The sequence below is a fragment of the Ipomoea nil genome, unplaced genomic scaffold (assembly GCF_001879475.1).
Source record: "Ipomoea nil cultivar Tokyo-kokei standard unplaced genomic scaffold, Asagao_1.1 scaffold2616, whole genome shotgun sequence".
Lineage (NCBI taxonomy): Eukaryota > Viridiplantae > Streptophyta > Magnoliopsida > Solanales > Convolvulaceae > Ipomoea > Ipomoea nil.
The window spans coordinates 87123-231301 of record NW_017619044.1 but is presented as its reverse complement, the minus strand read 5'-3'; the positions used below and the strand labels follow the sequence as shown (position 1 = coordinate 231301).

The window sequence follows — 144179 nt, the reverse complement described above, 5'->3', positions numbered from 1 at the left end:
TTTAAAAATTTCTTGTATTTTATATTACAATGTATGGAGTATTTTTACTAATTTATGATTCAAATCCTATTAAAGAAAACCAAATAAATGAGAATTTAATGCACTTTAAAGATATTTAATATGGACATGCAACTACTTTTTTTTTTGTTTTTTTTGTTTTGTTTTTTTTTTTGTTTTGTTTTATTGTTATTGTTATTGTTATTGTTATTGTTATTGTTATTATTATTATTATTATTATTATTATTATTATTATTATTATTATTATCATTTGATGAAGCTATCTTAAAACTTATAAGGAAGTGATTTGTTCTCTTTACAACGCATTTGGTTCACATAATAAGTCGGGAATTGAATAATATTATCGAGAATATATATATATATATATATATATATATATATATATATATATATATATATATATATCGTTGTTTGATAAATCATTTTATTCATGAAAATGAGCTATCTCCTTGCAAAGGGAATAGCTATTTCGAGGTGTTAATAATAGACTATTCTCAAGTTCTCAAGAATAATATTTTATGGTAATTACTTAATTTATCCTTAGCTCGCTATTTTTGTTATCTATTGTAAATGCATTCTACAACAACAACAAACAAACAAACAACACAATAAAATATTTTATATCAAACTAATTCGATAAGTTTAATCCAACAAATATTTGTGAGTTTAATAGAGCGGTCCAAGTTCAGAAGCCCAAGTTTGGTGGCACGTGTCTTAGACAACACTGATATCATTTAATATGTCACACGTGGGAGCAACCGTTAGAGCATGCACATCAAAGGAGAATTTGGGGAGCATGCACAACTTTTATTTAAAGATATATATTTTATGTTAGCTTATTATTATTATTATATATAATTATTTTTATAATTATATTATATTTTTTTTATTACGTTATGTTAGCATATAAAATAATTTTGTTTCTCAAGTTCAAGATTTTAGTTCATGTAATTATATATGATACCGTTATCTTATTTATTTAATTTAATTTTTAAATTTATTAAAATATATGAAAATATGTTAAGGATATATATATATATATATATATATATATATATATATATATGATTATATTACATACCTCAATTTTAATCAAACACAGAAATCTAACATTCCGTGAACTAAACGGCTCCTTAAAGTCTTTGTAGTGATGTGGGGGAGTGAGAAGATGGAGAGAGAAGAAAAAGAATCCTCCTACAAAGTCTAAGTTATTTCAGATGAAATGGGTCCTAACATGTAAGAGATTAAGGAAAACAGCACAAAGCTTCATCAAGTGGCTGCTTCACCTCTATTTTTTGTTTTTTGTTTTTTGTTTTTTGTTTTTTTTTGTTTTGTTTTTTTTTTTTTTTTTTTAGTTTTGTGTTAGACAGCTTCTTTTTTTTTTTTTTAATGTTTTTTTTTTCCTCTCCTCCCATATTCTCTTTACTAATCACTCTTACAATAACCTCATAATATCCCCAACTGATAAGAACATCCATAGTAGAGAAGAATATGGGGTTAATGTCAGATTAAATATTTTGGGTGGAGTTATTTACAAGTGTGGGGTGTGGTTATTTCAAGAAATAGTTCTCCTGCAAGGGTTGAGATATTTCTCTTCCCAAGGAAAGAGAAATATCATAGAAGCATGGGTTGTTGTGCGCGTTTCGCGCACAGCAGCCGCCCACACGGACGCGTCAAGCGCACCTGACCATGCTTTTTATATTTTTTTTAATAAAAAATCAGTTTTGAATTTTTTTTTCTCTCCTCTCTCACATTTTCTTTCCTAATCGTTCTTACATTTTCTCTCTAATATCCCAAACTGATAATGTTGCTCTAATGATGCTCTTACAGCATAATAGGCAATGCATCACCTAGAAGTCCAATGATTTTATATATATATATATATATATATATATATATATATATATATATATATATATTGCTTAGAATTTTGGAAAAAGATTAATATAAATTGCAAGCTTAATTTAAAATTTGGTTTTATACAAATTTGCTTCATTGGTGTAGTCATTTTCAAAATATTGCTTATATTTAAAACTTAATTTACGTGTTTGAGTTTGAGCTAGAAGCATAGTGATTTTTCACATTTTTAAAATTTTATTATTTGGTCTATGAAAAGATTTAATTGACGAAATTTTAAACAATTCAATGATCAATTTTATTGAAAATTGAAAACTAGGGATTACATTGACAACTTAGAAACAATTAAGGAACCAAAATGTTGATTTCCTCTATTATCTTATGATTTTTATGTCACACAAATGACACAAGAATGTTGTATAATATTGTTGATATTCTATATTAAAATACTTTTAATTGGATAAAAAATAAATATTTTGGCATTCTTTAAAAGATGTTGTAATTAAAGAAAAATAGTTCTTAATAAAATGAGAATAATAAAAAATTATCTCATAAAATTTCAAAATAAATTGAGTTTATTTCAAGAGGTTTTAGTTTGTTAGTATGACTAGTATTTTTATATTTATTATTTGTATAATATATAGTCATAGATTAGTGGTGGTAATTCTGTTTGACTTAGCTTTCTATTAGTTAGGATTAGTTAGAGATTAGTTCTACGATATACTCTGTAATCCTATCTTCTGTTCAATCTATCTGAGGTGAATTCACTAATCTGGTATCAGACACAGGTTATCCGATCCTCTCCAACCTCCACCACAAAACTTTTTCCCCTCTCACCCTCTTTCGCCGGCGACAAAACACAATGTCGACTTCTTCCGAGCGAACTGCTTCTGCTGCCGCCGGGAATTCTTCTCCGGCCGTCGGAAACACACTGTCTGGTGCACACCACTACATCACAATGAAGCTGACTCTCAAGAACTATCTATTCTGGAGGATGCAGTTCCTCTCTTTCCTTCGCGGCCAGGATCTCCTGGGCTTCGTGGATGGTAGTTTTCCATGCCCGCCGGCCACAGTTCTCGGCACTCCGACGACCGGCGACTCGGCAACCACCTCGGCCGCGGGAGTAGCGGTCGCGAATCCGGCGTACCATGCCTGGGTTAAACAGGATCAAACCATTGTCTCCCTCCTCGTTTCGTCCATGGCAGATGAAGTCCTTCATCTTGCGTTAGGCCGGGAGACGTCGGCTGCCATATGGGCCTCCATCACCGGCGCCCTGGGATCCTCTAGTCAGGCTCGGTGTCTCACCTTATTGAGCCAATTTCAGATGTTACGTCAAGGGAATGCCTCAACCGCCGATTACCTCGGTAGAGCTGGTGTTCTCGTCGAAGCCCTCATCCAAGCTGGTCGCCCACTCACACTGATGGAGCAGAACCTGTATGTTATTCGAGATCTGCGACCGGAGCTGAAGTCTCTCGCGACGTCTCTCACGGCGACTGGAGCGGCGGTGACTCTAACGCATTTGTCCGATTTTGTACAGGCCCACGAGTTTATTCTCGTGGACGATTATCCATCTCTCGATGCCGCAGGTTCCCACACTGCCATGTATGCCGGCACTGGTCGGGGCTCGCACGGCGGAGGCAGGCAGCAACAGAACTCACAACAGCAGCGGGGTGGCCGGTCAGGCCGTGGTGGTCAAAACCGGGGGGGCCGTGGTGGTCGAGGGGCGCCGAAATGCCAGATTTGCCGATCACACGGGCATTCGGTGATCTACTGCTACAAAAGATATACAACCCAACCACCGCAGCCTCAAGCGCACGTTGCCATGTCCGGTGAAGCTCCGTCGACTTCAACCACTGTTCCGGGTGATGGGTGGTATCCGGACACCGGGGCCACCGCTCACGCAACTCCGGACCCGAACATGTTGAGCCAATCGGATGAGTATGGTGGTTCAGACGTTCTCAAAGTGGGTAATGGGGCAGGTTTGTCTATTTCGCGAATTGGTCGTGCAACTATCCCATCCTTGTCTAAAACACTGTGTTTAAAGAATATTCTGCATGTACCCAGTCTTTTTGTTCCATTACTCTCTGTCAATAAGTTTGCAATTGACAATAACGTTTTTTTTTTGAATTTCATGCCAATTACTTTACTGTGAAGGACTCCACAACCAACACAATTCTGCTTAAAGGGCCAACATCGGGCGGCCTTTATAAACTCCCGGTGTCAAGGCAAAATTTCGCGTTCGTCAGTTCCCGGGCTACTCCCACCACTTGGCACCGCAGGCTAGGACACCCGCACAAGCAAGTCCTAAATAAAGTTCTCCAAAAGTGCCCCGTCACACCTAATAAAGCTGCATTAATCGAGTCGTGTACCTCATGTCATCTCGGAAAGTCATCTAGATTTAAGTTGGATAGTGTTCCCAATTCCACTAAAAATGTATTAGATTTAATTTGGACCGATATTTGGGGGCCTTCCCCTGTATTGTCTATTAGTGGTTTTCGATATTTTTGTCTTTTTGTAGATGACTACTCCAGATTCTGCTGGTTTTATCCATTACGGGTAAAATCAGACATATATAAAGCTTTTGAGTCGTTTCGCGTCCTGGTAGAGCGGCAATTCTCGCGCTCTATTAAATCAATTCAATCTGACTTAGGGGGTGAGTACCAAAAACTACACAAAATATTCCAATCTTTGGGAATAAATCACCGCCAATCCTGCGCATATACACATGAGCAAAACGGCAGAGTAGAACGCCGCAATAGACATATTGTTGAGACTGGCTTAACTCTACTCGCCGAAGGAAAAGTACCCCATGAATATTGGGATTTTGTTTTCGAAACAGCAACCACCTTAATCAATTATTTACCTTCATCAGCCATTAATTTTGAAAGCCCATACACCCGTCTTTTTAATACGTCACCCCCATACACCTTCCTTCGTGTCTTCGGGTGTCGGTGTTACCCATATCTAAGGCCATATAACCGGCACAAGATTGAGTATCGCTCCACCCCGTGTGTCTTCTTAGGTTACCCACCGTCCTTTAGGGGATATAGGTGCACTGATCTAATTAGCGGAAAGACTTATATCTGTCGTCATGTCCGCTTTGACGAATCTATCTTTCCTTTTGACACAGATTATTCAGCACAAGTGCCTACCACACCGGCCTTACCGTGGGCATCAGCACCAATTGTCTCGGGCCCAATAGCTGCACCGGTTGAAACACCGGCCCCGCCCGAACCTGAGCCAATACCCTTGGCTCGTGAGTCACCACGGCTAGCTATAACACATACTGCCCCGGTAAGAACGAGGAAACGACGTGCCCAGCCACAAAGTCGTGATCATGTCATGCGGCTGTGACACATGACGAGGGGTACGGAGGAGCCTTTCCAGGCTTTAACCGCAGTAGCGGATCCCACATGCTACTCACAGGCTGTGGGCCATGCACATTGGCGTGAGGCTATGGACCAGGAGTTCAACGCCTTATTGCATAACAACACCTGACGGTTTGTTCCACCTAAGCCACACATGAACATCATCGGGTGCAAATGGGTCTTTCACACCAAACGCACTGCTGATGGTTCTGTTGAGCGGTACAAAGCCCGGCTAGTGGCAAAGGGGTTTAATCAGGTAGCAGGAGAAGACTTGTTTGACACATTCAGTCCGGTGGTCAAACCGACTACAGTACGGATGCTTTTTTCCCTGGCTGTTTCCAACAGGTGGACATTGCGGCATCTAGATGTGCATAATGCCTTCCTAAATGGGCATCTAGCTGAAACCGTGTACATGAAGCAGCCCCCGGGGTATGAGGACCCCACCACACCTGGCCATGCGTGTCATCTACAGCGCTCTCTTTACGGCTTGAAACAAGCACCTCGGGCTTGGTTCAAGTGTCTTCATGACTTTCTCTTATCTGCAGGTTTTAAGTCATCTAAAACCGACGTATCCCTGTTTTATTATGCAACTGGGGACTCCCGTGTGTTTTTATTGGTGTACGTCGATGGCATAATAATGATGGGCAATGACGTCAAACTGGTGGCTACTCTTCTACAGCGTCTATCCACTACGTTCAAGATCAGGGATCTGGGATCTCCCGGCTTCTTCTTGGGCATTGAGACGATCAAGTCAGGTGACGGGTTTATTCTGTCTCAGCGTCGTTATATGACGGATCTCCTAGGGCGCTCAGGGATGACTGACTGTAAACCCCTCACTACACCGGCTGCTGTCACTAAATTAGTCACACCTACGGAGGAACTGTTTGATAATCCGACTCAGTATCGTCGCATAGTTGGAGCGCTGCAATACCTGACTATCACTAGGCCCGACTTGGCGTATGCAGTCAATCGATTGTGTCAATTCATGCACTCACCAACAGTAGACCATTGGGCTCTTGTGAAACGGGTTCTGCGTTACATCAAGGGAACTCTCGACTTCGGCCTCCAGCTTGCCTCATCTTCCTCGACCTGTATACATGCCTTCTCCGATTCGGATTGGGCCGGTTGTCCAGTAGATAGAAAGAGCACCAGTGGTTTTGCGGTTTATCTAGGGACCAATCTTATTTCCTGGCTGTCGAAGAAGCAACGCACTGTTGCTAGGTCCTCCACTGAAGCTGAGTACAAAGCCCTAGCAGATGTCTCCGCAGAGGTCACCTGGGTTGTGTCACTTCTACGGGAACTCGAGATGCATTCAGGCCACCCTGCGACGCTATGGTGCGACAATCTTGGGGCTACTTACCTTTGTGCCAATCCTGTGTTCCACGCCCGCACGAAGCATGTCGAAATCGACTACCATTTTGTCCGGGACAAGGTTGCTTCAGGAGATTTCGTCGTCAATTATGTGTCTACCACGGATCAGTTAGCGGATGTCTTCACCAAACCTCTTTCAGCGTCAAGGTTCGCAGCTTTACGGGACAAGCTCAATGTTGTCTGTCTACAACCTTGTGCTTGAGGGGGTGTGTTAGTATGACTAGTATTTTTATATTTATTATTTGTATAATATATAGTCATAGATTAGTGGTGGTAATTCTGTTTGACTTAGCTTTCTATTAGTTAGAGATTAGTTCTACGATATACTTTGTAATCCTATCTTCTGTTCAATCTATCTGAGGTGAATTCACTAATCTAGTTTAGGTACCAAATAAAGGGTTTTATGAAAAGTTACAAATTTTAAATCTCAAATTAATTCACTTAGCAAGCTATAATATTAATATTATTGTTGACATTGAATTTTGTCATTATCGGAAGATATATACTGAGAGAAACTGTATTAAGGAGACTATATGCTCCTACAATAGGGGCAATGAAGCACTGGGGTAATTGCTTCCCCAATCCCTCCTCACCCGGGTTGTTATATCGTGGATCGCGGTAACAAACGGCGTTGTTTCTTTAAGTAAAGAAATGGCGCGCCGTTACAGTTTCGGAGTGTGTATTTTTTGTGTATTAATTACCAACTAAAATTACAATGTATTTAAATTGACATTGCCTCACGTATTATTTTTATGTTATCAAGTGAAACTGCATTTGAAATGAAATGAAAATGTAGTTGTGTTGAAACAAAACTGCAGTGTATACAAAATGAAACTAAATAAAAATTTCACATATTTGAGTATATATTACCCATCGAAATTGTAGTTATATCAAAATGATATTGTAGTTGTGTTGAAATGAATCTGCAGTGATGAAACTGAATAACATTTCACATATTTGAGTGTATATTGTGCAATGAAGCTGTAGTTATATTGAAATGATCATGTAGTTGTGTTTTAATGAAACTATAGTGTATATAAAATAAAATAAAATAAAATAACATTTTCACATATTTGAGTGTATAAATATCAAATGAAACTGTAGTTATATCGAAATGAAACTTTAGTTGTGTTGAACTGACACTGCAGTGTATACAGAATGAAACTGAATAACAGAGTTACTTTTTGCGGAACGACACGAGAAGGGTGCCGTTTCTTTCATTAAACAAAACAACGTTGTTTTGAAGCTCAGTGCATAATCGATTATGCACCGCGGTACACGATATAATTTGCCGCCCCACCCCCCTTTTTTTTTATATATTATATATATATAGCACTAACTTATATTTAAAACCTAAATATATGTACAAATTTTTAAATGTTTGAGCAGCTTAGTCGTACCTATTTCAACACAATAAATTATAGTTTTTGCCTCCCTTTTATTTTGTAGAGGGATTTTAAGTTCTTCAACCATCCCCCCCCCCCCCCCCCCTCCCTACCTTTTCAATAACTATTTATAATTACAAATGGAGAGGAAAATGCATTAACAAAAATCCTATATTTGTATCTATACTCTGTATATCAGTATTCAGTATATCTGTATATGTATGTATTTACAGAATTACAGGCGTATGCGTACAGTGTCCATTTCTAGAGAATAGAGAGAGAGAGAGAGAGAAAGTGTATTTGAGAAGCTACTCTGATTTTGAGAGAGAGAGAGAGAGAGAGAGAGAGAGGAGGGGAAACGTGTACTGAACAAGTCACAGTCACACATATATACATACATACAATCACACACATAAATTGTGAGAGATAACTCTCTCTCTCTCTACAGTTCTTCTTCCTTGCATTGCATTTGAGTTTCTCACTCAGACCTCTGAAGCTTCTAGAGCTGGAAAAAGCCAGGTGAGCTTCTAGGGATTTTTCTTCTTTTTAAAACAAATTTCTTTTGTAATTTGTTACCCCTACTGTAAGATATAAGAGGATTATACTTTGCGTTGTTCGAAAACTATTTGCTTGGATTTTTTCGTTTCTTAATGGGGGAGTAAAAGAGTAAAGCTTAATCTAGTTTTGATTTACTTCTTTTTTTCTCTTGTTCTTCATTTCTTACAGTGATCTTTCTGTGACCTGATTTTCAACTTCTTAATCTGTTTATGATTTTCTTTCTTTGCTTTTTCGGGTTCTTTTGGGTGCGATTTAGGCCTTTAATTACAGAAATGGAATGGGATCTCTTGCTTATGATTGATTGATCAATGAGCATTTAGATTCGGTGGATATTGATTTTGATTTTGATTTTTGATTTTTTTTCTATGAAATGTGGATGTGTTGCTGAGTGTCCATTTTCTTGAATACTCCTTTTTTTTTTTTTTTGGTGTACATATCCATTTTCTTGAATATATGTATTGTTGTCATCTACTCTTGAGGTCTCCTACTTGTTGACTTTCAGTACCATGGCTTTGACTGATTATTCTTATATCTGACTGGAACACTTTCCTTTTCTTTCTTCTTCAAAGTTTTCTTCATCCTATTATTTATCTAGGTCTTGGATATAGTACCAAAGGGCTTTTTTTTTCCTAATTTTTTTTGGCCTTCCAAACATGCAAGGATTACTGGATTAGAGCTAATCCTCCTTTGATCTGTGGATGGATTTCCATTCTGGGTTTGTTAATTTCTTTTTGGAATGTACAGTATGCAGCTCATGGATTGATTATTCTAACAAGTGCTTCTTTCTTTTAATAACAGTTTATTTCTTTTATCTAATTTGAATTGTTTATTCTAAGAACTTATTGTATATGTTGTAATGATTTCAGAGATTGTGTTCATACTTTTGTAAGTTTGCTTTTATATAATGTGGGTTAACTTTTTGGTTTTCTTCATACAGGTGCTGGACTTTTGGTGTATTGAAAATTTTCTCGGGCGATTTGAGGTTTAAGGACAATGTTGAGGAAGAGGACCAGATCACAGAAAGATCAACAGATGGGTCAACTGATGCCTGATTCATCATCAGAGTCCCATTTAAGCTCTGGTGTTTTTGCTCAGAAACACAAAGTCAGTTCCTTCTTCAATGTCCCTGCTCTGTTTGTTGGGCTCAATCCTAAGCAATCAGAATCTGATTCAGTTAGAAGTCCCACTTCTCCACTTGAATTTCGGGTCTTCTCGACTCTGAGTAATACCCTTAGGTCTCAAAGATCATCTGAGGGACATCAGAAGAGCTGGGGTTGTAGTAAAGTAGGCCTAAGCATTATTGATGCTCTTGATGACAAAACTAAGCGGCTCGGGAATCTTCCCATACCCTCTAAGAGTAAAAATATAATCTTTGGACCACAAATGAGTTGCAAGACACAGAATTTTCTAAACCATTCTGACTCTTTTGGTGCAGCTAAGTCGTTGCCTAAAAACATTCCAATTTTCCCTTGTACTGAGCCTAAACCATTCAATCTCCATAATGACAGTTCTTATGTTTTGTTTGGAATTGGAGATGCCCCATTGGAGGAGGGTATTTCGTCTGCAAATATGCGCTCTCGCTCACTAGATTCAGGAAGATCTGGGTCACATTTTGCTAGTTTTGCAAGCCGTAAATCTAACTTGCACTCTGGGAGTTTTGGTACTGAACATGGAATAAACTCAGCAATTTCTCAAAATGTCAGAGAACTGTCAAAGTTGGGCAACTCATCAGGTGCAAAGCTGCGCTCGATGCCAGTGCCTGCTGGTTCTATTTCAACAAGTAAGATAGAGCTTTCTGAGGATTATACCTGTGTAAGAACCCATGGCCCCAATCCTAAGGTGACCCATATTTTTTGTGACTGCATTTTAGAATGTCACAACAATGAATTCACCAATTTTTCAAAGAATGGTGAAGAGGAAAATGGGTTGTCAAAGGGGCCTGGCTGCTGTGAAGAACACTTTTCATATCCCTCAAGTGATTTCTTGAGCTTCTGCTATACATGCAAGAAGAAATTGGATGGCAAGGACATATTTATATACAGGTTTGCTACAATGTGCTGTTCTAGTGATCTATATATGTTTATGCATAATTTGACAGTTGAATTGTGATTCTTAGAATTTATACGTGTTTTTATGTTATACAGGGGTGAGAAAGCATTTTGTAGTTCTTCTTGCCGCTCTGAGGAGATTTTGATTGATGAGGAAAAGGAGAAAACCAATAAAGGTGGTGATGATTTTGAAAAGCCAAACAGCCGCGAGGAACCTTATGAGAGCAGTTTGTTCATTGCTACATAGGACACTGCGTTGTAGTCACTAGGGCCATGATTGATGAGATTGTCACACAGGGTAGACACCATTTATCATCTGTTTCCTAAGAGCTGTTTTATGTGGATCTTTCTGCAGCCATGGATGATTGTAGTGTGCACTGCTCCTGAATTTCATTTCTCATGGTCTTGGTGTGAGACGGTTAAACCTTGATTTTGCATAATTCTAACTTTGATATGCTATAGTAGAGTTTCCTCTGGAAATCTCTTCGAGGAGAAGGGCTGTAGTACACCCTTTTGGCTCCCCAAATTTTCGTTTTTGTTCTTCTGTAGTGGCAGAAGTTGATAAGCCTCACCCAACTTTTCTAAATGAATATTAATGATTTTATGTATACCTCAGCTTTTGCCATTTGAAATCTTAATAAGTATCTTCCTGAAATCGATACTTTATTTTCCTACAGATACGAACACTTGTGAACTTCTCTGCATATTCTCTTGAATCCAGCAGCCTTAAAGCCCAAAAGCATCATTAGCTCTGCTATACTATGAGTTTCAAACTTTATGAATAATCACATTGCATATGCCATTAGATTCATTTGCCTGTCTGTTTCAGACTCGCGTCATATATATATCCTGCTTCAGTGCTTACTTCTGCTTAGGTTCTGTTCTGCAGTGCGCTTTCTTTAACTGATCATTCTGTATTGACGTTCGGGATACCTTGTGTATGAACTGTGATTAGGATGGCAGTGATGAATTTTTTGCCCATTCTTTAACTGATCGTTCTGTATTGACCTTCGGGATACCTACCATGTTTATGAACTGTGATTAGGATGGGTGTGATGAATTTTACACGCTTTCTTTAACTGATCATTCTGTACTGACCTTCGGGATACCTTGTTTATGAACTGTGATTAGGATGGCAGTGATGAATTTTTCGCGCTTTCTTTAACTGATCATTCTGTACTGACCTTGGGGATACCTTGTTTATGAACTGTGATTAGGAGGGCAGTGATGAATTTTTCGCGCTTTCTTTAACTGATCATTGTTGGAGTACATTGTTTGACTTGTCTCTGTCGAACATGGGCACACCACACTCCACACTGAAGGTGATGTATTCAAGCTTTTCTTTAAAATGCCTTTTTTTTTCCTGTACTTTGGTGTTCATGGCATGTGGCTGCTATTATCATGGAGGTCCTCCAGAGAAGACAACTATTATGCTTCTTATCTGGGAAAACTGTTGGTTTACTTTTGCTTTGCTTCTCCATTTCCTTGCTTGCTATCCATTTTATACAACATGATTGTGATCATGAAATTGAATGTGTCTAAGTTGTGGTCTCGACTTTCGACCCACAACTTAACTCATTTTGAGTGAAGTAAACGATTTTTAATCTTTTTTCTTTTGGTGTAAACCACGAGGTGTTTTGGGTCAATCTTCGGCCGTCTTACTATCCAGGTCCACTTGACTAATCTCAGTTTGCTCCGAGATACAGATTTAACATATTAAAAGTATATTTTTAATATATTAAATTTTTGCTTTTTGAAGGTACAAAAATAATGTACATTTAATACAAAAATAATGTACATTGTATTCAGGAAATGTACATTATTTGTGTACTGAGTGTACCTTATATTATATAATGTACATTCAGTACAAAAATAATGTACATTTAGTATATTAAAAATGTACTTTTTATTTTGGTCTATACAACACTTTGTGGACCATGGTGCACATAATAATTTGCCAAGTTCAATGGGCTAGGCAAGCATCACTCTATGAACATAATTATTATAGTCAATTGTTATATCGTGAACCAGGTTCTAATATGTGCATGTTGGACCATGGTCGGGCAAGCATCACTATATGAACATAGGGGTGTAAACGAGCCGAGCCGAGCTCGAGCCTGGATAGGCTTGAGCTCGAGCTCGTTAATGAAGGCTCGGCTCGAGTTCGAGCTCAAGAATTGATGCTCGAGCTCGGTAATTTTCGGGCTACTCGAGCTCGGCTCGAGCAGCTCGATTGTTCGAGTTCGAACTCGAGTTCGATCTTGAGCTCGGGTTCGAGCTCGATTTTGACATTGAATTTGACCTATTTAAAACTTTTGATTAAAAATTCAAACTACTTTGTTTTATCCATACATAAATAATAGAAATCTTTTAGGGATTTTGAGTTTAAAATTTTAATTTCTAATTGTTATTTTTATATATTATTATTATTATTATTATTATTATTATTATTATTATTATTATTATTATTATTATTATTATATTATATTATATTATATTATGTATTATATATATTATATATTATATGGCTCGCGAGCGGCTCGACGAGTCACGGGCTTAGAATATCGAGGCTCGGCTCGAGCTCGATTACTAAACGAGCCGCTCGAGCTCGATTTTGGCCAAGCCTGAGCCGAGCTTTAATCGAACCGCTCGCAAGCGGCTCGGCTCATTTACACCCCTATATGAACATAGTTGTTATGGTTCACCAGTGATAGGATTTACCAATCAAGTACCATTAAAAATCATTATCAGTAATACTCGGTACACTACATTATTCCAAAAGGCTGAACCCCAACCCTAAGGGCCCCCCACATCCCGGCCCGACAGAGCATTTGGGAGGATGTAAATCATGGTGAGTCAACTAAACATGAATCATAGAGGCTAGACCGCCCACATCCCGGCCCGACAGAGCATTTGGGAGGATGTAAATCATGGTGAGTCAACTAAACATGAATCATAGAGGCTAGACCGGTGCTCACTGCGCACAAGAAGCCATCATGGTGAGTCAACTAAACATGAATCATAGAGGCTAGACCGGTGCTCACTGCGCACAAGAAGCCCCCTCACTTTGAGATGTTGTTTAAACATGAATCATAGAGGCTAGACCGGTGCTCACTGCGCACAAGAAGCCATCATGGTGAGTCAACTAAACATGAATCATAGAGGCTAGACCGGTGCTCACTGCGCACAAGAAGCCCCCTCACTTTGAGATGTTGCTCCCACACTGTCGCTGGTGAGACTCGATCCTTGGTCATTATTCCAAAGTTTCACCTCTATGACCAGATGAGCTACCCATGCGGGCTACTCGGTACACTACATGATTGTATTGATCGACACCATAGAAGTTTCAATAATTGTATAGTTGTATTACGGAGTATTATTTTAACTAGTATTTGCACCCGTGCGATGCACGGTCATAAATCTAAGAAGTAATACGTAATGCCTAACAGTTAGAAGTAATAGTATGAACTGCTATTTTTATTACACATTATTAAAAACTTCTTTAAATACGACATTTGTAGTCGTATTTTTGGATTGCAAATTTTCATCACAAATCAACATTTTTAATCCGCTCGGATTACTAACCCTTGACACAGCTACATACAGTTGTCCATGATTAAATACCGGTCTCTTCAGGAATAAACCGACGTTTGACAATGTTTGACCCTGGCTTTTGTTTATTGTCATGACATATGACAACATTAGCGGAAATTGTTTTCTCTGAAACTTAAACGGCAATCTCGGATCTGACGGTATTAAGGACATCCTTGGTATTAAAACCTTCGTACCAGCAGTTGTTCCAGTCAATATCTGCGCTTCTAAAACATGTTTAGCCAACTTTGAAATGATCATTCTTGTACCATTGAACAATCCCAATGAGTGATCAATATTTCTCAATAGCATAACGGGTGATCCCACTTTTAAAGTCAATGAGTGATTTGGCACTCCAGAACATCGTAATCCATTTAAAAACTCCCGTGTGTGTAGATCAGCAAGCATGTCAACATTGGAATCCGATTTGCACACCGAATCACAGCTTAGATACGTCATTCCTTCTGCAGTATTAAATTCATTCATGTATTCATTGATGTTATCTACCACGTCCAAAGTTGGAGCCAGAATTGCACAATCTTTTAGACATTTGACGTCTCGAATCCCATTACGAAACCCCGGGAATATGCTATCAACAATCGTAGAAATAGGATCCTCCACCGACTTGAGTAAGAATTTTCCTGGAATGTTGATCTCACATTCACCATCCAACGAATCACCAATCGTTCCATCACCTATATTAGCAATCCACCTTGCATATTCTTCAATTTCTTGAACTCCAGACTCTGATTGCAATGCTCTAAGCTGCAGATTCTTTGTCAGTCTAAAGACTTTACAGCTTCTCCAAAGATATGATGAATTTATACTTGCACCAACTATATCTTGCCTGGTCCCCTTTGGAATTACCGGTAAAATTTGCCTGGTCGTCTTGTAGTAGTGGATTGGTTTACTTGACCTTTTAGCGTTACAGTGAGCAAAACAGGAACGTTTAAATTAAAGCATTATATAGTAAAACAAAGACCAATTGTAAAATGCACTTGAAGTTACCATTAGTGATGCCGCTACTATTAGTTTGGACTAAAGGGCTGTTGACTCCTAGTACGAATTTTCTGCATTTACTGTTGCTATTTGTATATTCCATATTATGTGCGCCGAGGTGATACTGATAAATTCTTGTTTTTAGAAAAATACAATAAAATAAACATTAGTATAAACGTATAGATACATGAATAAAAAAGAATAATAACATATATAATAAACAATGAACTGTTTTGGTTTACCATCCGTGACACCAGTATTGGGTGTTGCAGTTCTATTAGCAGTGCAATTTGGTGTTCCTGCCGCGTATGAGTTCGTTTGATTTTCTTTTCCAGCAACATCCGTATTTGTTCCCACCGTAAGAGTAGGTACATTTTCTGCCACATAATAAACAAAAAAATATATTTATTTAAATTTTTTTTGTATATTAATAAGTACAAAATAAAGACATGACAAAATACAACCCATTACGGTGTGGACCATGGTCCACACCTGGATACTTGTTTCATTCTGGACATACAATTGTAATATATAGGGAATGTACATACACTTTGTAGTTAAGGTACAGTACCTAATATAATGAAGGGAAAAAGAACAAAAATAATGTAAAACACAATGGTCCACACAATGTTATGTGGACCATAACAGAAATACTTTTAAAATATATTACATTTACATTAATTTTGTAGTTAATGTACATTAACTAATATAATGTATACTCAATGCACCCACAATGTACATCCCAATTGCTAAATGTATTATATAATTTTGTGATGAATATACATTTACTTGGACCATACTTAACCCAGTTATATCAATCATTGAATAAGCCCTACTTAGCAAATGTAGAACACAATATTTAACTATACATAAGCCCAAATTCACTAAGCCCAAACCCGACCCTACAACCCAGACCCGATATACCCGACCCACTTCTCCCTAAGACTACTCGTAGATACACATTTTGACATTTCAGACCACCCTCTCCTACCTCTTAGCTCTCTCTCTCTCTTACACTCACTCCGCTCGTAAGCTCTCTCTGTGTCTAAGCTCTCTCTGTCTCTAACCTCTCTAAGCTCTCTCTGTGTCTAACCTACTGTAAACACTCCGATCTTCATGCTAAACACTCTGATCTTCATGCTAAACACTCTGATCTTGTTCCTTTGGCTCTATTGTTTATGTTTTATACTGTTACGCCACACCAATTCCATTGTGACCGCCTAATCTCGCTATTTACCGAAAAACCTTGATTCGTCTAAACACTTACCTCACTAACTCATTAGGACTCCGTAATTTCAAATCCATCTAGTGTTTAAGAACGATTTGTGTTGTTTTAGACATAGAGGTTTGAAATGATCGAAAAACCCTAACTGTGGATTCGACCGATGGTGTGAAAAGCTTTAAATCAGGTAAAATTTCTATCCATTTCGTGTTTTTATACTCTAATCTGTGTAAATCATTATATTTACTTTTACATAGTGTATAGATTAGTTAGACATACAAAATCAGTTAGGGTTTTAACCAAGTATTAATCTCGATTTTTTTTTCAGACAGTTTTGTAACATATTCAGCAAGAATAATGATAACAATGGCGTTTTTGTGTAAAAATTCTCGGCCCACTGTACATAAAACCAGATTTGCGAAAGGTAATTCTGAAACTAAAAACTTAATGTGTGTAGGTTACCTGGATTATTACTTGGCTGCTTCCTCTTGCTCCCTATAATTGTAGAACTTAGAATTTTCCGCATGATTACACTGTTTATTTTTTGTGTGGTAAAACTGAAACTGCAAATATTGTAACTGTATTAGTGTGTTTAATTCCAGGTTTTATATGATAATCATTTTATTGATTCTGTTGTTTATCTCAAAAATGGTGTTCTGTGTGCCAAATGTTGAAGCAGTAATTGATTAGTATGAGTGTTGAGTTCTTCTTGGAAACAGTGAATTTGTTATTAATTTAAAAATTGTTATTAATTCTCTGGTTTATCATGTGGATTGGCTTATGTTAAAATGATGTTAAATTGGTATATGTGGTATTACTAACTGAGATTTTTTCTAGGCAAATGATGATATATAAAGAATCTGATGCCAAGTGTTATAGAATTGAAATTCTGTTTCTTAGATAACCAATACAATGTGAATATGAATTTAACAGTTGAAAGTGAAATCATTTTTATGAATATGCAACTGCTGATCTTTCTAACCTTATGCCAAATTCTTTTAACTTTTTTTTTTCTTAGATTATTAATTGTAGTTTGTTTATTTAAGCTTTAGATGACTATCCTAAACTGTGTGGTATTCACAATCTGATGCAAAGTGTTTTGATAAATTTATGTTTCTCTAGATAACCAAAATCAGGAGAATTGTTTTTGTTTAGGGAATTAATTCCGTAACTGAGTACTTTAATACTTTTTGGCATATTTAGATAGCTTGTTCAAGTTGCTACACCAAAATAAGTTTAAAACATTTTGTTCTTTCTTGATTCTTTGGGAAATAATGAAACTTTGTTTGTGATTCATATATTGAATGAGTAATTTAGATTTTCAAAATACATCTAATCTTTCTTTGTTTTGACATTCCTTTTGCCACAACAGTTAAATACTTTGCATTTGTGACAGATTCTTATATATCACAGATTCAGAAAGTTCAGATTACAAATTAGTACATTGTAAATTAGTATTTTGATTTTTTGGATTTGTAATGTCCTAAAAAGCATTGTTAGCTTTTATTGGTACCTTCTAAGCTCAAAGCTGTATCAGATTTTGTAACAAATGTATAAAACTTTCTGTCCTACATTCTTGTTCATCCCTCAAAACTTACAAATAATGAATAGATTTTATAAGCAGTTTTTTTTATTTATTTACAACAATGATAGTTACATTGAATTTTCAGACAGCGGAAATATATTCGTTTTTGAATTGAATAAGTAAAAAAGCATTGTTTCAGAGATATGATTGTCTAATTACATTGTTCACAGCTGCTTCCAACACTATATTTTTAAGTTTGTCAAATAAAATTTTTAATAATCAAGAATGTGTAATCTTTAATAAGTCTGTACCTTAACTGTGATCATTTTAATAATCTTGATGTACTTTTGACTTTAAAGCGTAATGTAAATTTAACTTAACCAAAGTTGATGTAAAATTAAATTCACCAAAGCTATATCAGGATTTGTTTTAGTTGATATTAATTGGTTTAGATTGACTAAGTACTTTTTGAATGGACAAAGTCAATGTTGATTTTTATACAGTTTTCGCTTCCAAAGTTTAGAATAAAGGATTTTCTAACTAATGTTGCAAAGGGATTATTTTTGGTTATAATCTAACTTTTGTGGGACTATGCTTAAACTCAATGTATATGTGATCAATTTCAAATTTGTGACTTTTCTAATGTGTTTGATTGAAAACATGTTTTCTATTGAGGATCTCTGTTTAACTTTGTACTTAGACTTTTGGCTTTAGTATATAGTTTGCTAATGATTATATTGAAATTGTGTTTACTATGAAATAGAGTGCAAATACTTGATTTCTATTGTGTTTGATTCAATGATGGACTGTTTAACTTTGTACTTAGACTTTTGGCTTTCGTATATAGTTTGCTAATGATTATATTGAAATTGTGCATGTTTACTATGAAAGTAATATAGAAAAATGTATATAGTGCAAATAGTTGATTTATTACAGTAGATAGAAATTACAGTATAGATTACAAATAAAGTATCCAAGATCTTCCCACTAAAAAAATTACATACACAAGTAAAACACTTGCAACTACACAAGACTTCGTAAAAATTAGAACAAACTCAGACAGCTAAAAGCCCAATATATGATTGTGCTTTTAGCTAAGTCCTTCAAAACTGTTAGCCTTCCTTGCTGGGTCTTCATATTCAACCTGCAAAAAGTGAGTTACAGAATACAATACCAACATACCAAACAAAAAATCAAATCACATTACAACCAGCAATTAAGTTAAACTTAATTGTGAAAAAAAGGTTAGTCCAAAACCAATATCCAAAACCACAAGACCACACCAAGGTGGTCAATTGTCTTAAGCAATATCAAAAACCACAAGACCACACCAAGGTGGTCAATTATCTTAAACTGTAATCATTACAAACCAACAGAGCATGAATATCAAATTGTTTTGTTTTACAGACCAACTTTAGACTTCATAACCTTGACACTTGAAGAGAACTTATCAAGTAGTGATCTCTTAACCACACTGCATTCCTCCAAATCAGCCACAGGGCTCTGAGTCTGCTGACCATTACTTGGGCTGTTCACCTCATTTTCCTCATTTGATGCTTCCTGCAAATTTGAACAGATATTTAGTGTTGATAGTTAGCCAAAAGATCTTAAAAAAATAAATGCCTACTAAAATAAATAGTAGTACCTGGTCAGATTCATCATCCTCCTCTTCATCTTCATCAATCATCTTAGGTATAAGATCCTTCTCTTGGTTGTCTTTCAGCTTTGAACAGTAGGTAGAAACCAATAGTTCATCCCTCAACAATCTCATCACAGCATAAGCTGGATTGGCTCCCCTCATTTGATTGATTTTCAATGTTATCTTAAATATCATTGACAATCCAATAAGTGATTCCAACTCTTTGGGAATATCTGGAACCTATAACCAAAACAAACACCAAATATCAAAGTTAAAACAGAAATCTAGTGTGGATGTATTATCTTTTTTATAAGAGAGATATGTATTTAGTATAGCGAGATTACCTTGTTATATTTCTTGTAAAGGAGGCTAGCAGGAATTCCAACCAACTCTGAACACACCCTATCCCATAAAAGGAATGGAGCATCTGATAAACCTTTATCCATAACCCTCACAATCACCCTAAATCTAGCCATTCCTTCCTTGAACTTTTTATCACAATTAGAACAAATTAGATCCTCACCATCTGGTTTGAGTTTTCTGTTGCAACCTGAAGTCGTGCAAGATAGGTACATCCAACCAAATGAACCTTCAATTCCTACAATCTGTGCTGGAACATAAAAATCTCCATCCTGCATTGAACAAAGGAATTGTTTAGTAGCATTGGCCATTAATTAGTATCACTGGTAAGAAATATAAAAATCTAAAAATCTATCAATATAAACCTGTTTGCTTAAATAGCTAAAAAACCAGTTTCCTTGCTTTTCAAACTATCAATAAAAAACCTGCTTGCTTGCTAAAAAACCTATCAATCTATCAATATCAAAATGCAAATAGATAAAAAATCTTATAATAATAGTAGAACAACTTAAACCTGTTTGCTTTTCAATAAGTCACCAACTGAGGTGACAGTGAGGGATCCACTATTAAATTCTGAAATGCCAGTGGACTGGGACATAACTGCACTTGTGGTAATACTTCTCAAAGGACTGTGAACAGTTGTGATCCTACAGAAATCCAAAAAAAAAAAAAATTAATAGAGCAGGGTAGACAGAAAAAAAATATTTAATACACAACTATAACAAAAAAAAAAAAAAAAACACCAGTGTTTTCACTGTTACACAACTTGTGATAAGAGGCATTCAATTAAAATTAGAAACCTACTTGGCATTCAAAAAAAAAAAAAAGAAAAACAGCACTGTTTAGAAACTTACTTGGCTTTGAAATCTTCAACTTCTTGATAAGAGGCATTCAAGTAAAGCTTAGTAGCATCGTAGGAACTTGTGATCCTCACTTCACCTAATAAAACAACATTAAAAAAAAAAGTCACAGAAATCTAATATATATTAGGAATAATTAAACAGCTTACCATTTATAATTTTTGCTCTGCATAGCTGAATAACCACAACAACTGGTTCTTTCAGATTTGAATTGTAGAATGGTAGCATGGAAGCTACATGGTTATCCCAAACAGTGCATTTCAACTGATTTCCCCTGTAGTGAATTCAGTTAGTAAAATGGAAATAATATTGAATTAAATTAAGTTATAGAGTGTTTGAAACTTACTCATTGTCTGCTATTTTGAAATCTATTAGTTTGGCTGGTTTCCCACCTATTATTTTGTCTAATGGTGCATGAATCTCAATGACTCTGCCTATAACATCTGTAATACAACAATAGAAGATTATATAGCTTCAAAAATGAAATCTGCAAAGTAAAAAAAATTAAATCTGCAAAGTAAAAAAATGCAATCTGCAAAAATTACTTACCAAACATGACTTTGTCTTTCACTAATGTTGGATCTTTAAGACATTGGTAGGGTTTAAGCTGAAACATGTTGGTAGGAAACCCTCTGGATTTGATTGCTTTGACTTGAGTATTGTAGTTCAACCTTATCATATACCGATGGTCACAAGTCCTATACATATAGTACTGACCGAAGACCAGAAAATTTTTCAGAGAATATAGCTTCCCTTCCTTGGAACACATTCTTGTACTTGTCTACATCAGAGTTTTGCATGTTTACATGAATAAATGTTCCCTGTATTTCATGATAGAATAGTGAACAGATTTTGTTAGTGTGAAAACAAATAAAGGTAAATGTAACAGTGTGTACGAAATAGTGCTTACCTCTTCATCGCATACCACAAGCTCTCTACTCTTCATCTGATTCGCACCTCTTTCAGGTATTTCATAAACTCTCACACACCTAATTCGAATGACCCTCTCTCTATTTAGAGGGACAACATCTTTAACCAAAATATATTGGCTTGGCATCTTAAAATATGCAGGGGTTTACAAATTGGTTTACTGCTTTTTGCTGATTTGGAACACTGGTGGTTGAAATAAGCTTGACAGTGACGTTTATATAGGCTCAAGAAGTGGAATTCGAAGGATGAACCTGACATTATTTGCAGCCGGAATATTGATGGAAACCTTTGAGTTTCCAAGAATTTAATCTTCATAATCATGCAGATATTTTGGAAGCATTTAATTGAAATACATTGTAAAATCTGAATGTGTGTATATTAAGGTCTTTACGTGTATATATTTAAATCGATTAAAGCAATCTTGGAAATAGATTTTATATAGGTTATGAGTAGAAGTCTTACATAATTAGAAGTCTATTGAATAACCCTGGTAGCATAATATATTAGCCGTATAATTGTCATTGGAAACCCAAACGTTACTTGAAAACCATCGATTATATTCCCTCAAATCCGCATACTCTAAACGGCGCCGTATTGGTTGGGCGGGAGAATGATTTTAGTAGAAAGTTGTTGCTTTATTATATTGATAGATTTTTAGCTAAAATGAAATGCATTTTGGAAGGTTGTTAAGTGAAACTGTCTTTCAATTAAAAGAAAAAGGTCACAGCTCATAATCTCAAGTCTACTCCACTCTTTGGCTTGTTTGATGCAACTTGAAAGCACAAGTGAAGTTACAAAACTAAAGAATATTGGACCCCAGTTTGCAAATGAAACAATTGACCTTATTAAGCCTGGGCCACTATAACAAGACCAAAAAGGGAGAAGATTAGCAAGCAGAGTGGGCAAAATGATGGGGAGAAGGAAATCTTATTGGGTTGGGGATTTAACTTTTTGGGAGAAAAAAATGATGCGGAGAAATGGACATAAATACTATGAATACAATAACATGCATTAAATGATCTATTGTGCTAGGTTTGTTTCACTCAGTTACAACCTCAAAGCCAATAATAATGGTTGGAAAAATGACACTTTTCTCCTTAAGTTATAGCAATATAGCCTATTCTTCTCCTCAATTATTAATGCATTCATTTTTTTTAACTAATTGTTTTTTTTTTTTTTTAATATCAGCCAAATCTCTTAATGTCACTGTTCTTTTAGCTCAAGTGTACTAAATAGACAAGACAAATTTTCTCACCTATCACTTTTGAACATGCAATTAGGATTTGAAAATGAGAATTAAGAGAAATTATCTTATTTAGGAATAATGGTCAAATAAGCCACTCAATTGCACACCAAATTACAATTGGTCCATCGAACTAAAAAAAAAAATACAATTGAATCTCTGAACAACGTACACTCATGCAATTCAACCTAAAATGACATGTTTACCTGAAAACATGATGACGTGGCGGGTACCGAATTAAAAATTTTTTTTAAATAATTTTAAATAAAATTATTTAAAAAAAAAAAAAAAAACCGGAGTTGATTCATCTGTGACTGGCCACCTTCATCTCCTGGCCATAGAGGCGAAGGGGTTGGCTTCATATCCTTATATTATGACCGCCCGGGATGAAGCTTGCCCTTTGTCTCCATGGTCAAGGAGACGGCCAGAGATGAATTAACCCCTTCATCTCCGACAGAGACGAAGGAGATTAATTTTAAATAATTATTTTATTTAAAAAATTATGTCTAAATTCGATAACCGCCACATCAGCATATTTTAAGGTAAACATATCATTTTGGGTTAAATTGCATGAGTTTGCATTGTTTAGGGACTCAATTGCAAATTTTTTTGAATTCGATGATCCAATTACAATTTGGTGTGCAGTTAAGTGTTCTATTTAACCCTTATTCATTTATTTATTTTACGTGTTTGAGTTAAACGAAGTATGGTATTATCAAACTGCTAAATTGACATATATATATTAACCATATTTACCAAATTAAACACTCTATCAATCAATTGTCAAATTTAGTTTATAATCATCCTTGAATTAATATATAAAAGTCTCAATCTCAAGTCTACTTCGCTATTTGCTTGTTTGATGCAACTTGAAAGCACAAGTGAAGTTAGAAAACTAGAATATTGGACGCCAGTTTTCAAATCAACCTGTTGACTTTAAGCCTTGACCAACATATATATAATATAATTACATGCAATTGAAGGTTAACACCTGGAATATGCCCTTGTTCACATTAAACGGCGCACAATTCTCAGCTAACAATGGCCTCTCATCTCTTAAAAAGACATTTGATCTCCTAACCATTTTCTTTAATTTATTCCTCTTCTCACTCTATTTCACTCTCACATTAATTCCTTTTCAAATTCTCTCACTGTTCATATACAGCGCAGCTATGGAGTCCACTCCGCAGCAACTAACCACCCGTTCACCGCTCGAAGCCGGCGGCTGCGTTCGACGCCGCCCCACCGCCGCCGCGCTGGTGCGAAGGCTCAGCGGGAACCTTGTGTTCCGGTCGAAATGGGCGGAGCTGAACGGCGCAATGGGGGATTTGGGCACCTATATTCCGATAGTGCTGGCCTTGACACTGGCCAAGAACTTAGACCTCGGTACGACGTTGATTTTCACGGGCGTCTATAATTTTGTCACGGGGGCTGTCTACGGCGTCCCCATGCCAGTCCAGCCCATGAAGTCCATCGCCGCCGCCGCCATCTCCAGCCCCAGTTTCGACATCCCAGAGGTGATGGCCGCCGGAATTTGCACCGGCGGGATCCTCTTCCTCCTCGGCATCACCGGGCTGATGCAGCTCGTGTACAAGCTCATCCCATTATCTGTGGTCCGAGGTATTCAGCTAGCACAAGGTTTGTCTCCTCGTAAATTAAAACTTCTGTATAACTGTTAACGGATTATATTAGTGGGTTTAACTAGTTGATAGCATGAACTTATTGTAAAAAGATGTTAGCTAAATTAGCCGTTACCTGATTATATACAAAATGACTTTCCAAAAAAAGATGATTGAAAAAACTATTTTGAACAACTTTTTAAATTTTAGTATATTAAACAAGTCAAAATTGATTGATATGCTAACTATTTTACCAAACAAGTCTAAGTTTATGTTAGTTTATATTTATATTTAACAGGTTTGTCATTCGCCATGACGGCGGTGAAGTACGTAAGAAATGAACAAAATTTTTCCAAGTCAAAATCCGCCGGCGAGCGGCCGTGGCTGGGGTTAGACGGTTTGTTGTTAGCTATAATCTGTGCTGGTTTTATCATACTGGTGAATGGTTCCGGCGAGGATCAAGAAAACGGAGAAGAAGAAGAAGAGAGTCCAATAAGAACGAAGAAAAGTACGGTGACAAAAATAATAGCTTTACTTCCCTCGGCTTTCATAATCTTCTTGCTTGGTCTTATTCTGGCGATCATAAGAGATCCCAACGCGGTGAAAAGGTTCAAGTTTGGGCCGTCCTCCATTAAAGTGGTGAAGATCTCTAAGCATGCATGGAAGGTGTTGAGACTTAATTTGTGTTAGTTAGTCTTTTGCCTAGTCCTTTGGTCTTGTGTCTTCTGTAACTAGTTTCTTTCTTCAGGAAGGGTTTGTGAAGGGGACAATCCCGCAGCTGCCGTTGTCAATCTTGAACTCCGTTGTTGCCGTTTGCAAGCTCTCGACGGATCTTTTCCCCGGGAAGGAGGTGTCGGCCACGTCGGTGTCGGTGACGGTGGGGCTGATGAACCTGGTGGGGTGCTGGTTTGGTGGCATGCCGTGCTGCCACGGCGCCGGGGGGCTGGCCGGGCAGTACAAGTTCGGCGGGAGGAGCGGCGGTTGCGTGGCGCTTCTGGGCGTGGTGAAGGTGGTTTTGGGGCTGGTTTTGGGCAGCTCTATAGTGAAGATTCTGGTGCAGTTTCCGGTTGGGGTTTTGGGGGTTCTGCTGTTGTTTGCTGGGGTTGAGTTGGCAATGTGTGCTAGGGACATGAGTTCCAAGGAAGAGTCGTTTGTTTTGTTGGTTTGTACCGCGGTTTCGCTTGTTGGGTCGAGCGCTGCACTAGGGTTCTTGTGTGGGATTATCGCACATTTGTTGTTGAGATTTCGAAAATTCGCAGGTGTTAATCAACGCTAGTTGTTCATACCCATATATATATACCATAAGTGACAAAGTCGAATGGTGTTGATCATTATAGATCATCTATCTTTACAATGAACAGCGATTTAGCTCGTTGGCTCGAGTGTCAATCAAGATTAGTTGACCTAATTGATAAGTGACAAAGGCAAACGGTGTTGTTACATGTTTGATACGGATCATGGATCTTGTTTATGTATTATTCTCTTCTTCTAAATACTGCTTAGTGAATCAGTGAGATAAGCTCATGTAGACTTGTTTATGTATTATAGGAGTGTACTTGTGTTAGTTGGGTATGTATTATATGGATAGTTATGAAGTGCATAAATTTGGTGGAAACTTTTATAAATCTTGAAGAGTGTGTATACATGTTTAATGTTGTTGAATGCATGGTCTCTCCTTATCGGTTACCAGTGACTATATAATAAAAATTGTGTTCAGTGACTTCAATATGCATGAGACAAACACATTAATTATTCCGTGGAGTACATTATCCAGGTGTTGTTGGCCCGCAAATTATGTTGTGGACTCGTGTCCAAAATGCATTGTGGACACGAGTCCAAAACGACGTCGTTTTCACGGAAAATGCAGCATTCTAATTTTTTTTAAAAAAATTGATTTTGTCTCGGCGTTAGCGGCGTTATTCGTTTGTGGAATTATGAATGTATAGTTATAGAATTATGAATGTAAGAATTGGAATTATGAACACAGAGCTATGACATTATGAACTTACAATTATGAACATATAGTGATAAAATTATGAATATAGAGCTCTAAAATTGTGAACATAGAGCTTCAAAAATTATGAATTTACAGTTATTGAATTATGAATGTACAGTTACGGAATTATGAATGTATAGTTATGGAAGTATGAATGTACAATTATGCAATTATGAATGTACAGTTATGGAATTATGAACACAGAGCTTTGACATTATGAACTTACAATTATAAACATATAGTAATAAAATTATGAACATATGCTCCTATACCAAAGCGGTCTGAAATTTTTTAAAAAAAAAACAAAACAAAAAAAAATAATGGAAGATAACGGTGCCACTTACGTACGGCACCGTTCCGTGTCCACAATGCATGCTGGACACGGGTCCATAGCATAACGATTGCTATTCATGAGCCTCTCTTATATATAAAATAAAAAAGAGAGTACATTGGGTGCCACTAACGGCACCGTTACAGTGTCCACAATACATGCTGGTCACGGGTCCATAGCATAACGATTGTTGTTGGCCTATATGATATACTATATATTAGAGGTGGTCACGGGCCGTTCAAAATCGAACCAGTCCTGAATTGGCTAGGAAAAAAGTGAGTTTGGGCTTCACCGGATTTGGGCCGGACTTAACCCAAACCTGAACCGGCTTATAGAGGGCCGGTTCAGGTCCTATAAAAAAATAGTTCAGAGTCCAATTCAAAACCGGCCTAGGTCTCTAATTAGTCCAGGCACAGCCCATATCCGGACAAAATCTAGCATGGGTTTTATAAATTACAATACACTTTATAATATTTAAAAGTTATCAAATAATATTACAAGTCTTATAAAAAATTTTAATAGTACGTACAAGTTTAAATGTTATTAAATTCTTAAATTTTTAATTTTGTAGAAAATCATATTAATTTTTTATTTTGAGATTAATGGTTAAAATATTATTTTAAACAAAAATATTAACTTTGAAAAAGTGCACGTGAGTAAAATTTAATTAGCGCTATTATATCAACAGGTTGAAGTAGTTTAAGTGGTAAGAACTTTCATTATTAATCAAGAGTTGAATGGGTTACATTTTTTTTTGAAGGACAATGGGTTAAATTTCATTTCAAACAAAATTAAAAACAATTTATAAATATTTTATATAATAATAATAATAATAATAATAATAATAATAATAATAATAATAATAATAATCTAGACCTAGCGCGAGACTGGCCCGGGGTAGGCCCGGCACGGGACTAGCCCAAGTTATCCTGGGCCGGTCCCAATTAGTGCTAACCTAGGTCCAGACCTGGTACGAAATGAACGGGTCCAGGTCCGGGATTTGGCCACCTCTACTATATATTTTGAATGAAACTCGCTTCTAGTCAATAAAAGATCTACAAAGAGGTAAACTAAATTGTGGAGACTCAAAAAAAAAAGATAATAGACCGTTCTTACGAGTAGTCGAATAGAAAATTAATCCTAATAGTCTGAATTAATTAATTGACCGCAAGATTTAACTGATTGCTTGAGTGTTTAATTTGTTGACTGAGACAGGTATATGTTCTTGTTATCCTTTGGAAAAGTATGTAACACTTTAACCTACCTAGGAAGGAGGTGAGGAACATGGGGAATCTTATTCCTTCCTAAACAAGTGTACGTAGGAATATAGTGTAGGAGATGTCAAAATGCTTCTACAGAATAAAATGATTTTCCCAACCAAAATAATAATAATAATAATAATTTGAAATATGACATTACAAATGCTCTGTCAGGTCGGAGTGTTAGGGACCCTTAGGATTGGAGTTCAACCTTTTAAAAGAATGATTAAATATTAGTCTTGGAATCCCACTTATTTTGCCAGTCAATGAAATAATTCAAGCTTACCAACTTAAAGCAAACCGTGACCTGCTCTAATATCCATGGAGTTTTTTTTTTTTTTACTAACTTTTTCACATAATATGTGAACTTGACCTGGGATGAGAATCGAACCTACCAACTTTAGTTTAGAATGGTAAAAATGATGCTATCTATATTAACTGTTCGACATCCACTGTCTTTCTAGAATTGAAATTACAAATTCAATTTGAACCAATTTTACATTATGGTAAAATTAATTATTTGTTATTATAAATATATAAATTAAGTGGACATTATTAAGTGTAATAGATTGGATGTAACGATTTTATCATTATTGTATCATTATTATTTTTGTATTATGTATATGTGTGTGTATGTGTGTGGACATTCTTCCAAAAGGTTGAACTCCATCTCTAAGCGATATGTGTTGTAGACAATTATGCAATTATAAATGTACAGTTATGAAATTATGAACACAGAGTTCTGGCATTATGAACTTACAATTATAAACATGTAGTAATAAAATTATGAACATATGCTCTTATAACAAAGCGGGCTGAAATTTAAAAAAAAAAAAAAAACAAAAAAAAAATAATGGAAGATAACGGTGCCACTTACGTACGGCACCGTTTCGTGTCCACAATGCATGCTGGACACGGGTCCATAGCATAACGATTGCTATTCATGAGCCTCTCTTATATATAAAATCAAAAAGAGAGTACATTGGGTGCCACTAACGGCACCGTTACAGTGTCCACAATGCATGCTGGTCACGGGTCTATAACATAACGATTGTTGTTGGCCTATATGATATACTATATATTAGAGGTGGTCACGGGCCGTTCAAAATCGAACCAGTCCTGAATTGGCTAGGAAAAAAGTGAGTTTGGGCTTCACCGGATTTGGGCCGGACTTAACCCAAACCTGAACCGGCTTATAGAGGGCCGGTTCAGGTCTTATAAAAAAATAGTTCAGAACCCAATTCAAAATCGGCCCAGGCACGGCCCAGATTCGGACAAAATCTAACATGGGTTTTATAAATTATAATACACTTTATAATATTTATAAGTTATCAAATAATATTACAAGTCTTATAAAAAATTTTAATAGCACGTACAAGTTCAAATGTTATTAAATTCTTAAATTTTTAATTTTGTAGAAAATTATATTAATTTGTCATTTTGAGATTAATGGTTAAAATATTATTTTAAATAAAAATATTAACTTTGAAAAAGTTCGCGCACGCGTGTGTGTGTGTGTTAATTAGCACTATTATATCAAAAGGTTGAAGTAGTTTTTTTTTTTTTTTTTTTTTTTTTTTTTTTTTTTTTCAATGGAAGGGGAGAACCCAAAAAAAACTATTACATATTAGCAGTTGAGATCAAAGCATTCACGCCATCTGGGAACCCTAGAGGCATCGTCATCTAATAGGCCTAGTATTTCATCAGGTGGGTCAATTTTAACGTGTAAACCAGGGGGAAATCGTGGAGCTAGCTTCGCCAATGTATCCGCTACTTGGTTCTGGTCTCTAAAGATTGGAATAACCTGCCATGCCTCCAAATTTCTTAACTCCTTTCTACAAGCTTCGAGGATATTATGCGCTGTGATTCTAGGCCTGTCTTCACTATTCATGAACATTATGACTTCTTCCGCGTCACTCTCGAATACTGCCTTCGTGATTCCCATTGATACCGCCACTTGGACTCCCTTAAGCAATGCCCAGGCCTCGGCCTCAAGAGGGGAACAATTATCGATGCTGTAGGTGAAGCCAAGCAACCATTCCCCGGAGTCGTTCCTGGCGATACCTCCGCAACTTGCTCTTCCGGTGGATGGATTTACTAAACCATCAACATTAACCTTAATAAAACCATGCGGAGGTTTGACCCATACCAACTGCCTCCAAACTGATTGCTCCTTAGGTTGAGTCATTCCCTTAGCTTTTTGAAATGCCCTACCTATGTCTTCCAACTGCGAGTTGATCCACGAAATCTTGACACTTAGTGGTTTCTTCAGGTTGCTAAATACTGCTTTGTTCCTCCATCTCCATAACCACTATGCCGTAACTGCAAACTGAGCATTCACTAGTACAAAAAATCACATCAGCTACACCTGTAAAAGTGTATTCGCTACACCTGTACAGGTGTAGCGAAATCCAGTGTCGCTGAAAGTGTCTAGCTTTCCGCTACACCCATACAGGGTGTAGCGAAAAACATACAAAATATTTTTTTTTTTTTTTTAATCCAAACTTTCCGCTACACCCGCTACAGGACGGGTGTAGCGGAAAGTATTTTTTAAACAAAAAAATTATGACTTTCCGCTACACCCGCTTGTAGGGCGGGTGTAGCGGAAAGTTACCTTTTTAAGAAAAAAAAAATATATATATAATTTCTCCCTAAATAATTGTTTAATAATTTTTTTACACAAACACACAATCATCTAACCAAATTTTAATATTTAAAACACATAAATGAACTACTTTATTAATTAAAAAATGCATTCTAAAGAATAAAATAACCACTAAATATCAACAAACCCAAACATAATAAAAAATACAATCCCATTGAATCTCAACAAATAAATATCATAAACCATATTAAAATACAATAATAATAATAATAGTCTATTAAATTTTACAAAACAACAATACTTAAGCAGCAAAAAAACTCCTAAATTTTTTATTTAAAATCCTATACAAAGTTTTGCAAAACCAACCCAATAAGCATTTTGTTTTACACAAATAGATTAAAAATATAATAATAATGAAGCAAAAGAATATACCCAATAAGCATTTTGTTTGAATCTTGGCAAAAGTTTAGGTTACCAGACCAAAATCTAAAATTTTCTCCAATGGACCATCAGTTACTGCGACATATTTCTCCACTTGTCCTTTAAGTCAACCTGAACAAAATAATCTTAATTTTGTACAAACAAGACTATCATATGGAATGCACCAACAACACTCAAATACTCACCTCAGTCCTCTCTTCAATTATGTCACGATAAGCATGCAGAATGAACTTCCAATTTCCCTTTTCCATACCTTCAAAGAAACGTACATGAAAGGAAATGGTTGTTCGAATAGATCTTAAGAAAAAAATCACTCTATTTATCGATGAGGCTAAAATCAATCACATACCTCTCTACACCTTTCCTCAAGGTGTCTTCTTCCACTAAACTCCATTTTTTAGGTCTTCTCCTCTTTGTCAATCTGTTCATTTCATACTTTTTCAAAGGAGAAATGTTCCTTCTTTCTGGGGTAGGTAACTGAGATCTTATTTCACGATTGCCTGATACTTCAGGTAAGTTATCAATTGAATCATTCCACTACATACACAATTCAAAGCTCAAAATGTATCAGTAAGTATTCATGCAAACACACAGCTATCAACTCCCTTCATTTATTCCAAACATAAAATGAAAACAGTACAAATTCAATTCCAATTAAGGGACATGAACCCTGGACACAATTTACTATGGCTTCTCTTAGACACAGTGCCACACTTGAACTAGATCACTGCTAGAAGTTGACATCCTAACCCATTATTTCATATATGTTTAACTACATCACATCAAAAGTTTTATCAATTGGCCACATATGAGAAGATTGTATGAGCTGCATTTGTATTGGACATGTTTTTGTTTCAGAATCTATTAAGCCTCAAACAATTTGATAGTTGGGGCTACATCTGTTGGCAATGGTTCAAATCAATCCATGAATTTTTTTTTCTTTCTATGCATGCACCTCATTTATGCTGTATTTATTCTACTTTACTCCAATTATCTTCCAATCTTAGATGCAACTCTCATCAGACAACTGGAATTGACTTCTCTCAAGAATAGTCAGTAAATAAATTTCAAAAAAAAAAAAGAAAAAAAAAAGAGTACAAGAATATTCACCTCATCTACATTGGCTGTACTGTTCCGCTCCATCAAGCTTTGCTTGGATGCATTTTCTTGGATAGGTTGATCACCCCTATTTCCCCTAGACAGTTGACACATAATGGCTGCAGCTTCAAGCAAAGCATCTGGAAGTGGTAACCTAAACGTTTTGTCACTGGTGAGCATTTGATGACAACTGCAACATACGCATGTTCCATAGTATCTCAAGGCAATATGAGATGAAAGTAGGTATATGTGTAATCCTCTATGCAGGGGCCCTTAAGCAGACATAGGGCATATCAGCAGTCTTGATTATTGAGAAATAGGTATGCCAATGTCATGCACATTTTCTCAAACATAAACAGGTAGCAATGCTTGCAATTTGATGTATACTAACAATAACATTTGGAATAGTCTAAGTAGCAGCCCCCAAGTATAGTAAATAATGGCAGTCTTGAGAAACTCAATCTTCTATTTACATGTCTTTTAAGTATAGTCCTTGACTCTTGTAGCTTGATGTACAAAACATGTAACTCTCTTATTGAAATATACTATGGCATGTAAATTATGTAGAACAATATGACAAGAAATTAATTAAATACAGCTAGAGGGATCCATTCTAATTCTAACATTTACTAAGAGTTAATGTTAGCCATATAAATTAACCATAGTTTACCAAAAGCACAAATCTTGTCAGGTGCCTTAAGAGAAAATGCTATTCTTAAGTTGAATTGTTAATGCAAGCTGTTTCAATAGTCTCAGAACTCATAAAGTGAACTAACCTTTTTGGACAGAAACATAAACCAGAGGGTTGAATTCTGACCTTTCAAAGAATCACAACAGAGCTGGACAACAGATTTTTCCCACCAAAACATTTTCATCTGGGGGAATGAGGAAATTAGTAGAAAGTAATTCCTCGGTCACCATGCGATCATCATTGATCGTCAAACTACCAACTCCAGCTAAAACAATATTTTTGCAGAACTGCAAATCTATATCTATCTATATATATATAAAAGTAAAATCCTCCTTCTCAAATTTTCCCCCCAAAACTTAAGGGCATTTGTGTAATATTCAAATTTAATTAATTATATATACTTAAAAGGCAATTTAATAATATCAATATTATGAATTAATTAGGAATAAGATTAATTAGGAATATTAATATAATGTCTTGATTATGAATATCAATATAATGAATTGATTATGGCAATACCTTAAATAAATAAATACACTTTCCTTTTGAAAAATTTTACAATTTTATAATTATTATATTTTTCACCTATAAATACAATGAGTTTATACCTAAAAAAATTATAAGTATTCATTTTACATTGCATCACTCTTTTCCTTTGCAAGTGACTCTCTCATCACCGATTTATCAATGTAATATTAAAGGTACAATTTCTCTTCTAGCTATTTCTATCTTTGATTTCTCCGGGTTGATGCCACTCTAGACCAGTTGTAGTTGCTCTGACTAAGCCAATGCAAAAAGGTATAATTTTTTTAGAAAAATATTTTTTTTGTCTTATTTTTGTCTATAATTGATCTTCCATAGTTTTTAATTATTGTTTTGTTTTTGAAATTTTTTATTATATGTATTTTGTCGTATTATTGGTTTGTTTAAAACAATAATTTTGTAATATTGTTTATATATTTTAGTTCCAGACATGGTTTTTGTTATTTGTGCGATGCAATGGTTACGGAGTCATTAGGGGATACTACCCGAGTTCACTGTTTTTTTGGTATATTTTGTAGTTAAGAGAGAAGCGAAAGTTGCGGTCAACAAAGCCATCTGATGAAGGTGGTGGAAAGCGGTTCATCTTCACTTGATGAAGATATTTCTTCTGATTCTGAGAAAGAATTGAAGGCCAGTAGATTAAAATATCTTTATATGTGCATGCTTGGAAGCACCATTTAGTGTTTTTTGCTTTTATTGGCCTAAACTTGATGATTTCCTGTAATTAAATTCTTATAAAAATCAATGTTCTTATATTTTTTATTTTTAGAGTATGGATTATTTGTGCCATTCAATATTTTTTTAAAATATTGTCTGTTGTGTTTTAAGTACTGATTTGAGTATATGATGGTGTTTTTTTATTGTTCTCTTTGTGTTATGAAGAGAGAATTTTATTTTTTATTAATAGAATATATTCTCATATCTTTGTATTATGGTAACATTTATTTAAAGTCTAATGAAATTAAAAATTTCTATACTGTTAATAAAAATAAAATTATCATGTGTAGTTTCCAGCCCAAACATCTATTAATAATTTGTGCAAAAATAATAGAACCAAATTGAATATTACTATTTAATCGCACAAATTTAATAATAATAAGCTTATTAAAATAATCTGTAATTTATCATATATATATATATATATATATATATATAAAGAGTAAAATCCTCCTATTTCATTTTTCCGCTCAAATTTTTGTAGTCAATTAAGTAAATATTTTATTGGTCAATCTATACTATTAATTTATTGATAAAATAATTAATAAAGCATAATTGGTAAGAAAATAATGTAATTTATAAGGAAATATTCTTTGGTAAGAATTTAAGGAATAATATAATGTTATTATGCTGAACTATTATTATAAGGTAATAACCTAATACGGAGTAAGTAATAACTTAATTTATAAGGAATTAATTTACTTACCAAAGATTAATTTTTAATTTTTAATTTTTAATTCCCTATTATGCTAAACGTTATTATGTTGTTATTATACTAAACATATAATATAATTTTTCAGGAATATTTTCCCTATTTTTTAGAATGGTAATTTAGCATAGGGATTGATTCTTTTTACTATTTAAACACTTCATTATGCTAACCGTATAGCTTTAGGGGGGTGTATTCAATCATAACTTTCATAGAGTTTTAAAGACTTTTATGAACTTTAAAAGTTTGGAGGTATTCAATTCAAACTTTTAGAGAGTCTTTAAAAGTTAGGCGGTATTCAATCAAGATTTTTAAAGAGTCTTTAAAAGTTATGTGGTATTCGATTAAGACTTTTAAAGAGTCTTTAAAAGTCATGTGGTATTCAAAAAGTTATGAACTTTTGTAGACTTTTTAATTTTAAGACTTTTGTAGACTTTTGTAGACTTTTCCTAGTCAAATATACATAGTTGAAATCCAACCCTCAACCCCAAGATTTCAAATTTTCTTTCTAACAACTTTGAATGTTTTCTCTCTCTATTTAAACTCTATTTTTCCCCCTATTTAAACTCTATAAACCTATCTAAATTCAATAAAATTATTTTTTCTTCATTATCCTATATTTTCGTCATACCTGAACTCTACCAATTTTTTTCTCTCCTAACCTTTAAAATCTTCATCTAAAAATTCGAAATAATATTATTTTTGCTTCATTATTGCTTGTTTATATTGGTTTTTATTTTTTTCTATGAATTTTTTATCCCTAACTATCTCTAATTCTCCCTAAATACATGAACAAAGCAAATTTTTCATCGTCAAATTTTAATATATGTTTCATAATATTCATATAAATACTTATATATTTTTTGATTTTTATTATTTTTATGTTTATATTCGTAATATATATTTTTCTTTTTTTTCTTTTTAACAACAGGTTACTACGTATAGCGAATTAATGTTTTGTAAGAAAATTGTAAATGATAAAAATAAAAATCATTGAAAGTTTGTAAGGGTGTATTCAATTTAGAATTTCAATGACTTTTGTAGACTTTTTAAAATAAAAAGTTGATAAAAGTCTATGAATGTTTTTTGTATAGACTTTTAGAGAGTCTTATAAAGTTTTAAAAAGTTTTGAACGGCTCTACGAAAGTCAATCAAAGTTTATTAAAATCTATAATTTTAAAAGTCTTTAAAACTCTACAAAAGTCATGATTGAATACACCCCCCTTAAGCTTCCAACAAATTTTTTTGTGGCTGTTGTCTCCTATTTACACCAAAATACGTATGGCTTCAACTCAATCCTGTTGGTCGTGAACTTCATCCTAGATACAAATGGAATGTAGTCAAGTTTAGAGTGGTGCGTACCTATCATATTCCCGAGACAAGAGGTGCTGAAACAATCAACTCTATTGAATGTGTTCTCTGTAGTACATGATAAAGAGGTATTTTTTTTTTCTATCGTCTGAATATTTTTTAATTTAAAATGTTTGTTTGTGCATATGGTTTTTTAATACATTCTTTTACACTATATTTGCAGGGAACTTTTCTACATATTCATATTCTAATGGGGGAGTTTACCGTATTAATTTTTTTTTGGTGATTTATAATTTATATAGAAACAAAACAACCACTCACATATATATGTTGTAGTCTTATTCTAATACAACTGTAGAATTATTGAAGGATGCAGTTTTTCCTACACATATTTATGATAAAAAAAAATGATTTATTTGAAGATGTTATTTGTTTATCACTTACATTGTTTTTCTTTTTTTGTATAAATTTATTCAGTTATTTTACTTTTTCTGCCTTTTATGATTCATGACTTTTTGAATCGATAGGTACCTGAAAGTCCTATTGGAAATTTGGGGACTAACAAACAATGTGATGAAAATAACGAGGGATATGTTAAGAGCTGTGAAGATTGATAGTCTGGGTTGAGTCTAACAAAGTTTTTACGGGACAGAAGAATGATTTTTATTTTTATTTTTTTGCCATGGCTTTATTATAATAATAAAGGAAAAAGAAATGATTGAAGTCAAAATATCATTTGTATTTTCTTAATACTACTTGGTATATAATAAGCTTTAATTCAAATTCTATTCAAATTACGTTAGTATAATTTTAATTCAGTAATAAATTGCATCCATTTTTAAGTGTATGTATATATATATATATATATATATATATATATATATATATATATATATATATATATATATATATATATATATATATATATGATTTCTCATTTGTATTTCTGTATAGATGGAATAAAAAAGGAATGTAAGTCAATAAGTCTGAAAGAAAGGAATATTGAAATTTTAGGAAATAATTATTAACGGAAAAGTAATGAAAATTAGTATTGAGGAAATATTAAATATTTAATAATTTTATAATTAATTATTTATATAAACATTTGTTGACCTACTTGCATATAGAGGGCAACTTTTTTATTTTTCCTTTTGTATTTCAGTATCCATGCAAGAAAAAAGGTTAGGAAGACAATTTTGAAGGAAAAATGATATTTAAAATCTTAGAAATTAATTATGAAAGAAAAATGAATGAAAATCAATATTGAGGTAATATTTAAAATTTAATAATTTTATAATTAATTATACAGTTAATTACCAAAATGGTCACTTGACTATAATAAAATTACCAATTTTATCCTCGACTATATACATAGTGTATATATAAATTACACGAAATTTATAAAACTAATCAAATGTTAATGTTAAAAATAATAATAAGAATTTTAAAATCAGAATTATAAATTAGGTATTAGGGTAATAATTAATCTATATATATCATATAATAATAATAATAATAATAATATTATTATTATTATTATTATAAAAACAAAATCATCGCATTTCATTTTCCTGCCCAAACTTTTGTAGTAAAGCTTATTTGGTAAGTAATGTCAAATTCAAATTAAATAAAATATATTAATTGATAATATTGCATAATTCATAATATTGTGTATGGTATTATAATCTATAATATAATTGATAATATTATTGTTCAAGTATAATAAAAACCCTATGTAATAATGTAATAAAATAAAATAAAATTAAAATTAAAATTAAAATATATAACAACAACAATAACAATAACAATAACAATAACAATAACAACAACAACAACAACAACAACAATAATAATAATAATAATAATAATAATAATAATAATAATAATACTCCAAACAAAACAATATACAAAATAAAATTAAAATTAAAAAAAAAAATAACAAGAAGACAAAGGTGGCTCTCCTTTGTAAATGATGTGGGATCATTTTGATCCCTCATTGAAAATGTCTTGAAAGAGGAGCTCTTGAGCTCCTCTATATATGAGGAGCAATGCCCCTCTTACAAACCTATAATTGTTTGCCAATCAATGTGAGCAAATATTGAAAAGTCAAAAGGTTCTTATTTAAGAAGTCTTAACTTCGTCTTTTTATTTTAGTTTTTATTTATTTATTATTTATTATTTATTTATTTATTATAGTGGGGGTTGTGAAAGATTAGCCCAAAATGTATGTGTTGTATTAGTTTTTTTTGTAGTTTGGAGCAAATTACTGAATTATTATATACAGTAATTTTTTGGTGTTATGATTAAAGTTAAAATGTTAAAATGACGAATTTATTAAAATATTTGTGAATTTATCAATAATCAATAATAATAATAATAATAATAATAATAATAATAATAATAATAATAATAATAATAATAATAATAATAATAATAATAATAATACAATCAAAGCGATATACAAAATAAAATTAAAATAAAAAAAATAAGAATAAGACAAAAGGGAGCCACGGGTTCCCCTTTGTAAATGATGTTGGATCATTTTGATCACATATTGAAAATGTTTGGAAATATGAGCTTTTGAACTCATCTATATAAGAGGAGCAATACAAACATATAATTGCTTGCCTATCAATGTGGACAAGTATTGAGAAGTCCAAAGACTTTTTTTTTTTTTTTTTTTTTTAGTACTATTGACCCGTCAAATTGTGCTGTGAAATCGTGTCCACCTAGCAAGGTAGACACAGTTCTAAAATTATTTATAATTATGAATATATAGTTCAAAAATTATAAATATATAGTTCTATAATTATGAACATAGTGTTGTGAACATAATTATAAACATATAGTTATGTATATGAATATAGAGATTCAATAATTGTGAATATGAAGTTCAAAAATTATGAATATATAGTTTTATAATTATGAACATATAGTTCAGTAATTATGAACATAGAGTTCTGTAATTGTGAATATAGAGTTTAATAATTATGAATATGAAGTTCAAAGATTATGAATATTTAGCTTTAAAATTATTAACATATAGTTCAGTAATTATGAACATAACTATTCGATTCACCCTGTTACATGTAGTATCTGTTCATATAAATTTTCTCAACTTATTGAAGCCCAACGTGTAAAAAGACTTTTATTTAAGAAACCTTATCTTAATGGCTTCTTATTTTAATTTTTTTTTTAAATTTTTTAATTTATTAGGGGATTTGAGAAAGATTAACCCAAAATGTATATGTGTTGTTTTAGTTTTTAGTAATTTGGAGCAAATTGCTAAGTTATTAAATAATAGTTTTGTTGTTTTGATTAAATATAAAATGTTAAACACGCAAATTTCTTAAAATTTTGGCGAATTTTTTAAATAATCAAATTACAACAACAACCACAACAACAACAACAACAACAACAACAACAACAACAACAACAACAACAACAACAACAACAATAATAATAATAATAATAATAATAATAATAATAATAATAATAATAATAATAATAATAATAATAATAATCCAAACAAAACTATATACAAAATAAAATTAAAATTAAAAAAGAAAAAAAAAAACAAATGGGAGTCACAGACTCCCTTTGTATATAAGAGGAGCAATACTCATCTTACAAACATAATTGATTGCCTATCAATGTGGGCAAGTATTGAGAAGCCAAAAGGTTTTTATTTAAGAAAGTCTTAGCTTTGTTTTCTTATTTTAGTTTTTATTTATTTATTTATTTATTATTAGTGGGGTTGTGAAATATTAACCCAAAATATATGTGTTGTATTAGTTTTTAGCAGTTTAGAGCAAATTATTGAGTTATTATATATATATTTTTTTGTGTGTTTATTAAAGTTAAAATGTTAAAATGACGAATTTGTTAAAATTTTGGAGAATTTATTAGTAATCAAATTACAACAACAACAACAACAACAACAACAACAACAACAACAACAACAACAACAACAACAACAACAACAATAATAATAATAATAATAATAATAATAATAATAATAATAATAATAATAATCCAAACAAATGGATATACAAAATAAAATTAAAATTTTAAAAAATAAGAAGAAGACAAAAGAGAGCCACAAGCTCCACTTTGTAAATAATGTTGGATCTTTTTGATCCCACATTGAAAATGTTTGGAAAGATGAGCTTTTGAGCTCCTCTATATAGGAGGAGCATTGCTCCTTTTTCAAACATAGTTGTTTGCCAATCATTGTGGGCAAGTATTGAGAAGTGCAATGATTTATTTATTTATTTATTTTTTGAGTACTATTGACCTAGCAAATTATGATGTGAAATCGTGTTCATCTTGCAAGATAGACATGGTTCTAAAATAGTTTATAATTATGAATATATATAGTTCAAAATTATGAACATATAGTTCTATAATTTTGTACATAGTGTTGTGAACATAATTATGAACATATAGTTATGTAATTATGAATATAAAAATTCAATAATTGAAAATATGAAGTTCAAAAATTATTATGAATATATAGCTTTATAATTATGAACATATAGTTAAGTAATTATGAACATAGAGTAACGTAATTGTGAATCTAGAGTCCAATAATTATGAATATGAAGTTCAAAGATTATGAATATATAGCTTTATAATAATGAAAATATAGTTTAGTTATGAACATAGAACTATGTCCAGGTTGTTTTATTCTCAATGCTCTTCTTACAAATATAATTGTTTGTCCATCAATGTGGACAAGTATTGAGAAGGTCCAAAGACCAATATTTTATTTTTTTTAGTACTATTGACACGTCAAATTATGTTGTGGAATCGTGTCCACCTAGCAAGGTAGACACGGTTTTAAAATTGCTCATAATTATATATATAGTTCAAAAATTATGAATATATAGTTCTAAAATTATGAATATAGTGTTGTGAACATAATTATGAACATATAGTTATGTAATTATGTATATAGAGACTCAATAATTGTGAATATGAAGTTTAAAAATTATGATATATAGCTTTATAATTATGAACATATAGTTTAGTAATTATGAACATAGAGTTTTGTAATTGTGAATATAAAGTTCAATAATTATGAATATGAAGTTCAAAGATTCTGAATATTTAGCTTTATAATTATGAACATATAGTTCAGTAATTATGAACATAGAACTGTGTCCACCTTGCAAAGTGGACACGGTTCCACTCACCGTGTTACATGTAGTATCTGTTCATATAGACTTTCTCAACCTATTGAAACCCAACGTTTCAAAGGCTCTTATTTAAGAAACCTTATTTTAATGACTTCTTTTTTTAGTTTAAAAAAAAAAAAAATTATTAGGGGGTTTGGCTAAGATTAACCCAAAATGTATATGTGTTGTTTTTGGCAGTTTGGAGCAAATCTCTAAGTTATTAAATAATAATTTTAATGTTTTGATTAAATATAAAATGCTAAACAAGCGAATTTTTAAAAATTTTGGAGAATTCTCCAAATAATCAAATTATAATAACAACAATAATAATAACAATAACAATAACAATAACAATAACAACAACAACAACAACAACAACAACAATAATAATAATAATAATAATAATAATAATAATAATAATAATAATAATAATAATCTAAACAAAACTATATACAAAATTTAAAAAAAAAAACAAAAAAAAAAAAACAAACAAACAAACAAAGAGGAGTCACAGACTCCTTTTGTAAATGATGTGGGATCATTTTGATCATGAAAATGTTCGAAAAGAGATAGCTTATCTATATAAGCGGAGCAAAACTCCTCTTACAAACATAATTACTTGCACATCAATGTGGGCAAGTATTGAGAATTCAAAATGTTCTTATTTAAGAAGCTATAGCGTTGTTTTCTTATTTTATTATTTATTTATTTATTTATTTACTTACTTATTATTAGTGGGGGTTTGGATAGATTAACCCAAAATGTATGTGTTGTTTTAGTTTTTAGCAGTTTGGAGCAAATTGCTAAGTTATTAAATAATATTTTAATTTTTTAATTAAATATAAAATATTAAACAGGCGAATTCTTAAAATTTTGGTAAATTTGCCAAATAATCAAATTACAACAACAACAACAACAACAACAACAACAACAACAACAATAATAATAATAATAATAATAATAATAATAATAATAATAATAATAATAATAATAATCATAATCCAAACAAAACTATATACAAAATAAAATTAAAATTAACAAGAAGAAGAAGAAGAAGAAGAAGAAGAAGAAGAAGAAGACAATGGGGAGCCACAGGCTCCCTTTGTAGATGATGTGGGTTCATTTTCATCCCAAATTAAAAATGTTTGAAAAGATGAGCTCTTGATCTCCTCTATATAAGAGGTACAAACATAATTGTTTGTCCATCGATGTGGCGAGTATTGAGAAGTCAAAAGGTTCTTATTTAACAAACATTAGTTTTGTCTTCTTATTTTAATTTTATTTATTTATTATTTATTATTTATTATTTATTATTGGGGGTTAGGAAAGATTAACCCAAAATGTATGTGTTGTTTTAGTTTTTAGCAGTTTGGAGCAAATTACTTAGTTATTAAATAATATTTTTTGTGTTTTGATTAAAGATAAATTGTTACAATGGCAAATTTGTCAATAATCAAAAATAATAATAATAATAATAATAATAATAATAATAATAATAATAATAATAATAATAATATTAATAATAATGTTTTTGTTGGCAGTTGGCATCCGCGTATCTCACTACGCGAGATGCTTTGATCTCCAAAAGAGTAGTCTGTTCACTAGATTGTCACATGTGCAGATCGGCTGCTGAATCTGCGATCCATCTTTTTGTCAATTGCACCGAGGCGAGACGTGTATGGAATTTATTAGGTGTGCCACATCTAAATGATTTTGCAGGTAACACATTTCTGACTGGTTTTTTTGGTGTGTTAGTAAGTTGGATGTTGATTCCTTACCAAGGTTTGTGATGGTTTGCTGGGGAATGTGGTCAAGCAGGAATGATAATGTCTGGAAGGGGGTTGCGTATAACTTGGCCATGATGGTGCAGTGGGCTCTAGATTTTTTAGAAGGGTGGCGTTGTGCGAATGAGGTTGCAGTATTTTTTGAAAATACTAAACGATGATGAATAAAATCTTCAAAATTATAGGACCGCATCCGTACATCTATCTAGACATTAGCTATTAATTTGAGCAATTATTTGCACGAATTCAAGCAATGATAACATCAAAATATATAAACGATTCAAATCATATCTTCAAGTCCACTATATAATATTTGATGTTCTAATATAAATAATTATATATCGATTCATATATTCTTAATATATTACAACAAATTTATTCCGTGCATCGCACGGGTGCAAATACTAGTATAGATAAAGGAAATACTTTGCAATTTCTTATTCAAGCAAATATAACTCCTAATGATAGTCTAAAATAAATCCTTTAAGAGTTCCAATGGCAACCTAAGTGAGCGTGTAAGTACAAAACATACCGTCTTTGAGCATCAACGCCCCAAACCCCAATCTGACGATCGTAGATGGCAGTCTCCTGCTCTGTCAACTCCCTTCGCTCCATATTCCCGATCATAGATGTGCCATTTGTTCGTTTCCATAGTTCGTAGGAAAAGGGGGCCGAATTGAGACGGAAAATTGAATAAGCTTGAATCTCCGGTTCTACTTCTTCCGGCGAGTATATTTTGAGCGAAACCGTCCAGATCTGTGCGGTGGTGGAAGCTAGCAGTGGCAGTTGCGGTGGCGGAGGTTCGTGGCGGTTGGCGGCGTCAGCGTCGAAGGAGAGGGCAGCGTCGGCAGAGGAGGAAATGGGAGAAGGAAATGGTTTCAGTCTTTCAGATCTGTCTTCTATTTCTTCTACACGCGTATGTTTTCAAAAAAAAAAAAACAATAATAATAATAATAATAATAATAATAATAATAATAATAATAATAATAATAATAATTGGGGACTTTCCGCGGCACCTACTCCCGGAGGATGCCGTGGAAAGTTTATTAAATATTTTATTATTAAAATTTCCTCGGCACCCTCTGAGAGGGTGCCGCGGAAAGCTTTTAAATTTTATTTTTTTTAATCGAAATTACTTTCCGCTACACCTTTAAAATAAAGGTGTAGTATATGCTTATTCATTTTAACTTTTCACTACACCTTTATTAAGAGGTGTAGTGTAAAGTTGTACTTGTATGCCCATTTTTGTAGTAGTGATTTACGTCGTAGGGATGTCTGCCGGTCCTTTTCCCCATTATCCCTTGTTCCAACCAACTTTCGAAGGGGGTCGCCACACAATGCTGCTGCGAATTGGGCATTAAAGCTTTCCAAACAGATTCAGCTTCTGGGCATGTCCTAAGAACATGCTCCACATCTTCCACTTTATCACCACAGTGCCAGCATTTGTCATTCTGGGTGATATTTCTCTTTGCTCTTGCACTATTCGTCATAATTTTGCCATGGGCAACGAGCCACATAAAGGTTCTGATCCTGTTTGGAACTTTAAGTTTCCAAATACTGTTCCATTTGGAGGCTTCAATTTGGTCAGCTTCGTCCGAGGCCGGCTATTTTGTAGGCAGAGCTAACCGAAAAGCAGCCCGAGGTTTCCTTGCTCCAAGTAACAGAATCGTATGCTTCCTGGTCATCGCTAAGGATGATAGCTGCTATCTTATTTAGGATCTCTTCTGGAAGCAAATTGTCAAGCTGGTCCCATTGCCACCCTTCTTCAGAGTTCCAGTAGCTAGCAACCTTCCTATTGTAATCAGATGTTGGTACGGGGTTAGACACTAATTCACTTAGAGGTCTATTGTGCACCCATTTCTCGGTCCAAAAGACTGTATCCTTCCCATTTCTAACTAATTTCTTCGTGCCTCTTTGAAGGATTGGTACGACTTTAAGTATCCCTTTCCATGCATTAGACTGGTTCTGTTTATGCCTCCATTTTGAGCAATCAGAGTCTGTTATTGAATATTTGGCTCTCATGACTTTGACCCACAGAATTTCTTCTTCATGCAACAATCTCGAACCAAGCTTGGCAAGGAATGCCAAATTCATTTGTTCTAGCTTGTGGATGCCCAGCCCTCCACTCGCTCTGCTTTTGGTTATCACATCCCACTTGACAAGATGGCACCTTCTTTCTCCTTCCTTGCTTCCCCATATAAACCCCCTAATAAGTTTCTCAATGTGATTTGTTACTCCTATCGGCATTAGTAATGTTTGCATTGAATAATACGGGATAGATGATAGGACCGATTGGGCTAAGGTGATTCTGCCTGCTAGAGAAAGTGTTTTCGATCTCCATCCTGACAGCCGAGCATGTATCCTTTCCAAAACAGCAGCAAATGAATCGCTTTTGAGTCGTCCGTGTATCGAAGGGATGCCCAGGTAATTGCCTAAGTTAGACACAATTGGAAAACCTGCTATCAAAGTTATACTTTGCTTCAATCTTTCGTCAGTATTCTTGGAGAAGAAGATGGAAGATTTTAGCAGATTGACTCTCTGTCCTGAGTGAGCGCAAAACTCGTCCAGGCATCGTTTCATCTCTGTAGCTTGCTGCACCGTGGCTTCGCCAAATAGGACTAATTCATCTGGAAAAAATAGGTGAGTTATGTTAGGTCCATGTCTAGATAGTCTCATACCTTTCCAGCAGCCTCTGTTGAGCGAAGAGAGAATAATATAGCATAGTCTCTCTATACATAACACAAAGATTAAGGGTGACATTGATGTTAAATAATTCTTTATGCGCTATAACTTAAATGCGGAAGCACAATTAACAATGATCGCATGTAAATCAAATCAATCAACTAAACGATGTTCATGATCATAGACTTTTAATTAAATATGAAAGATAGGACTTACTTGGTTCCATTGAAGATGTAATCTCTAAATTGAATGAATCAAGAATATAATGCTTCACCTCTCTGATCCGTATACCTTATTCACCTCCTGATGATACGGAGACTAGAAAACTTAGAGATTTGAAACCGTTAAGATCCATAGAGTTTTCCTGGGTATTTATAGATGTGATGAGAAACCCTCTTTCAAGAGGAATGTGGAACCTCCTTTAGGAATAGAAATCCCTTTAGGAATGTGACATCCTTTCAGGAATAGAAATCCCTTTAGGATTGTGAAACCCATAACCTTATCCAGTATACATCTTTTAACCCTTATAAACTTAAATTTTAACAGAATGAGAGGGAGGGAATTTCACCCAGTAATTCCGCCTTTAGACATCACTAATCATCAACGTGAGTACCTTATGGAATTACAACCTTTATTATATAAATCATTGTTATGAAATAATTATTTCTAACAGTCTCCCACTGATTCATATGAGCATGACACCTTAATTATATGAATCAAAGTTAGGAATAAATTATTTCTAACAATCTCCCACTTGATTCATATATGCGTGACTTTACAATTTTCAATCCTTAATTTGAGCTCACTTAATATGAAAATGTAAAAGTCACCACCTTATCGAACTTTATTAACCGAATCATGGCGGTTACAGGCCTGACATAGCGTCCCGCTCCCTTCCATGTATCACAGTTAATAAGAATTCGAACCGTAATAATAAGGTAAAACCCGAAGTACCTTATTCCTTATGTCTTAAACAAGACCATTGTTATCACTTCTGAATTATGCATAAATGAGTGATCAACATCAACCATAACAAAATCAAAACTTGAATAGATATCTAAGAGTATCATCAACCTGATGTGCTATCAAACATAAATCCATACATGTATGGCAGAGTTAACCGTTATACAAGGACTTTACCAGTATGCCCATCCTCCCAACATGGCCAATGAAGGTCGTGGGCGCCAATCCCTTAGTCAACGGATCCGTGATCATAAGATCGGTGCCAATGTGCACTATTGATACTCTTTTGATTTTGTACCTTCTCCTTAACAGACAGAAATTTCAAATCCATGTGCTTGGCACCACTAGTATATCTGTCGTTCTTTGAGAAGAACATAGCTGCCGTATTATCACAATGAATCCTCAATGGTTTGGCTATAGTGTCGACAATGCTCAAACCATAAATGAAATTACGCAGCCATGATGATTGAATTGTAGCCTCAAAGCATGCTACAAATTCTGCCTTTATAGTGGAAGTAGCAATGACCGGCTCCTTCACACTCATCCAAGATATTGCTCCATGAGCAAGTGGAAAATATATTCGAATGTGGATTTTTGGGTATCCAAACATCCGACGTAGTCTGAATTCGAATAACTTATAACCTCCAGGTTATTCGTTTCTTTTATAGTGAGCATGTGGTTCTTAGTGCCTTGTAAGTATCACATGACCCTCTTTGCAGATTTCCAGTTTATATCTTTCTAAAATTTTGTTAATGTGAGTCTTCTAGGATGAACCTAAAATCCCATGTGATCTATTACGGAATATTTCTTATTCAATCACATATGAAGTCTCACCCATATCCTTTATTTCAAAGTTCTTAGAAAGATATTCCTTAACATCACGCAACATCCCTTTTATTATTAGCAGCAAGAAGAATGTCGTCAACATGTAATACTAGGATTACAAACTTGCTTCCATTAAACCTTTATGTGGATACACCAATGAACAGTGATCTCTACAAAACCAAATGACAATTTCAAGTACCATTGTTTAGAAGCATGTTTTAATCCATAGATCGACATCTTCAATCTACATACCAGATTTTCCTTTCCTGTGGCCATGAAGCATTGCGGCTAATCCATGTATACTTCCTCTTTTAATTTACCATTCAGAAAGGCGATTTTAACAACCATTTGGTGGAGCTCAAGAACAGAATGAGCCACCAAAACCAAAATAATTCTCAAGGAGAATTATTATCCTGCATGGCTTGGTTAAATGAGACTGGATAATTATCAATGCTCAAGTCACTTTCATGCTCAAGTGTATAAACAATATAGTCATCAGGAATGGCTGATCTTTTCTATCTAGTAGATCTCCTTAATGCCACTTCCTGCTGAGATTTCACTTGATCATCATCTTGAGTTTCAACCTCATCTTCGTTTACAATAGCTTCCTCATGTGGAATTTGAGCATCTAGTTGTTGTTGTTCCAAAGTATTTCCATAGGGCTACACTGCACTGCAGCAATAGGAACAACAACAGGAAAAAGGATCACTTGATGAATCTGGTACCATCAATGGCTCCTTAATCTCAACATTACGAGCTCCCACACTCCCACTGACTTCGCCATTTTAAATGAAGCGAGCATCACCAGACTCACCAATCCTCGTACTCATGATTAGGACAATAAACATGTACCCTTTAGACCTTTCTGGATATCCAATGAAATAACCACTAATGGTTCTGGATTCCAATTTATTTTCATGTGGATTATATATCATCACTCCAGCTTGACAGCCCTAAATGTGAAGATGCCTCAAACTAGGTTTCCTTCCTGTCCACAGTTCATAAGGTGCTTTAAAAAACAACCTTACTAGGAACCCTATTGAGTAAGTATGCTGTTGTCTTAATGCATATATCCACAATGAAACAAGCAATGTACAGTTATTGACCTTACTCCTAACCATTTCCCTTAGAGTACGATTTCACCTTTCTTCCACACCATTTTGATGTGGTGTGCCTAGCATTGTGTATTATGCACAAATGCCCTTAGATTCGAGGAATTTCTTTAAATGGGATGGGAATTTGCCCAACTTTTGATGTTTTCCCATAATACTCATCACCTTTATATGATCAAATTGTCTTTACCTTTCTATTTAACTGACTCTAAACTTCAAATATGAATGTCTCTAGGACATCCACAGACTGAGATCTTTCACGCAGTAAATAGATGTAACAGTACCCAGGATGATCATGAATAAAGGTAATAAAGTATTTATCACCGTCCCAAGACGGAACATCAAAAATAAAGACCACAGATATCTGTATGTATTAAATCAAGTAATTATGAGCTTCTTGTGGCTGAGTGTACTGATACATGTCTGACTTGCTTTACCTTTATGCAATCGACACATGCACCATTCCAGTCAGTAAAATCCAATTGAGACAAAATTTCAACTTTAATAAGTCTCAAAATCCTTTCCTTGGATATATGACTAAGCCTTTTTATGCCACAAGTCAGCTGAAGATTCTTTTGGTGCACTCCTTTTAACACAAACATCACATTAAACAAGGAATTAACAAAGTCATCATTAAGATTGAAACAATATAGTGTATCCAACAAAACACCAAAACCATAAAGGTTTTTGTTGATACGAACATTTGTCTCCAATCTTAAAGTAAAAACCCAATGTTTCCAACCTAGCTATTGAAACAAGATTTCTAGAACAATTTGGAACATACAGACAATTCTCAAGATCAAGGCAAAAACCTGTATCCAGCTTAATTCTGTAAGTTCCAATACCTTCAATTCTAGCTTTCATCATGTTTCCCATGAAAAGACACTTTTCATTTTCCATGTGAGGTTAAAACATCAAAAATCTTGCTTAATGTTATAAACATGTGTTGTAGCACCAGTGCCTAACTACCAAGTATTAGAAGGAACCTTAACAAAGATTGGATTCAAAGCATACTGAAACTGAATGTATACTTTTATTTCCATCCAAGCTTTCCTCTTCAGGCATTCAGCCTTCTTGTGCCCAGGTTTGTTACAGAATAGCATTTCTGCACTTTCTGAACATTACCTTGCACCTTCATAGGATGCTTGACCTTCTTTTTTAAACTTGCTGCTATTACTACTAACATCAGAACTATCAGCATTATAGCGTGATACAATAGTGTTCACTGCAAACATTTATCTCACATATCAATTGCTTTGAGTAACAAACCTTTATTCAGACTATAATTTATAAACCTTAAGTTTGCATTTAAATCCGCCTTTGGGTCAAATTTAAATACAATGTCAATTTACCGACATGCATCATTATATTCACACATACTTGAATGAGACTATTCATCAAGTTTCATCAATTTAATATATAGGACATCTTTGGACATGCACTACATATTAACAAAACAAGAATCATAATCTCCTAAATTGTCATTAATCACATGTCTGATCTACCTTTGGGCAACCGTTAGAACCATGTGTTAATGATCACAAATGTTTATCAATCCTTTAGTGTCATTCAATGATGCAAAATACCTGTGTACGATAAACATTTGTAAACATAAATAATTATTTAGCTATTTCCTTGAGTGGGCCACTTTGGTGACCAACGCATTCGCCTTATGCTAATAATTTATTTATGTGAATAAACTTTAATTTATTTTGTAACATAAACATAAATGGTTATTTAGCTATTACCATGAGTGGGCCGCTTTGGCGACTAACGCACTCGACTTATGCTAATAACTCATTTATGTAAGTAAACCTTAATTTATGTTGTAACATAAACATAAATGATTATTTAGCTATTACCATGAGCGGGCCGCTTTGGCGACTAACACACTCGCCTTATGCTAATAATTCATTTATAAACATATATATAAGTTAATAATGGATATAACCTCCAACCATAATTGATCCTAAATGAGCCTAAATTTAAAGCGAGTCCTTAATGCTTTAAATAAACCAAACGGCTCAAATATAAACCCAAATTAAATGAGCCTAGAATTTAAAGCAAATCCATAATACTTTAAATAATCCAAATAGACTCAAATATAAACACAAATTAAATGAGCCTAAAATTTAAAGTGAGTCCATAATACTTTAAATAACCCAAATAGACTCAAATTAATTGTCCAAACAAAATAAACCTTAATTTATATGTCGTTCTCTTATAACATATAATTCATGATTTGATAGAGACAAACCATATAACATATGAATCATATACCGCACGAACACAGTACAACTAACATTATTCCATATGATTCAATTCCAAAACATATGTACATTATACATTACCGTATATACATACCAACCATATATGTTTAATGTTCAATAACAAGTAATACGGTTCTCTTATCCACAAGTATATATATATTGTACAGTACGTACACAGCAACATATATTTTGATGGCAATAGAAAACAAAAAAAAATATATGCACTAATAACATAGCAATACACAGTACATATTTAGCTTGATTCCATCATGAACTAAACACAAACATAGGGTTATAATTCCAATGATTACAACTGTATATATATGAATTGCGTATATACACTAACATAGGGTACGTATACACCAAATTGATTCAAAGAAACAGTACGTAACCCTACGTAAATAGTATGAATTCATTAACATACTTTCATCCATATAAATTCATCATTGACGAACTGGGAATTGATTCCAAATCAACAAACCCACAATTAATTACATGAACAGTACGCATATTAATTCCAAGAACCACCCTAATCAACTTTAAAACAGCGTACATAGATGTGCATAGTACATACCAAAATTATACATAATGCACAAGTAATTAAACCTTAATAATTAAAAATCCCCAAATATCATGAACCCTAATTTTAGTGATTAATCAATTTACAAGAAGGCTCTGATACCAAATGTTAACTAATCCTTTATGCGCTATAACTTAAATGCGGAAGCACAATTAACAATGATCGCATGTAAATCAAATCAATCAACTAAACGATGTTCATGATCATAGACTTTTAATTAAATAGGAAAGATAGGACTTACTTGGTTCCATTGAAGATGTAATCTCTAAATTGAATGAATCAAGAATATAATGCTTCACCTCTCTGATCCGTATACCTTATTCACCTCCTGATGATATGGAGACTAGAAAACTTAGAGATTTGAAACCGTTAAGATCCATAGAGTTTTCCTGGGTATTTATAGATGTGATGAGAAACCCTCTTTCAAGAGGAATGGGAAACCTCCTTTAGGAATAGAAATCCCTTTAGGAATGTGACCTCCTTTCAGGAATAGAAATCCCTTTAGGATTGTGAAACTCATAACCTTATCCAGTATACAGCTTTAAACCCTTATAAACTTAAATTTTAACAGAATGAGAGTGAGGGAATTTCACCCAGTAATTCCGCCTTTACACATCACTAATCATCAACGTGAGTACCTTATGGAATTACAACCTTTATTATATAAATCATTGTTATGAAATAATTATTTCTAACAGTCTCCCACTGATTCATATGAGCATGACACCTTAATTATATGAATCAACGTTAGGAATAAATTATTTCTAACAATAGAATCTCCTTGGCGAATTCTCCTTCCCGGTTTAAACCAATCGGATTTTTGGCCATCCCAAAGAACTGACATCCTTGTTGAAGATATACACTCCATGATACGCCTTGTCCATTTGCTGCTGAATCCAATGTCTTGGAGGGTGTCATTGATGAACTCCCATGAGAGTTTGTCATATGCTTTTTCCAAGTCAACCTTCACCATCATCCAGCCTTTGTGTCCTTTCTTGCTCTTCATCGAATTGAGTGCTTCCTGATAGATAAGAATGTTGTCTACAATTTCTCTTCCAGGTACGAAACTGGTTTGGTGTGGGCCTACTAGCTTACTTGAAATCCTTTTGAGCCTTGCGGATATGATCTTGGTTATGAGCTTGTAAGATACGTTGCAGAGACTTATCGGGCGAAACTGCTTGACATTGCTTGGGTTAGGGACCTTCGGTATGAGAGAGATCAAAGTATCATTGCTGTTTGGTGGCAACATTCCATCATCAAAGAACTTTCTCACATAATCAAACAAACTGTCTCCTACAATACTCCAAGTTTTTTGGTAAAAGCTGGCCGAGAATCCATCCGGTCCGGGAGCTTTGCAGGGTACCATCTCAAATAAGCTTGCTTTAACTTCCTCCTTAGTAAGAGGCAGGTCAATCCCAGTCCAGTCCGACATGTTCAATGCCGGGAAACAACCGGGTTGTAAAGAGTGAGCGTTCCTCCCTAACTCCTCCGAGAAAAGTTCCATAAAGTAACTGCGGATATGTTCTAGTACAGTGTTCTGTTCCGTAAGGGTCTGAACATTCTCATCAATCAAGCTACTCACCCTGATGTGATTCCTTTTGACCGACGTCGCCGTGTGATAGAATCGAGTGTTCCTATCTCCCGATGTTACCCATTCCTCCCTAGAGCGCTGGAACCAAATCAATTCCTCCTGATAGAGTGTGTCATCCAGTTCCTTTCGCAGCTTTCTGTCCAGTCTAATAAGATCCGACCTTGCATTAGTCGCAATTTTCCGTTGGATCCGACTATTATATCAAAAGGTTGAAGTAGTTTAAGTGGTAAGAACTTTCATTGTTAATCAAGAGTTCAATGGGTTAAATTTCATTTCAAACAAAATAAAAAAAATAATTTATATAAAAAAAAAAATCTAGACATAACGCGAGATCGGTCCGGGGTAGGCCCGGCACGTCCTGATCAGTGCTAACCTAGGTCCAGGCACGAAACGGGCTCAGGCCACCTTTACTATATATATTTTGAATAAAACTCTCTTCTAGTCAATAAAAGATTCACAAAGAGGTAAACTAAACTATGTCGATTCAAATAAAAAAAAAAAAAAAGATAATAGACAGTTCCTACGAGAAGTCGAATAGAAAATTAATGAGCTTATTACCAAAATGATCCCTCGACTATTACGAAATTACCAATTTGATCCTCGACAATTTTTCTTACCCAATTAAGTCATCGATTTTGAAAATGTTAACCATTTTGGTCCTCCGTTAATATTTCATCCATCAGCAGTTAAATTTAAGGGTAAAAAGGTAATTTCATCTTTTCTTCTTCTATGGTTCTCCAACTGGTTCTGTTCCGTTCCCCTCAACTGGTTAAAATATATAATTCACTCATCTCCAACTGGTTCTGTTCCCGTCATCGGCCATGGCACCTAGTTCTTCTTCCAGCGACCTTTCCCCGGCGAGCAGCAGGACGCGACCTCCCTGCTCTGTTTCCAGCGAAGCAGCGGCAGTCCGGCGGTGACTGGTTTCTCGGCGAGCAGAGCAAGCGGTGGGGGATGGTGACTCTCGCTCTTGTTCGACAACTCAGTTTCTCCCGGCGAAGAAAGGCAGTGAGCAGCAGCGATGACCTTTGTTCTGACGGCGAAGGTCCGGCATAAGTAGTTCCCTGGCAATGCGTGGTGGCCGGCAGTGGCGTCTGAGCTCCGGCAAGGCTTGGATGATTAGGTGAGATTATGTTTTTGTTGATGATTAAGTTTGATGATAATTTGATGGTGTTTATTGGTGATGTTTGGGTCTGATTAATGGTGATTATGAGTTAATAAGATGATGGTGATGCTATACTGATGGTTATGGATGATTATGGATTGATGATGAAGTGGAACAGAAAACCAGTTGGGGGCGATTTTCGAATTCGTGGGAGGAGGATAGGGCATTATTAGATGAATAAACCTACTATACTGTTCTGTAGATATTTTCATATATACAACGGTCATACTGTAGGTTAGTTAGAAAGTGCTTACAAGTTAGTTTCAGTTGTCCTTTCTTCCTCATGTATATAAAAGTCTACTCCCAGACTTCTTTCTTCTTGTAACAGAATCATCTTTTCAATTCTTCAATAAAACAGCTTTCTCCTCTTCTTCCACTGTGTCTATTTTCGTGTTATGGTATCAGAGCGATAGAGAGACATGGCTTGGATAGGAGGAACAACAAGTTCACTCAGACCTCCCGGATTTCAATCGGAGGCTACAGCCCCAGCGATAGCTCCGACGGCGGCTCCGGCAACCAACAGAGTTTTCGACCCAAATGATGCGGCAAGCCCCTAATTCTTGCATCCTAACGAGAACCCTGCATTAATCCTTGTCTCCACAGCCCTAAATGGGCGAAACTACCATCCTTGGGCCAGAGCAATGGAGATGGCGCTCCTCTCCCTAAGAATAAATTAGGGTTCGTCAATGGGACTGTGGCAGTGCCGGACGTTGGTGATGTTAGGTTTCCCTACTGGAAAAGATGCAACAACATGGTTGCAACTTGGTTGATGCGTTCATTATCGCCTGAAATTGCTCAAACTGTCCTCTGGGTAGGATCAGCAGAAAAGATCTGGAAAACGTTGGATTCAAGATTCAGTGAGGCCGATATTTTCCGTGTCTCGGATTTACACGCTGAGATTCATCAAATCCGACAAGGAGATCTCAGCGTAGGTGCGTATTTCACCAAATTAAAGAGTCTGTGGGATGAGCTACAGGTTATAAGACCTCTTCCCACCTGCAATTGTGCGCGAAAGTGTTCTTGTGGACTTCTTGAAAAACTTCAGCTCCATTTGGATAATGACAATCTATCCGTGTTCTTGAGGGGACTGAGTGACAGTTATGCCTCAGTACAATCGCAGATCATGATGATGAAGCCGCTACCCTCTGTTGATGGAGCATTCTTGATAGTCCAGCAACAGAAAAGATAATTCTGTTACAAGAAGAAAGAAGTCTGGGAGTAGACTTTTATATACATGAGGAAAAAAGGACAACTGACAACTAACTTGTAACCACTTTCTAACTAACCTACAGTATGGCTGTTGTATATATGAAAATATCTACAGAACAGTACAGTAGGTTTATTCATCTAATAGGCATTACAGAGATCAAATCCATAAGAAAACCAGCAAGATTGAAGAAACCGAAATCATCATTAATTGAGATATATATTGTTATGGAGAAGATGGATATCTCAAAGGAAATGGTTTTGTCAAGAAAAGATTTGCTTTTGCAGAGGAGTAAAGCAACACAATTCTCCATCTGCAAGCTTGGAATCTTTTATAACAGATTTGCATATGCATTAACATGGCCACCAGAACAACTCTTATTAAGCATTCTATCACAAAACAAAAGCAAGCAATTTAAGCTGCCTTTTGTTATTGTCTAGTTTAATTCCCAGAACAGTGGAGTGGATAGACATGAAGAAGAAAAGCTTTAATAAATAAAATATATAAAATTACCTTTTTATCTTTAAATTTAACAGTTTATGGATGGAATTTTAACGGAGGACCATAATGGTTAACATTTTCAAAGTCAAGGACTTAATTGGGTAAGAAAAATTGTCGAGGACCAAATTGGTAATTTTGCAATAGTCGAGAGACCATTTCGGTAATAAACTCAAATTAATCCTAATAGTCTGAATTAATTAATTGACCGCAAGATTGAACTGATTACTTGAGTGTATGTTTAATTTGTTGACTGAGATAGGTAGGTTCTTGTTATCCTTTGGAAAAGTATGTAACACTTTAACCTACCTAGGGAGGAGGTGAGGAACATGGGGAATCTCATCATTCCCTCCTAATTAAACAAGTGTACGTAGGAATTTAGGGTGTGTTTGGTTCGCACATAGGAATAGGAATCGGAATGGGTATCAAATACTTGGTAATGGTAATGGATTTTGGTGAAAGTATCTAACATGTTTGGTAGTAAGATGGAATGAGAATGGTTATTAATAGTAGTGCTTGAGAATGGATAAGGGAATGAAACCCTTATTGTATTTGGGTATGGATTTTTCAATTGATGAGGTATTCGATACCCATAGTAGTGTTCTAAAAACCTATCAACCAAACAACAACAATCACTTTCATACACATTCCTATGGGCAAAATCCACCAACCAAATACACCCTTAGTGTCGGAGATGTCAAAATGCTTCTATGAAATAAAATGATTTGAAATATGACATTACAAATCATTTATTCATGATTAAATATTAGTTCCTCCAAATGTTCTGTCGGGTCGGGGTGTGGGGGCCCTTAGGGTTGGGGTTCAGCCTTTTGGAAGAATGATTAAATATTAGTCTTGGAATCCCACTTATTTTGCCTGTCAATGAAACAACGATGAAATAATTCAAGCCTACCAACTTAAAGCAAATCGTGTAATCGTTATACCGTGCACCAGGACGCACATAGCACTGTGCACCACACACATTCCAAAACGACGTCGTTTTGTTAAGTTGTTAAAAAAAATATCCTCTGTTTTGAATGCACATAAACTCATAACAGAATACACATAATCTAACATAATACATAATACACATAAACTCATAACACAATACACATAATGAATTTGGTTAACATAATACACATAAATTCTTAAGTGAATACACATAAACTCATAACACAATACACATAAAATTTTAACTGAATACACATAATGAGGTTTGGTCTGTTCGGATGGACAAAGTGATATCGACATGACGTCAGCATGAAACGCGCGCGTTTTGTGCCTGGACGCACATTGCTATGTGCGCCGTGGTGCACGATATTAATTGCCCAAATCGTGACCTGCTCTAATATCCATATCATTGTCATGGACTTACTATTAAGGCCAAAATGTATAACTAGCTTAATCAACAAATCAATTATCTTTTTTTTTTTTCTTTCCTATAGTCATTTTTCCACATAATATGTCAATTTGACTTAAAATGAGAATCGAACTTATGACCTTTAATTTAGAATAGTAATAATGATGCTATCTATATTAACTGTTCGACATCGATCAACTGTCTTTCTAGAATTGAAATTACAAATTCAATTTGAACCAATTTTACATTATGGTAAAATTAATTATTCGATTAATTCTCTCGTACAAGAAACGCAAAATATATATTAAAAAAACAAAAAAAGAAGTAAACATAGGAATTATTTCATTTGAAATACTAATAATGTTTTTCCAACAGCCACACATACATGATACATCATATCACTTCCAATAACGTAACATTAATAATTTCTCTAACCCCTATTACATATGTTTCCACATCTGCCAACACACTTCTCCAACTGTGCACCATCTGCCAAACAAATCACAATTAAGTGCCATTAATTCCATTATTATAACCTAATTTATAGCTTTAATTTTATATATAAAACGGAAAAATTACATAAAATGTCTTGTTAAGACGTGCGGTGTTTGTTTGTTTGATGACTAATAAGATCGAGTTTCTTTATATTCTCCCTTGTTTATTTATTCTAATATTATTAAAAGTCATAAATTAAGTCAAATATGTTTTTTTTTTTTACGAAATGTTTTAATTTAGGATTAATGGTTTAATTAATATTCTTCCTAGCTTTCATCTTCAAATGCTAAAGATTGCACCTTTATGAGGAAATACTGCAATTAAATTATGAAGCAGACTGCAGCTTTGACAATTGACTGAGGTTTGAAGTCGCATTTTGTCCATCACTTATAGTGTGCAACTATTGTGCATATAGTTTGTAACATAGATAGATGTTACTATCATGATTAAAAAAAGACAAAAAAATTTGATATTTTTGTTTGACACTGCACGATGAAAAGAACTCATAATAATTAACCATACGAACAAATATCTCAATTTCGATAAGGTGTCAAAGTGAGTTAATTATAGTCTGCGAGCTAACGCTAACTTATCATATTCGGTATGCACCATTGTATATGTATACTAAATGTGATTTGGTATAAACTATAAGACTATTGACATGAGCACAAAAAACACGGTTACTGATCAGCATTATAGACTTTTTTCGAGATTATATCTATATATATGAATGGTTTTGACTCTAAAGTGAGAAAAGAAAGACAAAAACTTGTGTGAGATCGTCTCACGGGTCTCAATCCGTGAGACGGGTCGGGTCCTTGATTAATTAAGTCAAGGATTAGACCCGTCTCATGGATTGAGATCCGTGGGACGATCTCACACAAGTGTTACCCGAAAAGAAAATGATGATATGATGATGGTGAGGAAATTAAATGATAATATACCATAGCGGGTTGGGGAGCAAAGCTGCAAATTGCACCCAATCTGGCAATAGTTCTGGTAATCATCAGCAGCAGTCGTAGGAACACAGCCATTGATGCATCCTATGTAACAAGGATACCTGGAAGCTCCAGAATTCCTAGCCAACACAACACACTTGTTGTAACATCCTCCTAGGCACCCATAAACACTGTCTGCTTTCCCACATTGAGCTCCACTCATGGCTACCAACACACCCAACACAACCCAAATTTTCACACTCTTTTTCTCCATTATTTCCCACCACCTTTTCTTTTTGTGTTTTCCCTTAGCTTCTTTGTTAGTTTTGGGTTTGCATGATAGATGAAGGGATTGCATTGATAGGGTGGGTATGTATATGCCCAGAAACCAACTAACTTTGTATGTAATTTATGGTAGGTATTTATTGTGCCTTGTCCAGGTTCATAAAAGGTGAAAATATTGTGCCCCAAATTGGTCGGATCGGAGTGTTAGTTTGTTAATCACAAGGTTCTAAGTTCGACTCTTCATGAAACGTTCTATTGACCTTCTTGTTTGAGCAGTCAGCGATAGACAACGGTTATCTTTACAGATTAGGTCACAAAACGGAATTTATCCCGTGTACAGCTCCAAATAATGATTGTGAGTTTTTCTCTATCACCAAAAAAATGTATTTTGAACTAGCTTGGATGGTTGAAATGATGAGGATGGAATATAATTCAATTATAATTGGTGTATAATTGATGATTGCCTAACAACATAGAGTTTCAATTATAGTTACAATAACCAATAACAATAATGTACCTCTAAACACTTATAATTGAAGGTTCAAAATAACTCTTTTTCCTATTTTAAAAATTCATTCTTGAACATGTGAGAGTGTAACACGTCTAAATGTTGAGATCAGAGTTGAGACAGTCATTCAATGCAATCTGGTAGCCGTTAACAATCAATCATACATTCATAAGCCACTAAATATTGGGATCGGAATTATTATTATTATTATTATTATTATTATTATTATTATTATTATTATTATTATTATTATTATTATTATTATTATTGTTATTGTTATTGTTATTGTTATTGTTATTGTTATTGTTATTGTTATTGTTATTGAATTGTTATTGTTATTGTTATTGTTATTGTTATTATAGTAACGAGATCGAAAACCAACAGTTAAAATTCCAGTATTAGAAAAAATTGAACTTCTAACTTTATGATACGAAAATCATGCTTCAACCACTCGGTGATCCATATGGTTTGATTAATATATCATCCCTATAATTTGATATTAGTTTGGCTTTCACATAATTGGTTGCAGACGTTACTCAATTCGACGAGAAAATTAGATTGTGATTTAGATTCAATGACGAATTATAAAACGAACCTCGATTGACCAAATATATTGAGTGCGCTTTAGATCAAATATTTGTTATATGTTCAATAAATGTTTATTAAAATTATAATAAGTTGTCTAACATAGTATATAAACTGATTGATTTGGAAGGAAATGGAAAAAGAAGTATATGACACTCTTTTAGTTAGATGTCTAGAAGTTTTAACACAAAGAGTTAAAACGTAGTAATCTTTTCTCTTTTGACCTTTCTATTGCACCAAAAAAAAAAAAAAAGTGTAAGTTTCTACATCACTCCGGATCTGTGAAAGCAAAGTGTTGTGTTATGAACACATGAAAGAAACGGATAGGATAGTAAGTAGTTGCATTGTAGTATTTGAAGAGGAAAAAGATGGTGCAGAAAAGGAAAGAAACCATCCATAATAAATATAATATAATTATTGCTTGCAATTCTAGTTAACAATAATTGTTGATATTTCCCATTGTCTCTTTCAACCGGCAAGGCCCAATGTACTCTCTTTTTGATTTTATATCTAAGAGAGGCTCATGAATAGGAAGCCCCATGATGTCTAAGAACAATCATTACAGTTGTGTGGAGCGTTATGCACCATGCATAGTGCATCCGAATGCAAAAACGACGTCGTTTTGACGTCTAATTTAAAAAAAAAAAAAAAAAAAAATCAGAATTGCATAACTACACATCTATAATTTCATAACTATACATCCAGAATTACATAACGACGTCGTTTTTGCATCCGTATGCACCATGCATGGTGCATACGGATGCACAACATAATTTGCCCAGTTGTGTGGACCATACTATTAAATAATGTACATTCAGTATACAAATAATGTATTTTTAATATATTAAAAATGTACATTATATTCAGAAAAAAATATACTACGTATTATTTAGGTACTGAAAGTATATTATATTGTATAATGCCATTCAAAATAATATATTTTTAATATATTAAAAATGTACTTTTTATTATAATCCACACAATAGTTCACACAATAATTTGCCGTCTAAGAAAGGCGATATCGAATATTCGCTTCAATATCTAAATGACGTTTTAGAAAGTGATTAAAATGTTACTCTTTTAAGCATACTTTTAGTCCCATCTTTGTACATGTACCAAGATCATCTATGAGGGCGATGTACAAATAGATTTATGATTGATTACTCTCTACCTTTTATATATATATATATATATATATATATATATATATATATATATATATATATATATATATATATATAGTGAAAGGTTCCCGTGCGGTGAATTGAATTAATGTGCGTGAGATTTGTACTCAATGTGCGTGTGTTGTGCTTAATGTGCCTGGGATTTGTACTTAATGTGCGTAAATGTGTAAAATGCAGCAGAAAATATTGATGTCAGCTTCTTCCCCATCCCCAGTAGCCATTTGTCCCCTCCCTGATGATGATTATGCGGAAGCGAGCTATGGTGGTTAAAAATTATGGGAATAATACAACAGAAATCCACACTTAGCTGCTGTGCAAATTTTACTGTGCGTGCGTCATTTATATAAACATTCAACTGCACTGAAGGTAGCTGATAATCCAGAATCCATGGTCAAATTGAAGGAAGAAGATTGGGCGTTATTGTGCGTGAGTTTATGTTCTGCTTCCTTCTGAGCTCGTAATTCTAAAATACGCACGCACATTAAGCACAAATCTCACACACATTAAACACAATACTCAGGCACATTAAGTACAAAACTCATGCATATTAACATGACGCACATTAAGTACAAATCTCAGGCACATTGAGCACAAATCTCACACACATTAAGTATAAACCTCACGCACATTAATCCACCGCACATCCACACGGGAAGCAACAAATGCATCTGATCCCTTGCATATATATATATATATATATATATATATATATATATATATATATATATATATATATATATATAAAAGTTTTGGTGTTATAACATAAATTGAATAAAAAATTAAATTGCGAGAATTCTAATCTCGTAGCAGTAGAAACTATATAAGGATCAAAATACCTTGTCATATAGTTGATATATTCTTGTTTATGTTGCTCATTCGGAAGAATTAGACGTACTTGACTATCGTACGTAATTGTATATGTTATTTTCCATCAATATAGGCATAGTATTTGGTAAATCAACAACTACTAGTCATTTATTTAACTAAACCACTTAATAAGCCTAGTCATTTGTTTACAGGTACATAAACGGTTAATTACATGTACAGAATGTGTCAACTGCAGGTACAAAATTTGAAGGTTATTTTTAGACCAAGGTCCACAATGCAAAGTGGACCCTAGTCCATGGTATAATTTGCCAACTTGCCGCACATAATTAAGGTGTTAATTATAAAATATATATTATACAAGAAAATCTTATATTCTCCAAGTTGATTCAAGTACTACCGTTACCCTCATCAAAGAACAAAACACATGAATTATAAAAATATATCCTTTACTTGGGCGAGAATATCTTCAAGGCATCACATTCATTTTGATTCCATAACTTAGGTCCTTTAAGTACAAGCCTTATCTTTATTCTTGGTACTTAATTAAATGGATATTTCTCAAATAAATATGTGCAAAACTAAAGGTTGGAGAAATAATTCAAATTCTACAAAAAAAAAGTACAATGTCTGATCTCTAAAATCTTTATTAAAAACATACCTTAAAAAGTAGGGATCTCTAAATATCCGTCAATGCAAAACTAACTACATTCTATGAGTAGTTCATAAATCATAAACTTAAAACATTACCTCTAATGAGTAACGATTAAGTGCATATGGAGTTGACATGTTTATCACTCCACTCATTAACATAGCCAAAAAGTCCCCAAATCCATACTAATAAACTTACATTTTAGGTTAACATTTGTATAGTTGAGGACTAAATTGAACAACTTTGGTAGTCGAGGATCAAAGTGGTGAAATCCTAATAGTCGAGGGACTATTTTAGGTAAAAATTGCATAATTATGGACTAAATTGAGTAATTTTGGTAGTTGAGGATCAAAGTGGTGAAATCATAATAGTCGAGAGTCTATTTTAGGTAAAAACTGCATATTTAGGGACTAAATTGAGCAACTTTGGTAATCAAGGACCAAAATGGTGAAATCATAATAGCCGAGAGTTCATTTTAGGTAAAAATTGCATATTTAGGGACTAAATTGAACAACTTTAGTAGTCGAGAATCAAAATGGTAAAATCTTAATAGTTGAGGGACCAAATTGGGTATTAACTCTATTGGTAATATGATTTTTAAGTTTGGGTTAGTGCTTTTAGATTTTTGTTTGATTTTTTTTTTTTTTTTTTGGATGTCATTATATTAGGATCAATTGTTTTTATTTTTTGTTTTTATTTTTTAAAACATTTATTCCCATTATATACATAACCAAACATCAATATTGGTAGTACGTCATTCCAAATCCATCCTACTACCAAACATGCAAAATATATACTTACACAAAAACATATATCATTACCAAGTATATAATTCTGATTCAGATTTTCATATGCGAACTAAACACACCATTATCGGTGACAAACGATCGAGCCAACTATTCATTAGGGTCTAACCTGTATCCAAATATTTAAGAGGTTTCAAATTGACCATCTCAATAGTCAATAGTCATTGTTGGCATCTTTATAGTTTTTAACTTTTTACTAGTAAAAAAAGATACATGATAGTGGAGAAAGATGTGTAACAACTTCACTACCAACCATCTTTCATGGTCAAATGTAAAACCTTACTTTAAAGAGCACTAAATTGCCTAAAACAAATTATATATTAATTGAGGATCGAGGAGATTTAATCTCAAGATTACTTAAATTGTATTTAATTCTCTCTAGCTAAATTACAATATAGAATTTTAAAAATAAGCTAACTAACCTAGGCATGACCCAAGGTTCGGTTCAAACTGAACCACTTGCGGTTGTAATGAACATGAACTTGAACTGTATTAGCAATTTAGGTTTAGAACTGGAATTCATAAGATTCCAGTTAAGATTCTTAAAATAAAAAATAAGAACTGATTCCGTTTTTAAATCATAAAGAATATTTTTAAAATGAAGGTCAAACTAACAATTTGAATCGCTGGTTCTAAACTAGATCTAAACTTTGAACCTGAATGGGCAATTTTGAACCGTAACCGAATCTGAACTGAACCATGATTAGGACGACTAAGCGAATCATGTTATGCCTTAATTATGCATCTGCCCACCTACTTTATACAACTAGACCCATAAGTCAAACATTATAAATTTTACGAGTTCCTAAGTCTGAACACAAACCGTCTAAAATTAAATGATTTATAGAATCCACAATTAAGTAGTAGCTTGCAGCCAAAGTTGAAACAAATATTTTTTACCTATTAAAACGTTGGACATATGATTTAGTTCAATTCATCCATATATCCATGAAATATAATTAATCCCTCCCAGAAATTAAACAAAAAATGGGCATGAAGATGAGTGATGCTAGGTTCTTGGTTGTTTTGATGACTGTATCTCTAGGAATGGTGATGTTATCGCAGGATGTCGTGGGAGACGACGCCGTTTATGCCTGCTTGGGAGGGTGCTACAACAAGTGTTTTATCCTCTCCAAACAACCTCCATTTGAGACACTTGTGTGCTTTTTTAAGTGTTTTTTGACAGATTGTGTCTCAAGTGGTCCTCCTCCTGCAAACTTTGTGGATTCTTGTGGGGTTGGGTGTTCCATGGAATTTTGCCCCCTTCAAAGTCTAGGTAAATTAAATCAATTTTTAATTTTTTTTATATTAAAAAAGTTCTTGATTAATTAAATATTAAATAAAGATCAAGCTTATTCATGCATGAACAAGCTTGTCTTACTTATGGCATTAAATCACATTAAAAAAATCTTAAATTTTCGATCACTGAGAAAAGCGGTTGTAAACATAAGATTGCAGAAAAAAAAATTAGGTTTCTGTACCAACTTTTTGACCACTTAGGGATTTAGAAAAATATTCATTGCTATTATTGACTCCGGTTGAAAGAATCCCTAGGCGTTCCTCGGGCGCTCGGGGGATGCCTAGGCGGCGATTAATCGATGCCTAGGCCGGATTTTTACAATATGGTTGACTCCAGACAAAAATCGTCAAAAATTTTGGATCATTAGGTTGCTAAATCGTACGTAAAGATGGGTCATGGAGAACTTTTTTTAAAAAGAAAAATATTTAGTCAAAGAATTTGTAAACTTTTGTTCACTTTTTAAGTAGTTGGGAATACATGATTGTTCAATGATGTTGAATATTTATATTTTTAAATGTTTTTTATTAGAACTTTAATTTCTTTTTCAGTTCTATATTATTAGTACAAATTATTTACATTTTTTTTGGCAGATGAAGCAACATTGGGACAATGCATTGGAAGTTGTGGGGACATGTGCGAGCTCTTGAAATCACTTGGGACGACACAACAACAAACTTAGTATTGTGGTTTATGTAATACAAATTAATACACAAATATGTGTTAAGGTTTTGCAAATTGCAAAGATGTATGTGCTCAAAATCTTGGTTTTGGAAATAAATCTTTTGTCTTTAATTTTATAGATTTTTGTTTTTATTTTTAACTATAAGCCCTTGCCCAGTGTTTTGTTATTTGTGTTTGAAGTTCATTTTTACTCTAATTAAAAAAAAAAAAAAAAAAAAAAAAAAAAAAAAGTTATGCTCTTGCAAAGTATATTTGGGAATCGGGATATGTAATGTGCTTAATTTAAAAATAGACTATTATCAGTAATTTTATTTAAATGTGAAATTTGGATTTAAACAGGAGATTCTGAATGTCAACTCAATCACATGAATGTTGACAGATGATAATAAGATTGTATGTATTGTTGAATGTTTACAATGGTTTTGAGGGCTTGTGTGTGGTATATAAATATTCATAAATGAAATCTGATGCAAAGGAATTTGGATGGCCTCTAAGACACCTTGATGATGAAAACTGGTTTTCAATTCTTTCCTCCATTGTTGCTCAACATATATAGCCTTCTAGTCTTCTACCATCTTCCAACTTCATCAGCTAATATCCAACAAAGAAAACATCCAAGATTTGACCATGAAAACAATAAACACCATCACTTTCACACATGGTTGAAAAAATCGCTAGGCGCCCGATATGGATTAATCGACGCTTAGGTGCTGTGTAATTTTTATTTTTTAAAAATTTGTTTAAAATTTTAAAATTTTTTAAGACTAATAATTATAAACTATTTAATACTTTAATAGTTAATACTAAAATATTAAATATTAACTTAAAAAACATTAGAGTTTGAAAAATTTAGGGTTATTTCGCTCAAAACGATGTGTTTTGAGTGAAATAACCCATTAAAAAAAAAAAAAGAATAATAGGTAATCCACCGACTAGGCAGCCTAGTCGGTGCCTAAGAGGCCTAGTCGGCGCTTGGGCGACCTAGTCAGCCGCCTAGACCACTGATTATGATGATACGCTAGGCGGCCTGCTGGCGCTAGCCCTTAGGCGCCGATTAATTGGCGCTTAGGTGGGATTTTTGCAACACTGCTTTCACATCTGTAATCTCATGAATTAGTATTTTTGTTTCTCCATGAAAAAACAATTGAGTGTACTATGTTAGTTACCTTAGATTTTGCAGCCACTCCATCTCAGGAAAGATCAGACAGCAGTCAAATGATGTTCTTCAGAGGACTAAACAGGCCTACTTCCTTTTCTCTGGGATTATATTACTTGTATGTTCATCATTTTCCTCTAAGTGAAAGGATTTCCTCTGGATAAATGAGGATTTGAAGCACTTGGCATCTGATATGTACTCCCACTGCTAGATTGCTGGAGAGGATTCAGCGAAACAAAGGCTGATTCTCCGGTTTCATCGCTATGGCTTCGTTGATGCCTGCAATGGCACATTAAACTCGTAAACCACTAAGGGAAACCGCGGGGATTTAATGTTTCATTTGGGCAAAATCATCTTACCTGTGAATTAACATGTTGTCGTTTAATTGTTGTCCAACGTATGCTCCTGCAGTTGATAAACGAGGCAGAATAAGAAACCGAGAAAGAACAGAATGTTAATAATGACAGATTGTGTGTGTATATATATACCCAAAGGCATGGCCATTCCATAAGAAGATGCGAGCTGAGGTGAGGGCAATGAATACGGGAATGGCGGTGAAGGAGACATGGAAGGAAATTGAGGGCTTTCGTCGTCAAAAGGATTTCTCGACTTCGTTGAGACCATCATCTGTGACACGAGTTTCCAAAGATGAGAAAAATTTTAAAAACTTTTGTTATCTGACTAGAAAAATTTTCACTGTTTGTTTGTTTGTTTGTTTGTTTGTTTCACCGTTGGATGTGGATTATATTGCATTCCGTATCCCATCCCGTGAGGAGGATGGAATTGCCAGGGAGATGGGGCTGCAGAAAACGGTGCATAGCTCGATGTGAAAAGTTCCTGCAAAAGAAAATGCAGTTTTTAACCGAATGCCATATGAGAGATTTACAATAACATAGAAGCATTTTGAGTGGATCGATATGGCATTTACCGCTGGAAGCTCTCTTCTTCCACTAGATCTTAAATCATTTCCCGAGCTAGCATCCCAAGCTGGTTGAGATGATTGCTGTGGCATATTACTAAAGGCGGCCTCTCCAAAGTTAGGAGAAGGCTCTGAAGTACTATGCTGCAGAACACGAAGGAACAGAGTTATTGAAAGCCAAGAAATCAAGATTTTTTTTGTAAAAATCGAGTCTTTTTACGCACCGGGTTATAAAGCGTTAGCTCTGTACTTTGTTGGGGAGTAAAAGTATTGATCCCGGAAGGGTATGCAGAAGGCGGGTTCTGCATCGAGTGCTGTACATTCTGAACGTGAGCCTCGAAATCTTCTGGACCGGGCAGTGCCAGGATTTCTGTCTGTCCTGCATCCCGAGCAGGAGGAGGAGTAGTCCCGGGATTAGCATCGTTGACAAAAGGCACTAGTGCTTTATTCTCTGTCGCTGAAACAGATGGAGACAACCCGAATAGTAAAGCTTCCAGAGTATCAACAGGTGAAACCTTGTCGTTCGAGGAAGTTGTGCCACTAGTCTCGGGTTGCGTTGTTGAAGTGACAGAAAGAGATTGAGGCTCTGTGTCGAAATCAATCAAGCTTACGGGCAGCTGCTGAACAACTTCATTTTGGCTCGGTTTGGCATTAGGAGAAGATCCCGATGAATCTTTAGAAACACCAGTCTTCTGCAATAAGAAAGCTAAGGATTTGATCCATTTCAAGAAACAGAATACTAAAGCACAAAGAGTCAATACTGCCCCCACTGAGGCACAAACAGACTACTGACTCTGTTACAATGTAGTATCTGCTCATAACTACTTTCTCAACCTACTGAAGCACAAAGAGTCAATATCGCCCCACTGAGGCTCGAACCTTAAAAAACACACACAAAAAAAAAAAAAAAAACACAAACCTCAGCCTTAGCAGAACCATCAGTAGTCTCATTTTGAGCCATTGGTTTTGGAGTTGTTGGATACTCACCAACCTTCAGCTCGGGAGCTTTATCACCCGAGATAGCTCTAACCGGGCTCGCAACAGGACTTTGTTCGCTCCTCACTCGTCGACCATCTGGTGATCTGCTCCCCTGCTTCGATTCTGTTCTCGAAAACTTATAATGCTCATACTTCTTCACATTACCAGCTCGATCCTCTCGAAACCTGTCATCGACTATCTCAAACCTCGCAGAACAGCTCTTCTGTCTCACGGGAGGCACGGGACTTCTGATTTGATCAACGCAATATCTCAAGCTCCTCTCGTTGTTCTTTCTAGGTGTAGCATATTTCTCCACAGACAACCTACCACGCAAGTCCTCTCGACCACCTCGACTGAACTTCTCGTATGAAAGCCTGTCACCAAGACTCGAACTCTCAAAGGAATGGCGCTCGACGAACGCCTCCCTTGCAGTAGGAGTGGATCTTTCAGAGGAAAGTCGGTCGTCATATACATCTTTCGAACCCTATAGGACAAACAACACAAAACCAATGTACTTTACACTAGCAGAGAATTTGATTTTCTGGGATTTATGTTATATGTTTGGATGAGATACTTGCCAATTTAACACTTGAAGGCCTATTGTCTTGGATCCTGTCACCTGAAAATCTCCGGTCCACGTAAACAGTTCTGATGAACTCCCTAAGTTTGTTAAGGTTGCTGGAACACGAAAAGGGTGAGTCGTGAATCGTGATTAGATGGAATCAAACCAAGAAGCTTTGAAACATCAGATTACTTAAAAAAACAATGCAATACCTGCCATCTGGACACACATTCTTACTGGGATCCCACGTCTTGAAGAAAGTTTGCCTCGCTCGCTATATCAGATATAAACCGGATGGTCAATATGGAAGGAAATAAAGACAAAATAACTCATTAAGCACATCGAGAAGAAGAAGAAGAAGAAGAAGAAGAAGAAGAAGAAAATGATAGTTCTAATATGCCAAGACGCCTCACCTCGTTCCCTCCAGTTTGAAGAGAACTAGCTTCATCTGCAGTGAACATAGCCATTGACACTGATTTTACTCGATGTGTGAACTCCCGGCTGAAATTTATTTAACAACAAAAAAGTTTGGCTATGGCATTACATGTCCATTTTTCCAGACTAATATAATAAATTAAACCAAACTTACTGTATTCCACTGCAATTTGTGCATATGAATGTCCAGAAAGTTGTGCAGGCATACTGCGGCCCCTGCTCGAGAGAATCATCAGTCAATAACATTACTTGAGTTTCTTGAGCTCTGCAGATGGCTATTTTGAACAAAGATAGACTCATTTTTTACATGTAATCTTTTGAACCAATAAGTTTATCATTATTGACTTGGTCCTTCAAGCCTCTGCCCAACAATTCCCCCACTACTCTTGTTGGGACTCGAGCCAGGTAGCGCTTACCACTACGCCAAAAGCTATAGCTAGTAGCGGAGGTCCAACTTTATTTCCTTATACCACCACATTTTCTAGAGGCAGGGTGCTGGACTTGGCCCGGCCTTAAGGCCTCCGCCCGACAATCCCCTATCCACCCAGTGCTGGACTTGGCCCTTCACTGGCCTCTGCCCAACAATTCCCCCATCTACTCTTGTTGGGACTCAAGCCAGGTAGCGCTAACCCTACGCCGAAAGCTATAGATAATAGCGGAGGTCCAACTTTATTTCCTTATACCGCCACATTTTCCAGAGGCAGGGTGCTAGACTTGGCCGCCCTTAAGGCCTCCGCCCAACAATCCCGGCCCTAGCCACCTAGTGCTGGACTTGGCCCTTCACCGGCCTCCGCCCAACAAAACTGCTACTAATGATGTCTTGCATTCTGACATTGTTTAAGTGCTTATGAAACCTATAAGCAAACCACCCGAAAACAAGAACAAAACCCCTTCAGCTAATTTGTTTAGGTAAATGAATACTATTTCAAGATTCTTCATACATCACTTTCTGGGAATAATTAAGTGGTAATTGCAATGAAAAATATCTGTAAAACTCATACCAAACTGTTGCAATTGATGCATCTCCTGTTTTCCGGTTGCTTCAAAAGCCCGCGAATGATCCTTTCAATTCTCTCTTCTTCCTTCATCTGGCTCGACAATTCCCACAATTAAACTTGTGCTTGTCTCACCTTAAAATTTATTTAAAAAATAAAAATAAAAATCAAGACCTCAAAAATATCTATTGGTGAATGTATACTGAATTTTTAGGGCATTAAGCATTTGTTAAGGAAACAGATATCAAGCTTCATTAAACCTAATAGAACATAGGAGACAAAAAAAAATCTGAAACCAAACCTATTAAACTTGTGCCTGCATTATCTATATGATTCTATGAACACCAAAACAAGAAATGAATATGAAACTTCTGCAGATACTAAATTTCAAGGTTCTATTATATATTGATAAGCTTCATACATCTACCATTCTTCTCATTATACTTCAAGAAAGAAAACAACCCACAAAAGCAAAAGATGTTAAGAGAAAAAGTTTATATTTTTGGGTACTAACCAGAGGGAAAATGATGGGATTTCTAAGAAATTTTCATGGGAAGTGGAAGAAAGCTTACCTGAGGAAGGGGGCAATTTTGGTGAGTGAAATAATTGAGCCAAAAACAAATTTTTTGTGGGATTTACAAAGGTTTTGTTTTAGAAATTGTATGGGGAAAAATAATTGTGTGAAATGGAGGTGGGGGTTTGCTAAGCATAGAGGGCCAGGAGGAAAATTTGGCAGTTTTAACGGTTGGGTGACAGTTAGGTAGGGTGATGACAAACTTTCATTGGAAGACAATTGACCTATAAGTCTTCATGGTTATACTGGGACAAAAGGATAAATTTTTGTATAAAGACATATTTACCCTCTTAAAGATATTTTTAACTATTCACTTTTTCAACTTAATTTATAAATAATTTAGACATTTTTTTTTTGAAAGAAGGACATAAGCTATATTAATTTAAATCCGAGTTCATAACATGAACAATGAAAGGAAAATGGACAGAAACGCAGTCTACACAGTCAGACTTGGACAGGGCGTCCCAAGCTAACAAGTGAACAATCCTGTTCGCGGACCGTTTGACAAACAAAAAGCATACGTTAGTAAAAATATTTGCTAGTTCTCTAACATCATTAAGGATAAGATTAAAAGAAGATTGAAGGATTTGAAGCTTATGGTTCCGGATGCCTTTGACTACTTGAAGGCAGTCGGTTTCAACATGGACATTGTTGTAATTAAGGACTTTCAACCATTTGAGGGCTTCATGAACACCTATTCAATTTTAAAACAACACATTTGCACCGATTCAATTACAAAGAGTTTATTAATCTCAATACGTCAACATACCTAATTGCAATATTCTAAATTATTGTGAAGCTAACATGATAATTGTGAAATTGTCATAGCCAAAAACTTTTAAAATTAATTATGCTCCAATTTTTTTGTAAAAGATAGTGAAATTTAGACATTAAGACTATGTTAAAGACTATAAAAGACCCTATAGCATGTCCTAAACAATGAGTTAGATTTAATATATCTTTCATATTAACTGCTTGCCGGTTAGATTTAACTTTTAAGGAACAACAAGATATATCTTTCATATTAACTGCTTGCCTCTAAACTCATGTACTAAACATCCCTTTAATTTTAACCAAATTCATATTTTGCTCGTGTTGCATCAAGATCGGAAATAATAAGTATATTCTCAAAGAGTACAAATCCCGCAACATACCCTAATTTTATTGGTGAAAGAGAATACAAACCGTGATCTACTTTTTTGCTGAATCAATCAAAACACACGATGTAAAGAATAAAGAATAATAGTGTAGTATTAATCTGTCAAGGAATCAAGAATGGGTACAAAACTATCAAAGTTAGGACTACAATTTTTGAGGGCCAAAAAAATGATATTTTTCATCATTTGATGTTTCAACAAGTGAAGACAATTTCAAGCACTTGAAGGTCAAGAAGAAAGCCAATATTTCTAGCAAGAACAGCAACACAGGCTGGGTTTCACAAATCAAAACATGACCATAATGCACAAGAAAATGAAGCAGCTATAATAAACTAGTAGATATATACCAGTCATGGTGAACCAGAAATTTTGTTTACTTACAGCAAATCTTTTGTTTCCCTACACAAAGGTGCTCTCCACAATACTAAAACAAAAAAACAGCTACTCCAATGCCCTATTCTAAAATGAAATTCCACCATGTATAGTTTCTAGAAATGGTTTTATATTATTCAGGGCGGGTTAACAGGAGCTAAAGAGACCAGAAAAAAAAAAAGAAGAAAAAAAGAGAGTGAGAGCAACATCATTCTGTACAACAGGGGACAGAAGCAAAATCCGAAGGGTTGCACCCTGTCAGCGCCACAAGCGTCAAATCAGTTGTGCAAGGAACTGAAAACAAACCTGCTCCCCAGGGAAAACTATTGCGCAAAAGGGATATAGATTTTATGTATCAAAACTTTCTTGATAACGATGATAATGTCATATTATGAGGACTGTAGCATCATGACTGGGCAGAAGCGAGAAGTTACTGCTCCAATGACTGCTCCAGCCATCATGTCAGGAATCTACACTCTATACTTTTATGGACAATGATGGAAGGCTACACATCATTGAAAAAGTAGGATCAAAATCCATTCTGTGAAAAACCTGTATTGTCGAAAGAAGCATAAGGTCTTGGCTGCACAGGAACTAAATCCCCAACAATCACATATTAACGTGGTGATAATACTAGCCATTGCCATTTGCATTCTCAGCAGAAGCTTTCATTGCATCCACATTCATGAGAGCTACTACAGCTTTGTGGATAGCCACATCTGCCATGTATAGTAATCTCTGTGCCTTTTCCCTCTTTTGTTTTGCTACACTAAAAGCATGCTTAGCTGCACTTGATGCATCACGCAGCCTGTACTCCTGAACATTTGGAATATCAAACTGCCCCATGCCATGCCTACTATAAGTACCTTCAAGATGGTCAAGTTTCGAACTTGACCAGTCAGACAATCCCATATTCCACTGATGAACACCATTTCTCTTTATGGTTCTCCGGTCATAAGAACCCACCAGATGCCCATTACTAGAAGGCATAAATGTCCCAATCCTCTTTGATTTGTTCCTCTGAAACTTTGGGTGATGGTTCCACTCAAAGCCATCATTGTTCAAAGAGAAATATCCAACACCAGCCTCACGCGGAGAAAAGACCCTTCTTGAAGCATAAAAGGGTGGAGAAGCATCCAAAGATTCATGGTTGTTGCCAGCATACACGACCATCTCATCTCCAAGAGCATATCCATTTATTCTCCTCCCTGACAGAAAGAGTTGAAGATTTAAGGTATTATTATGGTGGCAAAAAGTAGATAAGGGGAAGAAAACAAAGGGGGCAGAGGGAGATGGATGCACATGTATGTGTTGGGAGACAGGATTACAGAAAGAAATAGGCATGGAAATATACCATAAGCATGGAAACCATCTTGATCCCTTATGACAGTATGGCTGTTGCCAGAAACCGAAATTTTCTTCTGCGAACGTTGTTTTGAACCCCTGCTAGGGATATCCAAACCTCGTGGCCTCAAACAAAAAGCAAACATAGGTGGTTTCTCAATTGGAGGTGCTTTTCCATGATTGACAGCAGCAGTCCTGGAAACAGCTTGCTCCCACTCTTTCACTTGCTGCTGATACATTTCCCACAAAGGACGCTGATGAAACACACAGTATGTCAAGAAATCTTGTTCAGAAGTGTTAACCTCATTAGGAAACAATAGGTCATCTCAAATGTTCAACAACAGATACTAGTATCACAAATGAAGTCAAGACAGATATCTAACGCAAAAGAGGCAGAACTATTGCAGAGGACAAGACAATTGTTGAGTGCCTAGGAATACATACTAACAAAACAAGAAGACTAGAACAACCCAATTTATCATCCTAAGCCTCTAAAAGTTGCTTTTCATCCAAAAGATAATTAGTATATCAAAACATATTTAGAATGTCACATAAACTATATGGAATCTGGTCATATTTTATACAAGCACCTATGTGCATCAAAACAAATGATGACCCTTAATGGGCTGGAGATACCTCTCACACTGGGATAATTCAACTAAAAATGAAATGTCAACCAAAAGATGGACAATATCAACTCTAATCCTGGCTGTACACCACAAGAAAGAGGGAGTATGATAGTAATAACCAAGCAACTCTAAACGCCTTACTCAACTCTACTAAAGAACTATTCCATTGGTATATTTTTCTTTACTACTTGGGCAAGAGTTTACCTGATGACAGTGATAATATACAGCCTTTAAAAGGAAACCCTGCTAAGCTGATGCACCAAAGTGAACAGAAGGAACAAAAAAATAAAACCAAACAGTAGTAATTGGCAAGCAGATATCGACAGAGAACTGAATGTAAGTAGTTCACAAATCCTGAGGCTTAGGCATATTCTAGTGGCATACTAGTCAAAGAAGTTAAAAGAGCCATATTCAAATATTTTATGGACTACAACCACATTTAGATGGACATCCAGAACAGAGTAAATGTGGAGGTCAACAAAGCTAGATGCACGTCAAAAGCACAATAGAGAATGTAACAACAATCAACAGATGTAGTTGCAGATAACAATGCATCATCAATCATGTATAAAAGAGAATGTAACAACAGCTCATTAATCTCATCATACCTGGAGATGGCGTACTAATGGCATGCCCTTTTTCTGCCTTTTCAGCTTCCAATGTTCATAAATAGATTTTACTACTTCCATAACAGCTACTCCTGCCATAAACTCTTCTAGCTCCTCAGATGTGAAGTGCTCACGTTGTTCTGCATAAGCAACTTTTTCAAGCATGTCCATTGTCTTTTCAAACAATTCATCTGATATCTCATTTCCACAGGAGTCTGAAGAAGTTTCGTTGGTTGAAAGCCAGCACTCATCATCACTATCCATGTCATACAAGATTCGTGAAGTATTCATCGCCATGTCAATATCACTTTCAATCTGATGAAAGTAATTAGGAAAATTGCGAGCAAATGGGACATAAGTTGCATTATCTTCCATTTCTTCAATCAAGCGAACACCAGGAATAGGTATATTCTTAATCAAAGCAGCACGGATATTTCGATTGTGGCATTCTTCATACATCTCCTTGAACAGTGTCCACTGACTTCTGTCAGGAAACTCCAAAACCCAATCCTTTCCGCCCTTCCACATCATGGCATGAGTGAAGCGGTTAGTGGACCCAGGTTGCAAAATATTATGAACCTTATATGAGTACTTTGTAGATCCAGAAAGTTTAATAGCAAGTCGCCATTCATTGTGATCTGCAACTTCTAAGACTACCCGTGCACCATTTTCTCTCCATCCTTTGTCTCCAATAGTAACTAATACGTTTGCATCACATGCCAACAACTCAATATTTCTTCGAGAACTCCTACCACTATCTGAAATCTTCTTCTCGCTAGCTCTCCTGATTCGTTTACAAGGAAGAGTCTTTTGCCCTTGGATTTTGTGTCTTGATCCAGAATCATAACCTCCAGATGGCAATGTGTAATGGACCTGAGTTCTTGGTTTCTTAGGGCCACTAACAAAGCCACTGCGTATGAAGCCTGTCTTCCCATCTGACCACACAAGTGAAAGTTCTCCAACTGGTGAAGAAAGTGAATTGTTTCTGTTGCGATGCACTGAACTCCTGGGACCAATATGATTGGGGCTTTGGGGAATGCCATCACTCACATTTGAAGCCAAGTCAGAAGCACATCTAGAAAAAGGTTCTTTTCCATTAGAAGGCCGGTCAATTTGATCTGATGAAGGAATTTCAATACTGATGTGGTCTAGACCAGATTGTGGAGATACAACAACTGGGTATGACTGTTGATCACTGGCACCACTTTTGATTTGAGACACAACCAATTCAGAAGCATTCTTCTCCAAACCTTCAATGCCAGTGGAAGTAGCTACAGGGAGCAAGGATTCCACATTATCTTCATAGGTTGTTTCTAGAACATTCTCATAGCATGTCTTCCCTTCGCTGGCATCATGTGTAGCATGCTGGCCAGTTATATCAGAGCTGACAACTGAACATGGTGGATCATGATTTTGAAGGCTAAGACATGCAAAGTTACGTTCCATCAACAGGTGTAAATGCAGACTCACGAATAGAGCAGGTGCAACAGCAAATGAAAGAGCAAATGGAAGAACTTGTCCAAGTTTTGAATCAGAGCTAGAAGCAGGAAGGCTCATCCTCACATGGCGGGAATCTTTGGAGATGCCTGACGCCAAACTACACAGCACAGACTTCCTTTGCAAATTCTAATACATAGCCAAAACAAACCTCATTGATATACTGAATTTTAAACTGAGTAATAGATTTATCATATTACATATTATGTGCAGAAAGTACCATAACTTGAGCAATAAGCGATTACAACCATAATATTTTGGGAAAAGAAAAGACCTTATTCATAATGAAAAAGAGAAAAAATGGACAGAGAAGGAAGAGAATACCTCTGATGAGGGAGATTGTTGATGATTGTGGGCTGAAAACTGATGACTTGGACATTCAAGGGATTTGATGTTTTCATATGTGCATTCAGAAAGAGATAGCCGTTTAGCAAGTAAACTATGGTACCGGAGCTTAGAGTCCAGATACAACCACTTTGAGCTTTCTAGTTTTGAAAAGCTGTAGAATACAAATACCTTCTGCTTCTTAAGATCTTGTACTCTTGAAAATTTAAACCGTACAGAAGTAACAGGCAACTGATTATCTTCTAACTCCCAGTGTTCACCAGGTGGACTAAATAATGCCATAACAATGAAAGCAAGAACCATAGCCTCCTTTAAGCAACATTCAAACAAAAGAAACCTCAGTCCAACAGTATTGTCAACAAAAAGCATCTCTAGAATAACTTCTGGCCATTTTTTCACAATTGCACCATATTGCAGCAACAACAGTGTATGAGACAGCCAGATGTACTCTGCATCATGCTGAAGAAAAGATAGAGTAGGCAAGTGTATATCAAAGGTGAACTGTTTGGATTCTACAAATGGCAAACTTAAGCTTAGCAGGCCTTCATCATCAAGAGACCACAACAAAATCTCATTATCTGAGCCCTGAAGGGAAGCCACTTCAGATTGCGGAGTCAACTCATCCACTGTGGAAGCAGCTAGTACCATCCTTCCATATTCTGTGTCATTTTCAGAGAGTGAATGTCCTTTATCTTTCTTCCGAAAACGCCTTCTCACATAAACAACTGGTTTTTTATTATCTGAATCCCAATGACTTACAATGAAAGACTTCCCAGCCTTTTCCTCATCAGTTACCGTGTTCAGCAATGGAGGACCACACTCTGGTTTCTTGCCATATCTATCCAAGGAGCCTATACTGTCTTTTGTGTCCTCACTTTGGTCATGAGATGGTGATGACAATATAGATGAAGACAGTTCTGATGTTTTCTGTTTCTTCAAAGGCCTAGAGGAAGATTTAACTCGATGAGCCAACCATGAGATAATGGGTTCAGACTCCAAATAACTCCCTGAATGGCTGTCCTCATCAATATCCAAATCTATTTTATCTTCTTGAACACTTCTACTGCCTTTAGCAGATCTTCTGGGCTTGTCCTTTCCAGGAACTTCACTTGGGAAAAGCAAGAGCTTAAATCTTTCATTTTCAAGATTGATCCATACTTCATCTCGACCATCATACTTAACTTGATGGAGCCTCTTTTCAGGGTCATAGTCCTTTAGAAGGCCACAACACCAAGTCTCATCTGATGGACAAAATACTTGGATCCTTTTATTCAAAACCCAATATGCATCCAGGTCCTTCAAAAGAACTTCGTAGAAATGACGGCGTTTCCTTGGAACACCCTTCTCTTTATTATCTTTTCTCATTGGGCTGGCTAAGGAGTTTGCATCCCGACTAGTCAGATCCTTAGGAGAAGAGATATAAGAAGACACCTGGTTGGCAGATGATGATACAGAAGCTTTACTTTTTGAAGCAAAACCTGTGCAGCGTGGATCAAATCTAGAAGATAGCATCCTGGCCGCATTTTGCTCAAGGTTTTCCTCATCATCATCATCTTGAAAATCATCACAATAACGACTTGCATTATCTCCTGGAGGCTCAGCATTCTTCACAGAATCCCCAATACTAGATCGTAGATCCTTCCTCTTCCTATGAGTGCTGCGGCTCTTTTTTGAAGATGCATCATCATTTTTTACAGTAATGTGAGCATCCTCCATCATAGTGTGCTGAGCTGAAGTATCCCTCCCATTCTTACTTCCCTTAGACTCCTCTACACCCACCTTCGACTTAATCTTGCCATTCATGGCATTGCCGGAAGAAGCTTTACCCAACTTAGTGATCTTGTCACCAGCACTGGTTTCACTGCCCGATAAGCCTGGTTTCTTAGGCAGATGATTATTCTTATTCTTACTTCCCTTAGACTCATCAACACCCACCTTCTGCTTTAGCTTCTCACTAGCAGCATTTCCCACAAAATGTTTACCCAACTTAGCCATACCATCATCAGCACTGGGTTCATTTACTGATAAGCCTGGCTTCTTTGGCAGATGAGCAGCCCTACGTCCCTTAGACTCATCAACACCCACCTTCTTCTTTAACTTGTCAACAACATTCCCTGCAGAAGCTTTACCTTTCTTAACCATCCGGTCACCAGCACTGGCTTCATTACCTGACAACCCTGGTTTCTTAGGAAGATGAGCATCCTCCAACTTCTCTGCAGAACTCTGCATCCTCGATGACTGAGAAACTGACTGGCTTTTAGAATTCTTGCAGCCCAAAACTTTGCGTGGGCGCTTGGGGATCGGAATAGGATCACCATTGTCACTCAAAAATCCATAAGAAATCTTATTCCACCTGTTAACAAAACCTGAAAATAATTGCTGCAACTCAACCGACCCAGCATTCACCCCATTGACACCTTCTTCATCTGCTCTACTACTATTCTTTTCAACCAGCTCCAACCTAGTCAAAGCCACCTCCTTTACACCTTTCCTCTTCTTCTTTTTTCGAGTCTCATTGCCCTCCTTCTCTTCCTCACGCTTCCCCTTACTATCACTCCTCCCCTTGTTATCACCATCAGATTGATACAAGGTCTGAAGATCCAAAGACCTCTTTTTCTTCAAATTCACCAAACCTCCCAACTTCTCCGCACTCATTGCCACCAACAGATATCACTCAATTCACATACAAAAACTCTCTCAAACCATCATGCACATTCAACACCCAAAATTCCAGATCTGTAACCGCAAAACCACAGTTTTAAATTGAATATTCCACAGAACTAAACAGTAATTTACACAAATACACAAACACAAATACAGAAAATGATCATTTTCTCCAAAACCAATCAACCACAACCAATTCAACCAAATTACAAACAGAATTCGAAAATTCACGCACCTTGCCTCGAAAAAATCGAAGTGAAGGAGATCAATTTCGGTGGTCGGATCGGGGAAATTGAGATGGAATGAGAGAGAGAGTAGGTTTGATTTGGAACCCTAATTTTGATTCATCAGAAAAAATTATATTTTTTGAATAATTTTTCTTTTTTTGATTCTTTTTTGGCTTTTTGGGTATTTAAACCTCCTTTTCTCTACAAAGAAAAAGTGAAGCCGAGCCTAGTTAGGGTTTGTTTCGGTTCACCCAGTCCAAAGTTGTGAAATTTAGAGTGAAAATTCCTGAAAATTTGAGTGCCACGTGGGGCGATATCATCCGTTGGATCAACATTGTACGTCATAGATTGGTCCAAAATGGGAAGCGGCCGAGCATGGACGGCTGAGATTGGATGACTGGCTGATTCCGACGGCTGAGATAATTAGCAAGTCTTTATTTGGGGAAAAAGCATAATTGAACTTTACCATTTTTGGTTCCGAAAATGGTCACAAAGTTGCTAAGATTTACGGGGGAAACCACTGGTGAGTTTTGGGAAGAGTGGGAAAGGAAAGCAGTGTGCTGACGCGCACAATGGGGCACTGTGGGCATACTCTCTCGAGTACAGAAAGCTCAGCCAACTCGCGCTGCGCATCTTCCACGCGTACCCACCTGGTTTGCCGGCGGCTTACCGCTGACAGTCTGGCAGATGAGTCGGAACGCGTACCCTTGACGCGAGCGGAGGCGTGTTAGACTTCACCTGAAGCTCGTAACGGAAGTTAAATGACTCACTGACCACGTCACTCAATCCGTGAGGAAATGTAGTATACGGAGCTAATTAATATTTTTTGGTCTCATTTTAAAGGTTAGTTTTGGTAAATAATTTTTTTTTTGTTACATTTGTATGAGACCGTCTCACGAATTTTTATATAAAATGAGTCGGATTAGGTCAATATACAAATGTCATATTTATATGCTCAAATGTAATACTATTCATAAATAAAATGTTTCTTGATTTTAAAGAAAAATGTAGTACTTTTACATTTGAATATTTGATATAAAAGTACTATATTTTTCATAAAAAATATTATTTTTTCCTTAATAAGTAATGTTGGCAAGTGTTTGTCACTTATAAAGAAAAAATATAATACTGTTAAGGAAAAATATACTATTTTGTCACAGCCAAGCACCTTGTGCTCAGATGACATGTAGTGACCTCACACATGTGGGAGGTTATGAGATTGATCCGGATACTCTTTTGTCCCAATTTATATGTTATACTTACTATTTATTGGTCAAATCAATTCTTTCACTCTTTTGTCGCAATTTATATTTTCTACTTACTATTTATTGGTCAAATCAACTATTTCTTCTTTGTTTATTTTTCATTAGTATTTTTTACATATTTTTAAATTTGATTTTTTTTTGTTTAATAGTACTTTTAGTGTAATTTCTAAATATATAAATTCTATATTAATATTAAACTTAATGTTATGAAAATTTGGATAAAAAATGACTTCAGTCAAGGCTCGTTAACTAAACCAGACACATAAAATGAGATGTATGTTATAATACTTTTAAATCAAAATGTAAAAGTATTATACTTTCCCTTATGGGTGCGTTTGGAAACACGGAATCATTTTCCGGGTTTCCAGTGTTTGGCTGGAGGGGGGAAATGGAAGTCAATGAAAAATAGGAGTCTAGTCAACGAAAAATAGAGGAGATTTTTCATAAAATGACTTCTCTTTTTTTTTTTTTTGGGAAGTCATTTTCCGTTTGCAGCAGTGGAGCAGCCAATCACCCACTGCCGCCGCCACCACCACCACCACCCATCATCATTGTATATTTTAAATATTTAAAATTAAAAATAATTATGCTCATTTTCCAGAAAATGAACCAAACACACCAAAATAGTTTTCTGGAATGCAACCAAAACAGTTTTCTGGAAAATGTTTTTTGGAAAGTAACTTATTTTCCATAAAACATCATTTTCCAGAAGTCATTTTCATGCTTTTCAAACACACCCTAAGGGGTCGTTTGGTTCACGGAATATCATATTACCTTAGGGAATGTTAGATTGCTGGGAATGTTAGATTCCCGTGTTTGGTTAAAATTGGGGTATATAATATAATCATGTTTGGTTTAGGGTTATCTTTTATACACACTATAATATCCTTAACATATTTCATATATTTTAATAAATTTAAAAATTAAAATAAATAAATAAGATAACGGTATCATATATAATTACATGATTTTAAAATATTATTAATTAACTAAAATCTTGAACTTGAGAAACAAAATTATTTTATATGCTAACATAACATAATAAAAATAAAAAAATATATAATTACAAAAATAATTATATATATATATATATATATATATATATATATATATATATATATATATATATATATATATATATATATATATAAACTAACATAACCAAGGTTATCTTACATTACCTAAGATTTTGAAGGGAATCACATTCCCTTCAAAATCCTATGTGGAGGGAATGTGACATTCCTTGGGAATGTTAGATTCCCTAAGATAATATGAACCAAACACCGGAATGTGAGCTTTGAAATGTCACATCCCCTTGATTATGTTATATAACCTGAACCAAACGCCCCCTAAAATTATTGCATTTTCTCATATAAATAATAAATACTTTATTTATAATTAGTACTCTCTCTGTCTCATTTTATCTGTCATACTTACTATTTATTGATTAAACCAACTCTTCTTTTTTTTTTTACTTAATTTAAAATTTGATTTGTTATGTTTAATAGTACTTTTAGTGGTTTCTAAATATATATAGTTTGTATACTAATACTTAACTTAATATTATGAAAAACTGAATTAAAAATAACTTCAGTCAATCATCATTAATCGAACCAGACATACATAAAATGGAACGGATGAAATATTACATTTGTGCATATAAGTATTACATTGTCATATTGACCCGACCCGACCCGTCTAACGGTGAGACAGTCTCACGCAAGGTTTTGTCGTTTCTTCTTTACTTATTTTAAATATTTATTACTTTTTTATTTGATTTTTCATGTTTAATAATAATTTTATGTTGTTTTTAAATATATATTTTTATACTAATATTAAATCTAATATTATGAACAACTGAAGTAAAAATAACTCCACTCAAATCTCATTAATTATTTTACTAAACATATAAAATGAGATAGAGAGAGTACCAGTGTTTTTCATACACAGTATAATCACGTATCATATTTATCGTATACTAAATATTGTCAGGTTGTTAGTAATAATTCAAATGACAGTATTGCGCATGTAAATATGATACCTGTTAATGAGGGAGTAATGAGGGTTTTCGTGGATGCAGCTGTTTTCTCTAAGACGCGACATGCTTTCTTTGGAGTTGTTATCATGGACGACAATGGCTCTTTTGTGGCGGCAAGAAATGGTTCTATCCGTTATTTAGAGGACCCTCGTCTGGCTAGAGCTCTTGCTATAAAAGAGGCTCTCTTTTGGACTAAAGATATGGGGTTGATAGTGCTAATTTCCTCGTATATATACTGTAGGAAGTAGTACAAAGTACAAGGTACAGTTTCGTATACACAATACTGAAATACGGTCACCCAGCGCTCGGAGTTCGACGACAGTAGGTCGGAAGCCACCAAGTAGGTGCCTAGTCTCTCTCTTTGTCCAAAAGTCCTCCTAACCGTATAAAATGCATGTATTTATAGAGAAATCGGAAGGGACAAGCGTCCGGGTTACCGACATGGTGGGCATGTGTCCCGTATACGCCGGGAAGGCACGGGCAATACCCACCTTCGACACGTAAATCTCTTGAGGAGGTTCATGTGCGGGCAATCATTCGGGAAAGCAGGTCGGGCCGCACTGGCCGGGCGGAGCCGACCGGTCCTGACGGGGTGCGTTATACCCAGACCGTACCGACCGGAATATGAGGGCCCGAGTACTTTACCAGGGAAATATATTCCTATTGGGGGTTATCCAGGATTCAAGTTTTCTCAGATTGTTTGATGATTTGTAATTTGATTGGTAGTGCTTTACAAGATTTCTCTTACGCAGGTTGTGTCATCAGTGAATACCGAGATCTTCGACGACACTTTGAATTAGTGTTCATTAAATTTCTTTCGAGATCAGCGAACAAGCTCGCTCATATCTTAGCTCTAGCTGCTCGTTCCAGTCTAGTCCTTCTAGTTGATTTTTTATTATCCCTTCTTGTATCGAACATTTATTTTAATGAAGTTTGGTCTTTTCCTTTCAAAAAATAAAATAAAATTATAAGCACTTGTTATTACAATACTTTCGATACAAAAGATACAATAATTGAAACGTGTCACAGCATGGTCAAAAGATTAGCTCTAACTCTCTAAGGTGGGCAAGTGTTAGCTAGAGTCCTCATACGAGTAGGGAGTGCCACACACCAAAACTTATGCTATCCGGTGGTCAGACGACCAAGAAACCTTGTATCACCGAAACGAGGATTCGGTTTATTTTGGGTATGTAACGTGCGTTCAACGTAGGATAGATTGAAGATCATATCAGACGTGGGTATGAAATAGGTCAAAGATAGATGAGGTCGGATACGTGGAGGGAGGGGTGTGTCATGTGTGCGTGCATGCATGAGCTGAGGTAGATAGGTTAATTATTAAGATGATATATGGGGAGGGGATGGAAGTTGGCAAATGGAGAAGATCAGAGGATATAGATAGACCAGAGTGGTTGGTAGTTCATAGTTGTTTAGTGGTGGGAGGGGGTGGTTAGTAGATAGATGGTAAGTCATGCTTGGTGTTTTTTTTTTTTTTTGTTTCATTCTTAAGACGAATGATGTTTTTGAAGAATGATTTTTTTTTTTTTTTACCATCTCTTGTTAAACTAAAATATTACATGCATCACTATAATATGTGATAATAGGATCGACTAACCTCCAGCCATAGTTCTTGATACGGTTGAGCGATCCGAACTGCTGCAGAGATAATGAGTATTTTGTCTCTCATTTTACTCAGCTCTCTCTAGATGGTGTATGAGGTATGTAGTGTGAGCAGAGGACTAGTGACCTTATATAACCAGTGGCCATCATTGTGGTTGATTGTCTTTAGGTCTCATAAACCCTAACCAGACTCCTAATCATAATGGTAGTCTAGTTATTAGGTTATTAGTGTTGCACCACATATCAAATACTGAATATTATCATAACTTATTATCCTAATGTTATAATAATAGTAACGGATAAATGTTACATTCTCCCACTTGGTGCAAGCGCTACCACTCACTAACAGAAAAACACCAACCATAATGATATGTTCTCATTAGCACGAGTAGTATCCATTATGATCAAATGCAAACTGTCATTGAGCACTTAATTAGGAAACAAAACCCAACGAAATAAACCCTATGTTTATTCCAAGTCCCTGAAGTACATTTTCTCATCAATATAAAGTAAATGAAGGTGTACACACTTAATTGAGAAAATATCTGAATGCCAAAGAATTTTATTAAAACTGAATGTATATATACAAATTACAAATTGGACGAAAGTCTCATTTTCTGAATCAGATCCTTGAACTTAAATGGTGGCATGCCTTTAGTCAAGGGATCTGCTAACATCAACTCAGTATGAATGTGTTCAATAAATACAACTTTATTTTTGACACGCTCCCTAATTGCTAAGAACTTGATGTCGATGTGCTTAGTTCGACTCCCACTTTTGTCGTTCTTAGCTAGGAAGACTGCAGCTGAGTTGTCACAGTAGACTTTCAATGGCTTAGATATAGAATCCATAATTCTAAGCCCAGAGATAAAATTCTTTAGCCAAACACCCTGTGAAGTAACCTCGAAGCAGGAAACAAACTCGGCTTCCATGGTAGAAGTAGCTATTAAGGACTGTTTAACACTTCTCCATGAGATAGCCCCACCGGCCATAATGAAGACGCACCCTGAAGTTGATTTTCGAGAATCAACACAGCCAGCGAAGTCCGCCTCTGAATAACCGACAAGATCTAAATTGTCCGTCTGCTTAAACCCAAGCTTGTAACCTTTGGTTCCTTTGAGATACCTTAGAACCTTCTTTACAGCTCTCCAATGGTCTAACCCCGGATTGTGTTGGTAACGCCCTAGCATTCCAACCGCAAAAGCAATATCCGGCCTCGTACGGACTTGAATATATCCAAGACATCCAACTGCTGCAGCATAAGGGATGTTCTCCATGGATTCCTTCTCCAAATCATTTTTCGGACATTGGTCCAAACTGAATTTATCCCCCTTAGATATGGGAGCAGCGTTTGGTGAACAATTTTGCATATGAAATCTCTCTAAAACTTTATTTATATAGGTTTCTTGAGATAAACCCAGTATACCCCGGGACCTATCTCAATGAATTTTAATGCCAATAACATAAGAGGCATCACCCATATCCTTCATATCAAAGTTCTTAGAAAGAAATTGTTTCACATCACAAAGCATCCCCTTATCATTGGTAGCAAGTAAGATGTCATCCACATATAAAACAAGGAAGCAAATTTTACTCCCACTCACCTTCTGGTATATACAGTTATCTAAGGGATTTTCAACAAAACCAAATGAAGAAATTATCCCATCGAACTTGATGTACCATTGACGGGAGGCTTGTTTTAAACCGTATATGGATTTCTTAAGCTTACATACTAAATGCTCACCACCCCTAGAAGAGAAACCTTCAGGTTGTTTCATATAAACCTCCTCTTCTAGATCACCATTTAGGAAAGCGGTTTTCAGCCCCTATGTCAGATTCTTGTAGATACGAAACATAATATCTAGGAACTGCTGATCGCCTTATCCGAGTAGACCGTCTTAAAGTTAGACCCTCATCACCTTATACAGGCTGCGGGGCAACTACCTCTTCAGGAACTGGTGGCAGTTCTTGAATCGGTTCAGTCTGCATCGGCTCAGAATCTTGCTGTATATCTTGAGTTGGTTCAACCATTGGTTCGAAATCTAGTTCAGGCGGTTGCTGTAAGTCCTGAACTGGTTCTTCCAAAGGCTGATCCTCAACAATTTGTGGAATCTCAACGGTAGGTGGTATATCTGTAGGCAGAACTAAAGGAGCACTGCGAATAAGTACAACCCCACCAGATGACGTAGAAGGTCGAGAGTCAATATGATCGAAGGAAGGAACTAAGTCCTTAAACCGATCACTCCCACTAATCAAGTCATCTTCAAGAAATTTAGCATTCCTTGATTCCACTATCCTAGTAGTATGAGATGGACAATAGAACCTATAACCCTTAGAGGACTGTGCATATCCAATAAAGAAAGCACTAATCGTCCTTGGGTCAAGTTTCTTCTCATGTGGGTTATATATCCTCACCTCAGACGGACATCCCCAAACACGCATATGTTGCAAACTCGGTTTCCAACCTTTGAATAACTCAAATGGTGTCTTAGGGACAACCTTGGTTGGAACACGGTTTAATATATACGTTGTCGTCTTAAGTGCTTCATAAGCTTAGAGTTGCTAAGCATACTCCGCACCATATCCAAAAGGGTCCAATTTCTTCTTTCAGCTACACCATTTTGGTCCGGAGAACCAGGCATGGTGTATTAGGCAACAATCCCATGCTATTGAAGAAACTTAGCAAAGGGACCAGGTGCTTGTCCATTCTCAGTATATCTACCATAGTATTCACCACCCCTATCAGACTTAACTATGTGTATTTTCCTGTTACATTGGTTTTCAACTTCAGCTTTAAATGATTTAAAGGCATCTAGTGCTTCATGTTTATGATGAAGTAAATACACATAGGAAAATCTTGAGAAGTCATCAATAAAGGTGATGAAATATTTCTGACCAGGTATTGTCATATCAGGACAACATATGTCAGTATGAATAATTTCCAACAACGTTTTACTTCTATTGGCACCTTTCTTTGACTTGTTTGTCTGCTTACCCTTAATGCAGTCAACGCAAGTCTCAAAATCAGTATAGTCTAGAGCAGAAAGTACTCTATCCTTTACCAACCTTTTAATACGCTCAAGGGAGATATGACCTAATCTCCGATGCGACAACATTGAGGAGTTGTCGTTAATACTACACCGTTTGGTGCCGTTTTGAACATGTAAAGAATTGTAAACTGAATCATTCTTTAATTTAAGACAGAAAAGACCATCAGACAATGTACCAGTACCAACACAAGTAGAATAACGAAATAACTTGAAATCATTGGTATTAAATTCAGAAGAATATCCGAAGGGTACAAGTCTAGATACTGAAACTAAGTTCCTAGAAAAACTAGGAACATAAAAAGTCTTTTCTAACATCAATACAAAGCCATTGTCCAAAACTAAATTGCAAACTCCGACAGCTTCTACTGGTGATGCAATCTTGTTTCCAGAGAAGATGCTACACTCAGTTCCCATTGACTGTCTCAGTTTTGTCATATCCTGCAAAGAGTTTGCAATGTGGATTGTTGAACTAGAGTCAACCCACCAGGAATTAGTATTAACTTCTGACATGTTAGATTCGAAACAAACAAAAGAAGATGAAATGTTACCTTTTTGGGACATCCATTTCTGAAACTTGATACAATCTTTCTTCATGTGTCCCTTCTTTTTGCAAAAGAAACACTTTTGTATCTTCTTAATGTTTGCTTTAGGGGTTAGTTTCCCCTTAGCAGCTATGGTAAGTCCCTTAGGTTTTCCAGACTTTCTTTTAGGCCTTGTTGTGGCCATTAAAGCACTTTCCCCAAGCTCAGTTAAAAGCCGTGTTTCCTCTTGAGTACACATGGTAATCAATTGATTGATAGACCATTCATCCTTATGTGTATTATAGGAAATTTTAAATGCATTATAGTCATGAGATAGGGTATTTAGTGCAAAGTGCACCACAAAGGCATCTGGAAGAATAATCTTCAACTTCTTCAATTGAGCCGCAATGTCCCTGAGCTGTAAGATGTGTTTCCGCGTTCCCTTGACAGTGGAAAGACGCATATTGATAAACTGCATTATCAGGGTACTTGCCAGAGATTTGTTCGCGTCAACAAATTGTTCATCGATGGCCTTGAGTAATGGTTCGATGTCCTCAATATCATCGACGGGACCACGAATCTCTCTGGCAATTTTAGACTTAATGAGGAATACGCCTAAGCGATTGGCTGTTGCCCATCGCTCGTATAGCGTTTTTTGTTCCTTAGTGCTTTCCGCAGTAAGCTCAGTAGGCTTTTCAATGCGAATCAAACCCTAATATTCCTAAATTCAATAGAACGACGTCTTTCCACTATTTCTGATTATCATAATTAAGGATAGGAATATCAATTGTTATTGATTGAGTGATTGAAAGAGTGACTGTAAAAAGAAAATTGAAAGCTTGGTTAGAATTTTTCGAGGCACAAAATTAGAGAGAGATACTGAAGTACATAATATTACCAATGTAAAATTATGCAAAAGATAAATTTGGATGCCATAAAAATTGCCTGTGGGCTAAATTTTTACGCATAATGAATTTACCAAAACTGAATGGTGGAGCCAGAATGGGTGCGATTTTAATTTTTCCACCCTTAATGACAAAACTACCAAAACTATATGCCGATACATAATCCCTGTGGGCAAATTATGACCATAGTATGGTATTTCATCCTAATTCACCCTAAAAATATAACAAAATTGCCTGTGGGCTAAATTTTGTCATATCACGCAGAGTGAATTACAATATTCTTGCATTAACTTTATGTGAGTAAAACTTAATATGTAATTTTGGAAAAATTAAAGATGCTGTGGCTACTCTTTAATTAACCAAAAAACATAATCACGTTAGCAAGAAAACCTAATAAACAAACAGATTAAACCAAAATATGATAGACAATTCTTAGGTATACTCCCAGGAAAGTTGGTCGAGACAAAGCTCGGTTAAAAACCAACTCCTTAGACAGAGTAGCGTCGCAAGGGGACTAGTAGCAACAAGGCTTTTAAGCCAGGGCCATAGAACTAGTATTCCTCCCCAAGAAACTTCCCTAATTCATGTGTTCTCATTTTTGAAGTAAAATCGTTTGAGAGAACTAAAGAGTAGTTTCACCTATGGATAAGGCTTTGAATAGGGTAAACTACGAATTGTTTATGTACTTTATGTGCTTTAGAGACTTTATAAAACACGAACGGAGTAATAACTGAAGAGTGAGTAATAATATGCATAATCTAATCTGAAAGACACTAATTCACCTAAAGGCACTAAATCATGCAAGGCATATAATTCAGACCTAAAAGGCTCTAAATTTTTCTTAATGAACATGCTGTGCTACAGGCATATAATTATAACAGTCAAATAATTATTGCAATAAAGAGATAAATAGCATGCTCAGATTATGCACATTACTCACAAATACTCCACAATTAAATTGCAACACTTAATACAATTTAAACTGAAACATTATTAAATTAAAATTCAACTGAAAAATTAAAAACTGAATAATTATTCAAAGTTGAATAATAATTTAATAATAAACTTAATAAAAAAAATTTCAATTGGATAATTTAATTAGAAGAAGTCCAAATGTGATGAATGAATTAAACTGAAAGAATTGATGTAATCCAAATATCAATTCAGATCTGACCCAAAACCAAACAGGCCCAGATTTAATAAAAAAAAAGAATTTTTTTTTTTCATTATGATGAGCCCAAGTCTGGCCCAATTGGGCCAGACCTGGCCCATTTAGCTTAATCTAGCTTCATTCATCATCTTCTTCGTGTAAAAGCTACAGCAGTAGCAGACTATGGAGTTCGACGACATGGAGGACAAACAGCAGCCAACCGGTCGCCGGCGTCGCCAACAGGAAAGCAGACAGCAGCCTCGTTGCCTGGAAACCCAGTGCCGCAGCCGCTACCTGGCCTCCACGCAACACCGACGTCCGCCGCCCACAGCGCGAACCAGTCCAGCCGAACGGTTTCCTCTGCGTCGCCGTCGCTCCATCACCGGCAAAGAAGCGCCAACGTCGACGGGAACTGAAGGGAGAATGACCGGAACTGCCGGCGTTCTCCTCCGTGAACAATGATCCGCCGGCGACTTGGAGTCCAAAAGGAGAAACGGCGAAGCAGAAAAAAATTATCCAATTAATTATTTTTTTTTTGTTTCTTAATGCGGAATAAACCAAATTTCCAGCAGCCCAGATAATTTAATTGCGAATAAATATTTAAATATGTATCTCAATTATACAAAGTATACAACATATTCAAAAAATATATGCAATTAAAAAGAACTAGGCAGAGATTATTTATGGCTCTGATACCAACTGTTAGACTAAAATATCACATGCATCACTATAATATGTGATAATAGGAACGACTAACCTCCAGCCATAGTTCTTGATACGGTTGAGCGATCTGGACTGCTGCAGAGATAACGAGTATTTTGTCTCTCACTTTACTCAGCTCTCTCTAGATGGTGTATGAGGTATGTAGTGTGAGCAGTGAGAGGACTAGTGACCTTATATAACCACTGGCCATCATCATTGTGGTTGATTTTCTTTAGGTCTCCTAAACCCTAACCAGACTCTTAATCATAATGGTAGTCTAGTTATTAGGTTATTAGTGTTGCACCACATATCAAATACTGAATATTATCATAACTTATTATCCTAATGTTATAATAATAGTAACGGATAAATGTTACATCTCAATTATATGAATGATGGATTAAATTAATTCGGATAGCTTGAATTACTTATGATAGTGATAATTCATTCGGTGTATTCTGTATGTATAGAATGTGTATGAAGATTGTATGAAGAAATAAAGAGAAATAAGAGAACCTGGCTTGAAAACCTTTGTTATTTCATATTTTAGAGAAAGAGGAGAAGAGAGGAAAGCCCTCTCCCCCACTTGTGTGTCTAATGGCGTTGTTGATTTCGTGACCCGAGCTAGTCACTTGGCGAGCCAACAAAATCGATCAATTCAATAAAAATATAAATAATGGAAAGAAAAAGAAAGAGAGACACAATATTTTTGCGTGAAAATCGAAAGGTAAAAATCACGGGCCTTTTTAGTCGTTGCCAAGCCAAAGATTCACTAATTTGTAGGTGATTTGTGCATATAACATTATGTATGGATGAAGTTGTAGGTGATTTGTACATATAACATTATGTATGTATGGGCGATGTTGACTGCGCGCGACTCCTTTTTCTTTGCCGTTTTTCTATGGCCGACTGTTGAAGGTGATTACCTAATTTTTTTTAAGACATTTAATAAAATAAAAAGCATATGCACAAGATGTGTCCCCATGAAGGGGTATGGTCCGGACCAGTTAGCAAAATATCTTTTCTAAGTTAGTTCACTCCTCCTACTCTCTATGAAACAGTCCCTCAGCGTCTCGCTTCATTTTCTCAAACCTGTATAAATTCAAAAAAGACTAGTAAAAATCGGTCAACTGCCTTGCGTCCGAGGGGTGCCTGGCTACTCAAATTTATCGCACCATTCAGGGGCTTGGCCAAGACCCAAGCTCAATTGTTTTGCTCAATCTCAACATGGTTCATCTCGAGCATCACTCGCTCAAATACTCAAAGGTCAATCTGAGACCTTACCCCTTAGACTATTTAAAGGGCTAGCCAAGACCGGGGTTTACTCACTCAATTACTCAAAAACCATTTACGGGGATGGCTAAACCAGGACTCGCTCTAACCATTTGAAGGGCTGGTAGATCACCCGAATCAGTCTTAACTCGACCGGCTACTTGATCGATCGGGAGGTTTTTCTTCAATTTTTTTTTTGGGGTACTAAGAATATTAAAGTAGAATCTACACAATAATGAGCACAAATACATCTCAAAGTAGTAAACCCCTAAGCTCTAGATTTTTGCTGCTATCATAGATGATTCATGGTAATCGGAGATTAACTAATAGTAACGCCACGAGGGAGGTACTCCAATAGTAATGACTTGTGTTCACTCTGGAACATGGTTTTGATTGTGCAAAAATGCACTTTTCCTCTAAGCACTTGCTCCAGCCTCCATACAAATTATTGCAAGCCATATAAATTTGCATGCACTTCGTCTCAACTTACCATACACGTATGTCTCCAAAAAAGAATGAGAACATCATCATACCCTGGCCATCATGATAAACTCTGACTCCTTGGCGAACAAAAGTCGCCGAAACCAGTGGCCTTGGTGCCGTTATAGTAGCCAAGATTGATGCATGAGAATCTTGCCATAATTTATTCCATCGTTCTCCTTTGCTAATATGTATGTACGTAGAGGGTGCCTTTATAAAATAATCAATTTAACTTGAATTTCTCAAATTGAAAATTCCATACCTTCTAAATTCTGATCTTCACTCAAGCATTCCCACGTACATAAATGTATGGAAATATAAAACCAAGATTTGTTGTATACCAAAGCACATAGAGATGGTAATTTTGACACTGCCATATTTTATATATCAAAATCTCCATGTAAAAATATGCTCATATGGAAATTCATTGCTGAGTGTTGGCCTACCATATTTCTTATAATCAACTATTCCCTCGCTTCTAGCAGATCGACTCCGATGCTCACTCGCTTTCCAGAGCAATTCTTACCCATCTTTCAAGGTAGTTTTTACCCATTTTTCAAGGTCATTCTCACCCGTCTTTCAGGGTCGTTCTCACCCGTCTTTCAAGGTCTCACCCATCTTTCATGATCATTTTCACCAGTCTATCAAAAGGCTTTGGCCGACCGTATTTTATAGTCGAATGCCTGACTTATTCGGTCAAGTCCCTCAGTCTGGTTGCATGTTGGCAGACTTCTCATTCACTTGGTCGACTGTTCTAGCACCATTACTATGACACCCCGTATAATTTATTATCGAATTATTCCTCGTAACTATTTTCTAAGTTGGGATTTATTCTTTTGGTTAAGCCCAACTCATTAATTGTGAATAATTCCTAGAATATATTCATTCTAAGCCCAATTCTTTATATATATATATATATATATATATATATATATATATATATATATATATATATATATATATATATATATATATATATATATATATATATATATATATAGGGAAGGGATCAGGTGCATTTGTTGCTTCCCGTGCGGATGTGCGGTGGATTAATGTGCGTGAAGTTTATACTTAATGTGCGTGAGATTTGTACTCAATGTACCTGAGATTTGTACTTAATGTGCGTCATGTTAATATGTGTGAGTTTTGTACTTAATGTGCCTGAGTATTGTGTTTAATGTGCGTGAGATTTGTGTTTAATGTGCGTATTTCAGAATTACGAGCTCAGAAGGAAGCAGAACAGAAACTCACGCACATTAACGCCCAAGCTTCTTGTTACTTCTTCCTTCAATTTGGCCATGGATTCTGGGTTATCAGCTACCTTCAATGCAGTTGAATGTTTATATAAATAACGCACGCACAGTAAAATTTGCACAGCAGCAAAGCGTGGATTTCTGTTGTATTATTCCCATAATTCTTAACCTCCATAGCTCGCCTCCGCATCATCATCATCAGGGAGGGGGCAAATGGCTACTGGAGATGGAGAAGAAGCTGACATCAATATTTTCTGCTGCATTTTACACATTCACGCACATTAAGTACAAATCTCAGGCACATTAAGCACAACACTCACGCACATTGAGTACAAATCTCACGCACATTAATCCACCGCACATCCGCACGGGAAGCATTCAACCGCACGGGAACCTTTCACTATATATATATATATATATATATATATATATATATATATATATATATATATATATATATATATATATATATACTTACTCATTCTAAGACCTTTTAATTTTGAGCTTTAATATATTTCTCCTACTTATATTTATTTGACTTTGATGGCCCAAATCTATATAAATATTCTTGAGCTTATATTAAATCCTATATAAGATATAATGGCCCATTTCTTATTCTTATAACCTAATACATACATATGAATATATCTAATATATCTTATCCATACAAGATATTGTAACCTAGACAATCTACACACTCTCACTTCTTCTCTTCCCTTCTTCCCTTTTCACTCCACTTTTCCTCCCTATTATACTAAACATTCATCTTCATTTATATCCAAGAAATCAAGGCAAAGACTCATCTTTTATGGCTTTTCAAGATAGGATATGGTAAGATCATTCTTCCTATTGTATTTTCCTCCTTAGTTTCACCACATTTATGATCCTTCTCCATTTCTATGGTGGATTTTTGGATTTCTTAGATGATCAATGAAAAGAAGGTTTGCTAGGTTGAGTTTTGGAGACCTTGGTTTGGTTAGCTAGCTTCAAGAGGTAATTTTCATGTCTAACAAAATCTATTTTCCACTCTTAAATGTTGAGAAATGTATTCTTGAATTTCCAGAGCATGTTTTGGTGATATATTCTTGATATGAGTCTTGTTTCTTTGAAGAGTTTCTTGTGTTGATAATGAGCTATATTTTACATTCTTGAATCCTTGTTGATATTGAAGTGTTTTGCCTTGCAAATGAGAAATTCTGATGAGTATTTTGCCTTTGTTGTTGATGTCTGAAAGCTACTGTCTCGCACTTCATTTTTGGCCTAACGGGATTGAGTCACGGGGTGGCACCCCCGTGAGCCAACCCCGCTAGGCATGGCTAGGGGTGAATGGCAGGGGTGGAGGTCCCGCCATTTCCCACCGTTTGTACCCACGGTAAGGGATGGCGGGTCCTCTGACCCTACCTCTCCATCCCGTTGGTTTCCTGTTGTTTCTATTTCTAATATTGTTTAATTGATTCTAGTGTATTTTGGTCTACGTTTTGTTCAAAGTCTGATCTATTGCGATGTCTTATGAATCTTTTACTTCGGTTTTAGACTACTGGACATCTTTGAATCCTATTCTTTGATATTCTTATGAAATGTGTTGAAATCCATGTCTTGAATACTCTGTTCATCTTTAAGAGCATTTGATAACCATTATGCCTCTTGTATTCACTTCTTGGTACCTTGTGTGAATCCTTGGAAATCTTTATCTTGATATGAGATTGAACTATTACTCGTGATCCATTTGTATATGTATCTACCTTTTCTTTGGAACCCTATGTTTGATATCAACCCCTTTCTTTGTTGGATTATGTGGGAGTTGGTATCTGTTGGACTGGTATTGAGATTGTTGTTAAATAAGGTTCCGCTGGTTGGGCGGTAATGACGGATGTGTGGAAAGCACTGTTCACTAGACTTCACTACGATGGAGTTCTGCCGTGCTCAGTTATTATTGTTATGTAAGGTTCCGCTGGATGTGCGGTGGTGGCAGTTGTGTGGGAAGAACCGTTCACTAGGCTTCGCTACGGTGGAATCACTGCCTTGCTAGGCCCATTGGTATCTCCACACTTGTTCCATATTGTACCTGATTGTTGTGATTACCTCTATTGTTATGCATTGCTATTTCTATTGTTGTTGGAAATGAGTCTTTGAATCCTATTCTCCTGGTATTGTATGCACGATTATTCCATGATTTGGAAAGCATATTGATTGAGTGATTTGGCATGTCTCCCTTCCTTTCTATATCATCTCTTGTTATATTTATTGTCTCTTTTTATTCCTGAGTTGAATTGAGTGGTATCGTTGTGGTCTCTCTCTTGAGTTGGTCTTGAATATGGTATTCTCGTGGTAAATGAGCCTTTTGAAATCCTTCCAGTAGAGTTTGATAGATGATATATATGTATGTCAGTTGCAAAACTACTTTTGAATATCAAAGTATAGGTATGTAGTTTTACGTGTTGGAGTGGAATTTACTTAACATCTCTCGCTAATGTTTGTAAATTGTGTTTTCAGGTATGGAGTAGAGTCCTTTCTCATGAGCGTGGTAGTATTATTTGTAGCTCTATTCCTTCCTTTAGCTAGTTTGATGTTTCCCTTTGCAAGACTGTTGGTTTGGGAACCTTGACTTGCACTATGGGATGTAATAATTTGGATATTGCTAGTTCTCTTGGCTTATGTCGTTTATGGATTTGCTTTGTAGACTCATGCCTTAGCATTTAGGTTTAGTATGGCCTAAGTGTGGCATAATACCCCTTTGCAGTTTGGCTTTGCTTCCACTTTTGTTTATCAATATTCGAGAATCAATTCAGCTATTTCTATCCCAATTTTGGGGGTGTTACAGTTACTGCCATCTTGAAGGTTGGCCAATACTGATGGAACATTTCGCCAACCGAGTGCTCATCTCGGTCGGCAAATATGTTTCCTAAGTTTTGAGTATCAAAACTTCCTTGCATGAATTTCACACTTTTCCCACCAAACAAATCAACTCCAAATTTTCCTTGTTTGAGGAATTATCATTTGAGTGTCATATAGATCCCCATTAATTTCCACGTGTGGATTCATGCAGAAGTTGTAGGTACCAAGGGGCTTTCAGATTGCCACAACATTTCCATCAGGCTACTGCCACCAAATCTTCATGCAAAGTTTCTCTTTCATTTGCAATTTGCAGCAACATGTTTTTTATTTTCCTTAATTCTCACACATTTGTCTAAATTGTGTCTAGGGGTGTTAGCGAACAGAGCTTTCGATAAACTACTTGTGTTCGTATTTGGTAAGCGTTCGTTTATGTTCGTTTATTAAGGTAAACAAACATTAACAAACAAAATTTAGAGCTCGGTTAACAAATAAACAGAGTCTGAACAGTGGTAAGCTCGTTTGCTAAGCGATCGCGAACAATCTGATTTAGTGTTCGCGAACAAGCTCGTTTAGTGTTCGTCTAATAATGTTCGCGAACATGTTTACAAACATATACATATATATAATTATACATGGGTAATAAGGTAATTTAACGGTCTCATTAGGGTTTCCAACTTTTCCCATCTAACCATCGCATCCTTCAGTTTTCACTTCCTCGGTTCATTAATTTATTTACAAATTTGTATTTTTGCTTTCCAAATACTGAGATACTGATGTAGCAAAAATATGATGTGAGCTCAGGTGTGTAATGTCGTCCTCAAGGGATTGGGGGTTATGGCATGCAATATGCAATCACAAGAAACTAGACACTAGCATAAGGAAATCAACAAGAAGCTAAGCAAATCATAACAAGATTGAGGCTACACTAACTAAACAAAGTAACACAAACACATATTAACAAGATGTAAACACCAAATAAAGAAATAGGACTCAAGCTAGGGAGCATTATCATCTAGATGCTTTAACAACCTAAGGGATTAGGGAGAACAAGTAACCAAGGAATCAAGCAAGAATGCACGTAGGTATCCTAGTCTACGAACCATTCTCGTGATTAATAAACAAGGATTAGAACAAGGAATTGCCCCACTTTCATGGTGAATCAATTCCAAGTCCATCAAGCACACAAAGCATCTAAAGCCCCCAATTTCCCCTATTTTCGTAGGAAGAAATCGAGTCTATGCAAGGGGTGGCTTGGATTCATCACCCAACTCTCGTTGAGGCAAGGAATCCTCCAAAACAAGCTAATGAATGTGTACATCAAACATTAACAAGATATAAACACAACACCTTCACAAACACATGGACCCTAGGTTGGAGTTCTTCCCCCCTTTTTACAATAATCACAAATCAAGCATCAAGATAGATAACACAACCCTAACTCAAGTTCATAAACTAACTACTCATGATTAAATAGCATAAAGAACACAAAAGCATAAGTAACAAACATAAATCTTGCAAAAGAAAGAGATAAAAGGAAGGAAAACTTCTCTATTGAAAATGGATGGTGGAATCTTAAAATGTTGGAATCCAAGCTTCAAATCCAAGATTACAAGCTTCAAAAGTGTTAAGAAACATAAATCTAAGCCTAATCTAACCTAAAAATATGAAGGGAAGTAAATGAGAGTGTCTAGGGTTCTAACAAGAGTCAAAACCATGTAGAAATGAGAGAAAACGGGGTTAAAAAGAGGTAGAGCAGGTTGGGACGGCCTCTTGGATGGGCGTACGCCAGGGGGTACGATTTTTGGTGCATTTCCAGTGAACAATGGAATAATCGTACTGGCATGCGTACGGGCGTACGGCAGGGCGTACGCCACCTGCTTCTTTTTTGAGATCTTGGATGGGCTGATGGATGGGCGTACGAGAGGCAGTACGATACTCCTGAAAATTCCTAAATGCATTCCAAACTCTTTGATTGATCTCTTGATTCAAAAATTGCTTGTATCTTCCCACAAATCATTGAATTCCCCACTTGTTGTGAATGATTGCACCTTGAAATAAAAACAACATAAATTTGTAACAATTCACACAAGTGTTTAGGCAATTCACAAATAAAATGGGTTCAAGAAGGGGTAAAAATATAGACAAAAATGCACTTATCAGATACATTCGCATATATGAGATAAATTTCTTTCTTTATTTATGTCTCTCTGATTCGCGTATTTGTATTTACAAATTTCTTTCGCAGATACTAAGATACTGAATTATTTGTATTTACAATGTTGGATAAAAATCACAGAAATTAAATATTTTCCAGATACATTCGCATCTAGCACACTCCATTAATTTATTTCCAATTTTTTATATTATTTTGATATTAGATACAACGAGTTGACTTATTCAGTTATTTGTATTAGTTTTGTAGTTGTGTTGTTTGTTTGATTATTGTTCGTGAACGTAGATTATTTCTTGTTCACGAACGAATTGTGATAATGAACATGTGCAGGTGTTTTGTTATTAAGCATTCACGAAAGTGTTCCATGAACGTAAAACGAACATGTTTGTGAACGTGCTTGTTAACGAACATGTCAGTGAACATGTTTGTTAACGTAAACAAATATGTTCGCGAACGTGTTCGTTAACGTTAACGAACACATTCATGAACGTGTTCGCAAACGTTAACAAATACTAACGAATGCTTAACAAACGAACATGAATAAGATTTTCAAAAACCTTAACAAACGAACACGAACACCTCAAAATTCTTAACAAACGAACACGAACAACTTCCGTTCGTTTATGTTTGGTTAGTTAACAACCCTAATTGGTGCCACGTACTATATGTATACAGACGAACACAAAAAATTTCCATGCAAACAACTACTTAAATATGGATTTGTGTAGGGGTAATTGGTAGGAACTTGTACTAGTTTTATTGGCAACTAAAATTTCGACCGCGTACGAGAGCAGAAGACTTTGCTTGTAGGGCCAATTGCCCAACCCGGTTGCGGAAACTGCTTAGTCAGTGTCCCTTGCTCACTCGCCCGTTATTTTAACTCCGTAGCCAAGGTGGGGGAACCGCTTATCCAACGTCCCTCGCCCATTCACCCGTTACCTTAACTCCGTAACCAAAGTGGGGGAACCGCTTATTCAACGTCCCTCGCCCACTTGCCCGGCCTTATCACGCTACCATTTGGCGTTGGTTCGAAAATTCCACCATTCGTAATTTCTTGTCAGGAATGTGGGACTTCCCAGAATTACTACACGTTTGCTTCCAAATATTCTTGAATTGCCTTTGATGTTTTTTTCCATGCAAAAGTATACTCCCACGGACAATCTGACGGCATGACATCACATTGCTTCTCCAGCAATCAGACGGTATGAATTTTGTTTTTTGATAATAGGAGCACATGACTCTTTGCATCAATCCCCACAGACGGCGCCAGTGTTAGTTTCGTGACCAGGGGTAGTCACTTGGCAGGCCAACAACAATCGATCAATTCAATAAAAATATAAATAATGAAAAGAAAAAGAAAGAGAGACACAATATTTTTACTTGGAAACCGAAAGGTAAAACCACGGGTCTTTTTGGGTGGTGCCAAACCAAAGTTTCACTAATTTGTAAGTGATCTGTACATATAACATTGTGTATAGATGAAGCTATTGGTCTTTCTTTGTAGAATCCATTCAAGGTTTGTTTGTTTTACTTATCTTTGTAGAATCCACAAGAGAATGACGATAATTGATTAGTTCACTTAAATGAAGCGTCAAGTACCAATAACATCTTAATTGATATGCAAAACATGTTATTTCAAGTACCAATAACATTTTAGGACTAAGTAATCCAAAACAAGGAAATAATTTGAGCAAGCATGCCGACGTTCAGGATCCAAACGTGTAATAATCAATAATTTTAATCACCAAAATCCATCATCTCTTGATTCTCACATTAAGTCGTAAAATGCAATATCTTTAAATTGAAGGACATTGAAATTTGACAACTTGCTAGTAGTGTGACTAGTGTCCATATTCTCCCACATGAAAGATAGATATTACAAATGGTCAACTTCTTGATGCTATGTGGCAAATCCAAAATATCAAATTGGTAGACACAAATTAAACAATACTTTTCGTTTAATGAGAATATAGTGAAAATTTATAATAATTAAAAATTACAAATAGATGTTAGACAATAATCAGACTAACATAAACTAAAGTAACGAGTAACATGACTCGTAGTAGCGGATGCTTTAGGACCTTCTGAATGTCCCTCGCCATAGTGGTAGGAATTGCCGCCATGATGGTAAACCTGCAAAATAAAATTTAGTGTTTTGTCTACCACTTCTCTCCCGCATACCTGATGGTGTGTGTATTCTGAACACAGGAGCTGTGGGAGAACTGTTTTGCTTAGAAGCCTACATGCCATCAACGTAGACAGATATTCAGTTAAAGCTTAACTGAATATCCCGAGTTACCTAACAGATTAAGTCACTAACTGACTCAATCTCCTACTTGCACCACAATCACCCAATAATACAACATATTATAATATATTGTATTTAGGAAAAATACTTACAATAGAACATACCTTCTTTGTATTATTTTTATATATAATATTTGATATCTCTACTAATTTGAATTCGATTCAAATCATATTGTAAGTCTTAACTTTTATAAAAAAAATATAGTTCAAGTTTTTTTTAAAAGAGTTAATTTTATTTTTGGTCTTGGATTTATAGATGACATTTTATTTTTAGTCATTTTTTATCAAAACATTCTCTTTTGGTCATAATATTATTGTGACATAACTAATTTTGATCATCTATCAAAATATCATTCTATTTAATGAAATTTCAACGATTTTATCGATAGACAATCACCTATAAATCTAGGACAAAAAATAGAATTAACTATTTTTTAAAATGACACACTCTTTACAAGAATATCACCTCACATTTATTTGGATAATTGGATCTCCTACTTTCTTGAATTATTCATTTTGTAAACTTATAATTGAAATGTGCATTCATGTGGATTTGCTTGTGGGTCCAACACTCCAACGCTATTACCTCTTCCTCTTCATCCTTCAATAGTTCAATTCCGATCTGCCAGAATCCAGATCCACACTCCCCACTTTATTGATCTTCTACTCCGAGAACCCCCGCTATACACCGCCAAGTTTCACGGTGAGCTTGAATTCGACGTCCAGAAACGGAACTTGCGGCGTTTAGCTGAGCATCGATTTCTCATTTGTGTGTCCGAAAGTCGAAACTGTATTCCTCGGTTCTTAGCAGTGCATTCGAAATTGGAGGTTCTTTGAGAGCAATCCAGAGGGGTTAGGGACTGGAAATTTGAGAAAAAATGATGATTAAAGCTGCGAGCACGTCGATTCGGGATCGGACAAATGAGTTTCAGAACATAGCGGAGAGGCTGAAGAGGTCATCTTCGTCGACGCAGAATGGACCGAGTAGCGCTGCGAGCAGCAGTAGTAGTGCGTCTAGGTCGGCGGAGGACCGGAGATCAATGGTCGCTTTGCAGTCGGAGTTCAATAAAAGAGCGTCAAAAGTTGGGTTCGGGATACACCAGACGTCGCAGAAGCTTGCAAAACTAGCAAAATGTAAGTGACATAAACCATAATCTGAATTATCTTAGTACTTTTTAGAGTATATGTACCCGAAATGTGTAGTTAGTGATATTTATCCCAATTATTTTCTTTTTTGATCAACATAGTGAGTTCTGAGTACCTTTCATAAATTCAGCAAAGAATAATACAATGATAATCAGAAATTCAGTTACAACTACAATCTGCTACATGATTAAGGACCAAATATATTAAGAACTTGGGGCAATTTTGATCATGAACAGGAGCTCAATATTTAGCATATAGGGTTCCAACTTTCTAGCTACTTAACATGCCTCTAATTTAGTTTCTTTTATCCTCAATCAATGCTACTTCCACCTGCAAATCTTCTTCCTCTTCAAGCAGCCTAGATATGGTTCTCCAATGTCTATCTCAAGAATGTCATCTATTCTTCCAGCCTGGTCCGAACACTCAGCCATGTTGAAGTGCACATAAAGATCCATATATGTGGGATATTTTAATTGTTAAATGCATGGCAGCTGCCAAGAGTACATGGCCCAAACTATCCTTAATCACTTCTCCTAACCCAGTTGTATTTCCTCCTTTAGGATGGCTGGCTGCCACATTTGCTTTGATTTTCCTTTCCATCAGTAGAGTCACCTGGAGAGTTCACTTCATTGAATTCATGAAACATCTTCTGTGCAAAGAAAGCTAACTCTGTTGATGCTCTTTTCATGCAATTTATCATTTCTGCAGTTTCATAACAGCCATCAAGAGTACACAAACCTGCAAGCTGCTTCTTCTCCGTATACTTTCAACTGGGTTCTTAATCCAAAACTCCACGTCAATTACATTAAAAAACCACCTATCAATTTCAATACAAAGTAGTGCTCACAGCTGGAAAGAAATAGGGCAATTTTGCAGCACATGTATGATTGGTTCCCTTCAAAGACAATATTTCTGAATTCTGTCTGTCAAAGGACTGGTTGATTTCACTTTTTGATGGTGCATCTGCCTAGGGTACTCAGTAGAAAAAGAAGTCACAGTCCAAATTTGTCTGGTTATAATTGATCCAGTAGATAACCAACCCTCGTTATTCAATGTACAGTGAAATGTCTTAAAAACATAGTTCATACCCCTCAGTATAATAGGGGCAAAACTATCCCCCTTAGTTCAGGTTATACCTATTGTCCTTAGACACCATTTTATTTTACTTTTATACTTTTCCTACAGTTTTATATTATGCATTTCCATTTTCCCATTGTCTTCTTGATTATAATTACTTCTGGCTTTAGACTATGAAGAATGATTGACATAGTGCATTTGGTTTTTATTGCCATTCAGGGATAGATCTGTCCCTATTTACAAATTACACCAAGGGAGATTGATACTATGTTGAGTGACTGTTGATGTCTTGATAAAATTTAAATTCATAGTTCTACTGGTGTCTTTGACTTAATAAGGTACCTTGGTGTTACTTTGCAGTGGCAAAAAGAACCTCTGTTTTTGATGATCCGAGTTCAGAAATTCAAGAACTGACTGCTGTTATCAAACAAGATATTACTTCATTGAACTCTGCTGTTGTTGATCTTCAGCTTCATTCTAACTCTGGTAGTGAAAGTGGTAACAGGGACACCACTAGTCATTCAACTACAGTTGTAGATGACTTGAAGAACCGCTTGATGAGCACCACAAAGGAGTTTAAGGATGTTCTAACCATGCGGACAGAGGCAAGAACTGGGTCTTTCTATTGATTAGGCCTTTTCTGATTTGAAACCATTTATCTTGAGGAGCAATTGCACTAAACTTCAATTCTTTCTTTTATTGAATTGTAAACTAATGTTTCTTAAGTGCCATTGCCATTTGTTTAATAATCTTCATTCTTTCCCTGGATTTTTTATTATTACAGAATTTGAAAGTCCACGAAAATAGAAGACAGTTGTTTTCTTCCTCCACTTCCAAGGATTCCTCTAGTCCATTTGTCCGCCAGCGTCCATTAGGTTCAAGATCCGCTGCTAGTAGCTCAGCTGCCCCTCCACCTCCCTGGGCTAATGCATCAAAACCTTCTTCTCAGTTATTTCCAAGGTAAAAGTTTAGTGTTTGTTTTATTGATAGTAGGATCTTAGTAAACCCTTCTAGCTCTAAATAATTATCAATTTCCATTATTTCAAATCAATTTGTTCTATTGATTTTTTGCAGGAGAGGTTTAACCTGTGGAATCTTATTTTTACTGATCAAAATATCAAATACTATCTTTCTCAAAGTGGATGTGCCCTGACATAGCTTATTTCTTTTAGTAGTGTCATGTAGCACTGCAGCCTATAATGGTATCTAGCATTTGGTCTGGGTCTCTTATGTTCTATGCAGTATTTCTTAGGCAAATCCTCTAGCTTTCATCATTGTTTAGTTATTCTTTCTTCAAAATTACTCTTCTCTTGAAACCTATAGTATTTTTATTATTCATCATTCTACCGAAAGGGCTTAAACTTTTCACATTTTTCTCTTATTTTTATTTTAATCTTTTTGTTCCTTTTCCATCTTCTTGTAACTTTTTCAAAAAATTCTAAGAAATGGATTAAGATGATTCAATAGATATCTATGTGATCCCTTATTCATATAAAATTAGTATTTTCAATGAGAAGTTCCAAATATAGCAATTCATTTTTCAAAATGAATCAACATTTTGTTATCTCTAATAGGAAGCAAGCAGATAGCGACACTCAACCATTACTACAGCAGCAACAAGAACAACAACAACAACAACAAATGGTTCCCTTGCAAGACAGCTACATGCAGAGTAGAGCTGAAGCTCTACAAAATGTGGAGGCTACAATACATGAACTTGGCAGTATTTTTAATCAGCTGGCCACCTTGGTTTCTCAGCAAGGAGAGATAGCAATCAGGTGCACATTCATATATTTTGCATATAATATTTATGGCAGATGTCATGTATCCAAGGATATGCAAACATCATCAAATTAACATTGTGGAGAGTCTATACTGTTTCCTATTCCTTGATACAAATCAGCAGTGCTTAACGTTCTCTGAAAGTAGCCTTTGTAGACCAATAGTTTTTATTTAGTTTATCCACAAACCCAATCAATAGTTTTTGTGTTTAGTGTTGGAAGAAATTTGGTGGGGGTGGTGGTGGGGTGGGGAGATGAGAGGACCCCTACATGTTTAGAAATTCGTAGCCAGTTGAAGTGTTGAACAATCAGTGCATCATACAACTAGGCTTACTGAGTCGGTTCACCTCTTGCTGTCATGCTGATGTCAATGTGCTAAACATGCATTTTAATTCAAATGAACTTGTAATTAAGGCTCCATTTGGAAACTAGGAAAATGACTTCTGGAACACGAGTCATTTTCCAAAAAACATTTTCCTTTCCGGTGTTTGGCTACACAATGGAAAATTGTCTTTGTGTGTTTGGTTCATTTTCCGGAAAATGAGCAGGAAAATGAACAGAATTGTATACTTCAACATTTTAATTGTTTGATGCTTTTGATAAAATCCTTATGTGAATAGCACTCATTAAGCCTTTGTGGATAATTTTGAATGTGTGTGTGTGTGTATATATATATATATATGTATGTATGTATATGTATGTATGTATAGCATCTAAATATATATAAATACATACAGTAAATATATATATATATATATATATATATATATATATATATATATATATATATATATATATATATATGTACACACACACACACACTATATACTATATAGTTATATGTACCATACACACACAGTCACACAGCATGAGGATTGGAAAATGACTTCCCCCCAAAAAAGGGGAAGTCATTTTCTCTCAAAACATACCTATTTTCCTTTGACTAATGCATTATTTTCCATTGACCTCATTTTCCTCCCTCTTGCCAAACACTGAAAACCCGCAAAAATCATTTTCCGGGTTTCCAAACGTACCCTAAATCCAAATAGACATCAAATTCAATACAAAAGAATAACTGTCGTGTTTCTTTTAATTTCCCTTCATCTTCTTTTGTACAAATGAACATGTGGTGCAATCAAATTGAATATGAAGTTCATTTATAATGAACGCCTTTGCTGATGTTATCCACCATATCATATGGGTGTGCAATGGAATTTAAGCCCCTGAGTGCATGATAAATTTTACCAAGTTAAAGGGCACTGTGTAATCAAGTGATTACAGTTTAGCCTAGGTAAATGGCCTAACTTTCACATCAAGGCTCTTTGATTTTTGATTGAGCCTTTAAACTGTCTTAGCTTGTGAACTTGGTAGCTGAGTTGGTGTAGAGATACAAGTTATACATGAGTACACTAAACTAACATAATTGTAAATGTGAACTGTGAATAAATTAGAAACAGAATTACATACCTAGGTAAAGTAGAGAAGTACAAAAGATAATCCCTCTTTAGTTTTCACCTCTAGCTTGGTGGATAGTTGATGGTTAAAGACTCCTTAAGGATGTTCTCAGCACTATGGTTAATGACATGCTGCCACTATATTAACCTTGAGGAAGCACAAGAAAGAATTCACTTTGCTTCTGTTGTCACCGCTAAGAATTTACTGGAGTATAAACAGTTGGATTAGTTGAAGTGATTTTTGAATAATACTGCAGTTTTAAGTCTCATTTTTGGTGTTGAAAAAATTCTCTGTTTTGAGTAAAATTGAAGCAGTTTGATGTTGGTTGTAGGATTGATGAGAATATGGAGGATACACTTGCAAATGTGGAAGGGGCACAAGGGGCATTGCTCAAGTATCTTAACAGCATCTCATCTAATAGGTGGTTGATGATTAAGATATTCTTTGTATTGATTTTCTTCCTCATGATCTTTCTATTTTTTGTGGCATAGTAAGAGTAAATTATATGCCTACTCTCTAGAATGGCACAGCAGAATGGTAGTAACTTTTTTTGGGGTACTTTGACCCCGGGTATACACTACTATCCTTTGAACCTCATTTTGGGGTGAGTTACAATGATCATGCGTTGTAATTTTCTCCTATATTGATAATCTTAAGAAATAAGAACTAGTATCCATGCATTATACATCGTGGAACAATCATTGTATTATAAAGAGGAAATTTCAATTTTGGTCATATGACTATAGGGGTCTTGTTAATTTTAGTCCTTGACTTTCAAAATTGTCAATTTAGTACCTTAACTATGCAATTTTTGTCAATTTTGATCACTCCGGCCAAATTGCCGATCAAATTTCGTCGGAAAATTTTAATAATTAAAATAATGAGGATATTTTGGTCATTTCACGCTTCTTTTCTTCTTCTCCGCCGAGTTCATCCCTTTCTCTCTCGTTTTCGGCCTTCTTTCTCCCTGTAAAGCCTATCTTTAATATCATCAAGTTTCCTTTCCGCATCATCTTAGTTCATTGTATTCGCCGAAAACGGGAGAGGAAGGGATGAAGTCGTTTGGGAAGAAGAAAAAAGACGTGAAATGATCAAAATATCTTCATTATTTTAATAATTAAAATTTTTCGACGAAATTTGACCGGCAATTTGACCGGAGTGACCAAAATTGACAAAAATTACATAGTTAAAGTACTAAATTGAGACTTTTAAAACTCTGGGACTAAAATTAACAAGACCCCTATAGTCATATGACCAAAATTAAAATTTCTTCTATTATAAATCATAGTCTACATTGTAAAGTGAATTGTTGATATAAATATTCATTGTTAGTACATTGAATACTCATTTTTAGTATATTGAATATTCATTTTTAATGTAAAAAATGTTCATTTTTATATATATTACTTTAAAAAAAAATTAATATATTAAAATTGAACTTTCAGCTTAAAAATAATACGGAGTAAATATTTATCCGTAATGCACAATACAATTTATCATTGTGAAACACAACCGTGATATGTGCATATATATATATATATATATATATATAAGAGTTGGTCATATATGAACTGTCCAAGATTGAGGTGCTGGACTATCTAAGTGGGCTAATGCAACTATTATTCACTTGGGCCTAAGTTGTTAGAAGAGGATATGAAAGCAGGAGAATTAGGGCATTTTAGGATTTTTTTTTTCCTGCCCCCGACGCAGATCTCACTCCCTTTACCCTTCGAACCCTAGTTCTCCATTTGATCTTATCTTCTTTTCCCTTTCTAGTTATCTTACGATATTGTTAAATCGTGGAGTTAGGTCCTCTGCCTGGCTCGTCAACAAAGAGTGATGTGTAAAGAGACGAGGCTTACGAGGGGAATAGCAGCTGCCCCTGGCGTCTGGGAACAATGGAAAGTGTCCGGCGGCGAAGGGGGTTGGGGAGCGATCCACAGTTTAGTTTTGACGGATGGCCTGAAGTGAACATTATGGGAGCTGGAAAATGCGATGTGATGTGATTACGGAGATGTAGGGATTGTGAAGTATTCCGAAGAGCTAGACATGGCTTCCAACCGGAAATTGCCCGGAGGGAGTGGGGTGGGGGTAGGTCAGCCGCTATGAGGTCCGGGAACTATGCAAACAGTATGTCAATGCTTGGTGTTCCGTACTGTGGCTATAGGCTTCTCTTTCCAGTACCATTGTTGTAAAAATCGGTTGCCGAGTTCAGTCCTAGGCGGCTTCTGACCGACTAACCGGCCAATCCACCAAGTTGGGCGTCTAACTTGTCTGAATCTACTCAGCTGAGTTTTCCTTTTTCTTTTTGCTCGGCTACTTCTATATTTTCCCAACCATGTAACATATACATTTGATTAGTTTAGGAATGATTTATACTCGAACCTATGTTGTAACATATATCATTTTCCAACTTTTTATTTTTCAATTTTATTTTTTATTAATTAAAACAAAAATTTGTGAAATTACTACTTTCTTTTGTTCGCTACGGATTATAATCCACCGTACCCCCGTCCGTGGCTTCAATGAAGAAGACCAAGTACGTTCTCTTTTTGAAATTGATTTTATTTTTATTATTGATTGATTGATGTACACATGAGATTCAGTCTTTGGGTTGATGTCATTAAATGTACGGCTGTGGGCCCATTCCAGCATTTCCCCCTCGTGCATGACGACATCCCCGTTTGTCTCTTCATAAACATTGATTCTGGAAGTATCTTCACCAACCTTAAAAGTGTTATACAATGAAAATGTTGGAATCCCTATCCCATCATCTCCTCCTACCTTTCTTGATTCTGGTATTCATCGCTTCTCCTTCTCCTTCGTCCGGCGATTTGGGGACGACAAGCCACTACGGGCCACCCTATTACCGTAAGTTCATCTCATTCCTTTTTTCCGATTTTCTAAATATTAGATGAAGTCATTTTGTTAATCCGATTGTGTCGTTGGTGTGTATACACAGCCACCGCATGTTTCGGCAACGATCTATCCCAATTCCCCCTGAACAAGTATTTTGCGGCGGCCGGCGAGGAAATTTGGGATAACGGCGCGGCGTGCGGTCGTATGTACTGGGTGAAGTGTATAAGCTCTTATTTCCCGAAGACTACATGTACAGAAGGCGAGATGATTGAAGTTCAAATTGTTGATCGGGCGCAAACCTCTGTTTCGCCTCCTACCTGGCCAGGGACCAAAATGGCGCTTTCCGGCCCTGCTTTTACTGCGATTGCTGGTCTCCCCGTCGCATGGGTACAAATTGAATATAAACAGTAAGTGAAGTACTGCTTTTGCTTCATTATTATATATATATATATATTGTTGGATGTATTGTATGGTAATCCTATTACCCAAGGGAAATTATGTGTTAATTACCACAGGCCAATTGCCCAATTCTTGATATTTGGATGTATAGTAACGTATATTTGTACTTGTCATTTGTCCCTTGTCAGGAAATGATCAAATTAACGAGGGAGATTGATTCGGGTAAGTAAATTTTTTAGTGCTAAGTGTTTGTGTACTTAGCTTCGACATTTGTGCTGTAATAGTTTTTGATATGATGATTATTTTCATGACTTGTACTCTGTTATAAAGTGTGGTTTTTTATTTGAAATATTAAAATAATGACGAATGTTTGAATGATATTATTTTGTGATGACTTACTTTTAAAGGATATATGGTGAGTATTAAGTTAATGAGTATATGTACTGTCGACTTGATACATTCTCATTGGTTGACAGATTGATCGAATGATATTATTTTGTGATGGCTTACTTTTAAATGATATATGGTGAGTATATGTGTTGTTGATTTGATACATTCTCATTGGTTGACAGATTGATCGAAAAATCATGGCATTGGTAATTTGGTATAAACAGAGGCACACTAAAACTATGAGTTATGTTTTGGTTGGTATCTTTGAAGCATGATTTGGTTGTTGGGTCTAATGTATCTGTGGGTGTAGTCCTATGAATTATGCCATCTAAATATTATTGTGGTTTTTCAATGCTTGGTTTAGAAGAAAGTGTGTTAGTTTGCTTATTTGGTTGTTCAATTCACACTTAAAATGTTTTAATTTACAGATGAATACTACTTGTGAGTTGTGACACCTTTTCAAGTTGCTTTTGAGTATCGAAGATCCTCCAATTTTGGATGGCTTGATTTGGTTTTTGAATGTAATGAAGGGGAACATTATTGTAACTAAACCCTAGATTAAATTAAAGTTCTTTTATTATTCTTGTGATTTATTCAGGTGGTGTATAAACATTTAAGATGATGCATATGGTGGACTTTTTCCCCTTATTAAGGTTACCATCATTAGAGGTGGATAACTAATTATTTGGTCTATATGCATGAAAATGATAAGTCTGTTCAATTGTAATTTTTTAAAGTTTAAGAAGTTAATTGTTTTTCCGTATAAAGTTGAAAGACTTATTTGATTCTTTTGTTTTTTAATCTGTCTCGCAAGCTGGATTGTGACTTATGAGGATGTGTAGGTTAGGACTAGAAAAAAATTGATTCCTAGGTTAATTTGTGAAAGTTCATAATTTTTTTTTTCCTCGAAAAAGGAAAAGGTTAACTTGTGAAAGCTCATAAATTTTTTAGCCCACCTTGGACTAGTGCAGCCCAGATTAACACTTTGCCTTGAGAAATACAAATTAAATTATGTCATGGACTTGGTTTCATATTGTAAGACAAAGTTATATCGTTTGGATTTTTTCAGTGAACAAATTATACTATGGACTATAGTTCACATTGCAATGTGAAGTATTGACAAATGTTAATTTTTAGTATATTGGAAGTTTATTTTTAATTAAATGAAAATGAACTTTTTAAGAGATAATGTTTTGTGAATCTTTCAGTGTTATGATATTCTTGAGTTGGCTTAGTTGGGACAAATTATTGTATGGATCGTGTCCATATTAATGTGTGGATCACGATTTAATATTTTATATGTTAGAATAATGTGAATCATCTGTTAGAATATTAAGCTTTTAGGGATAAAATAATGTATTTTGTATTAGAATAATGTACATTATGTTTTAGAATAATGTATATTATATGAATTATAAAAATGTATATTGTAGTGAGTCACGTAAAAAAAATTATGCAAAATGATATCGTTTTTAGACCATAATTTATGCAACTGTGTAAACTATGATCCACGCAATAACTATTGCTTTCTTGGGGTGCCTCCCATTAATAGAAAAAAAAAAAAAAAAAAAACTTTGGTAAACTCATGGTCTATTTCCCGTGACACTTGTATATAAATTTACTTGGCCCCAATTTTCATCCATTTCATTTGGGCTTCTACCTTATAGCCCATAAGGTCCAAAGTATTCTCTTAGGGACAACTTCCGGGCCTTTTACTGTTATGAATACTAGAAAATGATATAAAAGCGGAGCAGGGGATTTAGGGCATTCTACAATCTAAAGTCTTCGAACCCTAGTTCTGCAGCTTCCAGTTTATGTTATCTCCTTTTCGCTTTCAATTTGTCTTACCATATTGTTGAATCGTCGAGTCAGATTTATGTGAGGCACATGAATCTTTCTGTTTGAGCACCTCAAGCTTGGGCAATTTGTCAAACATCTTCCGTTCATGGAAGATAAGGCTCGAGTTGCCGAGCTTGTGGTGCCCAAACTGAAAGATTTTGCCTTCTGCAGCTCGGAGTCGGAAGGGAAACCAACGCCGTCCCCCACAGATCTGAAATGGTGAACAGATTTTGCGTTTTTGCTGCTCAGGCTGGAAGATCCAAGCAAGTTGATTCAATACAGCTCCATTTTTTGTTTTGTTTTATTTTTCTTTATTAAAACGAAAAAGTATTAGTATTTTATAATCAAATATTGTGGTAAAAGCCATAAAGCCATATCTGATTCTAGTTTATGGAATCAATCATTTGAGCAATTGCAAAAATAGTATGAGGGCTAACTTGAAGACATTGCAGATGTTCTTATGTAAAATTTTAGTGAGTAGGCATATGCGAATGCATGTTTCATTAGCACTTGTTATGGACACTATGTTTCCATTGGAGAAGAAATACAATGTTAGTCACACAGCTAGATTGTTCAAATAAATTGAGAAGCAAAAAAACACAGCACTTAGATGCACCACTGAGCTTAGCTTCCAGAATCCTTCTTTGGGGGGTTCCAAAAATAGGATGATAGGTTCAAAAGATCTGGAGAAGCAGGTAGGTCATAGGTGTATCAACTGCAACATTTAGCTGGTCCTTGACTTCAATTGAGATATATTGTTGGTTAGGGTGGCAACTACAACAGTTCCCGTATAGATCCACCTTGCTTCAAAGTTTTCAAAAAAAAAAAAAAAACAAGATTGCTTCGACTTCAAACATGACATTACATGTCAGAGAAATGAAACAAGCCAAATTTATGATCTATAGGGTTCGGTGGGATCCGTTAGCAGCTAACCCCTTCAAGGGAGCCTCCCCGAGCAGGTTACTGAGGTAAATGAGGGAGTGACCACGAGCAAGTTTTGTCTGGCCGCTGCCACCTCCTCTGCCGGATGCCTCCCACCAATAAACCTCCTTCGTGTCTCTCTTAGGGTTTGGAAAATGAGCCTCCCACCAAAACCTCCTTTGCGTCTAGAAAATTTAGTCAACGAAAAATGTTAGGGAAAATGTAAGCAAAAAATGTTAGGGAAAATGTAAGCATAAAATATTAGGGAAAATGTAAGCATTTTGGCTTCCGCCAACACTTAAAACATGGTTGCCTTCATTACTCTCTCGTTGTCTTTGATTCCTCAGTTTCCATCTATTCTTATATATTTCAAAATGCAACCGCAACCAAACACTGGAAAAGAAAATGTTTTCCAAAAAATGAATCATTTCTAAAAAACATTTTCTAGCTTTTCAAATGGAACCTTAGTGGAAAAGAGATTGATCTTAATTTCATGACTCTAGTCTAGTGGATTAAAAGACAGCACATTAATATCAAGAGGTCTTTACAAATGCCTTTTGCCCTTTTCTTCAAGGAACCACATTGAAACCAGAAACTTGAAGTGGGATAAACCAAGCCTAGGATGTACTTATTCTTCCCCTAAAAGGTTGAATCCCCAATCCCAAAGGACTCCCATCCCGACTAGATAGAGTATTTAAGAGAATGTAAATCACGGTGATTCAATGGCTTAGCACACAGGGTCAAATGTCGGTGCGCACGGCTCCTTAGTCCCTTTTTCTAAATACTGCCAACTAAACCATTAAACTAAACTATACGGCCTACTAAACCATTAAACTAAACTATACGGCCTACTAAACCATTAAACTAAGCCCGTGCGGGCAGGATGGGCTTATTCTAAAGCAGGGTGTGGCAGCCTATTATGAAACAACAAGGGAGATTGGATTAAAGGCTTCTGTTTTAATTCGGATTCTGCTTTGTTGTGGAAGTAGAAACTTAGGCTCTTATTCAAGGAATGAGATTGGCTCATAAGATGGGTTCTGATAGTTTGACATTGGGGGGCACACACAATAATAGATACATTTCTGTAATTACAATTTATCATTTGAATGTTAATGTACATCACATCTATAGTGCTGCAGTCAAAACAATATAACTCACACTAGAAAGCAAAACATAGCATCTTATTTGATGAAGATAATCAAAGAAGAACAATGCATAAAACTAGAATGTCTTAGCTCAATACATCAACTCATCAATCACACAGTTGGACTGTATCCACCATTCGTATATATTAATTAACTGCATGGGCATGATGGACCCTAATCATGATCTAACATATGTTAATTGCATGTACATAATCTGGGCAGCGTCCGCCATGGGCATGATGGACCCTAATCATGATCTAACATATGTTAATTGCATGTACATAATCTGGGCAGCGTCCGCCATGGGCATGGTGGACCCTAGTCACAATCTAACGATTGTGAATCACAATAATATGGAAGAGAGACAAACATACAACTTTATTGAACGACAATATGGAAAAGATAGACAAACAAACAACTTTATCAGTTGCAACATTAGCCTCTACGAAACACACTATTTTCAAAGCTTTGTTGGTTGCCAGAGATCACCTTCATCTGTGAAGAAAAAGTATACATACATCAAACATTAACATTACTTTTTGCAACTGTTTAGGATTTTAATATAAGTATAGTTCATGTTTCATATGCATACATACCTTGCCTTAGATCAGTCATGTTTTAGTTACCATCATCATCAGATCCCTCGCTGTCTTCTTCCTCGGTTTCACTTTCTTCTTCTGGCGTTTTGTCCTAGGAGAGCAATTCCAAGTGAGAACACAAACATAGGAAGTAATAAGAAGCAGAACCATATATAGTTCGAATGTTAGGATTGAGTATTTGAGAGAGAGACTACCTTAATTCCAAGTTTGCGAACAATTAAATCATTCCCCCCAAAGTCCTTTAGCTGATCTTTAATTTCCTCTGCAGACTTCACAAGGGAAGAATAACAACTTTCTAACTCGATTGATTCCAGCGTGTAAATTTCAGCAAATTCGTTTGGAATGCTTACTAAGTCCCAACAGTTTTTTAGGACTAGGCGCTTCAAAGCTGGGAAGTGTTCAGGACTTGCATTCCAATGTTTGAGATCTGAACGTGCAATGAGGAAGAGCTTTAAATTTTTAAACCCCTCCTCGGATGGATTCCACTTTGAGCCGCAGAAGGCAAAATCTTTCAATTTGAGTACTTCAAGGTGGGGCAGCTTGCCGATTATGTCCATCTGCTTCCATGGAAGATAGGTGTAACGAAGTGACAGCGTCTTAAGGTTTGGTGATAAAGCAGCTGGAAGAGAAAAGCGCTCGGCCCTTCCCACTTCAAATTTTAACTTCTCAAGCCGATCTAAATGAACAAGACTATCAAGAGCACCATGTGGCAATTTATCGTCAATGTAAATCCCTAATTCTTTCAACTTAGGTACTCTTGTGAAGTTAGTTTTTTGGTCCACATTGGCAACTTTCACCCAATAAAGAGACTGTAAACTTTCTTGAACCGAATTTGGAAGATAGAGTGCCGCCCTCCTGGAAAGATGAGCATGCCTTAGCAGTGGCAAATCCAAAATATTAATCGGTAATTGCAAGCGATCCTCCTCCCTCCATGAATGAACCACGAGAGTTTGCAAATTCTTAAGCTTCAATAATTGAAAATTGTAAAGAGAACCTATAGTAGTTAAACCCAAGTATCTCAAATGAACCAAATCCTCTAGCCCGCTAGGCACACCATGCCAGTATTTTATTAAAGACAAGTCCAACACTCTTAGCAATTTCAAACACGGGAATTCCAATTTGCATTTCGCAAGATATATATCCTTACCAAAATGCAGAAAGGACCGGATCCTATCAAGAACGTGATTCCCATGAGTTGCTTGAGTGATTGGCCATTGATTTTTCCTGCAGGTTATCCAACGAGAACTCGACTTTGATCCACTCTGTGCATCCATAAGGTTCTCCTTTCGTGCCTCTCTCACGCAAATCTCATGCAACAGATCATGGAGCTTACACGACTTGATTTTCCCATCAAAACTCCGCGTGTTAACCTGAACTAAACTTCTACTAATAAGATCAAACAGGTAAATCACTGACACCTCTTCCAAACTCATATTCTTCCCCGACATTAAAAACCCCTCGGCCGCCCATAATTTAGCCAATTTCCCCACAAGAATGTCGCTGTCTTCCGGGAACACTCCGAAGTAAAGAAAACAAGCTTTCAAGTGACCAGGCAAGTAGCTATAGCTCAATGACAGTACTCTAGAACATGTTTTACTAGGATCCACTCTATCCAAAGACCTAACATTGTCTGCAACATCCCTCCACTGCTTAGATTCAATAAGTTTTGCTAAAAGCCCAGCAATCACAACAATGCTTAGAGGCAATCCCTGACATTCCTTAACAATATTTTTCCCAATTTCTGCAAATCCACTGCGATTAAAGTCCTTTTCCCCAGACACCTTTAAAGAAAACAATTTCCAACTTTCATCCGGATGTAGAAATCGCATTAGGTGAGTAAACTTACCTAATTGCCCCGAGCTATCAACATACTTAGCCACCTCGTCATGCCGGGTGGTCATCAAGATTCGACTGGAGTTCATGTTGTCGGGGAAGCAACCTTGGATGTCGTCCCAGGCTTTAGTGTTCCATATGTCGTCTACCACGATCAAATACCTTTGGCCCATCAAGCTTTTGCGCAGTTGGTCCGCTAGCTCCCCGTCGTCTTTCTTGTAGATTTCACTGGTCAATGGCACAATGCAGCCCAGAAGGCGAAGGAGAATCTCTTTTTTGTTGTGCTGGTGTGAGACGACAGTCCACGCGGAAATGTCGAAGAAAGATTTGATTTCGGAGTCTTCATACACTGTTCTCGCCAGGGTCGTCTTCCCAATACCTTGTAGAAGTTGCGTGAAAATTTATTAATCAGAATGAAGGAAGCAAACGATTAATAGTTATAGAATGAGATAAAATAACCTATGAAAAGCAACAACTCAAACCTAAAATAACCAATAAACACTGAGTCAAAACTAATAGAAACTATTAATTCTCAATATACCGCCCATCCCGGTGACGGCGACGACTTCTCGGTTTTTAGACAGCTGTTTATCGATGAGCAACTCCGATATCCTCTGCAATTGATCCTCGCATCCTATCATTTCGTTCTCGGCGGCCAAATTGTGGTGGGCGGAGCCGGAAATCACGGAGATTTCCGCCGCCGCCTGCGGCGGCGTTGAAGGCTCTTTGGCGGGGAGTTTTTGCTTGTGAATCTCGATCGGGGATTCGAGCGATTCGATCTCTTTCGCTACGGATTGGAGGGTGTTACGAAGGCCGCGATCTCCATTGCTGGAAGCAAAATACACCTCTCTGAGCTTTGACTCGATTTTGGCCTCTGCTTCGACAGCTACGTCTCGGATTTTGGCGTCCAGAGCTTCATCTGCGGTTTGTATCTCCGATTCCTCCAGAAAGGTTTGCAGTGAGCGGAGCTTGTGGAATAACGAGACGGCTATTTGTGAATCGTCGAGAATATTGTTCAAGAATGGATTGAATTGCAGAAAGTGTTGGTCTACAACGCCCAGTAGAGAAGTTACGGCAACAAATGCCATTGGAGAGTTGTACTGAGCTAGCTAGTACACAGAGAGAGATGGAATCAGAGCTCGGATTGAAAATTTACTTTGAGCTGAGCTATGGAGTTACATTGTCAACGATCTAAAGTCAATGGTCTACGCAACCAGGTCATTTTTTTTTTAATCTTTTCTTTACTTTCAAAAATAAAAATACTCCCTAATACACTGTCCCGGACAAGCAAGATGAGGCAAATTATGCTGTGCATCCGTATGCACGATGCATGGTGCATACGGATGCAAAAACGACGTCGTTTTAATAAAACGCGCGTCTCCCCTTAAAAAAAATAAAAATCAGGTTCGATTCCCAACAACAACATATAAACTAAAATTTCATAATCGATGAACTATAATTCCATAATCGATGAACTATAATTCCATAATCTAATCTATGAACTAAAAATTCCAGAATGAATGAACTAAAATTCCATAATCTATAAACTAAAATTTCAGAATCGATGAACTACAATTCCATAATCGATGAACTATAATTCCATAATCAATGAACTATATTTCCATAATCTATGAACTAAAATTCCAGAATGAATGAACAATATAATGTTGTTGCTGGGAATCGAACCTCAATTTTTTTAAAAGGAGAGACGCGCGTTTTTTAATAAAACGACGTCGTTTTGACATCCGTATGCACCATGCATGGTGCATACGGATGCACAGCATAACTATTGGCAAGATGATCACAATTAGAGCCGTCAAAATGAGCTTAGTCCGCCGGGCTTTTCCACCCCGCCCGTCAAAAAGAACAAGATGGACTCGTGTTTTTGAAGCCCGTTTTAAAAACGAACTTTTTTGCCCGCCCTGCCTAGCTCTCGGGCTTGGCGGCACCCGCCAGCCCGCCCTTTTTTTTTTTTTTTTTTTTTTTTTTTAGTTATATATATATATATATATATATATAATATTAGTTACTGTTTATATATATACAGTAACTAATATATATTAGTTACTGTATATATATAATAGTAACTAATATATATATTAGTTACTATTATATATATACAGTCACTAATATATATTAGTTACTGTATATATATAACAGTAACTAATATATATATATATATATATATATATATATATATATATATAATATGTATAATATAATAATATAAATATTAGTGTAGGTTATTCAGTAACCACGGTTATTACTCCTTCATAACTGATAAATAGTCGAATAGTCAAATAATTGATTTTTTTTTTTTTCATATGAATAAGTGTTTTAAGTAGATAGCAATTAAGTTATTAACATAGTCAAATTAGAGTTTAGATTTTATGGACACATCACACATGATTAAAGAAAAAAAAAAAAAAAAAAAACAGGCGGGCTTTGGAGGGGGCCCGCGGGCCTAAGGCGGGGCGGGGCGGGCTGCCCCTACCTAGACCCGTATTTTTGGCGGGCTTTTTAGCCCGCCCCGCCAAAAGGCGGGCTTTGGCGGGCCCCGTCCCGCCAGCCTGCATTGACAGCTCTAATCACAATTTAGTTCGAACCGTGTCCTATAAGAATCGAAAATTATAGGGATGGTTTTGATTTCAAATTTAAAAATAAAATAAAATTATGAGTGTATAGAATCGAAAATTATAGGGATGGTTTTGATTCCAAATAAAAATTATAAGTGTATAATCATCGTTTACAACAAAAATTAAGTGTATAAGAGTATTTTTATAAGAAGTTTTTGGTGTGGTTTTGAGAAAGTAAGTTTTTGTAAAGGAGAGAAGGTGACGAGAGAGAGAAAAAATCTACATTCAAAATGTTGATTTTTATCAGACTTGTGGGACCCATCAAAATCTATGATTTTCGCGCCCTGCATGAAGCACAACCCAACATCCAACCGAGCACATTAATGACGCTTTTCAAATTTTTTTTTTTCTTTTCTTTTCCTTCCCATCATTTCTTTTCTAATTACACATGCAAAAACTCCTCAAAACTACAACTCTTGAGTATGCTCTAACCATTATTTTTTTTTATTAGACCACGAGGCCTAACTGTAGGATGCACTTTTAGCTCGTACCATACTCAGACTAATCCTTGTTCACACCGAGGTGATCTAATTAAGGGATAAAGTACTGACCATATTAATTCTTCCATACAAGAAGGGATTCGAAATCCAGACATTGTATAACCATCATTCACAACAACAAAAAAAAAAAACTATAATTAAAGACAGTGGCATAGCTGAGATTTTTCTTTAGGAGATGAAAAAGCAAAGGGAAAATAAATTCAAAAATGTTCAAATACAAATAAGATTGTTAAATTACAAAATATATTATAAATTACAATACAAGGTTTATGATAAACTACGGGATAATACTCCTCCACTCTCTCCTATATTTTGAAATCGTTGTAGAACTGCTTCATTTGAAACTTGATCAAAAATATATTTTTCAACATAAGGCACAACTAAGCAATCATTTCAACATATGACAAATTAGTAATTAACTAGGGATAATCCACACTTAATAATTAGTAATTAACAGATTAGTAATTCACATAACTTAGCAATTAGCAATTAGCAATTAGGACAATTGTTAACCATAATTAATTTGATAAAATAATTCAAATAGAAAATACATTATAAATTATACATCTCAATATATATATATATATATATATATATATATATATATATATATATATATATATATATATATATATATTCCATAAACAAGCCGTTGAAAGTCGAAAACAGCAACAAGGGAGTATAAAATCATAAAGAAACAATTGAATGTCGAAAACAACAAGGGATTCAAACCCCCGACACGCATTTGCCAACTCGTTCAACACTTCTATTGTTTACTTGTAGCTGTTTTGATATATTTATATCTAACACACACACGCGCGCGCACATACACACATATATATATAAGGGCTAGGGGTCGGGGTGGGGTGAGTGGGGGCAGCTGCCCCCACTGTAGCTCCGCCCCTGATTAAAGACACAGTACACAATTTAATTAGGGTTAATTCCACCAGAGGTCTCTTGTCTTTGGTGGTAATTCCATATTTAGTTCCAGACTATCGTTTTTGCCATTTTACATTCTAGACTATCGATTTTGGACAATTTTAGTCCTTATTATGACCTTTTCTATTTTTAGTAAGGGTATTTTTGTCTCTTCATATTTTTCTTTTGTTATTTTTTCAATTGCAACCGGTTTAATTGGTTTAGAACTTTACTAAAAATTGATTGAAAAATATGATTACTAAAAATCAGAGGGTACCTAAAGTTCTAAACCAATTAAACCGGTTGAAACCATTAAAAGATAAAATACTGACCAGATTAATTCTTTCATACAAGAAAGGATTCGAACTCTTGTATAACCATCATTCACAACAAAAATCATAGATCAAACAAATGCTTGGGCAACAACCTTGAAGAAATATCATTTTGACAGATAACATCCAACCACATTAACCCTTCAAGGAATCTAAATAAGAAACAGATCAGATGAGAAGAACAATTAATCTTAATGATCGAAAACCATCGCATTGACAGACAAACTCCATCATTATTAACTCATCTCATTATAGCTTCTATATGATTCCCTTCAAGAAATACAAATTGAAAAGCTAAAATTATTTGCAAATAACTAAATACAATGTAGGATTCTCCCTTTTTGCCAAATGTCATCTTTCTAGGCAATATATATATATATATATATATATATATATATATATATATATATATAAACTTCAGCCATTTTGAGGAACTCACACCGTTCCTGCCCCTTGCAAATCGGTGGATGAGATAAATTGTAGAATAGAGAAAATGATATTTCAAAATTAGAAACAATATATAGAGAAAATGACATTTATGAATTATGTACATGTTATCTAACATTCGTGTGATTATTGTAAGTTGTGGAACGTGTAAATAATTATATGTAAAGTTAATTAGATGATGGATAAAAATATATATAATTGTGAAGTGATTTTATCATAATTGAATTCAAAATTGAAATTTCTTATCCAAAGAAAGTTGGCATGGAATTTAACTTCTTCAACAACTATCCTGACTATGGGGTAAACAAGAGCTGAACTCGAATAATCTAAGCTCGAAACTCGATTCGATTTAGAAAATCAAAGCTCAAACTCAACCAAGCTTTAATTTTTTGAACTCGAGTTCAAGCTATTCGAGCTCAACTCGAATACATTCACTAAAGTTTTTATAAATTTATTTTTATATAATAATAAATTTTCATCCAAATATTACATTTGGATTATAGCCATTTTATAGCATATAAATATAAATATAAATATATAAATATATTAGTTAAATTACTAATATTATATTTATATTAGGTATAAAATATAGAGAAATAGCTTTGTAAAAAAATGATAGAAACTTCTAAGGAAATAAACCACCAAAAATGATCTTCAATATCCATTAACTATCATTGCTGGCATAAGTTTTTCGATCATTAGATCGAAAAACTTGGTCCCTAAACCAATCCATGTAATAATGATTGTCCCGAGGTTACCCCTGCACAATAGAAATTTCCAAAGTTCAAATCCTAAACTCTAGAACGGGTAGTTTGAATGCTACTGAATCTATTATGTATCTACAGTATAAAAATTATGGATATAGATTTGTGTACACTATGTGCATGGTAAGCACGTGCTCATGGTATAATTTGCCTTGTTCACTTGTTTGTGTTGTATTATTATTTTTACTTTTTGTTTTATTTCTTTTAATATTATTTTATTATTATATTTATAATATAATATGAAAGTGGGACCATTTTAAGAAGTGAGAGAATATTGCAGGGATGTAGAACAAATAGTAGATAATTTGTAAATTTGAGAAGTGAGACCCATTCGAAAAAGTGAGAGAAATTTTTGAGATAAGGATAGCCTTAACTAGTTTCCTAAGAATCCTTTTCCTAAACATAAACAATATAATCTGAGATCTGCTTCAATAAATTAAATATTTATAATTGTTGTGTGCGTCTTCCCTTTGCATGTGATGGCTACAATATAATGTCTAAAGCAATGCCGCTGGTATCCGATGCATCACTGTCGCTGCCGGAAGATATGGTCGCCGAGATCCTGAGTTGGTTGCCGGTGAAATCATTACTGAGATTTAAGTGCGTCTACAAGAAGTGGCGCCAATTTATTCAACAAGATGATGACTTCGTCCAAAAGCATCACCGCGGCGCTGCCACATGTTGCTACTATCAAAATAAATACATAAATCAGTTTTGTTTGATGAGAATCATGAGATTCTCATCACGTTGTATTGATATAGAAAAAGGGTTAGTGTTAGAGCACGAGCACGAGGGTCATAAAGATCCCATGGAAAGGCTTCGCATAAGGAATCCGGTGACGAGGCAAACGGTATACTTGGCCGATCTCCGTGTTGGCGATGATTCGCCGACTTGGGTGGTGGCCAGAATGTTCTTCGTCGCAAAAAGTAATAACAAATGCAAGGTGATAAGTTTCTCGGAGTCTGAAGAATCAGTTTTGTTTGGACGATTTAGAGCAGTAACAGTAGGCTTTGATGCAGCGTGGAGACCTCTCAGGAATTCCCAACCCAACTCCATACACTGCATTAGCAACGCCTGTTGGAAGCCGACGATATATGCTCTCAGTATTGAAAATATTTTCTATGTCGTCATAATGGACGCCGACCACAAGAAAATTCTGTGGGTGGACGCAAAGGACGAGAGCATTAAAACTGCTAAAGTCCCAGAAAATCTCTTCTCAGATTGGAAATATGTAATGCCAAGAGAATGGAATTCAAAGCTGTCTCTTTTCTGCAATGAGAGAGATGAAATCAATATCTGGATTCTCATGAATAACAACAAGAGCAAGAACGAGTGGGCTAAAACCCAGAGTGTTGATGTTGCAAATTTTACCGTGGATTATCCAATCCCGTTCATCACAAAGGAAAAGAAAGTATGGATGAGGGGGATTAACGGGAAACGGTGGAGGGTATTTTGGTGTTTAGATTTAAGCGTAGATGTTCCATGGTTTAAGAGGGACGAACTAAGCATTAAACCCACGGTTTTGCAGCTAAAAGGAATGCAATCGAACAAGGTTGAAGAAGAAGAAGCAATTGGCGCACGTTTTTGGAAGGAAAGAGATATGCCCACCACCACTTCCCAAATTATTTCTGCAATTTCGCTCTCCCTGTGATTAGGGAATAACGGAAATAAGAAAAAGTATGTAGCTAGCTCTATACACATAAATACATAATATTATTTTTTGTTAGTCATTTGTAAATTTGAGCTAGACAAATTGTTAATAAATCCCAAGACACCGAACCACAATATTGAAAAGATAGACAAACAAACAACTTTATAAGTTGCATCATTAGCCTCTACAAAACACACTATTTTCATAGCTTTGGTGGTCATCAAGATTCGACTGGAGTTCATGTTGTCGGGGAAGCAACCTTGGGAAAATGACTAAAATCTGTAGTCATAGCCATGCATTTCTCAAAATATGCAAAATTACACTCCCACTTGCGTTTTAGGTTGTGTCCTAGCCGTCAACGTCAACCTTTATTTTTCCGGATTTTCTTAAAACGCAAGTCTGACATGCGATTTAGGTATCGTATACCTAAAATGCATTTCCCAAATGCGTCGTATACCTAAAACGCATTTCCCAAATGCGTTTTAGGTATACGTATGCTATGCTGCATAACGCATCTACCAGTTGCATTTTACGTATTATATGTAAAACGCAATTGCCAGATGCGTTTTAGGTTTTTGTACGCCACCGGAATCCGGCGATGTACGTATACCACAAAACGCATGTGGCAGATGCGTTTTATGTATTGTACGTTCAATGCACATCTGCCACATGCGTTTTTTCTTTTTCACCGCTTTCCTCCTCCGGTGATTGTTTCCGGCGACACGAAAATGGATGCAAATCTCAATGTTACGTACCACCAATTTTCTTTGGCCGATTTCGAGTGTGTGTATAGTATTAGATTTAGTATAAGTATAAGAAAATAGGTAAATGTTAACAAAAGATGGGGTAGCCTAGCTAGTTGGGTGAATGTGTGTTGTGAACTTGAGGTTGGCTAGTGTTTGAATATTCCTTGCATATGCTTTTAACACTAATTTTTGTCATTATGTAGTCTTAATTGGTAAGATGATCATTAAAATTACTACTTTGAAAAAATTATAAGGATTCTAGTTTTAGTATAAGTATTAGATAATAGGCAAATATTAAGAATAAATTGGGTATGTAGCCCATTTGGTTGATTGCGTGTTTGAACGTGAGGTTGGCTAATGTTTGAATCCTTGCATATGCTTTCAACACAAATTTTTCTCAATATATACTCTTAATTTTGAAAAAAATTGTAAGGATTCTAGTTTCAGTATAAGTATTAGAAAATAGGCAAATGTTAATAATAGATTGGGTAGCCCAATTAGTTGATTGTGTGTTTGAACTTGAGGTTGACTAGTATTTGTCCCGTGCGATGCATGGAAAATATGTTATAAAAATATACACTATATGAGGTTTATTCATATATAAAATTTTTGTTATTTAATAATTATTATGTGTGAATTCCTATGATAAAATTATGAACATAAATATATTTACAATTAAAATAATATTTAAGGTGCAGTGGGTGATTACTACAAATCTTAAACTATATTACAAATTTAGTACATAGTATTTTTTTTTTTGAAAATTAGTACATAGTATTTAATATTATAAAATTTTAAGAACTTAGTAAACTACAATAGTAATTGAATTACAATTTTAGAGTCACCACGGATCAAAATTTTTAGACCTTTGAGATTTCTAACTCTAGATGTAACAACATACAATTGACCTTTAAAGACCAAAATCACATCTTAGTTAGAACATTGATTTTTTTCTTCCAAATACTATCGAATTAAGTGTGTAATCAATAAAAGATGAGAACTAATAATTCGAGAATATAATCTTAATGTTACTAAGCCTACTTCACGTCAATTAAGTTGGAGAGTGTTGTTGGATAGTATCCGATGAATCCACGAATAACGCATCTTTGTCTCTGTAGTCCTCAATATGCACATCAACAATCTTAAATATTAAGCCACATAGCTATGCTATATATTAATTTCAAACTTATGGACTTTGGGGTTGCATGCATGCTTCTTAAAGCCATATGGCTTTAAGATGTGAAAATTAAATGTTGCATTTAATTTTCACATCTTAAAGTAATTTTCACATCTTAAAGCCCATTTAATTTTCACAAGACTTTCACATCTTAAAGTCATATGGTCTTGTGAAAATTAAATGCAACATTCAATTTTCACAAGACCATATAGCTTTATTATATATAGGATTTTTGTCATTATATAGTCTTAATTGGTAAGATGATCATTATAAAAACTAATTTGAAAAAATTGTAAGGGTTAGTCTGAATATCTTAATTGGTTAGTTTTTGGGTTGTTTAATTTTTTTTACTATTAATTTAGGCAATAGCTTGATATGTATTTGTGGTATACACAAATGGGAAAAAAAAATCCGATTTCACTTGAAACAAAAAATGAAAACTCGATATGAAAATCAAAATTACACAACTTGGATTTACATCATTTATGCTTGTACTGAAAAATATATTAATATACAAAAGAAATTTGTGTATGCTGTGTTCATTGATTTGCCTCAATCGATGTATACTGCTCCCAACACTGACTCAATTATGTCTGCTAGGACATTGGGAGGATCGATTTGCCTTGTTGAAAGAAAGTTCGCGAAATTTAGTTGAAATTCATTGAAGTTTGGATTCACTCCGAAAATATGGTGGCACGAAATACTGTGCATGAGAGAGTTGATAAAAAGAAAACAAATTTCCCATGTTGAATAATGAAAGAAGTAATGCCGTGATGTTTGATATGTTTGATATTTATAGCCAAAGAAGTCATGTTTGATTTGTTTGTTTGGCTTTTTTTTTTTTTTTTTTTTTTTTTTTTTTTTTTTTTTGTTAGGGCTCTGAAAAGTGAAAACGCAAATGGGCTATGAGGTTTCGATTAAAACGCAAGTTCGGAATGCGGTTTTCATAGGCCCAGTTATCGGGTAACGTGTCAACTGGATGGGATGGCTCGTTGGGCCGTCAAAACGCAAGTCCAAATTGCGTTCTTCTGATCGATAGAACGCAATTCCTAGTTGCGTTCTTTCCTTTTTGGCAAGGAGAGGTTATATCTTGGTCGAGCTGAAATACTAACTTACCGAAATACTAAGTTTAAAACGAAAATATTAAACGAAATGTGGGGTTTAAATGATAGAAGTGAACTCGTACAAATGTTTATTTAAACAATATATCCATACATGTTAATTTATTTTGAAAGTAGTTGTTTAAATTCTTCAACGATTGCATGGACTTTCAACGCACGGTCATAATTCTCGCGTGCTAGTTTATCTTCCATACGATGTAAGATTTCGTCATTCGATAATTTGTTTGTATTTGTTGTGGTGGAATTGGAAGTGGAACTGGAAGTTGAAGTGCTTGGTCGGAATGCATGTTGTTGATTGGCCATGAATCTGTTGAACACTTGAATGGCGTTATCTTTCGACGTAAATGATTTGTACAAATTGTCGCTATAGCGATGGACTTGAGCCTTTGCATCCTCCCAATTGTCATATAATCCTGGTTGTCGACCCACAAATACTACATATGTCTTTCCCTAGTAGTAAACATCCGGTTACACATAAAATTTCCCATATAATAAAGAGAAAAGGAAAATAAACATACATACCATTGAATGTCTATTTAAAAAGCTTGGTAAATGATTTCTTCGCGGAATAGAACCCCTAAGCGTTGGTTTCTATTCTATCAATTGCTGAATACGTGAGTAAAAAGTAAATGAATGACGTTGGGGATATATATAGGCAAAGAAAAGTGTCTTTTATTGGATGCAACTTTATTTTTAAAAAATGGTTACAATCAGCTGACTCCATGGAGCATTCATTCTCAGAATTTACAAAAGTAGGGAATACAACATAGTGATCATTAACACAAGCCAGGTAGAAATTCGAAATACATATTACTAAAATTCGAAATATATTTTTAAATTTTAAAATTGACTAATGCTTACCTTCGATTTGCATCTCCAGAAGAGAGTATAAAAAAATAAAGAAATATATAAATCATCTTGGACCGCACAGATCTCTTGACGGCAATACTTCTTTCTTTAGTCAGAATGGGAAGTTTGTTTTCTTTTTATCAACTCTCTCATGCGCAATATTTCATGCCAACAAATTTTCGGTGTGAAACCAAAGTTCAATGAATTTCAACTAAATTTCGCGATTTTGCTTTTCGATTTAGGGGCTCGTTCATCTGTGCCTACGTCGAGCTCTACTCAAAGGAAGTTGAATGTCTTCTCTTAAAGACTTTCCTTTCGTTAGCTCTTACGAGGCATTAACTATAGGGCGAGCCCAGCTAGCGATGCCGTCAAATAGGTCTGCGCGATGAGGTACACCAGAGCAACTTAGATCAGTGACATGGCAAATGACACCCGTCCCTAAAACAGAATCCAAAGAAGCTACGTTTTACAATTGTGTTAACGACTTCTTAGGAATTCAATGCAGAAATTTTACTTCAGTCGATGTACTCTTCAGTATATGAATATATGATGTATATCCATGTAGTGTAATTCGCATAAGAGAATTTGTATTTGTATGCATTTACATCGATAGCCTTTTGATTTTTTCCCAATTGTACATTCGTAAGGTATATTAAACAAATATTTATTGTGGTCCTACTCAATCTCTTGGTTCACATACAACTATATATCTACGTCACCATTTCCAATACTAAAAGCATACATTCAAACTACTTAGCATTCCTTAAACTATTTTGCTAAACGAAATAAGAAGAAATAGTTATTGCCTTTGTCTACACTGAAAAGATATTAAACCAAAATTTGAACCCTAGCCAACCTCAAGTTTAATCAAATAATCACCCAACTAAGCTAACACATTAGTTGTTAACATTTACCTACTGTTTTAAAATAACGGTACGGAACGCAATAAGAAAAATGTGATTTCCATTTGCGTCCAATCTTCATGTCGCCGGAAACAACGGCCGGCCGTTGTGCCGGAAACTAAAACGCAACTAGCAGTTGCGTTTTACGTATAATACGTAAAACGCATGTGCCAACCGCGTTTTAATGTATAGCGAAGTCGCTGGAGACCGGCGACTTTCCGATACCTTTTAACACATTTGGGAAATGCGTTTTACATATACGATACCTAAACCGCATGTGACTTGCGTTTTAATAAAATCCCAAAAAAAAAGGTTGACGTTGACGGCTGGGATACGGCCTAAAACGCAAGTGGGAGTGTAATTTTGCATATATTTGTCCAAAAAAAAAAAAAAAAGTAAAAGCACATTTTGGTTCCCTGGATGTCGTCCCAGGCTTTGGTGTTCCATATGTAGTCTACCACGACCAAATACCTTTGACCCATCAAGCTTTTGCGCAGTTGGTCGGCTAGCTCCCCGTCGTCTTTCTTGTAGATTTTGTTGGAGCCGTTGGTAGAATACAAATAATAATCAAAATAAAATAAGATTATTATTTTCTGGAAAACTAATGGCTCCAACAGTCTTAAGCCGAAACTTAGCAAGTTTCGGCCAAGGCGGTTGGAACCGTTGGTAGAATACAAATGATAATTAAAATAAAATAAGATTATTATTTTCTGGAAAACTAAGGGAAGGAAAGAAGGAGAATCTGGCTAGTGTTTGGTGTTGGGTTTTTGCAAGAGTCAAGCGATCACTCTTTTCTTAAAACTTTATTTGCCACATTTCAAAAGTGCTAGGAACTTCGTGGCCTAGGCTTCCTAGGATAAAACTTGCTTGTGATTCAATGTTTGAGCACCCAAACAAATGAATCCAGCGAACAAGACAAGGATATGAACACAGTAGGCAAAGAAAGAGTAGAAGCAGAATTTTGAAGCTGGAAAAAGATACTTTCGTGTAGTGTGCTTGTTGTGTAAAAAATTTGCTGCCTCTACCCTCTCTTATATAGGGGTTGAAGGCTTTTAATGGGGCGGTTTAAAGGCACCCCACGAGCTCGGGCTTGTATCAAGCCTTTCGCTCTCGATTCTAGTTGGAATTTGATTTGCACCCCCACCCCACCCCGCACGAGAGAGCCTCTATGCTATACAATTCTACAAGCTTCAAAAGAGTGTTGGTACCGTTGGTAGAAAACACAAATAATAATAAAAAATAAGATTATTATTTTCTGGAAAGAAGGGAAGAAAAGATGAAGAAATTTGGCTAGTGATTGGTGTTGGGTTTTTGCAAGAGCCAAGTGAGCACTCTTTCCTTAAAACCTTATTTGCCACCTCCCAAAGATGCTAGGAGCGTTGTGGCCTAGGCTTCTCAGGATAAAACTTGCTATGATTCAATGTTTGAGCATTCAAACAAAGAATCTGGTGAGCAAGACAATGGCTATGAACACAATATAGCTAAAGAAGGCGTAGAAGCAGAGGTTTTGAGACAAAAAGTAGAACTTTCGTGTTCTATTGCTGTGTGTTAAATCTCTACTGCCTCTACCCTCTCTTATATAGGGTTGAAGGAGCCAATAGCCTTTATTATGGCAATTAAAAATGACATTAAAGCTGCCTCCCAACAGCTATAAAAGCAGGGCACTACCTAGAAATTGAATTCAGAATTCAAAATTGGAATTAATAGACAATTAATTCCGTAACAGATGAATTCAATCCCCTCAACAGTCAGAACTTTCGGGTTCCAGACCGTTAGCGTACAGGGTTCGGTCTCAACTTTCGACCTCATCCAGTTTCGGCCCTTGCACCTCTCGTGGACTCTGTTGCACGAGAGTTGTGCTCTCGGTGCACCACAACCTCTCATGCTCTCTTGTAGCACGAGAGTAGGTGGCTGTTGCATGGAAATCCGAAGTTTGGCATAACTTAGCCTTGCACCTCTCGTGGACTCTGTTGCACGAGAGTGTAGGTGGCTGTTGCATGGAAATCCGAAGTTTGGCATAACTTAGCCTTGCACCTCTCGTGGACTCTGTTGCACGAGAGTTGTGCTCTCGGTGCACCACAACCTCTCATGCTCTCTTGTAGCACGAGAGTAGGTGGCTGTTGCATGGAAATCCGAAGTTTGGCATAACTCAGCCTTGCACCTCTCGTGGACTCTGTTGCACGAGAGTTGTGCTCAAGGCCAGCCAATTCCCGGACGACATTCGTGCCCCCAGGTGCCGGCGCACACGAGTTCGGGTTTGAATCAAGTCTTTTTCAATCTCTGCTAGTTGGAATTTGATTTGCACCCCCCCCCCCCCCCGCGCGAGAGAGCCTCTATGCTATACAATTCTACAAGCTTCAAAAGAGCTCTTGTATATAAGGGGGGAAAATCTTCATTCCAAAGCAATGTGGGACAAAAGCTCACTTTTTCCCTTCATTTTCCAACTCAAATGGGTCTACTTTGAGAATCAATATCTCATTCACCCATTATCCGTTTTGAGCGTACAATATATCGATCTCTTCGTCTCACTAAGAAGAATCCGAATCCACTTTAACCCGACCCAAATTGGAAGTGGACCCCACTGATAATTGTACCACAAAATAGCCACTTAACATGCCATTTTTAGCTATTTTTTCCAACAATCCCCCACATGAATGAAAAATTGATTTTCAGGGTATTTTGAAATCGGAAACAACTGTGTTCAAACGGTCGATCCCTGCATAGGATAGGTAGGGAGTCACTATACCCTTTGAACCTTCCCTCGTAAAGACATGTTTACTCTACTGGCTGTACGGTAGAACGCGATGTCTTTGAACCGACTGCCGTTTGTGTAGACGATGACATATCTCACACAGGAATCTCCCAACCATGCTCTTGCTCTCACGAGTGTGCCCGTTTTGGTCATGGGTCACCGTTCCTGGTTCTGCGAGAGTTTCTAAAGAATTGTGCCCAACAATTCTCCTTTGAAGCGACTCTCACTTCTCTCTAACATAGGTGATTCTTTCTCAAGTATCCCGCATACTCAAGAATCATTAAAGCATTAACATGCTAGCCTCTTGCGGGAGTCACTGTTTTAACGAGGAGTGGTAGGGAGTCCGAGACCCCAACAGTGACGCGCTCCGTTCCATAATTTAGTTGTCCCACTGAACCTAGGTGCCAGCTAGGTTGGGTATCCACTATAGAACTTTTTAGTCCAAGGGCATTAGACCCATTCCTCGTGTCAACTTCTCCACAACTTCTCTTCCTAACCCTTTGGTCAGCGGATCCGCTATATTGTCTTTTGACTTTACGTAGTCAATCGAGACAACACCAGTTGTGAGCAGTTGTCTAATGGTATTATGTCTACGACGCACGTGTCTAGACTTACCATTATACATATGACTCTGTACTCTCCCAATTGTGGCTTGACTATCGCAATGCACACATATTGGAGGTACCGGTCTTTCCCAATTAGGAATATCCTCTATAAAATGGCGTAGCCATTCAGCCTCTTCACAACCTTTGTCCAAGGCTATCAGCTCAGATTCCATCGTGGATCTAGCTATCACAGTTTGCTTAGAGGATTTCCATGCAACGGCTGCACCGGCTAGTGTAAACACGTAGCCACTCGTGGACTTAGAGTCCTTAATATTAGATATCCAATTCGCGTCGCTATACCCTTCAAGTACAGCGGGATATCTCCCGTAGTGCAGTCCAAGATCACGAGTATACCTCAAGTATCTCATAACCTTTACTATTGCCTTACAGTGCATAGCACCGGGGTTACTCGTATATCTACTGAGTTTACTAACCGCATAGGCAATATCCGGCCTAGTACAACTCATAAGATACATCAGACTGCCAATAACCCGAGCATATTCCACTTGTGAAATACCTTCTCCGTGGTTCTTGGTTAGATGAATATTTGTATCAAATGGTGTCCTAGCCACTTGACTATCATCCTTGTTAAATTTCTCAAGGATTTTGTCAATATAATGTGATTGGCTCAACACGAGACCACCAGGTCTTCTAATGATTCTAATCCCGAGGATTAAATCAGCCAAACCCATATCCTTCATGTCAAATCTCGCATTTAACATGTTTTTGGTAGACTTGATCATCCGATCATTACTACCAACGATGAGAATATCATCGACATATAAACAAAGAATGACGTAGCCGTCTATCGTTTCCTTAACGTAGACGCATTTGTCACTTTCGTTTATTTTAAACCCGTTAGTTAACATCGCGTGGTCAAACTTCTCGTGATGTTATCTGAGCTGATAGCCTTGGAATCTGAGCTGATAGCCTTGGACAAAGGTTGTGAAGAGGCTGAATGGCTACGCCATTTTATAGAGGATATTCCTAATTGGGAAAGACCGGTACCTCCAATATGTGTGCATTGCGATAGTCAAGCCACAATTGGGAGAGTACAGAGTCATATGTATAATGGTAAGTCTAGACACGTGCGTCGTAGACATAATACCATTAGACAACTGCTCACAACTGGTGTTGTCTCGATTGACTACGTAAAGTCAAAAGACAATATAGCGGATCCGCTGACCAAAGGGTTAGGAAGAGAAGTTGTGGAGAAGTTGACACGAGGAATGGGTCTAATGCCCTTGGACTAAAAAGTTCTATAGTGGATACCCAACCTAGCTGGCACCTAGGTTCAATGGGACAACTAAATTATGGAACGGAGCGCGTCACTGTGGGGGTCTCGGACTCCCTACCACTCCTCGTTAAAACAGTGACTCCCGCAAGAGGCTAGCATGTTAATGCTTTAATGATTCTTGAGTATGCGGGATACTCGAGAAAGAATCACCTATGTTAGAGAGAAGTGAGGGTCGCTTCAAAGGAGAATTGTTGGGCACAATTCTTTAGAAACTCTCGCAGAACCAGGAACGGTGACCCACGACCAAAACGGGCACACTCGTGAGAGCAAGAGCATGGTTGGGAGATTCCTGTGTGAGATATGTCATCGTCTACACAAACGGCAGTCGGTTCAAAGACATCGCGTTCTACCGTACAGCCAGTAGAGTAAACATGTCTTTACGAGGGAAGGTTCAAAGGGTATAGTGACTCCCTACCTATCCTATGCAGGGATCGACCGTTTGAACACAGTTGTTTCCGATTTCAAAATACCCCGAAAATCAATTTTTCATTCATGTGGGGGATTGTTGGAAAAAATAGCTAAAAATGGCATGTTAAGTGGCTATTTTGTGGTACAATTATCAGTGGGGTCCACTTCCGATTTGGGTCGGGTTAAAGTGGATTCGGATTCTTCTTAGTGAGACGAAGAGATCGATATATTGTACGCTCAAAACGGATAATGGGTGAATGAGATATTGATTCTCAAAGTAGACCCATTTGAGTTGGAAAATGAAGGGAAAAAGTGAGCTTTTGTCCCACATTGCTTTGGAATGAAGATTTTCCCCCCTTATATACAAGAGCTCTTTTGAAGCTTGTAGAATTGTATAGCATAGAGGCTCTCTCGCGCGGGGGAGGGGGGAGGGGGGGGGGGGTGCATATCAAATTCCAACTAGCAGAGATTGAAAAAGGCTTGATTCAAGCCCGAGCTCGTGTGCGCCAGCACGGATGTCGTCCGAAAATTGGCTGGCCTTGCGGGCTAAGTTATGCCAAACTTCGGTATCATTTTCCAACTGGTATAGCCACTTGGTTCGGCCAGAACCGAACCGAGAGCACCTACTCTCGTGCTACAAGAGAGCACGAGAGGTTGTGGTGCACCGAGAGCACAACTCTCGTGCAACAGCCACCTACTCTGGTGCTACAAGAGAGCACGAGAGGTTGTGGTGCACCGGAGCACAACTCTCGTGCAACAGAGTCCACGAGAGGTGCAAGGGCCGAAACTGGATGAGGTCGAAAGTTGAGACCGAACCCTGTACGCTAACGGTCTGGAACGCGAAAGTTCTGACTGTTGAGGGGATTGAATTCATCTGTTACGGAATTAATTGTCTATTAATTCCAATTTTGAATTCTGAATTCAATTTCCAGGTAGTGGCCTGCTGTTATAGCTGTTGGGAGGCAGCTTTAATGTCATTTTTAATTGCCATAATAAAGGCTTTGGCTCCTTCAACCCTATATAAGAGAGGGTAGAGGCAGTAGAGATTTAACACACAGCAATAAAACACGAAAGTTCTACTTTTTGTCTCAAAACCTCTACTTCTACTCCTTCTTTAGCTATATTATGTTCATAGCCATTGTCTTGCTCGCCGGATTCTTTGTTTGAATGCTCAAACATTGAATCATAGCAAGTTTTATCCTGGGAAGCCTAGGCCACAACGCTCCTAGCATCTTTGGGAGGTGGCAAATAAGGTTTTAAGGAAAGAGTGCTCACTTGACTCTTGCAAAAACCCAACACCAAACACTAGCCAAATTTCTTCATCTTTTCTTCCCTTCTTTCCAGAAAATAATAATCTTATTTTTGATTATTATTTGTGTTTTCTACCAACGGTACCAACATTCCCGACCACTTTTTGGTATCAACTTGATTTAAGATCACTTTCAGGTGGCCGGAAATTTCATAATTTCCAGTAGTGTTTTAGCCATTTTGAGGAACTCACACCGTTCTGGCCTGCCTTTCAGACAGGTAGATGAGGTAAATTGAATAGATACATGTACTTAATTTAAAATTAGGAAACCTCACAGCATTTGCATCGCCATCAGGAATGATTCTGACACAGATTGTATATAAGTTTCTTGGAGTCGGAAGAATCAGTTTTGTTTAGACGATTTAGAGGCAGTAACAGTGGGCGTTGATGCAGTGTGGAGACCTCTCAATTATTGTTATTTTGGTTTTAAGTTTTTATATTTTTTAGATGAGCAAATACCAATTTTAGTCCCATGAGTATTAGGAAAATGACAATTTTAGTCCACATGTTTAGTTTGTACAAAAATTCATCCCACAATTATTATTTTACTACCAAAGTTAATCACTCCGGTCACCGGAGATGTTAAAACACACCGGAATTTTAAAAGAATAAGGGTATTGTCTTTTTCTCATTCTCCTCATTTTTCTATAATTAAAAACCCAAATAATATCCCTAAAATCCCAATTCGATCAGCGTGACCTAATCCTTTTTCTCCTTTGTTTTTTCCTTGTTCACCGATTACTTCACCCAGGCATCGCTTACCAATTCATGGTTAATTTCAAAACCCAATTCTGATCCTCGTCCTTGCTTCAATTGTAGTTCCTGGCGAATTGTTAAGTTTAAAGGTTCATAGACATGCTGCAGAAATTGGGGTCGCAATTCGCTGGTTGATTAGGGAGGGAAGAAGGATTAAGGATTAGGGTAAGTTTAATAATAGCAATAATGGCAATTTAGTAAATATTTTGATCTTAATGATAAAAGGATAAAAGTATCCTTATTTTTAAAAAAATCCGGCGTGTTTTAACATCTCCGGTGACCGGAGTGATTAACTTTGGTAGTAAAACAATAGTTGTGGGATATGTTTTGGTAGGAATTAAACATGTGGACTAAAATTGTCATTTTGTTAATACTCGTGGGATGAAAATTGGTATTTGCTCTTTTTTAGATCATACCCAAGTATACAGACTATACAAACTACGATACAGACTATGGAGACCTCTAAAATATCATAAACTACTCTTTTATAAAACCACACCCCAGAGAAAAAGGGCACCTACGATAGAGCGTGGAAATCATCTACACCATACCAGTATTACCATTCTACATAAGTTTTATTTCCCAATCTTTCACCTACTTCAAATCATCCCCACAAGCTGATCCGATGATGGCTGCCATACCACCCAACTGCTTACCTTCAATCACATCATCTTGGCAATTCCAACCTATAATCTTCATATATACTTACGGGCCGTGGATCGAAATCAGGTTCCCAGTCCTAGACAATCACATAGTGATCCATGATGCACCAAGGTCCTTCGTACTGTTAAGTTTTTAAGTTTTTATGTAAGATGTTATATTGTTTGTTCTTAGTTTTTTAGCAATTGTTATTCTTGTCCTTAATTATATTCTTCGTAGAAATATAATATTACGAGCAATGCATCATTATTTGGGATTATATTTGAAATAGAAAACTAATCAAGAATATTGACTACGTACCTAGATGCAATTTTCTTCTATAAATAGTGTGTAATAGTGGGAGAGACAAATTTCTTATATTTATAAGATACTTCAATTTTAACATTGCGCCAAAAGGATAAATACGTAATTGAATAAATTTGATAGGTTCTTAGCTTAGTAACTAGGAAAAAAAAAAAAAAAAAAAAAAAAAACCTACCCCTTAGGTGGGATTTACTCTTCTTGCTAACATGAAACTCGAATCCCATTGACTTGAACTTTTATAAGTCAAAAATTGTGTGTGAATAATTTCTCACATTTTAAAATTTCAGAAAAGTTTAAACTTTTCTTGCTACCAAATGTCCTCTATGTGCTTAGCTACAATGAAGATAGGCTCATTTACTTTGAATGCATATGCAGAATCATATGTGCCATTCACTACAAGAGGGTCACCTACTGGAAGCATAGGAGTTAATAAATCCCAAGAGACCGCGCCGAACGACAATATGGAAAAGATAGACAAACAAACAACTTTATCAGTTGCAACATTAGCCTCTACAAAACACACCATTTTCATAGCTTTGTTGGTTGCCAGAGATCACCTTCATCTGTGAAGAAAAATGAGTTAATTTCACCAGAGGTCCCTTGTTTTTTGTGGCAATTTCAAATTTAGTCCCAGACTATCGTTTTTACTAGTTAAAATCTCAAACTATCATTTTTTTGATACTTTTAGTACTTCTCATGAATTTTCCTATTTTTAGTAAGAGAATTTTTTTAACATCATATTTTTCTTTTTGTTATATTTCCAGATTCAACTCATTTAATTAGTTTAGGACTTTACTAAAACCGGTTGAAAATATGGTTACTAAAAACTACTCCCTTCATCCCGAATTGGTTATCTCATTTACTTTTTGCACGCTTTTTAAGAAATTAAAGTAAGTGCTATGTATTTTCCAATTATGCCCCTCACTTTTTCACTTTTGGAAATAAAAGCAAACGTCATAAGGATAATTTGGGAAAAAGTAGAATGATCGTGATGATCAATTTTGGAAAGAGTACAACATTTTGGGACAAACCAAAAAGGAAAGTAAGACATGCAAAATGGGACAGAGGGAATAGTATTTTTACCCGTGCGATGCACGGAATGGGTTTTTTTTATAATATATTAAGAATATTTGGATTGATGTATAATTATATAAATTATAACATCAAATATTATATAATGCAATTCAAGATTTAGTTTGGATCGACTATGTTATATGATGTTATCCTTGTTTTAATTTGAGCAAATAATTGCTGATTTTTAATAGCTAATGTATAGATGTACGCAAACTTTGGAGATTTTATATATCAGTGTTTAGAATTTTTATAAATTGAGCAAATGTGCTTGTTCTCGATCTAGCAATACGTACAGTTATAGAAATCAATTGTTATCCTAATTTATTTGTATCATATACTTTCCTTCATTCAAGAGTTTGTGGAATTTTTGACAAATTCTTTGGAGATTTGTAAATGGATGCAAATTCCTTGAGAGGATCACCGATAAATATTAATAAATATAAATTTTATAACCTTTCCTATCATGCATATATTATTAATACTATTGAACAACATGAACTGTTCAATGGTTACTCTATTGAACACGTACCATTGTTTACAACATGAAGTGTTCTTACAAATGCATAACATTAACTCCACAAATTAAGTTAAACAAATATCTCAAATGATACACTTAAAACTTAATTATTATATTGTATATGTATTTTGATTTCACTAAGACATATTAAATTTGACACTTCCAAAAATGTAAATCTATATATATATAAAAGTAAAATCCTCCAAATAAATTTTTCCCCCAAAACTTTTGTAGTAAAACTTATTTGGTAAGTAAATGTCAAATGAAAATTAAATAAATAATAATAATAATAATAATAATAATAATAATAATAATAATAATAATAATAATGTTATTACCTTAAATAAATAAATTATTATATTTTCCCTTAAATAAATAAATTATTATACTTTCCTTTTGAATTAGTATTTTCTATCTATAAATACAAGAGCTTCTTCAATCAAAGAATCTCATACTCATCTTTCTGCTTTCTTTTTTGTATGAATTTTCTACATTTTTCTAACTATATTCTCACGTACTTCAATATGTTTTGCAGTTTGGACATCATGAATAGCTTCATCAACGATATCTTCTTGAAGCTCGCCCAAGAGGTGACTCGCTTGGCCCACTACAACAAGAAGCCGATAATCACTTCCCGCGAGATCCAGGCTGGCATGAGATTGGTTCTTCCTGGCGAATTGGTAAAGCACGTTGTCTCTCTAAAAATACTAAAGCAGTCACCATATTTACAAGCTCTTAGATGAAATCATTTAAATCTATGTTTCGTTTTTATATATTCTCAATTAGGGATTAATAGATGTAAAGTAACTTGGATTTGAGTTTAATTTCATATTATTCTTCCAAAAGGTTTAATTTCATATTATAAGTATTGTTATCTACCTTCAACTATCAGTGAATCGATTAGCATTCTCAAAAAAAAAAAAAAAAGAATGTCTATATCTACGTGCATTTAAGATGCAACATGTGTATGATTCATTAGGCTTTGAGGCAGGAGAACACATCTGGGTACATTGGTGTATCTGTATCATATACTTTCTCAACCTACTGAAACACAAAGAACCAATATTGTTCATATACTTTCTCAACCTACTGAAACACAAAAAACCAATAACACCTCCACTAAGGCTTGAACTCACAATCTTCCAAATGGAAGTCCAACTCGGATACCATTAGACCACATAGTCCTGGTAATTAATTAATATAATTACAATTATCATTATTCTAATTCAAAAAAAAAAAACTAAAGAATTAATTGTAATAATGAAATTTGTTATTAATATTCTGTTACTAATTGACACAGAAATCAGACTAAAAGAAAAACAAAATTAATATTAAAAATGGACTCGAATTAAAAAAATGTGTTTAATAAGTAAATATAACACAGTTTTCCCTACGAAAAAATTAGTAACCACTAAATGAAATATTAGGAAAAAATTATGAAGAAAAAAGAAATGGAAACAAATATTAACTTTTTCTATGAATGAAAAAAGGAAATGAATATATTCATATTTCACTTAAAATATAATCAGTAATTATATTATATTATTATAATTATATTAATTATTTATGAAGAAAAAAGGAAATGAATATGAAAGGAAAAAAATAAAATTTAGACACGAAAATCTATTATTAATATTCTGTTATACTAATAGACACGGGAATTAGGCCAAATGAAAAAAAAAAGATTTAATATTAAAAATTTATTGAAAATATAACATCGCTTTCCCTACAAAAAAATTAGTAACCACCACGTGAAATATTAGAAAAAATTATGAGGAAAAAAGAAATGGAAATGAATATTAACTCTTTCTATGAGTGAAAAAGGAAATGAATATATTCATATTTCACTTAAAATATAATCAGCAATTTATGATTATAAATATTATAATTATATTAATTATTTATGAAGGAAAAATGAAATGAATATATTAATAGTTTACTGGAAATATAATCAGTAATTATATTTTTTATAATTATATTACTTTTTAATTATGTGAAATGAATATTAATTCTTTTTATGAACGAGAAAGGAAATGAATATTTCACAAAGAAATCTGTTATTAATATCATGTTACTAATCGACATGGAAACCAGGCCAATTAATTGACAATTATTAGAAAAATGAATAAAAATCAATATTAATTCTTTTTATGAAGGGAAAAAAAAAGAAATATATATATTAAAAAGGAAATGAAATATGAAGAAAAACGAATGAATATGTTTATATTTCACTAAAAATATAACACAGCTTTTGGCACAGAAATCAGACCAAAAGAAAAAAGAAATTAATATTAAAAATGGACTCGAATTAAAAAAAAATATGTGCTTAATAAGTAAATAACTAATTTGCTACACAGAAAATTAGGGTAAAGGAAAAAGGAAATGATTATTAAACACGTACCAAATTGTTTTTGTGATTGAAAATGAATATTACAAACGTACCAGATTGTTTTTATGACCAGAAATAGGAATGAATTTTACACACGAAAATCTATTATTAATATTATGTTACTAATAGGCATGGGAATCATGCCAAATGAAAAAAGGATTTAATATTAAAAATTTATTGGAAATATAACACAATTTTCCCTACAAAAAAAAATAAAAAAATAGTAACCACCAAATGAAATATTAGGAAAAAATCGTGAAGGAAAAAGAAATGGAAACAAATATTAACTCTTTCTATGAATGAAAAAAGGAAATGAATATATCCATATTTCACTTAAAATATAATCAGTAATTATATTATTATAATTATATTAATTATTTATGAAGGAAAAAGGAAATGAATATGAATAGAAAAAAAATGAATTTTACACACGAGAATCTATTATTAATATTTTGTTACTAATAGACACAGGAATCAGGTCAAATGAAAAAAAGATTTAATATTAAAAATTTATTGAAAATATAACACCGCTTTCCCTACGAAAAAATTAGTAACCACCACACATGAAATATTAGGAAAAAATTATGAAGGAAAAAGAAATGGAAATGAATATTAACTCTTTCTATGAGTGAAAAAGGAAATGAATATTACTCATAATGAATAAATATATGAATTATTATACATAGTAGCATGGAATTAATTAGTAGGACAATTATATTAGGTAATCTAATTAATAATTTACTTTTTAAATTATATTCCCTTTTTAATAATGAATATTTTCTTAAAGTATATACACAGATTATGCTTATCAATATAGAATTAAAAGTGTATAAATGTATAATATTATTAGTACAAAATCAATTATACTTGCCTTAATAATTAATTATTAATATTATTGCCTAATAATTATGTGTTGTCACCTTTTTCGGGGTAATTATTATGGTAATTTATATACATATATATTTTTATACTTAATGTATAATATTATTGGGCACAAAATAAATATACTTACCTTAATATATATAGATTATTTTTAATATAATTTCCTAATTTATTAAAGGTAATTATTCTCATAATTTTTCTTTCATTCTTTTGTGTAATTATTATGGTAATGTATTTAAATATTAGAAGAGAAAAAATGTTATAATTAATATAATTAATGAAATTATTATTGTAATTGGCACAATATTTGTTAATTATAAATAATATAATTAAGAAATTTGAGAAATATAAGATTTCTTCCGTAGAAATATTTGTGACAATTTCATTAAATTATAATTAATAAAATATGAAATATAATTAAAGAAATGAAATTATAAAATTAACAAAACATGAATATTTATAATTTTTTTTTAAATATACATACATACACTTTTTAAATTTCTAAATATAATTTTTTAAGTATAAATCTATCAATATAAATTAAAATTAATGAAATTATATTATAATTTTTCTATATACATATTAATAAATATTATGTGTATATACAATGTATTATACAATCATATAAGGATATGCGTCCGATTAGAGTTTATATTTGTTCATACAAAGTTTAGAATTTACATTTTTATTGATTTCTAAGTACAATTCTCTTAGTTATTATTATTCATATTTTTAGAATTAATAATATATATATAATACAATTTGGAATAAATCAACTTAATTATATGAATTTTTTCTATAAATTTATCTAAATATGTACATGATTAGAGATTATATTAACCATACAAAATTTAAATTTAAATTTTGTATGTTATGAAAATATATACTTGACCAAATATATAAAAGTCCAACTATATTATTATATTGTACATTTTAACATTTTTTTATTTTTTATTTTAATTTTAAATTCATAAAAACAAAAACAAAAAAAAAAAAAAAAAATTCCGTGCAACACACGGGTAAAACACTACATTTAAAAAAAAAATACAATTTCATAAATATCATAAATTAATTAGTACAATATCATTTATATTTATAACAATTAAATAAAAAAATAAATAATTTCAAATATATGAACCAATGATTTAAAAATGAAACTAATATAATGTTACAAATAAATATAGCATGATTAGATTTACTTTAATTAGTTTTAATTCCCTTAATGATATGACTTTTCTTTATCAGTTTTTTGTGGGAGACTAAGGGAGTGTTTGAGTTGCTGGAAATTATTATTATTTTTTGAATACTTACTAATAAAAAAAAATTAAAATATTTTTTACCCCCCTCCCCTTCCCCCAATAACATGTGTAAATCTTATATTTTTTAAAATTACAATTTGATAAATATTATAAATTAATTAGTAGAATATCATTTCTGTTTATAAATTATAATAATTAAAAAAAATTCATATATGTGAACCAATGATTTCAAAATGAAATTAATATACAGTTACAAATAAATATAGCATGATTTGATTTACTTTAATTAATTTTAATTTCCTTAATGAAATGGCTTTTCTTTTATCAGTTTTTTTATGGGAGGCTAATGGAGTGTTTGGATTGCTATAAAATATTTTAAAGTAAAAATTCATACTAATAAAAAATCATTTTAAAATATTTTTTTAACCCCTCATAACATGTGTAAATCTTATATTTTTTAAAAATACAATTTGATAAATATCATAAATTAATTAGTACAATATCGTTTCTGTTTATAATAATTAAAGAAAAAATAAATAATTGAAATATGTGAACCAATTATATCACAATAAATCTTTAAAAATTTAAAACAAAAGAACGGAAATTAAAAATAGAACGAAAATATTTCAATAATAATATTCTACATCATCAAGTAAAAGTAAATTAAAAATGAAAAGATAA

General features: G+C 35.1%; 11 protein-coding genes across 15 annotated transcripts; 5 read left to right on the top strand and 6 right to left on the bottom strand.

Annotated features, from left to right (window-relative positions):
* The first annotated feature begins 8430 nt into the window (after window positions 1-8430).
* Window positions 8431-11220, top strand: LOC109154316. Of its 2 annotated transcripts, none has more exons than XM_019302138.1 (3): window positions 8431-8518; window positions 9495-10599; window positions 10702-11220. In XM_019302138.1, the coding sequence occupies exons 2-3, from the start codon at window positions 9551-9553 to the stop codon at window positions 10850-10852; spliced, it is 1200 nt and encodes a 399-aa protein (XP_019157683.1). In that variant the 5' UTR covers window positions 8431-8518; window positions 9495-9550; the 3' UTR covers window positions 10853-11220. The 2 variants fall into 2 exon arrangements, with proteins under 2 accessions (XP_019157683.1, XP_019157684.1); XM_019302139.1 differs by lacking the exon at window positions 8431-8518 and adding an exon at window positions 8756-9272.
* Window positions 11221-14085: 2865 nt separating this feature from the next.
* Window positions 14086-16500, bottom strand: LOC109154279. The gene is made up of 2 exons (XM_019302106.1): window positions 16463-16500; window positions 14086-15112 (listed from the first exon to the last, which is right to left on the bottom strand). The coding sequence occupies exons 1-2, from the start codon at window positions 16498-16500 to the stop codon at window positions 14086-14088; spliced, it is 1065 nt and encodes a 354-aa protein (XP_019157651.1).
* Window positions 16501-20927: 4427 nt separating this feature from the next.
* Window positions 20928-21858, bottom strand: LOC109154278. The gene is made up of 5 exons (XM_019302105.1): window positions 21712-21858; window positions 21519-21622; window positions 21351-21472; window positions 21148-21244; window positions 20928-21075 (listed from the first exon to the last, which is right to left on the bottom strand). Exons 1-5 carry the CDS (start codon window positions 21856-21858, stop codon window positions 20928-20930), a joined length of 618 nt encoding a protein of 205 aa, XP_019157650.1.
* A 2211-nt stretch (window positions 21859-24069) lies between these two features.
* On the top strand, window positions 24070-26319 carry LOC109154272 (molybdate transporter 1). Its single transcript, XM_019302098.1, has 3 exons — window positions 24070-24612; window positions 24892-25259; window positions 25342-26319. The coding sequence occupies exons 1-3, from the start codon at window positions 24147-24149 to the stop codon at window positions 25867-25869; spliced, it is 1362 nt and encodes a 453-aa protein (XP_019157643.1). The 5' UTR covers window positions 24070-24146; the 3' UTR covers window positions 25870-26319.
* Window positions 26320-57825: 31506 nt separating this feature from the next.
* Window positions 57826-59293, bottom strand: LOC109154273. Its single transcript, XM_019302099.1, has 2 exons — window positions 58951-59293; window positions 57826-58000 (listed from the first exon to the last, which is right to left on the bottom strand). Exons 1-2 carry the CDS (start codon window positions 59216-59218, stop codon window positions 57942-57944), a joined length of 327 nt encoding a protein of 108 aa, XP_019157644.1. The 5' UTR covers window positions 59219-59293; the 3' UTR covers window positions 57826-57941.
* Window positions 59294-64745: 5452 nt separating this feature from the next.
* Window positions 64746-65886, top strand: LOC109154297. The gene is made up of 2 exons (XM_019302121.1): window positions 64746-65065; window positions 65680-65886. Exons 1-2 carry the CDS (start codon window positions 64777-64779, stop codon window positions 65766-65768), a joined length of 378 nt encoding a protein of 125 aa, XP_019157666.1. The 5' UTR covers window positions 64746-64776; the 3' UTR covers window positions 65769-65886.
* A 173-nt stretch (window positions 65887-66059) lies between these two features.
* LOC109154274 (probable ADP-ribosylation factor GTPase-activating protein AGD14) lies at window positions 66060-71534 on the bottom strand. 4 transcript variants are annotated; one of them, XM_019302103.1, is made up of 15 exons: window positions 71388-71534; window positions 70822-70950; window positions 69975-70036; window positions 69799-69886; window positions 69598-69659; window positions 69402-69501; window positions 68834-69307; window positions 68765-68797; window positions 68070-68537; window positions 67855-67989; window positions 67656-67763; window positions 67421-67553; window positions 67286-67337; window positions 66937-67205; window positions 66060-66361 (listed from the first exon to the last, which is right to left on the bottom strand). In XM_019302103.1, exons 2-14 carry the CDS (start codon window positions 70906-70908, stop codon window positions 67064-67066), a joined length of 1944 nt encoding a protein of 647 aa, XP_019157648.1. In that variant the 5' UTR covers window positions 70909-70950; window positions 71388-71534; the 3' UTR covers window positions 66060-66361; window positions 66937-67063. The 4 variants fall into 4 exon arrangements, with proteins under 4 accessions (XP_019157648.1, XP_019157647.1, XP_019157645.1 ...); XM_019302102.1 differs by having other exon boundaries at window positions 67286-67331; window positions 67415-67553; window positions 68765-69307; XM_019302100.1 differs by having other exon boundaries at window positions 68765-69307; window positions 71388-71533.
* Window positions 71535-72860: 1326 nt separating this feature from the next.
* Window positions 72861-80461, bottom strand: LOC109154310. Its single transcript, XM_019302131.1, has 5 exons — window positions 80241-80461; window positions 77321-80077; window positions 75500-77125; window positions 74273-74516; window positions 72861-74126 (listed from the first exon to the last, which is right to left on the bottom strand). Exons 2-5 carry the CDS (start codon window positions 79994-79996, stop codon window positions 73552-73554), a joined length of 5121 nt encoding a protein of 1706 aa, XP_019157676.1. The 5' UTR covers window positions 79997-80077; window positions 80241-80461; the 3' UTR covers window positions 72861-73551.
* A 21887-nt stretch (window positions 80462-102348) lies between these two features.
* LOC109154317 (syntaxin-32-like) lies at window positions 102349-107944 on the top strand. Its single transcript, XM_019302140.1, has 5 exons — window positions 102349-102934; window positions 104384-104628; window positions 104808-104983; window positions 105598-105801; window positions 107591-107944. The coding sequence occupies exons 1-5, from the start codon at window positions 102679-102681 to the stop codon at window positions 107748-107750; spliced, it is 1041 nt and encodes a 346-aa protein (XP_019157685.1). The 5' UTR covers window positions 102349-102678; the 3' UTR covers window positions 107751-107944.
* A 1027-nt stretch (window positions 107945-108971) lies between these two features.
* Window positions 108972-111487, top strand: LOC109154296 (EG45-like domain containing protein). The gene is made up of 4 exons (XM_019302120.1): window positions 108972-110130; window positions 110222-110525; window positions 110706-110739; window positions 111336-111487. Exons 1-3 carry the CDS (start codon window positions 110004-110006, stop codon window positions 110710-110712), a joined length of 438 nt encoding a protein of 145 aa, XP_019157665.1. The 5' UTR covers window positions 108972-110003; the 3' UTR covers window positions 110713-110739; window positions 111336-111487.
* Window positions 111488-114821: 3334 nt separating this feature from the next.
* Window positions 114822-118439, bottom strand: LOC109154299 (putative late blight resistance protein homolog R1B-14). The gene is made up of 4 exons (XM_019302123.1): window positions 117786-118439; window positions 115606-117623; window positions 115409-115502; window positions 114822-115307 (listed from the first exon to the last, which is right to left on the bottom strand). The coding sequence occupies exons 1-3, from the start codon at window positions 118330-118332 to the stop codon at window positions 115431-115433; spliced, it is 2637 nt and encodes an 878-aa protein (XP_019157668.1). The 5' UTR covers window positions 118333-118439; the 3' UTR covers window positions 114822-115307; window positions 115409-115430.
* Window positions 118440-144179: the final 25740 nt, after the last annotated feature.

Bases quoted from the DNA above. Each gene is read 5' to 3' on its own strand.
- LOC109154273 (XM_019302099.1), bottom strand. From the start codon at position 59,218: ATGGAGAAAAAGAGTGTGAAAATTTGGGTTGTGTTGGGTGTGTTGGTA. The intron at 58,001-58,950 runs GTATATTATCAT...TTTGTTTGGCAG, and splicing joins TTGCTCCCCAACCCGCTATG to ATGGTGCACAGTTGGAGAAG.
- LOC109154299 (XM_019302123.1), bottom strand. From the start codon at position 118,332: ATGGCATTTGTTGCCGTAACTTCTCTACTGGGCGTTGTAGACCAACAC. The intron at 117,624-117,785 runs GTATATTGAGAA...AACTTCTACAAG, and splicing joins CGCCGTCACCGGGATGGGCG to GTATTGGGAAGACGACCCTG. The intron at 115,503-115,605 runs GTAGTCTCTCTC...TTGCTCTCCTAG, and splicing joins TTCGCAAACTTGGAATTAAG to GACAAAACGCCAGAAGAAGA.
- LOC109154296 (XM_019302120.1), top strand. From the start codon at position 110,004: ATGAAAATGTTGGAATCCCTATCCCATCATCTCCTCCTACCTTTCTTG. The intron at 110,131-110,221 runs GTAAGTTCATCT...GTGTATACACAG, and splicing joins CTACGGGCCACCCTATTACC to CCACCGCATGTTTCGGCAAC.
- LOC109154316 (XM_019302138.1), top strand. From the start codon at position 9,551: ATGTTGAGGAAGAGGACCAGATCACAGAAAGATCAACAGATGGGTCAA. The intron at 10,600-10,701 runs GTTTGCTACAAT...TATGTTATACAG, and splicing joins AAGGACATATTTATATACAG to GGGTGAGAAAGCATTTTGTA.
- LOC109154274 (XM_019302102.1), bottom strand. From the start codon at position 70,908: ATGAAGGAAGAAGAGAGAATTGAAAGGATCATTCGCGGGCTTTTGAAG. The intron at 70,037-70,821 runs GTATGAGTTTTA...TCTCTCGAGCAG, and splicing joins GCATCAATTGCAACAGTTTG to GGGCCGCAGTATGCCTGCAC. The intron at 67,764-67,854 runs GTAAATGCCATA...TTTCTTTTGCAG, and splicing joins GAAGAAGAGAGCTTCCAGCG to GAACTTTTCACATCGAGCTA.
- LOC109154272 (XM_019302098.1), top strand. From the start codon at position 24,147: ATGGAGTCCACTCCGCAGCAACTAACCACCCGTTCACCGCTCGAAGCC. The intron at 24,613-24,891 runs GTTTGTCTCCTC...TATATTTAACAG, and splicing joins AGGTATTCAGCTAGCACAAG to GTTTGTCATTCGCCATGACG. The intron at 25,260-25,341 runs GTGTTGAGACTT...TTCTTTCTTCAG, and splicing joins TCTCTAAGCATGCATGGAAG to GAAGGGTTTGTGAAGGGGAC.
- LOC109154279 (XM_019302106.1), bottom strand. From the start codon at position 16,500: ATGGATTTGAAATTACGGAGTCCTAATGAGTTAGTGAG. The intron at 15,113-16,462 runs GTAAGTGTTTAG...TAACGCTAAAAG, and splicing joins AGTCCTAATGAGTTAGTGAG to GTCAAGTAAACCAATCCACT.
- LOC109154297 (XM_019302121.1), top strand. From the start codon at position 64,777: ATGGGCATGAAGATGAGTGATGCTAGGTTCTTGGTTGTTTTGATGACT. The intron at 65,066-65,679 runs GTAAATTAAATC...TTTTTTTGGCAG, and splicing joins TTGCCCCCTTCAAAGTCTAG to ATGAAGCAACATTGGGACAA.
- LOC109154317 (XM_019302140.1), top strand. From the start codon at position 102,679: ATGATGATTAAAGCTGCGAGCACGTCGATTCGGGATCGGACAAATGAG. The intron at 104,629-104,807 runs GCAAGAACTGGG...TTATTATTACAG, and splicing joins TTCTAACCATGCGGACAGAG to AATTTGAAAGTCCACGAAAA. The intron at 105,802-107,590 runs GTGCACATTCAT...TGTTGGTTGTAG, and splicing joins CAAGGAGAGATAGCAATCAG to GATTGATGAGAATATGGAGG.
- LOC109154278 (XM_019302105.1), bottom strand. From the start codon at position 21,858: ATGCCAAGCCAATATATTTTGGTTAAAGATGTTGTCCCTCTAAATAGA. The intron at 21,623-21,711 runs GTAAGCACTATT...CATGAAATACAG, and splicing joins TTGTGGTATGCGATGAAGAG to GGAACATTTATTCATGTAAA. The intron at 21,245-21,350 runs GTAAGTAATTTT...GTTGTATTACAG, and splicing joins GAAAGACAAAGTCATGTTTG to ATGTTATAGGCAGAGTCATT.
- LOC109154310 (XM_019302131.1), bottom strand. From the start codon at position 79,996: ATGAGTGCGGAGAAGTTGGGAGGTTTGGTGAATTTGAAGAAAAAGAGG. The intron at 77,126-77,320 runs GTATTCTCTTCC...GCTATGTATTAG, and splicing joins AACAATCTCCCTCATCAGAG to AATTTGCAAAGGAAGTCTGT. The intron at 74,127-74,272 runs GTATATTTCCAT...TCTTTCTGTCAG, and splicing joins AGATGGTTTCCATGCTTATG to GGAGGAGAATAAATGGATAT.